We start from the raw sequence: 144,179 nt of genomic DNA on the forward strand, positions 1-144,179 counted from the left end.
TCATTGAATTCACCACCTTTGGAGGATGTTAATGCTCATGTTCGTAAGCCCCAACATCAGTTCTATTTAACATTTACTCTCAATGTGCAATGGCGGTTCTTACTAACAAGGTTTAGATTGGATATTCTGCATTTTCTGCTTGCTTTTCCGAAACAAGGGGGTTGGTGTGAGAGGCTGCCCCCTTGCCCATGTAATAACAGGGTTAGCCAAAGCACCATACACGTGGTCCTTTTTTGCTCCTTATATCAAGAGCCAAGAATCTGGTTTATTAAACCAATTCTGAAGGGGCGGCAACCTTGTACTTATAAGGAAGGGTACGATTACCTGTCTTCATTATCCTCTGTTAAAACCTGCTGTGCCACGTTAAATTTTATTAGAGTTTCGCTAAAGATTAGGAAGGGCTATGGCTAGTACCAAAATGCAATATAATGTTTTCTGGTCAAAAATCTGCATATATGTTTACAATGGTCCTTTTATCATGTCTTTTATAAATTTGTGTAAATTGTGTATTCTTCTTTTATATGAGGTACGATGGTTTGTATGTTCAGTACTTTTATGATCCATTTTATGAATCGAATAAAGTTTTTGAAACGAAACGAAGCATCGCTGCGTGAAAACAGCGATGCGTCACTTTTCAGTGCGCACTCCTTACGACATTCCTGATGTGTCATATTTAATGTATGACGAATCATGTCGCAAGGAGTTACAGATACGTCAGTATTTCTGACGTATCTGTAAGCGCAAAAGTGACGCATTGCTAGAGTGTGTCACAAAAGTGACGCAACTCCAGTAATGCGTCCTTTCACATGGGGAAAGCCCCATGTGAAAGGTCTTGCGTCAGTCTTACGCCTGCTGTGAGGTAGGCGCAAGATTTTGACGCAACAGCGTCCTAAAAGTGACGCAGTGAAATCTCATAGATTTCACTGCGTCACTATTACGAGGCTTTTTGCGGGGGAACACCCCCTCTGCATACATTATACCTGACTCAGGTATAATGTGGCGCAGGGTTTTAAAAAGTGACCTATCTACCTAGATGCATCACTTTTTAAATATAGCGCAACTAGGCGCATTTTTTACACCGCTGGTGCGTCACGAAAAGTGACGCACCGGCGGCGCAAAACTGTCGCAAGGCCTTCATAAATAAGGCCCTGGATTTTCCCCATGCTTCGCTCCCCGGTCCGCTTCCCAGTGCGCGTACGGGGCGCTCCCCCCGCGCAAATCGGAATTTTGTTTTTTTTTTAAATGCCCCGCGGGACTCTATTTTAGCCCCCACATCAAACCTAGGGGGTCAGGGGGGTCTACCCTGCCCCCTTATAGTCATTTCCCCCTTTTTTTTATGCCACCTCTTGTGTCTCGATCCTACCGAGACACAAGATGGCGGCCGCTCCGGACTGTTTCGAATGTTTACAGAACCCGTGAGCCAATCAGCTTTCCATGCGCAAGTGCGTACCGGGGCGCGCCTATAGATATATATATTTTTGGGAACCTAAATTACTCAAAATCCACTGGAGCACATATCTTGAGACATAGCAAAGGCACATCGGGCTACCAGTCCCTACAATTTTGCCAAGTTTGGTGTAAATCCATTCAGCCGTTCGGGCTAAAAGTGAGGTCGACCGCCCTATGGAAATTAACATGGGAAAACGCGTTTTCGGACCCTCCTTTTATCTCGGCTCCTGCTTGACGCATCCCCCCCAAACTTTTCAGGGAAGGACCGGAGGTCGACGAGGCCATTTTGAGGAAATTTTCAGGCATATATATATATATATATATATATATATATATATATATATATAAGATTGAAGAGCTGCAAGCAGCGGGGCGCCCAACTTGATTCCGGGAACACTTGGATGTAGCGGGGCTTACTGTTCTGCGTCGTAGGCTGGCGCAGTATACATAACGTACAAGTTACCTCTGAAAAGAAGAACTCAGAAGCCAGAGGGAGTTTAGGGAAAACAGTTCGTTTATTGCTCCGGTTTCTCGTGGCGGCGAATGCATTTCGGCATCTAGCCTTCCTCAGCGCCCAATCACGATGACATGGCCTCCCCAGGTAACTCCTTCCTGCTGAAATGAGTGGCAACACCTAGATCTCCTCCCCCTTATGAGTCGTCACACCCATGCAGTCCGTGTGAATGAAGGGACCGCAAATCCCAGAATGCACAGTCTCGTTACTTCCTGGCTGGTGGTGTGGGGGAGTGAGCAAACAATGGGTTTGTGAAGCCAAGCAGGTAGGTAGGGACAGGCACGCAGTCGTGGCCCCAGAGAAAGTTCACTGCCGTTTTCCTTGGTCCCTCGTACTGCTACCGCCTGGAACAACACGCAAACAATCCACTAGGTAGGGGCAGTCAATGCGTACTGGAGTCCCACTCAGGTAGAATACCTTGCATCCCCCAATGGTGCTGAGTGTGTTCAGGCGATCACCGGAATGATTCGATTCCTCGAAGATTGAAGAGCTGCAAGCAGCGGGGCGCCCAACTTGATTCCAGTAACACTTGGATGTAGCGGGGCTTACTGTTCTGCGTCGTAGGCTGGCGCAGTATACATAACGTACAAGTTACCTCTGAAAAGAAGAACTCAGAAGCCAGAGGGAGTTTAGGGAAAACAGTTCGTTTATTGCTCCGGTTTCTCGTGGCGGCGAATGCATTTCGGCATCTAGCCTTCCTCAGCGCCCAATCACGATGACATGGCCTCCCCAGGTAACTCCTTCCTGCTGAAATGAGTGGCAACACCTAGATCTCCTCCCCCTTATGAGTCGTCACACCCATGCAGTCCGTGTGAATGAAGGGACCGCAAATCCCAGAATGCACAGTCTCGTTACTTCCTGGCTGGTGGTGTGGAGGAGTGAGCAAACAATGGGTTTGTGAAGCCAAGCAGGTAGGTAGGGACAGGCACGCAGTCGTGGCCCCAGAGAAAGTTCACTGCCGTTTTCCTTGGTCCCTCGTACCGCTACCGCCTGGAACAACACGCAAACAATCCACTAGGTAGGGGCAGTCAATGCGGACTGGAGTCCCACTCAGGTAGAATACCTTGCATCCCCCAATGGTGCTGAGTGTGTTCAGGCGATCACCGGAATGATTCGATTCCTCGAAGATTGAAGAGCTGCAAGCAGCGGGGCACCCAACTTGATTCCAGGAACACTTGGATGTAGCGGGGCTTACTGTTCTGCGTCGTAGGCTGGCGCAGTATACATAACGTACAAGTTACCACTTAACATTGAAAAAAATCCTAACTATAACTACCTACTGGCGATCGACAGTAGGTAATATATATATATATATATATATATATATATATATATATGTTATATTTCCTACTGTCATAGTGCTTCTGGAGGCACATTTGCATAGTGGCAGAGAAAGGGCGACAGGACTTAGGATGACCGCTCAGCAATCCTGCAGTGTGGTACTTACTGGAGGTGGCAGAAGGGGTTGTTGGCCATCAGGGACCCTCACCAGCCAAGGGGACTTCATTCCCCAATCAGTAGTGTGCCAGGAGGCACATTTGCAAAGTGGTGAAAAAAAGGGGCAGGGACTTCCACAAGCTCTCAGCATTCCTGCTTGTGGGACTTAATAAAGGTAACAGGAGGGTTTTGTTGGCCCCCAAGGACTCTCTGCATCTGAGGGGACTTCATCCCCAACCAGTAGTGCACCGGAGGCATGTTTTCAGAATGATGGAGAAAGGTGAGTCATACAAGACAATATTCTTTAGGGCTTATTTACAAGAGTCTTGCGCCACAACTTCAACTTAGCTTTGTTTCTACACGTCAGAGTAGACAGCAGCGTCCATAAGTTTAAAAGAGGAAGAAAAAAATAATGTGGAAGAGAGAAAAAACAACATTAAAACGTGGGTGAGAGAAAGTTATAAATGGAGCTGTTAATACTGGAGAAAATATTCGTAGCTCACCTTTTGCCTCAGTTTTGTGTCTAAGCACGTGCTGGTTCATAGTGCACCCTCCAGTTTAGTGATCTGAAAGATAGTAAGCATGGGCGGAATTGGCGAATTCGCGTTCTGCGAATTCATGCGAAAGAGAATTTGCAATTCACATAATCCGCGAATTCGTGTGAATTTGCGTATTTTTTTTTGCCAGTTCACAAGGGTTTTGCCAATTGGCAAGGGTTTTTTGCAAGTTCGGGAACGTGAACTTACTTGTGTGGTCGCAACGGTTGTGACCATGTTGTTTCCACGTGTCCAGCCTGTTTGCGACCCTGTGGCTCATCGTGGCCACACTCTGGTTCATCAGTGCCACCCTCTGGTTCATCACTGCCACCCTCTGGTTCACCACTGCCACCCTCTGGTTCACCACTGCAACCCTCTGGTTCATCACTATCACCCTCTGGTTCACCACTGCTGCCCCCTGGTTCACCACTGTCACCCTCTGGTTCATCACTGCCACCCTCTGGTTCACCACTGCCACCCTCTGGTTCATCACTATCATCCTCTGGTTCACCACTGCCACCCTCAGGTTCATCACTGCCACCCTCTGGTTCACCACTGCCACCCTCTGGTTCATCACTATCACTTTCTGGTTCACCACTGCCACCCTCTGGTTCATCACTGCCACCCTCTGGTTCACCACTGCCACCCTCTGGTTCACCACTATCACCTTCTGGTTCACCACTGCCACCCTCTGGTTCATCACTGCCACCCCCTGATTCATCACTGCCACCCTCTGGTTCATCACAGCACCCTCTGGTTCATCACAGCACCCTCTGGTTCACCACTGCCACCGTCTGGTTCATCACTGTCACCCTCTGGTTCATCACTGTCACCCTCTTTTTCACCACTGCCACCCTCTGTTTCACCACTGCAACCCTCTGGTTCACCACTGTCCCCCTCTGGTTCATCACTGCCACCCTCTTGTTCACCACTGCCACCCTCTGGTTCATCACTGTCACCCTCGGGTTCATCACAGCACCCTCTGGTTCATCACAGCACCCCCTGGTTCACCACTGCCACCCTCTGGTTCATCACAGACCCCTCTGGTTCATCACAGCACCCTCTGGTTCACCACTGCCACCCTCTGGTTCACCAAGGACACCCTCTGGTTCATCACTGTCACCTTCTGTTTCACCACTGCCATCCTCTGGTTCATCACTGCCACCCTCTGGTTCACCAATGCCACCCTCTGGTTCACCACTGCCACCCTCTGGTTCACCACGGACACCCTCTGGTTCACCACTGTCACCTTCTGGTTCACCACTGCCACCCTCTGGTTCATCACTGTCACCCTCTGGTTCATCACTGTCACCCTCTGGTTCATCACTGTCACCCTCTGGTTCACCACTCTCACCCTCTGGTTCACCACTCCCACCCTCTGGTTCACCACTGCCACTCTCTGGTTCAGCACTGCCACCCTCTGGTTCATCACAGCACCCTCCGGTTCACCACTGTAGATAATGGGGGGAAAGCACACCTGCCCAGCCTCAACTGAGATGAATTAATTTTGGGTTTGTTAATGTGTCACCGAATTTGAGCTTCAAGTCAGGCACCTGCTTCCTTAGCTGTAATGCTTCCTGTTGCAGTTAAAATTTTTTTACAGGAGCATTGTGCCATACTTGTAACTATACTCTGACCCTGCTTTGAGGGTCAGAGCAGGGTCAGAGAATAGTCGGAAGTAGGCAACTGAACTCTGGAGGGGCCCCTCAGGAAGCACTACAGGGAATGGCTACAAATAAGCTTGAACTTTTGCACCTGCTAAGTGCTTTCAGTTTTGCAAAATTCGTTCCGCGTGATTTTGCGGACTTTTCTGCAATTTTGCGAATCGCGAAATTGCAGAAAATCCGCAAATTCCGCGAGCGGAACGAATTTTACGCCCATACTTAAAAGATAGACTATAGACTATGTAATAGCATAGTACATACAACTGCACATGTATATTTTTGCTTTATTTATAGGAATACTCAGGATAATGTATTTTTTAACTTCCACAGTAAAGAGGTGTTTGTGCGCGGTTTTTCTTCCAAAGTAGTATATTACATACACTCCCACTGCATAGCGGTGAGTTCTCGATATTGCAGGACAGATTTACAAGCTCCCTGCACCACCAGTACGTTACTTTTTGTGACTTACTGGTGGCGCAGGGGACTCCTTTATATTTACGAGAGATAAAACCACCCTGCGTGACTTTTCCTCTCCTTGTAAATATGGCCCCTTCACACGCAGCACTTTGCGGTGAAGGGGTGTTTCATGGGTGTTGCTGTGGGTGTTCCCACGCAACACCCATGGAACAAGACACATTGTCCAGATTTAGGAGAAATCGTAAATCTGGACATGCATCTGAATGCCATGTCACCCTAGAGATGGCATAGCAAGGTGCAATGAGGAAAATGTTTTCATTTCTCCTCGTTTTTTCTTCCTCTTTCAATGCGTGCTGCATTCTACGCACGCATTGAAGGAGGAAAAATGCCTAGAGTGATTATTTTTGTGCAGGAAGGTGCTTCTTCCTGCACAAAAACAATCTCCCCTTGGTTCAGGCATCCTTGCACCATGGTCATGAGTGATGTAATATGTGACGTCATAAGCAGTGGATTGCGGGCACACGAGTTATATTTAGCTGAACTAACTATAACGGGGGAATTTCAATGGTTTTGTATGAGTGAAATGTCTAGCTAACTATAACATGTGAGAAACTTATGTTTTTTCAGTGAATTTCTAAGGTTATTTTTAATGCTAATTCTTAACTATAACGTGACTGAAACCTATAGTTTTTTTCAGTGAATATATATATATATATATATATATATATATATATATATATATACCTAAAATACACAAAGCCGTGGTTCCCATACCCGGCAGACCTATTGTATCTGCTATAGGAAGCGTGGGTGAGAAAGTGGGGGAATTTATTGATTATTTCCTCCAAGACTTTGTAAAAGAGTTACCCAGCTTTGTGCGAGACACCAGTCATTTTTTGAGTAAAATTGATGGGATACCATGGGACTCTGACATGTGGCTAATCACCTTAGATGTTGAAGCGCTTTATACAAGCATAGACCACCAACAAGGGTTGGCTGCTGTTAAATACTTTTTGTCTAAGCGCTCCATCACACACTATGAACACAATAAGGTTATCATCGGTCTCATGGAGTGGTGTCTACACAACAATTTCTTCACCTTTGGCAAAGAGTTATTCAGACAACTCAGGGGTGTGGCGATGGGGGCCTGTTTCTCCCCCAGCTATGCGTGCTTGCACGTTGGCTGGTGGGAGGAGCAGGTCCTCATGGTACGCCATAAAATGTGTATGGACAACCATGTCGTATGCTTTTTACAATACATTGACGATATCTTTATTGCCTGGCGAGGCAGTGAAGTTGAAGCATTAGCATTTATTAATGACATCAACAATAATCATCTCAACTTAAACTTTACTGCTCATGTGGACAAACATAAAATTCAATTTTTGGATGTTGAAGTTTATATCGATGACAATAAAATCAATACCACTCTGCATAGAAAATCCACGGCAGGCAATGCCACTTTGCACGCTACTAGTATGCATCCCAGACATACGATAGCAGGTATTCCCTATGGCGAGATGCTGAGGCTAAAACGAATCTGCAGCTCAGCATCTGATTTTGAATCTTGTCTTAGGGACCTTACTAGACGCTTAAGAGCTAGGGGCTATTCAGAAACGGTCATAAAATCTGCCTATACAAAGTCTCTCTCTCGGCCGAGGGAGAGCCTGTTTACAGAAAACATTGATGAGACATTGATCACTTCTACATCTGAGCTCCCTATTACTTGTCCACGTATGATCACCACTTTCAGCGAGGAGGAAAGGAAGATTAGGGCCATTTTTAATAAAAATTGGCCCACTGTGCTGAGTGATCACGTGTTGAATACTAGATTACCCTTAGCCCCCTCTGTTACTTTTAGGAGAGCTAAAACTATGGGGAACTCGCTTGACACAGCCGCCCCTGAGCTGAAAGCCAAAGCACCCTGGTTAAGACCTACCAGGGGCTTTTTCAAATGTTCGAGTTGCAGGGCGTGCAATTTTGGTATTTCCACTGTACATTACAATACTCCCTTTAGCACTTCACCTAAAACCATCCAGGGTAATTTTTCCTGTAAAACGGATTATGCAGTCTATGTTTTAACTTGCACCTGTGGGCTAAGGTAGGTGGGCAGTACCAAGCTCCAGGTGCATGCCCGCATTCTACAACATTTACGGGCAATACTGCATAACGATTCAGCTTATCCGGTCGCAAGGCATTTTAATTTATTTCACAACAAAGACTTATCTTGCCTAAATTATTTTGTGATCGGATCTGTCCCAGTGCTGAGAAAAGGTGGAAATAGAGAATTGGCACTTAGAAAGTTGGAAGCACGGTTCATCCTACAGCTCGACAGTCGTTGCCCCAACGGGCTCAACAACATTGAAGAATTACATCACTTTCTAGAGTAATTCACTAGAGCCCCTCCAACACATAGCCACCTGCCCTTCCTTTATAATGAATTGTATTATTACTATAGTAGCAGTTCGCAAGTTAGGTTCCCTATTTGCGACCTGTACTACTATAACGCTCTGGCTTTAGGATTCTATGCTGATTATATATTTTCATGGTTCTTTGCATCCTGTTGTCCTTTATCAATTTTGATCAGATGTTCTGTATATATTGTGTGTTTTGTTACGGTGCTGAAACTATATATGAATTTACATATGGGATATAATGCTTTTTAGATATAGACCCATTTTTAATGTTTTCATAAGGAATTCTTTTGATACTAGTTTTTATTATATGGGATTTTTACATCGTTACTATTTATGGTATATATTGCTCTTTAGCTCAGGGACCTGGGTTTTAGGATGCATTTATATTCTATATAGTATGTTCAACCATTTGATAATGCGCTACTTCCTGCATATGAGTAGAAAAATTTATCGTATTCACTTTTTGCACTTTATTAAATTATTTGCACTTTTTTGACCTATTGCTGCTACTTCAATTTTGCTATTTTGCACATGATGATCTAATTCATTCTATTGAGATGTGATGGTTTTCTGATCAATCGATCACTCTAACTTTTCTGGCATTATGCTATTTTGCACTACTAGGATTCATTGATCTAATTTTACTTCTGGATTTTAACCTAGTTGTATTGTAGTGTGTTATGAGTGTTTTTTAGCCATTACCAGTATCATTGTTGGATTTTACCCATTAACTGTATTTTTCATGTGCATTATGCTTATTTTTCCATGTGTCAGCAATAGTCTTTCCTCACTTTTTTTTATTATTCACGTAATGTAAATGTAAATGTATTGCGATTTATATAGCGCATGTATCACCCCACCAGGGGGTGGTAACGGAGGATTAGCAATGCATTAAAAAAGCTAGTGAATGTTCAGTTAGTTGCAGCGTGAACAAGGGTACTTGTACTCGAAACGCGTCGCTGATGGTTCTGTGAGAGACTAATAAACCACATTTGCTGATTTCTGTGGTCCGTTCCTTTCCTTTGTTGGCGAGGAGGCGTGGGTCCCGAGCGCAGAGCAAGCGAAGAATGAAACTTTGGTATTTGCATATATATATATATATATATATATATATATATATATATATATATATATATATATATATATATATATATATATATATATATATATATATATATATATATATATATATATATATATATATATATATATATATACACATATATACATATATGCAGGCTCAGTAATCAATTTCCATTCTTGAAAAAGATTGAAGCACTCCAGGTAAGTGGCAAAGTTTTTATTTCGCCAGCAACAACAGTTATATAGACAAACCCATTTCAGACAAAGTCCTTCTTCAGTGTCAACAGTATACTGCACGCAGCTCTTTTTGTGTACGTCCTCACTGCAATAAAGTGAAGACGGACTTCAATCTGAAAACGTTCTCAACATAGTTAGGAGCGCTGGTAAAACGTGGAGGCCATTATATATACAACATATAATGCATGAGCGAGATGTAACAATTTAAGATCGATCCCTATTAACATGCAAACATCACCATTGGCCAATATCCACTGCCAGTGAATGCTACGATCTTGCCGTGTATCGGAATATCACTGGCGTAGTTACCCAAGCTGCGCCCTAAAAAAGGCACCCAATATTGCTACAATTTATGCTATATGTTCTGAGGTATATATATATATATATTTATATTTATTTATGTATTTATTCACTGAAAAAACGATAGGTTTTACAGACGTTATAGTTAGGAATTAGCATTTAAAAAACCTTAGGAATTCACAAAAAAAACATAGGTTTCAGGGACGTCATAGTTAGTTGAACATTTGACTCATGTAAAACCAGAGAAATTCGCCTGTTATAGTTAGTTGAGCTAACCATAACTCGCGCACCCGCAATGCACTGGTGTTGACGTCACATATTACATCTCTCATGACATGGTCAGTGACATCACTAATGACATCACTGATGACATCTCAAATGACATCACTGATGGCATCATCCAGTAAAATTGTGTTTCTGGAAAGTGTAAATATTTTTCTTACATATCTCTGCCAAGGTGTATTGAAGAATGAGTGGATATACAAGTGCCTGAATTGATATTTAGTACAGGGGTCTCCAACCGATCGATCACGAGCTACCGGTAGCTCGCCGAACCCCCATGAGTAGCTTGTGCCTTGCCTGTCATTCTCAATCATTATTCTCAGGCCTTTTTCACAGCCTTGCCTGCCCGCACCAAAACCAGCTGCTCGGATTGGCAAACTGAGCTTAGCTGGGGCGGGGCAGCCCAAAGATGATGACGCTATTGCTGAACTGCATCTTCACCCCACCTATCTTTCCCAGCCTGGCACCGCAGTCTTGATCGTGTGCAACGTGGGCTGGAGTTGAGCTGCAGGTCCTGGAAAGCCTGCTGGCATGCAGGTGGAACAAGCAGTCTTGAACTGCTTCAAACCAGTTCCCCCTGCCCGGCACGTTATATTTCAGGAGCAGATAATGATTAATCGGTAAGCACTGGCCTTGCCAGTAAACACCTTAATGCTTTGTTCTCTAGGCTGGAAGTGTGTTATGCGCCTTCTATACTCAGCCGCTGGTATGCTACGAGCGCAAAAGACTGGGAATGTATTTTTCTCCCTCTTTCCAGCTACGGGTTATAATTTAGGAGAAGCAGGGTGTTGCCAAGTTCAGTTTCCTTTACTGAAGGCACAAGACAAACAAATCTCCCCGTCTGAACTCCTAAAAAGAATGTAAATTGTTCTGCTCTTCAGAACAGCTTTGATTTTATGATCCAGTGTCAACTATTTCCTACCGTCTATGGTCATGTCACTGACAGAGCATGGTGACATTCGTCCAATTTATATATGTGCTCATTATTTCCAGTATTAAGGAATAGGGATGTCTGTTTTCAAAATTTATCACAGCAGCAGCTCACTAACATTACTGCAAATAATCTCTGTGACGCCATCCCATTTCTAATGTGATATCCTGTTTCGATCTAAAAGAAACTTTATTATGGATATTGCATGAAATATTAACACAACATTTCTATTGCTTTAAAATAAGTTTCCTTGAATTTATTTTGAATGTGGGTGATGTGTGAGAGAGTTACAGACATTTTGCAGATCTGTTTAAAAATTATTAAAGGTCATTCCGGCAAGGCTCTCTTCAGAAAAGAGCTTGCTCTATCAGGCCCCTGAAAGGGTGCAACTCTGGGCCAGAGCCAACTTTGCCCATGCAGTCTCTGTTCTGACTTAGAGCATGTGGTACCAACACTACAGTAGCTTTTCTGGGTAGCAAAGTTCCGGGTCATGGACAGATCTGGAGTATTCTAGTTAAATCCTCAGTTTGGATTTTACAAATACTGGAGCTTGAGTTTGACTGCTTTTTGGGAACAGAGCTTATCTGTTAAGAGTGCTTAGACACCAAAATAGCCAGCCTTACTCTTTATTCAAAAAAACAGTTACAAAACAATAGGTGTTTCACATATGTTCATAAAGAGTCGTATGCCAAAGTTGTTTTACAGATGCATTAATTGTGAGCCTCGGCTTTAGCCTAGTAGGTGGTTTTGCAGATTTTACTTGCACATTAAATGCGGTCTAAAAGAATAAATGGTGTGAAACCCTGCTTTATTGACAACTTCATTTAGTCATTGAAATAAAGCAGCATTTCAAACTCTTTTTTTCCAAATAAATAGCATCTATCTCAGACCTTATAGTACTGTTTACCAAGGAACCTATGGGATGAAACATACCTGCCTAGACAGAATACCACATGGAGAATTGGAAGCCTTCCCTAAGCCACTGGCCTAGAGCATCTGTGACTGTTGAAATTGTATATTTTCACAAACTCAGTTAAGCTTTCACTTAATTATGCCATGTATAAAATATGTATTCAACATGAAGAAAAATCCCCTATCCCCTCCACAAAGAAAATTTCGTAATAGACTATAAAGGCCTTATTGAAACAAATGAGTTAACAATTATTTCAATCTGAACCAGGATGGGACATTTTCGAACTGAAAAGAGAGTTTGTGGTGAAGTAGAAATAATTGAGGATGTTCATAATAAAAATGAGTCTCCTTTTTGAAAACCTGTGACTGCCCATCCAAGCTAAACTTCTATAAATAACATTTGGTCAGGTTTAACTTTTGCAGTCTGTGAACACGTTGCTCGAGGATCAAAAAAGGAGGCCATAGCGTGTATCCTGCAGTAGCTTGTTACACTTTCCAGGAATGCTTCCAAGCAAGACAAACTATTGCTTCAGGTATCACAAACTGCAGCTGTCTGTAGCTTCTGAAGAGGGAGTGTGGAACCTTTTGTTCAAACCACAGGAAGGAATTAGGCTCACAGTCAATGAAACTGGGTCTGGGGGAGGGGTCTCTCGAAAGAATTAGCATGTTGCTTGGCCTATAGTAGCTCACGACGATTTTTCACCGATTAGAAGTAGCTCTCACTACAGAAAAGGTTGTAGACCCCTGATTTAGTTGGTGTGTGACTGACTGTATAAGTGAGTGATTGAACGTGTCTTACTAAATGATTGGGTTAGTGACTAAACTGTGTGAAAGTCTGTATTAGTCTCTCAGTTGGTGTGTAAGCGGCTGCAGGGGTTGTTGAGTAGCTTCATGAGGGTCTAAATGGGTCAATGATTTGTTGTCTGAGTATCTGTATGGATGCCAAAGTGTCTGTGTGGGTGGGAGGGTGTGTGACTTTGCATAGATGTCTGAGTGGGTAATTCACTGGTTGTATGGATTCAAAAGTGGATCTGGGAAGGGCTGTATGGGTGAGTTAGTGTGTGTATGGGTGTGTTGGTGAGTGAATGAATGTCTCAGTGGTATATGTGTAACAACATATGTTTTAAGGCAGTATATGTGAGTGTTGGAATATATAAATTACTAAACGTGAGAGTAAGTTATTTGATGAGTGTGTGTATAAATGAGTGTCTGCTTATATCAGTGATTGTATGAGACAGTAAGTATGTGTTAGTATCTGCACAAATAAGTGATGTGGTGTGTGTATAAATAATGGAGTTGGTGTGTATAACTGTATACATGAGTAAATTGGTATGTGATTGACTCTTTGCATGACTGAATGGGTGTGTGAGTAACTCTATTGTTGAATGGCGGAGTGTTACTGTATGTATAGGTGTATGAGTGCATATTACAATACTGTATTGATGAGTAACTGCATGTATAAGTGACTGTATGTATGTATAGATGTAGGAAATAGTGGGTGGTATGTAGTATCTGGCATTCTTGTGTGTATGGTCTCAAAAATAGTAGTCTGTGTTTTAGAGTGCGTGTATCAAAGTTTTTATTAGGGCATCAGTAAATGCATCAGATTTTCGCGAAGATTATGTCATCAGTGATGTCATCAATTATGTAATTTGAGATGTCATCAGTGATGTCACTGACCATGTCATGAATGATGAAATATGTGACGTCATCACCAGTGCATTGCTGGCGCAGGAGTTATAATTAGCTCAACTAACTATAACAGGTGAATTTCTCAAATGTTCAACTAACTATAACGTCCCTGAAACGTATGTATTTTTTAGTGAATTTCTAAAGTTTTTTAAATGATAATTCCTAACTATAACGTCTGTAAAACCTATGGGGTTTTTTCAGTGTATTTCAAAGGATTTCTAAATGTTAATTTCATATTTTAATGTTTATAAAACCTATATTTTTTGTATTATATTTTTAAATATTTTGGAATTCTATTATACTTCTTTTTTTTAACTTTAACAATTATGTAATGTTTAATATCTTCCCCCAAGAATATGTATCTCTTTTTTTGTTGAGAAAGCTGCATTTCCATACTGGTAGCGTACCAAGCTCCATCACCATGTGAATCCCATCCACCATATTGCTAAATTCGTAAATGAAGCTAATTTCGTATCCGACGAGTTTGTGGCACTGCGTCCCGCGTACCATCATATACTCATGAAGTCGCCCCAGCTTCTACTTTGGTATCCGATGGGTACGCAGTACCAAGCCAAGCGGTACGTCATGTACATATGAGGTCGCGCCCGCTGCGCGTTGCGTATGCAACGAGTGCACGCTACCAGGCCCTGTGTTACGTCACAGATGTATGGTGTCGCACCGGGTACATCATTCCATACTTTATTTTGTCCCAAAACTATATCTAAATAACTTTAAACAGTATATGACAGCAAGCGATACTCTAAAATATTTTAAATGTTTATATATTTCTAACTGTAATAAACTTATATTATGATAAATATATTTCCTCAAAATTGCGTCGGGGGCGGCCTCCTTATACGTTCGGTGCGCGATTGCCATGTGACCTTAAAAAAATGAATTTGATTGCTTTATAACAGTTCCCATTGTAACAGTTGGACGACCCCACCCTTTTTAGTCATTCTCTCTACAGCGTTTGATGAGACACACCCCTTCTGCTTAGAGAGCTTTTTTGAAAAGTTTTTTGCTGTATATACATATCTTATACTACACACAACATGCAACACTCATCTAGTTCAATATTTATGGTCTGTACATTAGCCTTTCACGTCTGATGGCCATGCATCTCAAATGTTACATCTAAAAACAGATGTGTGTTACACGATGCCCCTGGTGTGTGTGTGTGCATAATATTGTGCTGCCTTTCGGCCTGGGTATTGGTGGCTCTAAGAAGTATCATCAGCCACGGGCAGAGTGCACATCATAGATCACATGTGACAAGCAGTAAACAGTAATGCGTAGATTTGTATTGCTGTACGCTTTGTTGTCAGGCTTTACCAATATAGTAGTGTGTTATATGTGAGACTTTCAGATTCACGTTTGACATACATTGCTTGACTGTAATGAGCGTTATCACTGTGTATGACATAGCCTTAATTGTGATCCTCCCTCCATCCAAGCACATTCACATGTGTGCGCTTCGCGATAGCAATACTTTCAATAATACCGCACACCATTGACATGCGTGTCGGCGCATATCCACAAGCTTGACAACAACATGTGATGTTGGCCATTCAATGTTTTCGAACAGCATCTCATTAGCGATAGTTGCCTCCCTTCCGGTACATGCTACATTAATGTAAATTGTGCATTCTGCTACGTCAAAACTGCAAAAGAAACACAAATAAGTACACTTCCTGGCCAGGCAGGAACTGAACAACGCCTAGATCCCCGGAACAATTATTCACGCCTCTGCTCTGGCTCGGCATATACAAGCCCAGACCACTTTGAGTATGTATAAATAGGATAACGACAACGCCACATGTCCCAGTTCTTCCACACTGCCTCAGGTGACCACATCCACCTCGCATATCACAATGCGAAAAAAAAGCAAGGGATCCATTAGGTGTACATCATCCTGGCAATCAACACTGGCTCTAAATTGTGAACCCTACTTTCAGTCATGTTTCAAAAGGGATCCATGAGGTGTAGACCATCCTGAAATCAACACTGCAAATGAATTGTGAACACTGCTACCCGTAGTGTTTGCACACACAACAATGACAGCAGGTGAACGGTGGGGCCTGGGTGCACAGCGGCTCCAATTGAGTGTGGTGCTGCGGGAGGGGTTGTCTGCATCAGCGATCAGGTGCACACACGTGAAGTTGCCCTGCGTAATGATGTGATCTCTGGCCTCATTCAGTCACATCTCTGTCTCATTTTAAAGACCTACTGTACCGTACTGTACGCCTGAGCCAGTGGGCAGCGTTGCCCTACAGACACATGTTGAACGCAGTGCTGCGGTAGGGGCGGGGTGCATCAGCCTGAGTGCGCAGGTGTAAACAAGCAATGTTCTGTGCGTAATGATGTGATCTCTTACCTCATTCAGTCTCATGTCTGTCTTATTTTAAGGACCTGCTGGACCGTACTATAGGCCTCAGCCAGCGGGCACCAATGCCCTACAGACACGTGGCATTGACTTTTAGGGCACTGTAGTGAGGTCATTACTAAGTGTCAATGCACACAGGCTTCCGCCACTGCATTACACGCGCACATTATGCTGCAAGCATGCGCTTTGTTCCTTTGTCTGTGAACATTGGTATAACATATTATTATTTAACCTTGTGTATTCTGGTGCACTCCAACTCCTCTTTGAACCACGATTACCACTAACAGTTGTTAGATGGTACTTCAAAAACAAAGGATGCACTCTACTGGTGTTTTCTATTAAGCTTGAAATAAACCATAATTTACCGCCACACGTTTCCACAATTAAATTATTTCTCCCTTTTCAGACACTGAATTAATTGACCCAAAATGGACCGAGCAGGTGCTCCCCCCATAATGATGCCATGGGCATTCTGATGCCTTCCATCGTGTTATCAAGACACTGTCCCTGACCAGAGACCGGCTCTCCCACCCTACAAAAGTACCCCAGACTCAGAGCTTGCACCGGCACGTCGTTGGACACACTGATGGTGGCAGGTGAGCAGTGAAGCCAGGGTGCGTAGGACCTACAATTGAGCACAGTGTGGGGGAAGGAGCTGGGGTGCAGCAGCCTGGGTGCACAGGTGCAGGCAAGCGATGTTCCCCTAGCTAATAATCTAATCTCTGGCCGTACTGCGGGAGGGGTTAGGTGCATCAGCCAGGGTATGCATGTGCGAAGAAGCGATGTGGCTGTCCGTATTGACGGGATCTCTGACCTCGTTCAGTCGCATCTCTGTCTCATTTTAATGACCTGCTGACTGTACTGTAGGCCTGAGCCAGCGTGCAGCGCTACCCTACAGACATGTGTGGAGTGCGGTACTGCAGGAGGGATGGGGTGCATCAGCCTGGGTGCGCAGGTGCGAACAAGCAATGTTGCCGTGCGTAATGATGTGATGTCTGACCTGATTCAGTCTCATCTCTGTCTCATTTTAAGGACCAGCTGGACCGTACTGTAGGCCAGAGCCAGCAGGCAGCGCTGTACTACAGACACGTGGCATTGGCTTTTAGAGGACTGTAGTGAGCTCATTCCTAAGTGTACATGCACACAGGCTTCCGCCACTGTGTTACACTTGCACATTATGCTTATAGCATGCGCTGTGTTCCTCTGCATGTAAACGTTGGCATAACATATTATTATTTAACCTTCTGTATTCTCGTGCACTCCAACTCCTCTTTGAACCACGATTACCCCTAACAGTTGGTCGATCGTACTTCAAAAATGAAGGATGCACTCAACTGGTGTTTTCTATGAAGTTTGAAATAAACCATGGTTTACCTCCAGACTTTTCCACCATTAAATTATTTCTCCCTTTTCAGACACTGAATTGTTTGAGCCAAAACGGACGGAGCGGGTACTCACCCCATCATGATGCCTCGGCATTCTGACGCCTTCCATCGTGGTATCAAGACACCTTCCCCAACCGGAGACCTGCTCTCCCACCCTACAAATGTACACCGCACTTGGAGCTTGCACCAACACGTTGTTGGACACAACGATGATGGCAGGTGAGCAGTGAAGCCTGGGTGCGCAGGACATACAATTGAGCACAGTGCGGGGGAAGGTGCTGGGGTGCAGCACCCTGCATGCACAGGTGCAGGCAAAGGATGTTCCCGTAGCTAAAAATATATTCTCTGGCCTCATTCATATGTTTCATTTTGAGGACTTGCTGGACCACAATTTTTCTTGTGGACCCCAGCGTCCTAGACAAATGGATGACGGGAGGTAAACACTGGGGGCGGGTGCAGTAGGTCGACACTCTGTCTCCTCCTCCCTCTGTTCTTTTGACTCTCCCTCCCCTTGTCCCTTCCATCCACTCCCTCTCCCTCCCATTCTCACCATCTTCCTTTCATTCGGACTACCTTTCTTTTCCTCTTCTTCATGGCACACATACTTATGTTTCATTTTTGCCTTGCAGGTTTTGTACGCTGCTTACGCAAGAGTCCCACCCAGGTATTTCTTGTTATACTGTTGTTTGTTCAAATAAACTTGTGTTTCAATTTATTAGTGTTTTTTTAATTAAGGTTATTTTTTTCCAATAAGTGAGTGTATAGGTCTTCTTTTTCTCACAACACTTGTCTGTAGTTTATTGTGAAAATCGTCTGTTTATAGGAGGTATTGATGGAAAACATTTGTAATTTTGCGGTGCACCTACCAAATATAAACCAACAGACTAATTCATAAATGAAGCCTGCATAATTCTACAACTGCAAGGGTTCTATGTGTGTATCACTTTATAACACCATGAGTACTGCCCGTTTGATTACCGAACCAATAAGGCCATGCCTTGGACCACCAAGGCTTCAGGGACTGCCGAGGCCCACCCTGCATATTTAAGTAAAGCTCTGGAAGGTGGTGATCCCAGGACTTCAGTTGGCCTCGAAGCCCCCGAACAATTAGTAAACAATTCCTGGGAAGGTGGCGATCCCCTAGGCTGCGAAATGTCTCTGTGCCCTCCTGCGCCTTATTTACATGGGACATTAGGATCCCCAGTCCTACAGAGACTCTGCAATATAATATTAGGATTGGCCATGGAACATTACCCTCAGGGGCCTCATTTAAATGAACGGATGAGACCCTGCTTCTCTTTTTTTTTCTCATTTTTACCTTCCGGATCCGCTCTGTTATTGCGATGTGAGGTTTTCCTCCCCTCGCTTCAACCTGTCAAACAAGGATTTGTTATCACAGGGTGGAAGCCATGCACCCACCTTCTAATAGCAAACATAAATGTCCTACGGATGCACACCCCGGTACATTGTAGGAGCATACTAACACTACTTATACATGTGTAGTACAGCAACCAGAGTGTAGTGAATATGCAGAGGAAGCGTAAAATCTAAAATTTTAAATCCTACCAGAGGTTGGATGACATAGTTCAATGAGTTGACAAACCTGGGATGACTAGAAACAGCTACACAAAGAAAAAGGGTCTTCACCACAATGCAAGCAACTTTGAATCATTGGTGAGTGCTGCCTTCCTTTTAACTTCTCCCGCTCTTCGCCAAATTTATGTAGTGAAGAGGCAAACAGAAATGGATCTGATAAGTAGATTTATTGAAGGAAAACAAGACACTTTAAACACCCACCAACAGGAGCAGACAGCAAGGCAACCGTTTTCCCCAGCACCGTGTACAAACTCCCCAAGGTTCCCCTCATGACAGCCCTACATTCTAACATTACATACTTAAATTCTAGTAGAATTACATACTAACATTCTACTATGACTTACATTGGAATACAACACAGAGCACATGAATTTTACAGCAATGAGCTTATGCTGTCTTCCAAAAGTCTTAAAACCAGTACGGGTGAGTCGTTCGCTTCCCACTCCCTGTATTGTATAAACGCAAACTAAGACTACTTTCACAGGTATACTACAACACCCAGAGCAAATCACTTTACTGCAATGAGCTTACGATTTAGGCTCACGGTTTAATCCCCAATTCTTCAGACCAGTAGGAGAATGTAGTTTGCTACCCACTCCCTATATAATATAAACGCATACTAACACTACTTACACAGTTATACTACAGCGGCTAGTATCCTACAGTGCCCAGAATCCATCACTTTACAGCAATCAGCTCGCTTTGATCCCAGAATCTTCACACCGGTAGGCGTGAGTACTTCGCTTCCCACTTTGGGTATAGTATAAACACACGGTAGTGGTCAGTAGTTGACTTCCCACTCCCTGTATGGTATAAACGCCTACTAACACTACTTGCACACATATACTACAGCTCCCAGAGCCCATCCCTTTACAGCAATCAGCTCGGTTTGATCCCCAAGTCTTCACACCCGTAGGCTTGAGTACTTTGCTTCTCGCTTCCGTTATAGTATAAACACCAATAGCGGTCAGTAGTACGCTTCCCACTCCCTGTATGGTATTTAGGCCTACTAAAACTACTTGCACACGAATGCTACAAAGACCAGAACACATTACTTTACAGCAATGAGCTCACAGTTTAGGCTCTCGGTTTCATACCCGAGTGTAGCAGCATATCATCTCAGCACCCTGTCACTCTGAGCAAAACCGCACTTTCAGACCGGTAAGAGTGACTATTTCGCTTCGCACTCCCCCACAGAGGTTACAGTGCTCCTACCCTCCTTTCCTACTTTTTTTGCCCTTTTTCCCTCTACTCGCCTTAACAGAATCACAAAATGGCAGCCACACTTCCTAGTTGCAACCGCTCACAGCGCTCGCAACCAATAAGCAGCAAGCTCGTGCTCGTAACGCCTCAGCCAATCAGATGGCAGAATTACCAAATATCGATATCTGTAAATTTTGATATTTCTCCAAAACTACTTAACGGATTTACACCAAATGAACAAAAGCGTGCTTTCTAGACCAAGACCCAAATTTGGGGTAATTCCATTCACCCGTTCGACCTGTAGCCTTGTCTAAAGTTTCCTATAGAAATTAGAAAGTTTTGAGACCCCCTTTTATCTTGCCCCCCTTGATCAATCACCAGCACAGTTTTAACATAGGAGCTGATATGAACAAATAATTTGTTTTGAAAATTTCAGGAAGATTTATCAAACGACTCCAAGGTTATAAGCAAAACAAAAAATGCTTGATCCTAACTATAACTACCTACTGGAAACCGCCAGTAGGTAAAATGTGTTTAAAAATATGCTGTCCTATATAGTGTATCAAATTACATGTATATATTTTTTTTCCAATAGCAGGAACGTTTTTATAATTGCTCAAACGTCCGGAATATAAATTATACAAATAGTTCTTATAAATGTGAGAAGGAACCTGTGTGAAGGGCGATGTTATCCAACTCCACTTTAGGATAGTAACAATTACCAATCATAACATCTTTCTTTTACTATCTTTTAGATGTAGAGCTTCAGGGTGCATTATGTCCTAGCACGTGGTGAAAAACACACTGATGACAGAAAGTTTAGCTGCGAATATTCTTTACAGTCACTCTGTCACTTCCTCTCTCCTTTGATAAAAAATTACACACAATGTTAACTTCCTTTTTATCTTACAGGTTTTGTTTCACAACTCAATTGTCGAGAATTCTGCGATGATGCGTGGCCATCGTAACAACTTCTGAGAAAGTGTTTCGACATGTAGTGCACCCTCTTTGAATTAGGCCAATGGTACAAGGTGAGCAAAGAAGCTTGTTTCCGAAACAACGACAAGTCTTCAGTCAAAGGAGAAAGTGGAATTATACTATTACTAACTCTTTATACTATCTTTCAGATCACTAAATTGGAGGGTGCACTATGAAATACCACGTGCTTGGACACAACGGAGGCAAAAGGTGAGCTATGAGTATTTTCTCCAGTATTAACTGTTCCATCTATAACTTTCTCTCTCCCACGTTTTAATGTCGTTTTTTCTCTCTATCGCTTTCTCACTTTCTCTCACATAGTTCCTCTTTCACTTTTAAAGTTATGGTCGCTGCTGTCCACTCTGCCGTGCACAACCTTACCTAAGTACAAGTAGTGAAATCTGTCGGCCAAAGAGGAGCCTGCTTCTCGTAAATCTGGACAAAGTGTGGTGTTGCGTGGGAACACCCACAGCAACAACCATGAAACTCCCCTTCACCGCAAAGTGCTGCATGTGAAGGGGCCATATTTACAAGGAGAGGAAAAGTCAGGCACAGTGGCTTTTCCTCACGTAAATATGAAGGAGTCCCCTGCGCCACCAGTACTTCACAAAGAGTGATGTACTGGTGGTGCAGGGAGCTTGTTAATCTGCCCTGCATTATCGAGAACTCACCGCTATGCAGTGGGAGTGTATGTAATATACTACTTTGGAAGAAAAAAAGCGCACAAACACCTCCATACAGTGGAAGTTAAAAAAATACATTATCCTGACTATACAAATAAAGAAAGCGAAAATATATGTGTGCATTTGTATGTACTATGGTATTACACAGTCTATATTCTATCTTTCAGATCACTAAACTGCAGGGTGCACTATGAACCAGTACGTGCTTAGACACACAACAGAGGCAAAAGGTGAGCTACGAATATTTACTCCAGTATTAACAGCTCCATTTATAACTTTCTCTCACCCACATTTTAATGTCGTTTTTTCTCTCTTTCTCTTTCACATTATTTCTCTTCCTCTTTTAAACTTATGGACGCTGCTGTCTACTCTGACGTGTAGAACCAAAGCTAAGCTGAAGTTGTGAATTCTGCTGGCCACAGTGTTTCCACAAGGTAGATATACAATACCTCCTATTAAATGTGTTACAAAAAAAAGAGCGTATTTACAAGCCCCTTGCGCCACTTTTGCGTCACTTTCAACATGAAAAAATTAACACAAAAGTGGCGCAAGACTCTTGTAAACAGGCCCTAAAGAATGTTGTCCTGCATAATGACTTGATCTCTCACCTAATACTGTCTCATCTCTGAATCATTTTAAAGACCTGTTGATCTGTAAATTTATTCTGACGCAGTAGGCACTTCCATACAGACACCGCTTCAATGCGGCCCTATAACAATAAAGTGAAATGTACCAGGCACACTGCACACGTAAAATCCTAGTGTTACCTTGACTTGTAATGTTTGACCTCATTTAGTCACATCGATCTCATTTTAAACACTAATTTTATTTTTGTGTTTTGCAGATTACCAACCATACGTCTATTGGAGTCCACATCACATTTTGTTTATTATATTTTCTTATTAAAGTTATGTTTCTAGTTCTTTATTGTATTGTTATCTTTAAATTATGTTTCCAGTTATTTATTGTTGTTTTAAAAAAAGTAAATTAAAACATATATATACGTCTTTTTTTTCGGGGGGTAGCGGTAGCCAATAGAAATGATATTTATACTTTGAAGTATAATTCTGAGACTAACTCTTTACCAGATCTGTATCAGAGTCGGTTCCTGTAGTATCCAGGAGTGCCTACCCCTGGGACACTGCTGTTTGCTATGAGAGGGTGGAAGTCACCCAGCTCCCGCCCTCTCATAACAAACTTAGTTTGAATTTTGAAAGACAGAGCAGTGAAATCTGTTCTCACTTTCAAAATCCAAAACAACTAACATAGCTCTCCCCCTGGGAAAAAGCAATCTACTTTCCTATTTGGAAGGGAGAGGTCTCTCTTCCTAATAGGAAAGCAGTTTCCAATGACAGGGTGGGAGCCTGACAGTGCAAACGGCAGTGTCCGGGGCTGTGCACCCCGGGACACTGCAGGAGCCGGCCCTGGGAGGTTCGGCCCCCAGGTCCATCTTGTACTCCAGGAGGTGGGCCATGCGGCCCCCTCAAACACTTTAAGATGCCTCAGGGGTTGCAGTCCCCGGAGCTGAGGGGGCCTCAGAGCCCCATCTCAATTCGTATTTTAAAGCCTAGGGGGTGTCACTCCCCGGGACTGGGTGGCCTCAGAGCCCCTCAATTAATATTTTAAAGCAACGGGGTGGTGGTTCCCGGGGCTGGGGGTCCTCAGAGCCCCCCTCAATTAATATTTTAAAGCCCCTGAGGGTGGCGCTCCCCGGGGCTGAAGGGACCTCAGAGCCCCCCTCAATTAATGTGGGAGTGGAGGTCACCGGGGCAGGGGGGACCTAAGAGCCCCCCATACATATAGTTTTACATTTACTGCGGGCCATGAACCCCTGAAGTACATATATTTTTTAAAAAGCTTGGTCCCTCTGGGGGCTAATTAGCACTAAAGCGGGCTTCAGGTTTTTTTTTTCCCATGACATATGCGTATCCTACATGCATGCCACGATTTTTTTTTTTAAATAAATATTTCTTTTAGGCCTTGGGGGTCCTTGTGGGACCCCCTGAGCCGGCCTAGGGGGTCAGGGTGTGTCTACCCTGCCCCCTTTGTGTCTTTTGCGCACTTCTTTTTCTGTGTTCTTGTGCCTCGGTTTTACTGAGACACAAGATTGCCTGGTTTGGAGTGTTGACAAACAGTTGACAGCCAATTAGCATGCACTTCGTGCTCGTAGTGGTACACGTACAATCCTCAGACGGTACTTCGTCAATAGATATATCTATGAATTTACTTTTGATTTTCTCAGGAACTACTGCACATTTTTACACCATTTAACAAAAAGTGTCATCTGCGAACCAAACTCTACCTCTCTGCCAAATTTGGTGTAATTCCATTCAGCAGTTCGGGCTGTAGCTCTTCTTAAAGGTCCCTATGGAAAATTGCATGGGGAAAACACGTTTTGGGACTCCCCCTTTTTTCTCAGCCCCCGCTTGACAAACCCCCCCCCCCCAAATGTTCAGGGAAGGAGCAGAGGGGAGCACACCATCTTCGTGGAGAATTTCGTGAAGATTCATTGAGCGGCGCCAAAGTTATTCCAAATAGAAAGTTGTGGATTTCCTATGGAAACTAGGTCCTAACTAATTCCTATGGAAACTAGGTCCTTACTATAACTACCTACTGGCAAACGCCTATATTCCAACTTTTGGCCGTATTATTAATTTAACCACAAGGGTTTGTTTATTGAAAATTGGAAATAGTCAGTTGTCGATCTGTTTAGAAGGGCAAAGCAATCATGACCCCAACAGTCGTTTTATATTTTCTTGCATATAAAGCTGCTATTTATATATTGAATATTGTTTTATAAATGTATTGTTCTTGATATTTAAAACAACTATAAGAGCATTATATCTGAAGCCATCATTAAGAGTTGCCAATTATGTATGCATTGTTTATTCTCTTTAAATATCTATAGCTTTTGACACCTGTTAAGATCACTTTTTCCAATATTTCACATTCCGACACTTGTCTGGACTGTCTTTATATATTTTTTTTGCAAACATCCGTTATTTGGTTATGTAGATATTTATTGGCAATTGGTAGTAAATTTGGAAGTCCCGTAATATGTAAAACACTATGTTGAGGATTTTGATGTGGTATTATGATGAAAGTCTGTTTTTTATGTTTATATTATTTCCATTCACTTCATGGGTGTGTTTAGTTAAGGTTTTTTTTCTTACTGCTATGTTTACTATTTAATTGCAATGCACTCTGGGGCGCGTCATGTGACCAAGCTCCTTCGTGGAGCGAAACGCGTCATGGATGGACATTAGTCCCTTTATCGTTTGTTAAATAAATTATCCACTGTGCTCTTCACTTGAAAATTGGATTTTAGTGTCCTGATTGCTGCGAGTGTGGAGGCGAGCTTGAGGTCCTCACCTGGTTTCCCTTCGCCGAGCATTGGCGAGCAGGAACATTGTTGCATTTGTTCACCGGGATTTGCTGCTTCCGGTTTGGGGACCCTCCCGCTCTTCATAGGCACAGCGTCGGCGCAACAAAAATACGTGTTCGTATTGGATTTTGACAGGAACGAGTCTTGCTTTTGCTGTGTACCCCGCTGAGGTGGAATTTTGTTATCGCCTTTTTACGGAGTTTGGTCGGACGGGGTGGTTGCCGAGGGGCAGGTCGGTCGGCTGACTTACAGGCAGCCCGGCACCGATTCCGGTAAGACACTTCTCCTGTAGGCGTGTATTTTTCTTCTCCTCATTGCCAATAACGGGTTGCAGGATTCACCTTCAAGTATTATTTGTGGCAAGGACACAACCCTTTGAGAGCAGAGTGCCGGCTATATTCTTTGTATGCCGTGAAATTATTTACATCACACAAAATGCTATCCAGTGACGCGCTCCGGAATCACGAAACAACAGCAGAGGCGCTGTTTGAGAAACTTCCAGTTGTTAGAACTGAACAACCTAATGTGGCAATTACCAGCACTAATAATGATGCAAAATCCCTAATTAAGACCTTGGAAAATCTGCTGCGCAGTGAGCTCTCAAAATGGTTGGAGAAGAAATCTTTAGAAAAATATTGTGATGCCAATAGGGTGCCGCGTGGTTTGCGAGTACTAATTGTGCCAACATATGAGAATCCGATTCCGCAGATGCTGCAAGAATGGGCTGAGAACAATCTAAGAAGCTCTATGAATATGATCCATATCTTGATCAAGTATGCGGAGTCTGACCGTGATGCACTTTTAGTTGAAATAGGCCGGATAAACACTGTTTTAGATGCTACTGGGGAGACAGAGTTCATTAATAAAAGCAAAGCAGAAATTGAGATACGCGTCAAGAAGCTAGAGGAAACCATCATTGAGCGCAAAATGTTTAAATTTGCACGTGATAAAAATGACTATGCCACGGGCAAAATCTTCACGTTTGCCCGTAAGTATGACAACTACAAATGGAAGGCATTAACAACTAATAGGAAACAAATCCAAAGCCAAACAGCAGGGCCAAGTGGGTTGTCCTCTGTGCAAGAAGACACTGATGCAGTATCTCTGAATTCACTTACATCGAATAGTGACTCTGACGATAATAGATCGGATTTACCACCCCCAGGTTTAGCAGGTCTAGCCAACTTCTCACTGATTGATGAATTAAATGTTGTCAGCAAGGACGGGCGGTACTCCCTACGCCCCCGCAAACCTCAGTCCAAGCAAGGAAATCAAGCAGTCAATGCAGGCGCTCAATGAAACGCAAACATAAACAAAAATTCTACGCAAGGGAAGGCAAAAAAGAATTGGAGAAAGTAACATCGGCTATGGAAAACACAGTTGTTAATCTGACTGACATAACCTTATCTAAAGCGAAGGAGCAGTTGTTATCATTGTTAACTTTTTGTCCGAGCAACAGGTTTTCATACAATCAAAGTCGCATTGACGTTTTCAAATTCATACGTAAAATTAAACTTATGACATATTTCCAACTGAACTCAGGACGTAAAAAAGTCTCCAGTGACATTGAAACTGAAATATTGCAACATCTATGCGAGTGAGAGACATTACTGGTCTTCAGAACCTTTACGATCTTGCTTATGAAGAGGATTCACAACCCGCTACTGCAGTCAGCCAGATCTTGAATGTTAATGTGCCTGCTCCTAGCCCATTCCGCCCAAAGTCAACTTTCCTTCCACTTATGCCCAGGGATGCGGTGGACGTCTTCAGCGACAGGGTAATTGTAGAACTCAAGGACCTTAACAGAAAAGTAATGAATACCACCGGACATACCAACTACAATAATAGACAATACCATCGGCTGGTAAAAAAACTACAATGTAACCATGATGTGATAATAAAAAACTCAGATAAAGGGGGTAACACTGTATTGTGGTCACGGTTTGATTATGTGTTTGAGGCCGAAAGACATCTGTCTGACTCTTCTTGTTATGCCCTTTTAACACAATTTGCCATGCTTAAGAGTAATGAAACCACACGTAAAAAGATTGCTATTCGGCATAGATTGGGTTTATTGTCCAAAGAAGAATCCAGATTTTTAAATGTCGAACATCCGATCATTCCCATCCTGTATTTCCTCCCCAAAATTCACAAACTGGTTACCCCTGTCCCTGGCTGTCCAATTATTTCTGCTATTGGCACTATGAATGAGAATATCTCAAAATATGTGGATTACTATCTTCAGCCATTTATGACAAACCTACCATCTTATTTGAAGGATACAACTGATTTCTTAGTGAAGATTAGGAATGTTAAATGGTGCTCTAATTATTCATTTTTGGTGATGGATATAGAATCTCTATACACTTCCATCAATCATCACCATGGGATTAGAGCTGTTGAGCAGTATCTGAGCAGTCGTGATGTGGTTTTTAGGGGTCATAATGAGATGCTGATCGAAATGATCAAAATTTGTCTTACCTCTAATTTTTTCAGGTTTCAAAGTACCATCTACCAGCAGTTGCGTGGGGTGGCAATGGGTTCATGCTTCTCCCCCAGTTACTCATGTTTGCATGTGGGCTGATGTGAGGAGCGCATACTCAGTGTCGATCACAGGCACTGGTGGGATAACATCGTTCACTTTTAGCGATACATAGACGATGTTTCCATAATCTGGAAGGGGTCTGCTGAAGTAGCTTTGACATTTGTAAATGATATCAACACAAACGAACTCAATCTCAAGTTTACTGCCACTATTAACAACAAATTGGCTGGGTTTTTAGATGTACAACTGTATGTGGATAATGATGAACTTAAGACCAGACTTCATCATAAATCCACAGCGGGTAATTCGATCTTGCATGCCCGGAGTGCTCATCCTATTCACACAATCAACAGTATACCTTACGGGGAATTTATCCGAATTTGTCGGACCTGTAGTGATAGGGCAACAGTTGACATCTGTCTGGCTGAATCAGTACAACGGTTTCTTAATAGAGGATATACCGAGAAGGTCCTTGATCAAGCTTTAACTGAAGCTAAGTCATTCAATCGAGAGATTCTATTGGCCCCCAAAGTTACTACCCCATATACCACTGAATGTTCAGTAAGGCTGATTACCACCTTTTGTGCCCAAGAAAGGACAATCCGCCGTATCATCTGTGCGGAATGGCTCATTATTATAACTGATAATATCCTGGGACCAATTATGCCCAGAGCACCTTCAATTACATTTAGGAGGGCTCCCTCTATGCGGGATGCCCTAGACAGACCTATGCCTGAAGTTCCACCCAAAAAATCCTGGCTCAATAAAATGGGATTCTTTAAGTGAACATCATACTGTGCTTGCAGTTTTGCGAAAAATAGCCCCCACTATTTAACAGCTTTTAGCGAGGTCAAAATTCAGATTCAAGAGTATTTAACATGCAGGTCGGAGTATGTTGTCTACAAACTGAAGTGTACCTGCAACCTTGAATACATAGGGAGTACTAAACTCCCTGTGCATAAACGTATTCTGCAGCACATAAAGGCCATTGTTAATTCTGACTCTAATTATCCGGTGACGAGACACTTTAAGGCTGTTCACAACAACCAATTGAAGGACTTGGAATACACTGTCCTTTGCTCTGTACCTTAGACCGGATGGGGTGGGAACAGAGATAAGTTGTTAAGACTGAAAGAATCACACCTTATTCTATCTCTCGATACTAGAGCCCCTAATAGTTTGAATTTGACGGAGGATCTTAATAAGTTTCTCTGATTATAAGGCATCAAATCTGTATTGTATCTTTCGAATCAAATATCAGGCTATACATTGTCAATCGATAGGAATACACTAAATTAGTGTACTAGATGAGTAAATGTAGGCCTAGTTACTATTCTTATTTGACTCCCGGCGCGGCTATTCCAGTTCATTTTTAGCTCTACATACTTATGTATTCAATCTCATAGCCATTTGTTATTTAAAAGATATAATAGGTGTTCTCTGTACAGTTGCTTCAAAAGCTGACAATTTCTGTGTATATTTAAACAAATTTTAGAACCATTAAATTTTTGATTCATATAGCACTTTTGCACTTTTTTCAGAGCCTACTTACGCTGCTTCTTAGTAATTATTTATGTGGGATTTTCCAACTTTCTGCCGTATTATTCATTTAACCACAAGGGTTTGTTTATTGAAAATTGGAAATAGTCAATTGTCAATCTATTTAGAAGGGCAAAGCAATCATGACCCCAACAGTTGTTTTATATTTTCTTGCATATAAAGCTGCTATTTATATATTGAATATTTTGTTATAAATGTATTGTTCTTGATATTTAAAACGACTATAAGAGCATGATATCTGAAGCCATCATTAAGAGTTGCCAATTATGTATGCATTGTTTATTCTCTTTAAATATCTATAGCTTTTGACACCTGTTAAGATCACTTTTTCCAATATTTCACATTCCGACACTTGTCTGGACTGTCTTTATATATATTTTTTGCAAACATCCGGTATGTGGTTATGTAGATATTAATTGGCAAGTGGTAGTAAATTTGGAAGTCCCGTAATATGTAAAACACTATTTTGAGGATTTTGATGCGGTATTATGATGAAAGTCTGTTTTTTATGTTTATATTATTTCCATTCACTTCATTGGTGTGTTTAATTAAGGTTTTTTTTTTACTTCTATGTTTACTATTTAATTGCAATTCACTCTGGGGCCCGTCATGTGACCAAGCTCCTTCGTGGAGCGAAACGCGTCATGGATGGGCATCAGTCCCTTTATTGTTTGTTAAATAAATTATCCACTCTGCTCTTCACTTGAAAATTGGATTTTGGTGTCCTGATTGCTGGGAGTGTGGAGGCGAGCTTGAGGTCCTCACCTGGTTTCCCTTTGCCGAGCATTGGCGAACAGGAACATTGTTGCATTTGTTCACCAGGATTTGCTGCTTCCGGTTCGGGGACCCTCCTGCTCTTCAAAGGCACAGCATCGGCGCAGCTAAAATACGTGTTCGTATTGGATTTTGACTGGAACGAGTCTTGCTTTTGCTGTGAACCCCGCTGAGGTGGAATTTTGTTATCGCCTTTTTACGGAGTTTGGTCGGACGGCGTGATTGCGGAGGGGCAGGTCGGTCGGCTGACTGACAGGCAGCCCGGCACCGATTCCGGTAAGACACTCCTCCTGTAGACGTATATTTTTCTTCTCCTCGTTGCCAATAGCAGGTTGCGGGATTCACCTTCAAGTATTATTTGTGGCAAGGACACAACCCTTTGAGAGCAGAGTGCCGGCTATATTCTTTGTATGCCGTGAAATTATTTACATCACACAAAATGCTATCCAGTGACGCGCTCCGGAATCGCGAAACAACAGCAGAGGTGCTGTTTGAGAACCTTCCAGTTGTTAGAACTGAACAACCTAACGTGGCAATTACCAGCACTAATAATGAATCCCTAATTAAGACCTTGGAAAAGCTACTGCGCAGTGAGCTCTCAAAATGGTCGAAGAAGAAATCTTTAGAAAAATATTGTGATGCCAATAGGGTGCTGCGTGGTTTGCGAGTACTAATTGTGCCAACATATGAGAATCTGAATCCGCAGAAGCTGCAAGAATGGGCTGAGAACAATCTTAGAAGCTCTATGAATATGATCCATATCTTGATCAAGTATGCAGAGTCTGACCGTGATGCACTTTTAGTTGAAATAGACCGGATAAACACTCTTTTAGATTCTTCCTGGGGAGACAGAGTTCAATAATAAAAGCAAAGCGGAAATTGAGATACGCGTCAAGAAGCTAGAGGAAACCATCATTGAGCGCAAAATATTTCAATTTGCACGTGATAAAAATGACTATGCCACGGGAAAAATCTTCACGTTTGCCCGTAAGTATGACAACTACAAATGGAAGGCATTAACAACTAATAGCAAACAAATCCAAAGCCGAACAGCGAGGCCAAGTGGGTTGTCCTCCGTGCAAGAAGACACTGATGCAGTATCTCTGAATTCACTTACATCGAATAGTGACTCTGACGATAATAGATCGGATTTACCACCCCCAGGTTTAGCAGGTCTAGCCAACTTCTCACTCATTGATGAATTAAATGTTGTCAGCAATGACCGGCGGTACTCCCTACGCCCCCGCAAACCTCAGTCCAAGCGAGGAAATCAAGCAGTCAATGCAGGCGCTCAAGGAAATGCAAACATAAACAAACATTCTACGCAAGGGAAGGCAAAAAAGAATTGGAGAAAGTAACATCGGCTATGGAAAACTATGGGGCATATTACCAAGCAATAGCGATAATTATCGTTATTGCTTGGTTAGAGATAAAAAATTATCGCCGAGCTGCGGCAATTTTTATTGCAGATAAACCTTGGTATTACCAAGGTTTATCGCAAATGCGATAAAAATCGGCAATAATGCATGAATATCGCTGAAAAATCAGTGATATTCAGGCATTACCGAGCTAATGCTTTTAGCCATGTTATCCACCTCCCATTGGATAACATGGCTAAGAACTGCTCCTGGGCAGATGTTAGCTTTTGGAGATATTCGCGCTTAGCGCGAATATCTCCAAAAGTTGGTAATAGGAGATAGCGATGTTAGCGACTGTTTCCAGTCGCTAACATCTTGGCACACCCACTTTGCATGTCATTAGTGATACATTTTTCTGACATGCAAAGCGGGGCCCAAGATGGTCGCTATCTCCTGCTACCTGTCGCTAACTGGTGTTAGCGACAGCTAGGTAATAGGGAGATAAATCCCTTGATAATATGTCCCACAGTTGTTAATCTGACTGACATAACCTTATCTAAAGCGGAGGAGTAGTTTTTATCATTGTTGTTAACTTTTTGTCCGAGCAACAGGTTTTCATACAATCAAACTCGCATTGACGTTTTCAAATTCATACGTAAAATTAAACTTATGAAATATTTCCAACTAAACTTAGGACGTAAAAAAGTCTCCAGTGATATTGAAACTGAAAATATTGCAACATCTATGCGAGTGAGAGACATTACTGGTCTTCAGAACCTTTACGATCTTGCTTATGAAGAGGATTCACAACCCGCTCCTGCAGTCAGCCAGATCTTGAATGTTAATGTGCCAGCTCCTAGCCCATTCCGGCCAAAGTCAACTTTCCTTCCACTTATGCCCAGGGATGCGGTGGACGTCTTCAGCGACAGGGTAATTGTAGAACTCAAGGACCTTAACAGAAAAGTAATGAATACCACCAGACATACCAACTACAATAATAGACAATACCATCGGCTGGTCAAAAAACTACAATGTAACCATGATGTGATAATAAAAAAACTCAGATAAAGGGGCTAACACGGTATTGTGGTCACGGTCTGATTATGTGATTGAGGCCGAAAGACATCTGTCTGACTCTTCTTGTTATGCTCTTTTAACACAATTTGCCATGCTTAAGAATAATGAAACTACACGTAAAAAGATTGCTAAGTGGCATAGATTGGGTTTATTGTCCAAAGAAGAATCCAGATTTTTTAATGTCGAACATCCGATCACTCCCATCCTATATTTCCTCCCCAAAATTCACAAACTGGTTACCCCTGTCCCTGGCTGTACAATTATTTCTGCTATTGGTAGTATGAATGATAATATCTCATATGACAAACCTACCATCTTATTTGAAGGATACAACTGATTTCTTAGTGAAGATTAGGAATGTTAAATTGTGCTCTAATTATTCATTTTTGGTGATGGATATAGAATCTCTATACACTTCCATCAATCTTCACCATGGGATTAGAGCTGTTTAGCAGTATCTGAGCAGTTGTGATGTGGTTTTTAGGGGTCATAATGAGATGCTGATCGAAATGATCAAAATTTGTCTTACCTCTAATTTTTTCAGGTTTCAAAGTAACATCTACCAGCAGTTGCGTGGGGTGGCAATGGGTTTGTGCTTCTCCCCCAGTTACTCATGTTTGCATGTGGGCTGGTGGGAGGAACGCATGCTCAGTGTGGATCACAGGCACTGATGGGATAACATTGTTCACTATTGGCGATACATAGACGATGTTTGCATAATCTGGACGGGGTCTGCTGAAGTCGCTTTGACATTTGTAAATGATATCAACACAAGCGAACTCAATCTCAAGTTTACTGCCACTATTAACAACAAATTGGCTGAGTTTTTAGATGTACAACTGTATGTGGATAATGATGAACTTAAGACCGGACTTCATTGTAAATCCACAGCGGGTAATTCGATCTTGCATGCCCGGAGTGCTCACCCTATCCACACAATCAACAGTATACCTTACGGGGAATTTATCTGAATTTGTCGGTTCTATAGTGATAGGGCAACAGTTGGCATCTGTCTGGCTGAATCAGTACAACGGTTTCTTAATGGAGGATATACCAAGAGAGTCCTTGATCAAGCTTTAACTAAAGCTAAGTCATTCAATCGAGAGATTCTATTGGCTCCCAAAGTTACTACCCCGTGTACCACTGAATGTTCAGTAAGGCTGATTACCACCTTTTGTGCCCAAGAAAGGACAGTCTGCCGTATCATCTGTGCCGAATGGACGATTATTCTAACTGATTATATCTTGGGACCAATTATGCCCAGAGCACCTGCAATTACATTTAGGAGGGCTCCCTCTATGCGGGATGCCCTAGACAGACCTATGCCTGAAGTTCCACCCAAACAATCCTGGCTCAATAAAATGGGTTTTATTAAGTGTACATCATGCTGTGCTTGCAGTTTTGCGAAAAATAGCACCCACTATTTAACAGCTTTTAGTGAGGTCAAAATTAACCCTGGGCGGAGTTGGCGGAGTGGGGCTTCGCGGAGCTACGCGAAGTGGGCGAGAAACTACGCCCACCTCCGCACTCCGCGTAGCCCCACTCCGCAAACACCACTGGCCGCCAGCCCCGCCACCCGCCTCTCTCCCGCCCTCCCTAAATACTTTAAATTAAAGGAGTCAAATAATTTGAAACGCAGTTACCTTGCCCGCCGCTGCCCGCCGCGTCCCCGGGGCTCGCTATCTTCCGTCTTCCGTCTTCTTTACTAATGCGCATGCGCGGGCGGCCGCGCATGCGCATTTCTCACGAGAAAATGCGCATGCGCGGCGGCCCGCGCATGCGCATTAGTAAAGAAGACGGAAGACGGAAGATAGCGAGCCCCGGGGAAGCGGCGGGCAGCGGCGGGCAAGGTAAGTGCGTTTTAAATTATTTGATTCCTTTAATTTAAAGTATTTAGGGAGGGCGGGAGGGAGGCGGGTGGCGGCCAGCTACGCTCCGTCTGCGGAGCGTGCGTAGTGCCGCCTGGCTACGCCCGCTCCGCAAAATGCGGAGTAGGCGGCACTACGCACACTCCGTGCACGGAGCGTAGCTGGCCGCCCACCCCTAGTCAAAATTCAGATTCAAGAGTATTTAACATGCAGATCGGAGTACGTTGTCTACAAACTGAAGTGTACCTGCAACCTTGAATACATAGGGAGTACTAAACTCCCTGTGCATAAACGTATTCTGCAACACATAAGGGCCATTGTTAATTCTGACGCTAATTATCCGGTGGCGAGACACATTAAGGCTGTTCACAACAACCAATTGAAGGACTTGGAATACACTGTTCTTTGCTCTGTTCCTCATCCCGGATGGGGTGGGAACAGAGATACGTTGTTAAGACAGAAAGAATCACACCATATTCTATCTCTTGATACTAGAGCCCCTAATGGTTTGAATTTGACGGAGGATCTTCATAATTTTCTCTGATTATAAGGCATCAAATCTGTATTGTATCTTTCAAATCAAATCTCAGGCTATACATTGTCAATCGATAGGAATACACTAGATTAGTGTACTAGATGAGTAAATGTAGGCCTAGTTACTATTCTTATTTGACTCACCGTGCAGCTATTCCAGTTCATTTTTAGCTCTACATACTTATGTATTCATTCTCATAGCCATTTGTTATTTAAAAGATATAATAGGTGTTCTCTGTACAGTTGCTTCAAAAGCTGACAATTTCTGTGTATATTTAAACAAATTTTAGAACCATTAAATTTTTGATTCATATAGCACTTTTGCACTTTTTTCAGAGTCTACTTACGCCGCTTCTTAGTAACTATTTATGTGGGATTTTTCCAACTTTCGGCTGTATTATTCATTTAACCACAAGGGTTTGTTTATTGAAAATTGGAAATAGTCAATTGTCAATCTATGTAGAAGGGCAAAGCAATCATGACCTCAACAGTCGTTTTATATTTTCTTGCATATAAAGCTGCTATTTTTATGTTGAATATTTTTTTATAAATTTATTGTTCTTGATATTTAAAACGACTATAAGAGCATGATATCTGAAGCCATCATTAAAAGTTGCCAATTATGTATGCATTGTTTATTCTCTTTAAATATCTATAGCTTTTGACACCTCTTAAGATCACTTTTTCCAATATTTCACATTCTGACACTTGTCTGGACTGTCTTTATATATATTTTTCGCAAACATCCAGAATGTGGTTATGTAGATATTAGTTGGCAATTGGTAGTAAATTTGGAAGTCCCGTAATAAGTAAAACACTATGTTGAGGATTTTGATGCGGTATTATGATGAAAGTCTATTTTTTATGTTTATATTATTTCCATTCACTTCATAAGTGTGTTTAATTAAGGTTTTTTTTCTTACTTCTATGTTTACTACTTAACTGCAATGCACTCTGGGGCGCGTCATGTGACCAAGCTCCTTCGTGGAGCGAAACGCGTCATGGATGGACATTAGTCCCTTTATTGTTTGTTAAATAAATTATCCACTCTGCTCTTCACTTGAAAATTGGATTTTGGTGTCCTGATTGCTGCGAGTGTGGAGGCAAGCTTGAGGTCCTCACCTGGTTTCCCTTCGCCGATCATTGGCTTGGCGAACAGGAACATTGTTGCATATATTTATATTCAAGCTCAATTCTACCACAAATCTCGGGTCACTCATCGGCGGGTGCTATGGCGCGCTGGTATCCGCGCATCAAATGGCAGCTCAATAATCAATTTCCCTTCGTGGAAATGACAAAAGCACTCCGCGTAAGTGGCAAAGTTTTTATTTCTCCAGCAACAGCAGCAGTGATACAGACAAACGCGTTTCAGACAGCAAGTCCTTCCTCAGTGTCAATTAGCATGCTGCGCGTGGCTCTTTTTGTGCGTCTTCAACAAATCATTAAATGAAGACGGACTACATTTTTAAAGTGCATCCTTCGTGCATTTCAGAGCGCTGGTAAAACGTGGCAGCCATTTTTATATGATACAAAATACATGATACAATGTGGTATTGTGTATTATGGTTCGATCCCCCATATGTAACACCCCCCCACAATTGGCCGATTGCCACTGCCAGTCAATTCTACAATCTCGCCGTGTATCGGCATATCACTGGCATAAATTACCATCAGGCGCTCAGAACACCCAACATATCTGCAGTGCATGATACAAAATTCTAAATTAAAAGGCGCAGATAAACCAGGCCACCGGTTCACGTGTACATTTTGCATTTTATCTCTATGCAATCAGAATACAAATTGGTATGCAAATGTATAAGTAAGTACATGAGAACATAGACCGCCAAATCTAGCCGTGTATCGGCATATCACCAGTTTAGTTCGAAGCGCTCTTCAAAGTTATCACCAATATCAAAAACCTCCTATATCTGTGCCAGTAATAGGATAAAACCATTCTACATTCAATCAAACCAGAAAGAAAACCAGAGATAACCATCCTACAATGATAATGAAACTATACTAGCAATTAAGTAAAAAAATGAAAAATAATAGTCAATGAAATCATACAATGAGATGATTAAAAAATCTTGGAGAAAGACCTCAGAGAGAAGTTGCATACATTCATGACCAATTCAAGGAGACACAATGAGTCACATTTACCAAATTTTCAGCATTTTACTGGAAACATAAGATGACTTTCCCTAGAGATTCATTTATCCAGGTGGGCTGTCATATCCTCCCCTGCGTTCATCCCCAGCGGGTTCTTTGTCTGTAGATCGATGATATAGCGAGACTCTAATCTACGGAGACTCAACAATCTGTCCCCCCCTCTAGGGTTAAGCGGTACATGATCAATACCGAAGTATTGTAACAGCTCCCTGTTACTTTCATGCACCTTGGCAAAATGCCGAGCCACAGGATAAGTTGTATCCTCATTGGCAATAGCTCGTTGATGTTCCAGTATCCGCAGTTTTACATTGTTGATGGTACACCCAATGTATTTGAGTCCACATGGACAGCTTAAGCAGTATGCTACATAGGGTGTCGTACACGAGATACATTTGCTAATGGTCTTAGGTTTTACTAGACCTGGGATCTTTTATGTTAATACACGTATGCTGTTATCGCATGCTCGACATTTACCACAGGGAAAGAACCCCCTCATATCTTTGAGGGTACCGCTAGTCTTGGGTTTTATGGGCATCAGGTGACTTTGGACAAGACTATCTTTGATAGATTTCAGCTTCCTGGATGTAATCAGTGGTTTCGCTGGGATATCGTTACCTATTACAGGATTGGTACGCAATATATGCCAGTTTCTAGTGAACATTTTTCTGAGTACATTCGCCTCATCCGAATAGGTGGTAATCATGCGAAATTTGTTAGTAATCTCCTATTGCCCGATTCTTTTTGGGGCTTGCTCAAGGAGATGTTTTCTGGGGATTCTCAGTACCTTTTTAAGAGTATTATCTAAGAGTGATTGCTCATATCCCCTGATCAGAAACCTGGCAATACAGTCTTTAGCTGCTAGAGTAAAATCTGTTTCTAATGAACAGTTGAGTCTCAGTCTCAACAATTCACCATAAGGAATACTGCGGATCAGACTAGGGGGATGGCTACTTCCAGCGTGTAGAATACTATTGCCGGCCATCGGCTTCCTATAGAGAGCTGTTTCCAGACCACCCTTGCTGGCAAAGACCCTCAGGTCAAGATAGTGTACCTCGGTCATACTCATGTCAGAAGTGAATTTCAGGTTCATTTGGTTATTGTTGAGATCCATAATAAATTCCTCCGCTTGTGTGGTGGATCCCCTCCACACTAAGAAGAGGTCGTCGATATATTGACGCCAAACTACGATGTACTCAGCCCATTTCAAGTTGTTACCCGCTAGGGCCACCTGCTCCTCCCACCAGCCTACGAAAAGGTTCGCGTAGCTGGGGCGAAGCAGGTCCCCATCGCAGTCCCTGAGATTTGCCTAAAGAAGTCATTTTGGAACAGAAAGATGTTATTTCTGAGGCAAAAGTCTAAAAGCTCGACCAGCATCTTACCATGTTCTGTATACTTTGCTGGTCTTTTGTTTAGGAAATACCTCACAGCCTCCACACCTTGAGTGTGTTGTATACTTGTGTAGAGGTTGGCGATGTCTAGGGTAATGAGTACATACGTTGGGTCCCAAACAATTCGATCAATCTGTCTTATAAAATCCTTGGTATCCTTTACATACGATATTAAATCAACAACAAAACAAGAAAGAAATGAGTTAATGTAAATAGACAGATTCTCGGTGAGTCCCCCCTTAGAAGAGACAATCGGTCTCCCTGGTGGATGCCGAAGGTCTTTATGTACCTTCGGTAATTGGTAAAACGTAGGAATTATGGGTTCAGGATTCCTCAAAAAGAGAAATTTGTTCATATCCAACATGAGTTTATTGCACCATTTATTCAGGAGATCATGATAGGCCTTGATACTTTCAGAATACTCCTTTTTATTAGTTTTTAAATAATTATATATATATGTTACAGTCAAAGTGTGAAATCCCGGTATTGTTTAGAATGCCTAGGTAATGTATAGAATGCCTGATGATTTTCGGCAAACTATGAAATATAGGTTTTTTGTGAAAATGTTACATACTTTTTTCTAGGCATTCTATACAATTCCTAGGCATTATACAGAATGACCAGTACCATTTACGCAAAGTGTTAAAAGGCCACAAGATGAGGGGCCCGATGTAGGTTGCCAATTACCGGTCGGTAACGGACAATTTCAGCCGTTACCGACCGGTATTTGGGATTTGACATGTATGTAGGCTTAATTTACAGAATCGGTATATTTACCGATTCCGTAAATTTACTGATTCTGTAAAATACCGAATCAAAGTGACACCGCAAAATCGGTAATTTTACCGAATCGGTATTTACCGATTCGGTAATTGCCACTGATTCCTATGGGCCTACGCCCATAGGAATCAATGGCAATTACCGAATCGGTAAATACCGATTCGGTAATTACCGAATCATACAGATTCGGAAAAAATTACCACATTTTTACCTACATCTGATTTACCGAATCTAGAATACCGAATCGGTAAAATTCGGTATTCTAGAGTCGGTAAATCAGATTTACCTACATCTGGACCGAGATTCCTAGGCATTCAGCAAAGTGTGAAATCCCGGTATTGTATAGAATGCCTAGGTAATGTATAGAATGCCTGATGGTTTAGAGGCAAACTAGGAAATATAAGTTTTTTGTGAAAATGTTACATACTTTTCCTAGGCATTCTATACAATCCCTAGGCATTATACAGAATGACCAGTACCATTTACGCAAAGTGTTAAAAGTGCACAAGATGAGAAGCCTTTATTAATTATTATGCATTTGAAACTGAAAGAACAAAACTACGAAATAAAGCACAGGATATTCTTACCGTAAAACAATGAAAGCAGAACTGAGATTGAAGTACTTGTTACACTAAGAATGGCCGGAGTAACATGTGGAATTGTACTCACTTTTATTCTTCATACAAAAACACCTTATATTTTGGCACTTTGATCTTGTACATGCATTTCACTACTTAAAGAAGAATGTGAACAGAATATTGTTACCGGTAAAACACAAAGCAGAACTGGCATGACCTACAGAATGCGAACAGAATATTCTTACCGGTAAAACACAAAGCAGAACTGGCATGACCTACTTGTTGCAGCACAAAAGCACCTTTCTATTTTGGCACTTTGATCTTGTACATACATTTCACGACTTAAAGAAGAATGCGAACAGAATATTGTTACTGGTAAAGAACAAAGCAGAAATGGCTTGACCTACTTGTAGCAGCACAAAAACACCTTCTATTTTGGCACTTTGATCTTGTACAGACATTTCACGACTTAAAGAAGAATGTGAACAGAATATTGTTACTGGTAAAACACAAAGCAGAACTGGCATAACCTACTTGTTGCAGCACAAAATCACCTTCTATTTTGGCACTTTGATCTTGTACATACATTTCACGACTTAAAGAAGAATGCAAACAGAATAGTATTACCGGTGAAACACAAAGCAGAACTGGCATGACCTACTTGTTGCAGCAGGGAAGGCTAGAATGACATTTTGAATTGCACTTAATTTTCTTTTCCACACAACGTATTCTCGATCATCATTATGTCATAGTGTTTCACCAGCCAATAGTCCCATGGTTCCTTCTTAATGGTCGTCTTAGCCTTTTTCACCTTGTCCACTAAACTTTTGGTAACTGGTTTTGGTTAGGAAAAGGACGACAACAGAGCGTCTGTCGAACCTTAGCCGGATGCTATACACGACCTCTGACCCTGCTTGCAGGCAGGTCGCTCCCCACACCACAGCACGGCTGCCACCTGCTCTTTGCCTGGTTACTTGTGCTGTCTCTGCCCCTCGCTTGCTGGCAGCTTGTGCTGTCTCTGCCTCTCGCTTGCTGATAACCTGTGCTGTCTCTGCCGCTCGCTTGCTGATAACTTGTGCTGTCTCTGGGATTATGTGTATTATATACTTTACCGGCAGACAATCCGGCAAAGTATACAATGCCTTGGAAATGTATAAAATATCAATCATTTCATACTTTGACGTTCGATTTTCAGGCATTCTATACATTACCTAGCCATTCTATAGAATAACGGATTTCACACATTGCCGGGCGGGAATAAAATGGCGCAATTAGGCGTATTATATACTTTGCCGGCTGACAATCCAGCAAAGTATACAATGCCTAGGCAATGTATAAAATATCAATCATTTCATACTTTGACGTTCGATTTTCAGGCATTTTCAGGCATTCTATACATTACCTAGGCATTCTATAGAATGCGGGATTTCACACTTTAACTGTAACATATGTTTATATATATATATATATATATATATTTATATATATATATATATATATATATACACCCACACACACACACAAATACACACACACAGAATGAGATATAGAAAATACAGATATAGCTATTTGAATTTGGTAACTTGTCTCAAAGAAGCAGAGCTCCATGATGTAAGTTCTGGTACAAGGAAGCCATACAATCTGGTAATGTTACAGAAGCCCGAAAATGCTATTAAACCAAAGAAGCTAATGTTTATTCAACGGAATTGGAATCACTACAGTGAAAAAAAACATTATATCTGGTCCTTGCAAAAATATAGAAATATTGGAATTCCAGAAGCCAAGGAAGGATTTGATTGGATATTGATGATTTCAATCTCTCCCATGTTAAATACAATTACTCTAATTACACTTCATCAGTCTAAGAAATGAGACATCTTATTAAAGATGGTATAATTTTAGCAAGTGGTTATTAGTGAAATAAGTAGATGAGTGGGGCTGTGTGTTGGAAACATGTAAATTAGGCACTGCACTGGCAGTAAATCGTGTATCAGTCTCATTGGCAAAGTGAATGCAAGAACAATATTTCTCATGGGGTTATTTTCTGTCTAGCACACTAGGGAATGTAATCAAGAAACTGAAGGAAATAGTTCTTTCGAATGAATCATACAGGGCATGGCAGGAAGTAGAGTCTGACGAGCGAAAATGTTTTTAACCCTTCATTTTATAATCTACAATAAACTACATGGTGGAATATAATAGCGTATTTCATGGAACAGCTCATAAGGGACAGGCATTTTTTATGCCTCATAACTGAGTCTGGTATTCTTCCTGGAGCTTCGTTAAAACATGTTCATTATTCAGCCAGTCCTATCAATTGAATTAAGAAATTACCTATGCTGATGCATTTGTAATAGTTTACCTAAGTTTGAGAAAGTGGAGAAACTGATAGGAAAAGCAAACATGAACAACCATTTCATGAATGTAAGTATTGTGGCTGGTATGAGGATGATATTTAGAATTAAAGTAACTCACACAGATCCTCAAGTGAGAGAGAATGAAAACAGAATGAAACAAATCTTGTGTGCATTTTTTCTGCACTTTACGAGGCTGATAATCTTGGAAATGGTGGCAGGGGTTTTACTTTATCACAATAAAAAAGGTGGGATTGCTGTAGTATAGGAATTTACATAATGTTGACCGTAACTATGAAGAAAATAATAGGAAGCAATATTTACAAATATAGCATGTCAAGACGGTTCAGCTGAGTATTTTTGTAAATTGGGATAGTCATGTAAAAGAGGTGGGTAAGATTTAACCTTTTTTAGATTCGGTGTCCAACTTGATATTACATTTATTGCTGTTATATATATTCTTGGGAATATTTTAACATCTGATTTTAACTCGGATATTCGGTCCTTATTCCTGTATTGTTCATGTATTATACCTGTAAACATAATACAATTGTGTAGTTGTTTTATTTGTATTAAATGATCTAACACTAGCTCCCTCTGCAAATCAGTAGGCATGTAAAAATGGAGTATCTATAGTAGGGCATGCTAATACTGAAGAGGAGAGTTTCAGACTATCATTGAAGATAATACAATTAATTTTCTATCCATGGTAAGACATGCAAGTAATAAAGAAGGTAGTTTCAGACTATCTTTAATCCTAGTTTTACTTATTTTTTCATATAGCAATTGATTCCATGGGTTGCCAATTTCAACGTAATCTAAAGAATGTGTATTATGATCCATTTAATCGTATTCAATTATTCATAACACGAAAACCAAGGGGTCTAATCTGTGAGGAAAAAAGAGAACCTCAGGAAAAACGTAACAATAGCATGTTAGTCTATCAATTACCAGAGTACTTAACTACTGATATGAATGGGAAAACAATGCACACAGAACCAAACAGTGATTGTGGGTGAAACCAGTATATAGATGTAGGATTCCCATCAACGTCTTGCTGTGATCAATACTTTCATCTGGTCATCCTTCGGGATGGTGTGTCTCTAGATCATTGAGACATTTATACCAACCTCCGATCGGAGTTGGGTTCAGACCCACAGTCACTCCTGGACAGTGTAGATAGTTTGCATGAAAACAACTTTAATAGAGATTGGCCTCTTCCTAATTAAAACCAGGAACAGTGCATGAATAATCAGTTTGACTCAGGATCCACCAGAGGCAACAACGGACTCCTAATTCCTGAGCCTGGTCCAGGAGATGTGAGGTCTATTCACCGGTCTACCCGGGGGGTGAGACATATTGGATTGATACGGAGAAAAGAATAAATCCGGTCACATATATCCTTTTTCTGTATATTTAATACACTGTCTGATTAACACATGCAGTAGCATAAATTTAAGAACAGAGGCCCTGAAGAAAGCAGAGGGTATAGTCCCACACAGCTGAAACATGTTGGCCCCAATACAGTTATTTGTTACAAACTGATTTTTCACGCACTGTTCCTGGCTTTAATTAGGAAGAGGCCAATCTCTATTAAAGTTTTTTTCTTTGTCCTCTATCCTATTTCATATTCACCACATTTACACTCTTTCTCCTTTGTTTTTTTGCACTGCACATATTCCCATCATGCAAACTATCTACACTGTCCAAGAGTGACCGTGGGTCTGAACCCAACTCCGATCGGAGGTTGGTATAAATGTCTCAATGATCTAGAGACACACCATTCCCAAAGGATGACCAGATGATAGTATTGATCACAGCAAGACTTTGATGGGAATCCTACATCTATATACTGGTTTCACCCACAATCACTGTTTGGTTCTGTGTGCATTGTTTTCCCATTCATATCAGTAGTTAAGTACTCTGGTAATTGATAGACTAACATGCTATTGTTACGTTTTTCCTGAGGTTCTCTTTTTTCCTCACAGATTAGACCCCTAGGTTTTCGTGTTATGAATAGTTGTTATTGGGGATTGTAAACTAGGCTGGTCTCTAAACTTCCCTCAGACCCTTTTTCACACAGTATTGGTTTTTCTATCGTATTCAATTAGGCAACCTGGCAAAGTCTATAGGCTGAGTTTGCCTTCCTAGGATTAAAACAATTAGATCCCATATTGATCTCTCCTAGATACTACTAGTGAGCACTTATGCTGAGCCATCTTGTTGGCAGACAAATATAATGAACTTTCGCAACCTGACAGCAGCTTTAGTGCATAGTGCAATCTATGAAGTTTGAGCTAGTAAGCACAACCCATATTTGTATAAACAACTCTCATGTGAGGAGCTTCTAACCTAATCATACAAGGCTTAAAACAAACAAATAATAAAGTGAAAACACATTAGAATATTGGAAGATTTAGGCACAATGTACACTTTCATCCAATGTTACTTTTGTGTAATTTTTTTAAGCCTGGTTTTAGAACCCACACTTTCTTTGGTTATGTATATGAATAAAGGTTATTAAAATTTTGTGCAAAGAAGTATACTCCTGTGATATTTATCAAGAGCTTTATTACCTCACCAGTTTAAGTTAGATACCGTAGACTGGGGGATACTGTGGGGCAGATTTACTAACATTTCGAACAACGCTGTGGTGTGAAAGGAAAAAATCAGAAATTCGCCACATTTCCAAAGATATGGTACATTCCTGCTGCCTCTTTCCGCTGGCGCAGTGTGTATTACCTAGCGCCAACACTGGCACCCTTGCACCATGGCAAAGGGGCATCTCCATGCACACAAAAAAATCCTTTAAGGCATTTTCCTTTTTCTAGGTATGATGTGGAATGCATCACACACAGAACAACAAGTAACGAGGAGAAATAAAGATATTTCTCCTTGTTACACCGTGGTCTGGTAGGCAATCAGTTTTTATGTATTCTCAGCTTTACGACTCTTTGTAAATCCGGGAATGCACCAAAATCCATTGATGGGTGTGTAGGAAAGTAAACTTCACCCATGGAATGCCTCCCTGCTGGAAGGTAACTCAAGGCAGGGAAATGTGCTGCCCTGCATCAACTTGGACTTACTAAACAATGCAGAGCCACACAAGATGGCTTTGCATAGCTAAGTAAATCCCAGTTAAGGTTTTGCCTTGCTTGTGTCACCATGCGTTATGCATGAGCAGAACAAGCCCTTAGTTTGCCCCTGTATGTTTTGCTTCATTTCACGCTGGAAAACTGAGTGGGCATCCATAAATGAATTCCACCAGGTTCTACCTGATAGAATTTGTGCTCAGAAAACTGTGAATGTTTCGCATGGCAGGTGATCCAGAATAGGGCCCAAAATTGAGGGGCAGCGGTACTAACATTTTGCACTGAGTTTGCATAAGAAAATTGGCCATCCCAAAACAAGATTTGCACTTACAAGATTCCTGAATATGACATAAAGCAGCACTTTGTGCTATTTTGCATTCCTTTGTGTGAGGGGACGTTCAATGAATAGTAAATGGGTGTTCCTGTGCAACCTCCTATGTTTTTGACACAAAGCCTTATCTACTAACAATGGTAGACAGTGCTTTGCACTAGAAATGAATGCCTCTTTAAGGCAGGTGTTAAGATGGAGAAATGTTTTTTTCTCCAAACTTTTCAGACTTTGAATGTGTTTGGGCTATATGGGACATATCCCAAGTGGGAAAAGTTTTGAAGTTTGTCTCAGCATGTTATGTTGTACTGGAAGGATATCCTTCCACTTCAAAACCTTTGCTAGATATGATGTAGAGACGTTTACACTACAGTGCAAAGGTGTGTGCTTGTCACCAGGTAGCCTGATTGTGTGCTGGCCCTAGGCAAAGAGCTGGACAGCACTATATATTGGTGAATATGGTGCTGTTTCTATCTATTCCTGTCTGGGGAAGTGGCACATCAACTTTGGGTGCTGCACTGCATTGCTTTAGATTTTAGTTAATATACCCCTCAGTTTGCTCTTGAATTGCAATTTCTAAGTCAGTTTTTATGACAGCTTCAGAATACCATGCAGCTTATTGCTTAATGTCATCTTTCAGTGGAACTTTATAGGATTATTGCTTAAACAAGGTTCAAACAATCTAAACCCTTACAGACAATTGGTTTCTATGAGAAAGAGTTGCCCACTGTTGGTAAATTAGCTAAAGTGGTAAGTCCTTCCTCTGATAATTACAAGTAGTGCCCGTGTAAAAACCCCAAATAACAATATGGTTAAGCAATGGGAACCTAACAATTCCAAACCAAATGTGGCATAGAGAGACACATTCAGTAAGTAGATTTTCACATTAATACAACTCGAAATAGGGAGCAATATAGCAAAATCAATTGTTACCTTAAAAATAGAAGGAAAGTAAGCGTCCTAATTTGTATATCAGCTCTGTAGACCAGGACTTAGACACCCTTGACCGCTGACTCATGATGGACCACAGCTGTGTATGATTGCTGTTTTGTCCTTGTTGAATCCTTTAACTTTGAACTGCTAAACGTTTCTGGAGGTCTGAGATTTTCAGGAGAATCAAGCCGAAAACTGTAGCTGAGATAATCCCAAGAGAGATATGTTTATTGAGAGCAGTTTTGCCATACCTCAAACTTTTACCCTAAAAGGACCTGCCCAGGAAATTGGAGCTGGTCTGGTCCCATTATAATTTCATAGGGCAGGTGAGAATATCATGGAGGAAACTCCTCATAATTTCTCCTGGCTAATTGGGTATGTTTTTTCTCTCACCAAGTATCCTGCCACTGGTTAGAAAATTAGAACACAAAGGAATAACTTTAACATACCTTCAGAAGACTTCAGTCTATGGGATCCCTTTGAAGGCACTGAAGAACACAAGAACACAAGTGTCAGTCAGAAAGCAGTGATGGAAAATATGACATGTTGTTAAAGTAACTAGTGGATTAGAGATAGAGGAAATTGAGAGCCCATAATGCCAGGCTTTACCACAAAGTGGCTCTAGTCACCCAGTACTAGTGGAACTTAGTTGCCCAAATGAGAGGGGGCCCCCATGGAATTAATCCATTAAATGATTTTCAGCTTTTTAGAGTTATTGATTGCACCTAGGCTTCCAAGTAAGCATGTGCTAAGCATCCAGTGCTGATGTTCGGGTTAAGAGAAATCAGATTAAAGGAAATATGTTCCAGGAGCTGATTGTTCTTACAGAATTTCTAGACAAGTTTTCATTCTCTAGGCTTGGCTATAAGCTAAGGTTTAAGCCTCATGCTGTGACAACTGAAATCATGGAGGTTAAGAGAGGCATGTGTGCCCAGGTGTTTTCCCATTCGGAGATGCAGGGGCCGAGGATGAGGACCTCGGTCTTCTCCAATGTGAGCTTCAGGCAGTTGGCAGTCATCCAGTCTGCCACGTTCTTCATTCCTTCCTGGAAGTTGAGTCTAGTGTCTTCGGGGTTCTCTGTCAGTGACAGGATGAGCTGGGTGTCGTCGGCCTAGGATACGATGCTGAGCCCATACTCTCTGACGATGGCTGCGAGGTGGGCCATGTTAATGTAGAAGAGCGTGGGGCTCAGTGATGATCCTTGAGGTACTACGCAGATGATATCGGTGGGCTCGGAGAGGAAGGGAGGTAGTCTGATCCTCTGGGTGCGGCCGGAGAGGAAGGATTGGATCCATTTGAGGGTGGTCCTCCGTATCCCCCCAACCATGGAGTCTGGCTGTGAGTGTGCGCAGTAAGACGTGGCGGGGTCCCATCTCAGTATGGTGGGTAAATCGGCGGCGCTGGGGGGGTGGTGGTATCCGGTGGCTATTCGCTGAAGTTGTCGTTGAGGGTCTTGATCTTCAGATTGAAGCAGGTGGTGAGCTTGTCGCAGAGCTCTTGGGAGGGAGTGATGTCCATGGCCTCACAGGGGGTCTTGTGAACTCCTGTATGACATTGAACAGCTCTTTGGTGTTTGAGGTGTAGTCAGGACTTTGTCTCTTATGAACGTCTGTTTGGTGTATCTTATGTGTTGATTGGCATCCCTGTGGTTGTTGCGTGCTTCCGAGGTCTTCAGGTGGTGCCAGATCTTTTCGAGGCATCTGCAGGAGCGTCTGGCTTCTTGTTGCTCTGTGGTAAACTATGGGGCCTTTAGCGGGCATTGTTTTGAGGGCTGGTGGCGCACCCAGAGATCCAGGGGTGTAGGTTGAGGTGTTGGTGTCGGTATTGGCCGGGGGGATCCAGAAGAAGGGTGGTGCGGAGGTGTTCCTCTGTGACCTTGCTCCAGTTCCACCACAGTGGGTGGGGAGGGGGTGTGGATGCAGTGTTGGTGTTGAAGGTGAAGTGGATGCAGTGGTGGTCAGTCCAGGGGGGCTCGATGGTGTGGCTGAATTGGATGTTTGTTCCTCCTGCGAAGACTGAGTCGAGGGTGTGTCCTGCTATGTGGATGAGTGTGTTGACTAGCTGCTTTGGTCCGAGGTTGGTGAGGTTTTCCAGGAGGGTGGCGGAGTCCAGGTAGTCGCTGTTGTCGAGGTGGAAGTTAAGGTCCCCGAGTAGAATGTAGTTTGCGGAGGTGATGACATGGGGTGCGGCGAGCGCAGTGATGGCGGTTGTGATTTGGGTGCGAGGTCCTGGTGGTCTGTAGAGTAGGGTGCTACATAGTGTCTCCCTAGCGCTGGTTTGGAGCTGGAAGTGGAGGTGTTCTGGTTAGAGTTGGGGTCGCACGTGCTGGACGTGGAGAGTCGGACGGAGGTCTTGTGCGCGATGGCGAGTCCTCCTTCTGGGCGATGGGGGCGGTCCTTTCTCTGGATCTTGTAACCGTCGGGGATGGTGGTGGCAATGTCAGGGCCGGAGATGGCAATTGTCCAGGTTTCGCTAGTTAAGTCCAGTGGATATTCTGCCAGGAAGAAGGACTGCTGTGCTGCTGAAAAGACTGTTACTCTGCTGGACTGCCACTCTAAAGGAGCTGCTGAATGGTTGTGCCGACCTGCTGCCCTCTTGCCTGATAGGGAAGAATTGGACTTGCAACCGATCTTGAACCCAGTACCCCAGAGTGACTCAAAGGGCTAGTGTGTTGGCCTCCTGATCTCAGCATCAGGGATATAAAAGGCTCTTCAACAACTCCTGGACCTGTCTTAAGCAACTTAATGACCCCCAAGTGGTGCCTCTCAGGTCCTGGACCCATGTGCGGCTCAGCGGGCTTTTAAATCAATCTTGTTGGCTCTCCCAATGCCATGAATTGGCCATTTCACAGCAGAACTAAGCTGTTAGCACCAAAAGCTTGGTTCACCAAAGCACATCTCTTCGAACAGCCAGCATGTATCACCTGGGAGGACAGCCAATGCGAGGTTCCAGCCCACCCATCCATGCTGCCCGGGTTCTCTTCTCACCACACAAACCTCCACAAGCGATGCTCTCCATGCCCCTTGCAGCCCTCTCCATTGCAAATGGGACTATTGACACATACCTTGTGAATGTAAACCTTCATAGGACTAATCTGGCACTGAATCCACCGAGCACTCCATTGCAGTCAGCTTGAAGCTTTGACGTTGACCCAGTCTAGCACAACCAGATACCTGTAGTTCCATTTTATTCTTTAGAAATGCATAGCTCCGGTTCTAATGATTTGATTTTGTCTTTTTGGTCTTATTTTAAATATTAAAGTAAGCTCTATTTTTCTAACCTTGTGTGGGATCTTTTTGTGTGGTGTTTTCACTGTTTTAGTGTTTGAAGTGTTGCACAAATACTTTCCACATTGCTTCTAAGTTAAGCCTGACTGCTCTTTGCCAAGCTACCAGGGTGTTCAACACAGGTTAATTTGGAGTTTGCTTATGCCTAACCCTGACTAGGAATGTGGTTGCTGCTTGATCTGAGCTCACACCTTAGCCAAACAGTAACCCAATTTCTAAAAACCCTCGCCCACCTCGTCAAAATCAGCTTTGATGACAACGATGTGTATCGCAACACAGCCTCACAACTCTCCAAAACTGATGCAATGCCCCGGCTGCATGCCACATCCTCGACGGTAGACTTTGTATTGCAAGCCCAGTTGTCCGGATCTTTGACGAGGATGCAGGACCACGCATCGCTGCCTTGTCGCATCTCGGGATTGATGAATCACTTCAGCTGTATGATTCTCGCAATGCTCCGCAAACCAGTATTTAAAGTACTTTGTTCCACCGGCCTATTTGAGTTCTTCTAGCTATCCCACAATCCAAGACATCTGGCCTGAATTGTGATTTTTTTCCCGGTCTAGAGCAACCAGATATTCACTGTTGGTGCTTTGTGTATTGTTGGGTTGGGACATATTTTCACCCAAATCTTTACAGTTGAATAACTCTGTCACTACTAATTGGATTTTTATCATTTTGGTCTTGTTTTATTTATTAAGGAAAGTTCTATTGTTCCAACTTGATGTAGGATCCTTTTGGTGTAATGTTGTCAATGTATTACTGTTTGGAGTGTTGCAGAAATACTTTATACGTTGCCTCTGAGTTAAACCTGACTGCTCTGTGCCAAACTACCAGGGGGTTGAGCACAAATTAATTTTGGGTAGGATTGTGCCTCACCATGACAAGGATTGTGGTTGCTGCTTGACCAAGGCTCACACCTCACTCAACCAACAACCCAATTTCTTACATTGAGCATATCAAACTAAAGTCTCTGGACATGATCCTCCTATTCTTTACTGAACAAATGCATGGCCCCCATTTGCCAGAATAGGTTGAAACAACATGTTTCACCCTGTCTCTCTGTCTCTCTCCATGTCTCTTTCTGTCTCTCTATATTTCTCTCTTTCCACCAATATTATGTGGCTCTTACAAGTCTTCCATGACCACTGTCCTCAAATGAGACAAGTGTTTAGTTAAATGTTTAGAAGGAATAGATGTGAGGTAAACAAGCCTTTAGTTAGGGAAGGCCGCGATCAGTAGGAAGTGATCACCTCCTCTTAAAAATGAAGATCTCTGTTAAACTGCAAATACCCCTGAACTGTGGTAGAGAAGGGAATATAGTTACTAGTACAGTCTGCTACCTTACAGATAAAGTGACTATCTCCAAACGTTACCTTAACAGAGAAATATGTATACAAATATACAACATGAATAATTGTTGTAATTTTTCTTAATTGGCTAAATGCAGCAAGAATGACCTTTCTAAAGATATTCCAGTTGGAGTTAGTTAAACATATGCTTTAACAAACTGCATACTGCTCATATCTAACATAGCGCTAAAACTCATATGTCAAGGGGAACAATAGATGGCTACTCTTTGCCACCTTTCCATATATAATTGTAATCATAGCTTACATTATAGATTTCAGTGCTACGCACTGAGTCCAACTATGTGATTTTCAGTTACTTATCTACAACAGTTAAATTTGGGATATTAAAGGTAAAATATGTTGTATTTACCCGTGGAGTCTATGCATGATTTAGGATGCAACATAGCTGCCTTTAGGCTCATGTCACTGAGGTTGTTCAATACAATGCTGGAGGGAAAAGCGTTCTCAGTGGTATTTGCAATTTAAGGAGCCGATGATATTAGCGGTCCCCTGTGTACCAATACCTCCGCAGATGTAAAATTCAAATTGCACTACTACAGGGGACACACCTCATGCCGTGAACACCAGTATCTTTGCACAGGTGCTGGAGAGGGACACTAATAGGGACTACATTTTCTAGTTATGCTAAAGGAGCACTGATTTGGTTGGTTCCCAGAATGCCCCTGGAGGTTCTTTATAATAAAATTGATCCTGGATGCTGTTACGTAGTGTTGGAGGGCCTACTAAATGGTAATCTGCCATCGATCATTTTGCTTTATGCCCCAATACAAATCAAGCTCACTTCCTGAAATCCGTGACCCAAGCGCTGCTGCAGAATACACTGGCTCCAATTTATTGGGAGGTGGATTTCAATTGCACTCTGGATCTTTATACTGAGGCATACAATAGGGGGAAATTGCCCATTTTCCTTCAAGAGGCAGTGCTGGTGGTCTTGCCTATACCAGGCAGGACCCATTACTGCTAGGTTCCTACCAACGACTGTCCCTTTTGAATTCGGATTATAAGATCCTTGGCATGGCGTTGGCTAAAACATGACACAAGCTTTGATGCATCATGACCAGCTTTATACCCATTGGAAACACCTTCCTAAGCTTATGTAGACTTTTCATGATGATGGATTGGGCATGGGCAATTGGTATACAACCCTGGGTCACCTCACTCGGTATTGAGAAGGCTTTTGATACCCTAGGATGGTGTTACTTGAAGGAGGTACTCATTAAGTTTGGAATGGGACCCCCGTACCTTAAGTGGATTTCGCTATTGTCCAACTTATCAGTGGCGCGATGAGAAGAGGGTCTACAGTCTCCGATCCCTTCAGTATAGAGCTGGGCACCCGGTAGGGTTGTCCCTTATCACCGATTATATTTGCACCAGTAATAGAACCTCTTGCCTGCGCACTTCTACAGCAGGCCACAAGCTGGGGAATAAAGGGATACAACCAGTGGCATATAATATCACTGTATGTAAATAACACACTGATATATTTATGTGAAGATATGAAGACAATCCCAGAGCTTATGGCAGAGCTAGAGCAATTCGGGAGAGTATCAGGCCTAAAAGTAACCCGGAATAAATTCCTAGTATTCCCAATGACTTTACTAATTACTGAACTGAGGAGGGTGCTCCTGTCCACACTACTCCCATGGTCCTGGGACTTCTTCAAATTTCTGGGGATCTGAGTGTACCACATACCTAATGATCTGTTGGACATTAATCTAGGCATTAAAATGCCGAGCAACAGGTCTTCCTTAACATTTTGAACTGAGTTGCCACTTTCCCCAATGGGTCGCATAGCCATCTCTAGGATGTTAACCCTATGCAGATTGTTATATTTTTCCACCACTCTCCCCATACTAATCGCCAAGAAATTTCACGATGTTCCTACATGCTCTGATATGAGGTAAAGGTAGAAATTGGCCTTCCCTTACAAAACTGTAAGCCCCCCTTATGGGGGGTGGCTTAGGGGTTCTCAATTACAAATATTATTATGTGGCCAACAGTTGCAGTGGAAAATTTGCTGGATAGCCGGCCAAAACTTAACAGAACCGGGAGACTGGGTGAATGGAATACACTCGATTAAGGTATTGGAATGGTTATTGGGCACAGTAAGTACAATCCCAAAAAGGTATGAAATTTCCATATGACTACTGCCTGACCCCACTGGTCCACTTAGCTACACAAGAAACTACCCTTTCCCTCTTACTCTGCTTAGCTACCGCTCTGGGTGATGCCTGGTTGCACGGACCTGGTTTCTAGACCAGAGGCAATCGCCTGGACTAAAGCAGACCTCTCGTCATGGGGAGACCTGTTCTCTGACAAGATTCATTGCACATTCAAGAATTTGATGGATGATTATGAAATTCCACTGGGGTCCTTTCTCTTGTATGGCCCTCTAACCTGACACTTACATAGAGTAAGCAGAACACACAGAGAACCCTAAACATTCAGACTCCTTCAAACCATATTTGAACAAGGCACCGGCTATCCTGCTGTCATAGTATTATACAACTCTATACACAAGGACAGGGCGACTCCCCTTACCATGCTCAGGGCCTACTGGGATGGTGAATTCTCAACTATGTTTACAGATAAACAATCGGAGCAATGTTTGGGAGTACCACGATGTGATTTCATGAATGCTAGACTTAAATACATCCAATTTAATTATTTCCATCATACATATCTCACCCCTCATATACTTGCACTGAGGTATCAGGGCTCCCTGGACTCCTGCAACCACTGTCATAGTTCGTGGGCTAATTTTACCCATATGTTAAGGTTGTGCCCACGCTTCTCATCTTACTGGATGGCAATAGGCAATAATTTATCTGTGGCCGCGGAACATACTTTATCGATAGATGGCCAGCACGTTCTTTTGGGGTACACATCCTGCACAGCAGCATGCAAGACCCTTAACAAGTTTTTAGATTTGGCACTGGTGGTAGTTAAACGCTGGATAGCCATGAAATAAAAACCGCCACCAGCACCTCCCTTACAACTATGACTGACTGACCTATGCAGAGGTTTTGTAGCCCAGCTTGAGATATAAAGCGGGGCAATATCTAAGCCCTCAGTCTGTAGTGTAGTTCCTATATCCCTAACTATCTCTGCACATTGGAATAATATACACTATAGTTTTGACATAGGACTGAGGTCAGTATGTGTCTTTTGAGTATATTAAACTTAATAGTGTGTGCCAGCTAACTCAGAGATCACTAGAAACTTTCTTGAATGAACAAGAAGGGATTAGTCTCTGACAACCGCTTAAACATGACAACTTTGTTTCCCTTAGAGTCGGAACAATATCTTCAGAGTGAAAAAAACCCAATAGATAACGATTTCACTCAGTCAATCGTGCATGCTTCGTTTCTACAGAGTTGCATAAAAATAGAGAGACGGGCATTTCAATAAAAAGGGTTTATTGAACAGTCTTCTTTCTCCTGCAAGAGATATGAACTGCTACAATCGTTAGACAGAATGTGAAGTATATTGTGTACAGCGTAAACAGTGATATTAAATAATACTGTAATAGCATTGTCTGTTGCTATGACATATATAAAAGGTAGGTAGTCGAACTGCACCGAACCACATCGTGCTTTGCCATAGCAAGTGAAGGTATATTTATACCCTGAAGGTGTTTAGGAATGCCAGTATTGATGTAAAAGTCGGGCATATGAACATCATAAATGAACCCCTAAGGAATAGATGTTCATGCATAATAAATGAGTTCTTGAAGAAATCAATATCCAGGCAAGGGGAAGTCCCTAAAGCTTAAGAGTCTGGTTTCCCAAGAAGTCATTGTGACGTAGATGAACGGATGTAAGTAGCCATGCCTGTATTTGGGTAGCAAGGGCTAAGCCTAATAAGGACTGGATTTCTATGCCTATATAAGGGCAATATGAATTATACCTATATGAGGGCATGAATCGGGGAATGCATACGGAATCATAATCGATACACAACAAGTCAAGCCCAACCTTCCAGACTGACCGACATATCTTGCAGTCCAGGTTAACAGACACTCCTATTTAAATGTTTTTGACACACTGAAGTAGAAAGTAAGAAATGTATTATGCATGATTAATTAAAATCGTTGCATTCAGAACATTGTTGGTTAATATCAAAAAGAGTTACATTTAATAAAACAATTGAAAAGGTTAGGATTAAAACAAGCCTTTGTATTCAAATGAAAAGACATTAAATTGTTCCATTTTATAGTATCACTGCTGTCACGGGATTGCAGGCCAATTCGAACTGCGTATCTTTGAAACCAGTGGAGCAGACAAGTTCAGAGTCTGCTGTTGTCTTAGAAGGTCTCAACTATTGGCCGCAAGAGCTTCCCAGTCTCTGTGCTGTCATGTAAAAGAATTTTGTAAGACGACAGTTTGGCTGCACTGAGGAGGGATTAAAACACATCATCACTGCATGTCTGCAGGTCCTTGCTCCGTGCTGCTTGAATAGGGGTTTTAACAGGCTTTTCCGTATGTCGTCTAGCTTCCTGCATATACATATAATATGAATCAAAGTCTCAGTGTCATTCACACACAAACTGCATGAACGGGTTGATCGAACTGATTCCCAGCCGTAGCTTTAGAAATTTTTCTTTTGTTGCATGCTTGGTTCCACCTTGAGGCAGGGCTGAGGTTTTAGTACATCGTAGTTGTTAAGCACGGCCCAGCCGGGAGCTCTCTTAGAAACCAATTTCTTGTCCTCTAAAGCCGATATGAGCCTTGTTGATTTTGTTGCTATTTTTTAAAAAACAAATGGCACATTGGAGTGTTCCAGGCATCTGCCAGTCCGAGCGCCTGCAGAGAACTCTGAAGGTAGATGTTGGCTGGTAACTTTCCAGTGTGGGACAGCTCTAGCCAGAGTTGATTGTTGAAGGTCCCTTTCTCACCAGCTCTGATGTTGTGCCAACTCTTTAAGAAAGCTCCCTGGCTTTCTATTTCCTGTTTCTGGATTCCAAATTCCAGCCTTATTTGGGCTGGTGAAACATATTTAGGGAGCTGGACTATCGCTCGGTAGGAAGTTGCAAGTATACAGTTGAGGGTAGCAGCATCTCTTCCTGTCATGCATTCGCTCCCGTAGGTGATTATTGGTTGTAGCTTCGCTCGTAGGACCTTCAATAGAGGGTCAATTGTTAAGTTTGGCAGTATTTCTTTAGTGGCTTTAATGCCAAGTAGGTCATTACCCCCTTCCTTCATAAAGATTCAAGTTATGGTTTGAAGGAGTTGTTTTTACCTAGGAGTACGCCCAAGTATTTGTAGGTAGTTACTTGGTCCAGGCATTTGCCTTCCATGTACCTGCTGGGACTTGACTTCTTGCGATGGTTTACGCTCATAACTTTTGATTTTGTAAAATTTATTTTTAATGCGTTCCGATGTGAGAATTTGTGGGTGGCATCTAAAAGGTGATGAAGTCCTATTGGAGTTCTGCTGATCAGCACTAGGTCATCAGCGTAAAGTAAATTTGTCAATACATGGCTCCTAACTTCGGGGGGTGTGAGGAACAAGCATCCAGTTCTGCCGGCAGGTCTGCCAGGAAGAGGCTGAAGAGCAAAGGGGCCAAAGCGCATCCTTGCTTTAAGCCCTTCCTTGTAGTGATTTTTCTTGAGAAGTGCCTACCTGCACCTAATTTGATTCTGACCCATGTGTTGGTGTGCAGCTGTATGAGTTGGTCTAGAAGGGTTGGTGGAATCCCCCATTCTTTCAGCTTTAACCTGATCTTGGAACGGTCTACGTGGTCAAAGGGTGCGGAGTAGTCAATGAAGCAAAGGTACAGGGTATATTTACCTTGCATCGCTGCATCCATGAGCATGGTTAAGGCCATGATGTTTGTTATAGTTCCTTGCCCTTGACGAAAACGTGTTTGGGTCATTGGTTAAATGCTGTTTCTTGTAGGCTAAGGGACCAGATCTCTAAGGACAATGTCTGCATAGTATTTGGCCTCTGTGTCGATCAAGGCTATCAGGCAGTAGTTTGGGTCAGATCTCGTCCCTTGCTTGAATATGGGACTGATGATAGAGCCTCGCCATGACTCTGGAATTTCTATTATGGGACTAAAGCGTTACTCCAGAAGTTTATGTCCTGCTTGTATAGCAACGGTGATATGCCATACGGGCCTGGTGCCCCTGCTCGCCTGCCTCAGGAGATTTGTTTACACATGTCTTCTAACAAGGGTACTTTTTGCTGGTCTTCTAAACTAATTTGGCAGCCGTGGCTTGGCGGGGGAGCTATCTCTGGCTGTGACAGGATCGATGGCTCGATGCCTACGTCTCATTGATGCTTTTGGCTTCCCCCCTCCCGAATGGTGTTATTTGTGACAGCTTGACTCTGGAGGCCCAGGGAAACTGACACACTGGGCTCTTGAAAATGAATAAGCGACAGATGCACCCCATCACCCATAGTTGCCTCATTGTCCCACTACCCCTCCACCCTGCCTCCTGCGCTCCTCTCATCTGCCAATGGTGAAGCCAGCAATTGCTAGAGTTGTTGTACTTGTCAAACTTCGTCTTCGCACCGCACGTGGTCTGTGACAATATGAAACAGCTCACTCAGAACATACAATTTCTTCTCTCACATAGTTAATTTTGAGATCCATCCCCCTCTTCCCCTTCTCATACAAGGTCATTGAGTAGGCCCCCACCTCTCCAAAATCGTAGAAGAGAACTATGTCCTGGACATCTCCCAATTCAGCTTCCAGAGCAACCAAGGCACCAAGATCACACGCCTCACTGCCATAGACGACATACGCTCCCTCCTCCACCAAGGTGAATCCGCAGCCCTGATTCTACTGGACCTCTCGGTATCCTTCTACACCATCTCCCACCACACCCTAATCATGAGACTCCATTACGCCGGCATCCACGGCAAGGCTCTGGAGTGATTCCACTCCCTCGTTACCAGCCGAACAGAGTGAGTCAGACTGCCCCTGTACCTCTCAGACCCTACAGAGATCAGCTGCAGTGTGCCCCAGGGAATTTCCCTTAGTGCCACCCTCTTCAACGTCTACATGGCCCCCTTCAGAGCCATAGACCGAAACCACAAACTCGACAACACCCAGCTGATCCTCTCCCTTACCAACAAGGCCCAAGCCACCAAAATCAACTTTCACTGTGCGATCAAGGCCGTTTTCACCTGGATGAAAGACAGCTGCCTCAAATTCAACTCAGCCAAGACCGAAGTACTCATTCTGCAACCCGCCCCTTCAGCCTGGGACCTCAGGCAATCCCCGTTGCTGCCCCACTTAATGAAGGATCTCAAGATCTGGCTCTTTGGCTGAACCTCCATGCCCAGACAGATCAGTGCCCTTCCCCACCCCCGCGCCTTGGGAACATCACAGGTGAGTAGCCACGCTATACAAACTACTGATTGATTGATTGATTAACAGAGTATTTCTTGAAACGTGACCCAAATGACTATAACATTGGCTGTATGTAATGTAGAATGCATGTAGACAGTATAACATTAATAAACTATCTTTGTCACAAGAAGAATGCTTTAGAGGTATAATATAAACGTGCGGTAAAATCAATCCCTCTCTACTTGAAATGTGTACTGTTTTTGTTCTGTGACAAAAATTGGTGCTAACATTGCCTCAGTATACATGGGAAGCACTATTTCTCCCTACCGGATCACGTGTAATTCCAATTTTTTACAAATACCACGATCACCAGTTGCATCAATACACTAGCCCTAATCAAAGTGTTACTGTGAAAGATCTCACAATCTCTAGATGAAGGGTCAAATGCTTTTGAAAGGGCTTTGGCGATGTTTGTGAGTAAGCAGTGGTTCATTTGTGCGGGTGATTGCAGGTGAGGGACCCCGACACTCAGTTTGGTCATATTTTCATCACCAGAATCTGAGCCACATCAAGAAACGATGGCAGAAAAATGTGAAAAAGAAAGATAGAGACAAGAATAATAGAGTAGATAAAAGAGTTACATGAGATTGGATCATATCAAGACAAGAAATATAACAACAGGGGATAGGAGAGAAAAAGTGGATCCGTTCTCCCTCTACAGATTTAATTAAACAGAAAGAATCCACATCTAGATTTTGTGGTGCCTACAATGGTGGGGAGCACACTGTGCTCTTTAAAAACCCCTTACACACCAAAAGCACCCTAGGTGTCATGCTACATCATTGGGGTCTTCGCACCCCTCTACAGGATGCGGCGTGCTGCTAACAGGTGACTACGCGGGAGCACTTTTATAATTTGGCTATGTGTTGTGCGTGTGAGGTTTCAGTGTGTATAAGTGAGTAGTGGGTTCTGAAATGTGACAAAGTGAGGTTAAAAAGCACCTAGCATGGCAAAAACTTTAATGGGCCCCCGTACTGGTACTGTTAAAAGGGTGATTGAGGTATTTTGTATGTTCAATTCAATTCAAAGAATCTTTATTCGGTGATTAAAAAACACCATAAAAGCACACACATATTTACATGGATAAAAAAGTCATTAAACATTGTTCAAGATCCTTATACACAAAGTTAATAAAAATAGAAATACCGACAGGCAAATACAACAATATTAAAATAGAAAATCAAAAGACATTTCATTCCTCTCCCCTTGTTAACCTTAAACGGACCGCTACCTTAATAAAATTCATTATACAGCACAGGGTTAGAGGGTCCGAGGCTTTTTGTAAAAAAACTAATGCCTCCCTGGCATGTACCTGTTGGGCTATTTTTAAAACATTTACAAGAAATCTGCGCCTGGGCATAGAAAAAAAGGGACAGAGCAAAACAAAGTGAAGGGAGTCCTGCGGAGACCTGTTGTCGCAGCCGCAGGGTCCCTTCTGCTCAATTGATGTGGTGAAACCTGCTGGTGAAGCCAACATAAATGGAAGTAAATTCAGTCTGAAACGGCACATCAGGTATCTGTCCTGTGCGTTGTGAATAAGGTACAGATAAGGCTCCATACCCTCCACACTCTTCACCAGGTTATGGGCCCTCACTGTCTTTTTTACTCCTTCAGCCTCAGCTCTACACTGGCCTTTCCGCTCTAGGAAAGTTTCCCCTACTTGTTTCTTATGCTGGGCTAAAATTGTTGCAGGGTTCGTGAAAAGGTTTCCAAAACCTAGTTCCTCTAGGGTGTTCTTTACGTATTTGAGCCAGGGAATGCGCATACATTTAGCCCTCTCCAAGCAGTCCGATAGAATTTCTCTGCTGAGAGACGCATCAGGATTAACCCAGATTTTTAACCAGGCCACAATTGGCCTAAGTTTTACCAGGTCATCCAAGTATGGCCTCCCTAACTCCCTGTGTGCTACAATTCCAGCAGTGCTAGGTGGTGCCCTCAGGATAGATTTCAAATATTTATTTTCTTCCTGTTTGATTCTAGTGGTGTTCACGAACCCCATACTTCTGCCCCATAGATTACTTTGGAGCATGATACGGAGCTGTACAAATTCATCACCTGCTCCCGGCTCCATCTGCCTAGCCTCCTACCATAGCTAGCTATTGCCCCGTTGGAGGCAATCATTTTGCTACAACGTTCCTCCACCAGGGAGTTAAACTGCAAGGCGCCGTCAAAAGTTACTCCGAGGTAAGAAAACGTTTTAACCTCCTCTAAAATATGGCTGCCTATTGTATAAGTAAATTTAGAGGAAGTTCTTTTACCGGCCAGGAGCACATACGATTTACCCAAGTTAACAGAAAGGTCTAAGGCGCCCATGAACTTAACAAAGCCATCAATCAGCATTTGTAAGCTCCGGGGTGTACGTGCAATCAGGACCGCGTCATCTGCGTAAAGCAGAACAGGAATATGACGCGACCCCACCCTTGGGGAATCTACCTTTAAGCCCAACAGAAACTACTCCAAATTATTGATATAAAGGGAAAACAAAAAAGGGGCAAGAATGCAGCCTTGTCGGAGTCCACTCATACAGGGAAAGGAGTCGGACAGTCCCCCCTCCCTATTAAATCGGACCTTGGCCGTGGTGTCACTGTGCAAATCCCTTAATATGATAATTAAACCGCTCTCGATCCCCGTACTTGACATCATTTCCCACAGTTTCTCTCTATTGACGTGGTCGAATGCTGCTGCCAAATCCATGAATCCCATGTAAATCGGTTCATCGCTGGCCATAGTATATTTGGCAGTCAGCATATACAGGTTCAGGCATTGGTCACTAGTGGACCTCCCTGTCCTGAAGCCATATTGAGTGTCCGAGAAGGTGTTATTTTTTTCGGTCCTCTCGGACAGTCTATTTAGGATTGCCCTACCCAAAAGTTTAGCCGATACGTCAATCAGGGAGATAGGCCGATAGCACTTGGGATCGTCCCTATTGCCCTTCTTGAAAATCGGCACAATGATCGCTTTAGACCAAGACGGTGGCAGGCCACAGGTGGTTGCAGTATTTATAACCCTGGTCATTAAAGGGGCCCATAGTTCTATGTTGCTCAGAAACAGGTCGGGGGGAATTCCGTCCGGGCCCGGGGCTTTATTTTTAGTCAGACCCTCCATCCCAGCAGTGATCTCCTTAAGAGTAAATACTACCGGTGAAACCTGGCTTGAGGTTACTGGTAACTCTACAGGGGTATCGGACTCATGATTATATAGACCCCTATAATGGGTGACCCACTGCTCTGGGAGGATGTTAGCCCCTATCTCCGGAGAGTCATTTTCTTGGAAAGTCGGTTTATTAATGATTCTCCAGAAGCCCGCTAAATCCTTTCTTTCCCCTGCCTCTCTTAGATCTGCCCATGCTTCTGCCTGTAAAGCAAGTTTCCTCCTCTTGGTCTCTTTTTTGTATATTTCTCTGCACACCTTAATTTTTTGAGGGTCCCTTGGTTTTAATTTAAGGCAGCATTTCAATTCCCTCAGTGCTTTGCAACAATCTTTGTCAAACCACCGGGGATTAGCATGGTTCCGTGTGGGCGCACTAGTTTTGAGTAGGCCATCGATCAGGTTAGCGATCTGATCAAATGCTTCCAATAACCTTGGTCCATGGACTTCTAGGTCTAAACAGTCATTAATGGCCGATTTGCCCTTGTCCACCAGGGCTTTATAAAACTTTTCCCCATCTATTTTGGACCATTTTAATCTCCTGCCTTGGTCTGTGACCCTCTCAGTGATTGTGCACTGGACTCTAATTCTAGCGCCCGCCCTGTACATCAGCTCCAGAACAAGAGGGTTATGGTCGCTAAAACTGCTCCATTCTATCCCTACGCTAATTATTTTATTTATCAGGGATCTCGAGGCCAGAATATAGTCTATGACAGATGGGCAACCCCTGCCCTTGAATGTGGGTGGGAGTGTGCCATCCGTTTGTGTGCCTATCATATTAACGATATGCTCTAGGTCATACTTGAGCCGAAGCGTACTTAGAGCCGACCCAGTGGGCGTATGAGAAAAATGCGGCCCCTTCTCAATAGGGCATTGTGACCAGTCTGTGTTAGCCTGGACCAGTGCCGAACAGAGGTGACAGTTAAAGTCTCCGATTAGTAGCAGCGCGTAAGACTGCCCCTTTTGTTGAAATGTTGTTTCTTGACCCAGCCTGTAATCCAGTTCAGCTACTAGTGGGATATGATTATCCGCTGTCTCGTTGTTATAGATGTTAAAAACAGTAAATCTTAGCCCCTTCCTGTGGAACCGGACTGCCTGAATCCTATATGAGGACCAATCTGGGGAGGACCAGCTACCCGGGAGGTCTAAATCTACATAAATGGATAATCCACCCATTGCTCTCCCTGATCTGGATTTCCGTGCGGGAACAAAGAAACACTTGTACCCCTGTAAGTGGTAATTATTCACCGGGGCCCATGTCTCCTGCACACAGATTACGTGAAATTTTCTAATGTAGTCATGCCACTCTTTGTTATTAAATTTGCCTGCCAGGCCTGCTGTATTCCAAGAGATCAATCTCAGTGCCTCCCCCCTCTGCTCTAATCCCCCCTGGGGCCTCGATTGTTTCTCCTGCTCTAGCCCTTGCGTGTTCAACCCATCTCCCCCTCCTATACATACTTTGTCTGTAACCCTCGGTTCAGCATACACAAACTCCCCAACACCACTCGGTGGGGTTTGCTGGACCTGGAGGCTTTGCTCCTCCATCTCCTCTGCCAAAACACCCTTTTCCTTGTCACCCAGTGGGGCATTATCCGTTTGTCAATCTACCCCCTCAAGACCATTCAGACAGTTGAACCGGTTAAAGGTATGAAAGAGTGGTTCTGGTCGGCCAAATAATGGTCTGGGGTTGGATTCATAGTGTCTCCCCCTCCGGCCAACCCTCTCCCAGTTATCATGATTTTGGGGTGGATGTAATGGAGCAGGGATAAGGGGAAAAAAGAAAGACACACGAAGGGTTTGAATGGTGGATTCCCTAGACCTGTTCTTTCCTTGGCATATATAAGACACAGTTCCTGCGTCCCTGAAACTCACCAATATGCAATCCCCTATTATGGATTTGTATGTTCTCCCCACCCATGGCACCCTTCTTACCATTATGATTTCATTATTAAGATGTACCGGGAGAGGTCTGTTTATGTTTAACCACTTGATTACCCTACTTTTTAGGGAACAAAAATCCTCAGTTTCACCTACTTCAAGTGGAGGGACGCCCGCCATGACTACAGTGAAATCATTTGTCTCAGGGGGAAGATTAGGCCTACGTGGTCTGGGGGGAAGCTTCATTAGGGGAGTCAATGAGGTGCTATCTACCGGCTGTGCCGGGGGAACAGGGGCTGCAGAAGGAATGGGCGTATTAGAATTGAGGGACTTAGTTGGCACGGACTTGGTCCTCAAAGGTTGTTGCGGGACCGCCGCATTCGCGGCCTGTAGAGGGGCTGGATTTGCTGCACTATTTGAAGGCTGATGAGAAACCAGTGGGATAGAAATGGACTCTGAATGCCTTCCCTGGTGACCAGCCGGGATTTTCATGCTACTTAATGTGGCCTCCAGAATGGTAAGTCTAATCTCGACCTTTTTTATACTCTCACTGATTGGTAGCAATAGAGACCTAAGCAGGAATTCCAGGTTACCAAGCGGGACCACAGAAAGGGGAACATTATCAATATTAGTTACTGTATCTTTTATCAGAGCGGGAGCCAGGGCATCTTGGACAATAGGTTTAGGATGTGATTCGTCCGGTAATTTCGCTGCCAATGTGGGGGATTTTGAGGACCTCCCAAAATCGGAGTGAGAGATTTTGGGTTTGCTCTTCCCCTAAGCTCCCTTCGATTCCCTCCTACGTTTATTAGGAGGGGGCCCAAGTACACTTTGCGTAGTGGCAGGCTTAGGTTTGGCTTTCCTAGCCTTAGGGGCTGGAGGGAGTTGGGAAACTAAATCAATGGTCACCCTGGTGGGGCTTGGGCTGATAACTGGGGCTATACTCATGGTTGGAACTGGTGGGGTGTTCGTACAGTCCCTCAACAGGAGTGGGACATCATCTATTGGAGTAAACTCCTCCCTAGGCGTAATTGGATGATCTCCAAGGGGTGTATGTTTCAGGCTATCTATTGAGCGTCTCCGCTCTGCCCTTAGCCGGGATAAGTTACTCTCCTTGTCCCCCTCCCCCACAGCCCGGGAGAAATAGTTCTCTAAGGTCTTGTTTTTAACTCCTCCCTGCTTCAAGGTGGTACTCTCCCTTGCCGGGGACGGCATAACAATAGATGGTAGATTGTACTTGGCGGGGGGCTGTAACAACAAATAGGACCAGGATTCAAATAGCCAACACAAGAAGGTAGGCCCAGCCGGGCCTACTCCGGCCTATGACGGCCTTAGAGGGTCCCGCCCTTGTCCCGGGCTTCTCCCGGCGCGCTCCCGCATAGCGGAAGCCCTAAGGACTGTTATACACTATGCAACTCAGTGATAGGCTGATAGGCGGGGGCGTGGCCAGCGGGGAGAGCAGCCCAGGTGTTGCGAGTTGGGCGCGCAGGGACTCCTGGACACTGGAGTCCCTGCCAGAAAGCTCGCAGCCCCGCCGACACACTTGCCTGCCCCACGCTTCCCTCAGCGATGACACAGGCACTCAGCAGAAGTCCAGGTGTTTTCCTCGAGCGCTGCGGGACCCGCGAAGCGGGTCCGGCGAGGCTCTAGGCGGCTCCTTGGTGAGCAGGGCACAGCAGTCCGCAGTCCTCAATGGGGCAAGAGGTCAGTTCCACTCCCTCCAAAAGGGTCCCAGTGAGCAATGGGCCGAGCCCGCTTTTACTCCGTTGGCGGGGGGCGTGGCCAGCGGGGAGAGCAGCCCAGGTGTTGCGAGTTGGGCGCGCAGGGACTCCTGGACACTGGAGTCCCTGCCAGAAAGCTCGCAGCCCCGCCAACACACTTGCCTGCCCCGCGCTTCCCTCAGCGATGACACAGGCACTCAGCAGAAGTCCAGGTGTTTTCCTCGAGCGCTGCGGGACCCGCGAAGCGGGTCCGGCGAGGCGCTAGGCGGCTCCTTGGTGAGCAGGGCACAGCAGTCCGCAGTCCTCAATGGGGCAAGAGGTCAGTTCCACGCACTCCAAAAGGGTCCCAGTGAGCAATGGGCCGAGCCCGCTTTTACTCCGTTGGCGGGGGCGTGGCCAGCGGGGAGAGCAGCCCAGGTGTTGCGAGTTGGGCGCGCAGGGACTCCTGGACACTGGAGTCCCTGCCAGAAAGCTCACAGCCCCGCCGACACACTTGCCTGCCCCGCGCTTCCCTCAGCGATGACACAGGCACTCAGCAGAAGTCCAGGTGTTTTCCTCGAGCGCTGCGGGACCCGCAAAGCGGGTCCGGCGAGGCGCTAGGCGGCTCCTTGGTGAGCAGGGCACAGCAGTCCGCAGTCCTCAATGAAGCAAGAGGTCAGTTCCACGCACTCCAAAAGGGTCCCTTGTATGTTAATGTACAACACCTCATGTGTGCTTTGACATGTTTCAAAGCTAGGCTTCTTCTTCAGGACGGGGTGCACAGATCTCCACCTTACTCATGTCCCTCGAAAATTTCGGAATGATTACAGAAAAGTGATATTAAGCTAAAAAAGGCTAGTATGTGCCTACTTGTCTGTTCAAAAGTTTCTACATTGAGAACCTGAAAAGAACGACAAAAAAAACACAAAAAGAAGAATATTTTGGTATTATCGATGTAATATCCAGAAATGCAGGTTCATTGACCTAAAAAAATGTGAGGGCAACAACTGCTAGACATAATGTCATCCTATTGTGGTGGTGTGCCCTGTAAAAAAGAACACAAACAAGACTAACACAACACATAATATAAAACACAGGCTCTAGTTCATTAACCTATAAAGCTTTTAGGAAAGGAATCTAATCTTGTTAGCCATTTGGGAAAGAAACAATTGTGAGCATACTTACTGCCAAAGTACTGGTTGGCACCATGAGCCTCCAAACGGTGGGGTTGAAGTGCTATTTGCACCCTGTAAAAAAAAGGTATACTGCTCAATCAGTATGAACGCCTACTATTCACTTACTTCTGGTGGTGGCAACCGAGGTTGCTCAGTGGGTAATTGTACTCACTGATACACAACAATTTCTGAGCCTAACTTCCCCTGCCCGCTGCTCCGCTGGTGGTGAAAAGAGCCTGGGATCTGAGCCTTAAGTACACCCACCAATCGCCGGGAATTGTTTGGTTAATTGGTCAAAAACCGGGAAAAGTTGTGAGCCATATAAGGCATTTTTGAGTTGCCGGTAAAGTCATGGCTGCCTCCCGTCTAGTTTGCTGAATGCGGCGCATGCGCCGGGCGTGGTGCGGTTATCGCGCATCGCGCATGTGCAAACCCTATGGCAGAGTGTCTAGGGTCCTGCACAAGCGCGTGTGGATACCGCAGCTAAGCATTAGCGGATTGCTTGATGTTGGCAAAGTCAGTAAAAAAGCGCGTCCAGCTTCATTTAATGCGATAAATCGTCACCATAAACAATGGTTTAGTTTTTAAATGACAAATAAAAACAAACAAACATAGAAAGGAATGGATGGTACTGCCACCTGAGGGATCGTAATGGATACCTAATCATAGAGAGAGATTCTCCCGAGGGATGTATGACGTTACACTGCATGCTGTTACAACGCCAGTTTGACAACACAAACCTTTGCAACGCATAGTGCTTTGGGGTGCTGGATAGTGAATAGTTTAATTTACTATTCCAACTCCAGTCGCCGTGGACACTAGGGAAGGTGTTGGATAGTAAATTAAATCTATTCCCTATCCTAGACCCCCCCCCAGCGCAATGCGTTGTAATGGTTTTTGCTGTAAAACCTGCGTTGTAATAGCACTGCGTTGTAAAAGTTTCATTGTAAAGGATGTTTCCCTCTCCCGAGATATATCAGACATTAAGAATGGTGGCAGTGATTTGTTCAATCCAATGAACATTTGTTCAAACTTATAAGGGCGTAAGGATTATCAAAATAGTCTAAAGAAGTCATTTTTGCACCCATGTGCATACTATTATGGTTAGGTGTGTATGGACTAAATTACAGTGGAGCTGGAAAGATGGCTTGTTTTCAGCCAAAACACCATAAGATATTGGCACCGGTGTCATGTTGTCTTGTTTCAAAGCAATTCAGGTGGGGGACAAAGTTAATTCAGCTGACCCCACGGTATATCATCTTTTAGGCAAATCACGTGGGTGCCCAGCCGGAACACCCAGCATTGCTCTTTTTCAAAAAGGCCTTGCTCAGAGGGTAGTTGTTCAATTATGGTCCAGTGTAGGTCGTTTACACAGTACATTTCATTCAGAAAGAGTGTCAGCATTTTTGTTGTGCTTTTCTTGCACCTTACATTGCTCTTGTGCTCACTAATTCTGGTTTTGACTAGTCTTGTTGTCATTCCAATATATTCAAGGCCACATGGGCACGTAATCATGTATATGACATGTTTACTGTTACAGTTTGTAAATTTTCTTTGGTCCCATGTAGTTCTGTTCCTAAACGCCAGGTGTCTGCTTTTCTTTGTTAAGTGGCAACCGCTGCAATTACCACAGGGATGATGACCCTGTATCCCGTGTAGCATGGGTTGCTCTGGTTGCTTTTTTTGAGGATGGGTGTGGTCTCGAATGTCTTTAAGGTTTCTACTTGCCTATGTGCAAAGAGGGGTTTCTCAAAATCCAGGTCACCACACACCAAAGTATGCCAATGTTTATTTACGATTTTTGAGATGTCTTTGGAATGTGCCTTGTAGGTGGTCACACATATGGGTCTCTTGTTATTAGGCTCTTTCTGCACTTTTTCTTCCAGGAGAGCCTCTCTGTTGTTATTCCGGGCTCTCTTCATGGCTTTGTTGATTGCAGGGGCAGGATATTTTCTCTGTTGGAGTTTCCATTTAAGGTTTGCCGCTTGTGTCTGATATTCTCCCACATCCCAACAATTCCTTCTGAGACGGAGGAATTGACCATACGGTAGGTTGTCATGCAGGTGTCATGGGTGGAAGCTGTCGTACCTTAGGTGACAATTTCTTGCGGTAGGTTTAACCCCTTCGCTGCGGCGGCAATTCCGCCGCAGCGCTAGGGGGGGGCCGAGCGGCGCTTGCATGCTCGTGACGGAGCCGCTCCGTCACGAGCTGCGGTTGCGCTGTGCTCATGACGGAGCGGTTCCGTCATGGCCCTGCCCGCTTAATAGAACGCGCTGCGCAGGCGCAGCGGCAGGGCCATGATGGAACCGCTCCGTCATGAGCACAGCGCAACCGCGGCTCATGACGGAGCGGCTCCGTCATGCGCATACAAGGGGTTAAAGTGGGTGGTAGTTTTTAGAAATCCCCCCTCTGGATAGATGGAATACCAGCATTTCATTTGAGACAGAGCTAGTAGATTTCAGAAAAACATTCTGTATGTTGAGCCACTCCATGAACTGTGTCACAGAGTGCAGGTCGCCCTCCCAGATGACAAAAGTGTAATCTATGTAGCGCCTCCACATACGTATGTTGTTTCTGAAGGGGTTATTTTCATGAAGGAATTTATTTGTCTCCAGGTGGTGGACGTAGAGACCGGCCCAGGCTCGGAGCAAAGGTGCTCCCCATGCTGGTACTGTGGTTCTGTAAGTATAGTGTTTTTTTCATATTCAAAGAAATTGTTTGTTAGGGCAATGGAAATGCACTCGAGAACCACCCCTCTAGTTGTTTGATATTGCCATGATGTGGAGAACAAAACTTTGTCAATGATGTAGAGTGTTTCGTCATGGGATAAACTAGTATACAGTCTCTCCACATCCAAACTTAGTAGCAGCTGGGTTGAGGGGTCAAAAGGTAAGTTCAGTAATAATTGGATTACCGCTTTAGTGTCTTTCAGATATGTGTCGGTGGCCTGTAACAGGGGGCGTAGAAAAGCATTTGCAAATCGGGATAGAGGTTCCAAAATGGAACTGATGCCCAAAACAATTGGCCTCCCTGGAGGTTTTTCCAGGTCTTTGTGTATTTTAGGGATGGTGCAAAAGTATGGCAACTTGGGTGCCTTTTGGATCAGGAAATCCGCCTCTTTTTTTGATAGCCAGTTATGAGCCAAGGCTTCCTCCACCATTCCAGATATCTTGATACGAAGTGCCTCTGTGGGGATCTCTTGTAGGACAGTGTAATTCCTCCTATCCGCCAAAAGTCTCAGACATTAGTGATCATAGGCAGTAGCTGTCTGCACGACAATAGCTCCGCCTTTATCAGCAGGCTTTATGATGATGTATTTGTTTCCTGCGAGTTGTTTTATGGCTTCTTGTTCCACATTGCTGGTGTTGTGGAACACATTCATATTGGTTGTGTTCAGTTTTTTTGAAGCAGTCATTACTGCTTTTTCAAAAGCGAGTACTTCAACAGGCAAGACTGAATCAGGGGGAGTGGAAGTTGATTTCGGTTTCAGCCCTGTGTCAGTGGGTACAGAGGTATCTTCTTTGTTTTGAAAGAAGGTTTGTAGTTTGATTTTTCTCACAAAATCCTGCATTTCGACATGTAGTTTTAAAGCATCCAGTTTGTTTGTAAGTACAAAACCTAGGCCTTTTATTTAGGACTGACGTTTCTATGTCTGAGAGAGCCCAGGCGGTTATATTGACTACTAGGCCCCCCTCCTGCTGATTGACGGTTGGTTCTGGAGGGCGCCTGTCATGCTCCTGGTTGACACTCGGGGATCCTCTTGGTCCCCTTCTTGCCATGTTACATTGTTCCCAATACAGATTGAGCATCATACCTTATTTTTACAGGGTGCAAATAGCACTTCAACCCCACCGTTTGGAGGCTCATGGTGCCAACCAGTACTTAGGCAGCAAGTATGCTCACAATTGTTTCTTTCCCAAATTGCTGACAAGATTAGATTCCTTTCCTAAAAGCTTTATAGGTTAATGAACTAGAGTGTGTGTTTTATGTTATGTGTTGTGTATGTCTTGTCTGTATTCTTTTTTACAAGGCACACCACGACAATAGGATGACATATTATGTCTAGCAGTTGTTGCCCTCACAATTTTTTAGATCACTGAACCTGCATTTCTGGATATTACATCGATAATACCAAAAATATTCTTCTTTTGGTGTTCTTTTTGTCCATCTTTTCAGGTTCTCAATGTAGAAACTTTTGAACAGATAATTAGGCACACACTAGCCTTTTTTAGCTTAATATCCCTTTTCTGTAATCAATCCGAAATTTTCGAGGGACGTGAGTAAGGCGGGGATCTGTGCACCCCTTCCTGAAGAAGAAGCCTAGCTTCGAAACATGTCAAAGCACACACAAGGTGTTGTACATTAACAAACCAAATACCTCATAATCACCCTTTTAACAGTACCAGTACGGGGCCCATCACAGTTTTTTGTAGACCTCATATGACGGGTACTTTTTAACCTTGCTTTGTCACTTTTCAGAACCCACCACTCACTTAAACACACTGAAACCTCACACGCACCACACATAGCCAAATTATAAAAGTGCTCCCGCGTAGTCGCCGGTTAGCAGTACGCCGCATCCCGTAGAGGGGTGCGATGATCCCAATGATGAAACATGACACCAAGAGTCCTTTTGGTGTGTGAGGGGTATTTAAAGAGCACAGTGTGCTCCCCACCATTATAGGCACCACTCTAACAAAATCCAGATGTGGATCATATCAAGACAACCATGGTGTTTGGCAACCGTGGCACCCTGCCAGTGTCCAGCAGCTGTGCCGGGTTACTCTGCTTACTGCGTGTGTTTTTTTTTCAACAAATTAAGCACTGTGAATATCCATAAAATTATGACCTTGTCTGTGTTCACTACCATCCCAGTGAAAACACTATTCGCCACTACTGTGGGAGCAAACTGCTGTGGGATCAACTTTGGGGCATATTATCAAGCAGGGCGTTAAAATTATTGCTGTTTTAGCGGCAGAAAACTGCTGCTAAAGCGGTAATATTGGGCTTAAATATATGCCCTGGAGAATTCCAATAGAAGCCCATGTTCACACCAAAACATGGGTTTCTATTGGAATTCACAAGGCCATATTATCAAGCCCAATATTTTCTGCCCCTAAAACAGCGATAATTCTTAACGTCCTGCTTGATAATATGCCCCGTATGAGGGATATTATCAACAAGAGGCGATATTTATCGCTAACGCCATTTAGCGTGACTTTTTTTAACACCAGGCATCTCCAGAAACTATCACCGCATTAGCGGCATATTAACAACACGTCGCTAACCAGCGATAGTTTACTTTCCAGGCGTAAAGGGGCGACGATATATTTAGCGTGACGGCGATAAACGCACGCACGCTAATGGGAAAAAAATTACGATGGGCCAATCAGCGATAAAATACGCCCGCCAATAGGCCCCGGCTTGCAATTAGCGAGTCCAGCATGAAAAAGGCACCAGCAAACGCCAGCTAAGCAGGAAAAAAAGAAAAAAAACATGGAGAATACAGGAGAAGATAGAGAACAATCTGGGACAAGTGCAGAGGCCAGGAACAACCCCAACAACACCCAGGAGGGCCAGCAGAGACACAAGGAAAGGCCAAGAGGAAGAGGAACCCCAAGGTTCAGTCCAATGGAGAACCAGGTCCTGGTTGAAGAGGTGACGCAACACCAACAGGAACTCTTCGTGAGATGCACCGTCACATTGGCGAGGAAAAAGAACATATGGCAGGACATTGTGTTCAAAGTCAATGCAGTGGGAGAGAGGAGGAGGACAATGGGTGAGTGCAAGAAGTGGTGGCATGATACCAAGAGTAAGACCAAGAAGAAACTGGGAGCCAACCTTAAGACAGGGAGGGAGACTGGAGCCGGTAGACCAGCTCCACAGCAGGAGCTGGATGTGCTGGAGGAACAGGTGTCCCGCGTCCTCAGCGAGGAGACTGTAGTTGGAGTGGCAGGCCAGGATAGGGCTGAATGTGAACGCCCACAACAACACCAGGGTGAGCATCAACCAGGGACAGGGGGAAGGGGGTGGATGGGCACAGTGGCACCCATGTACTATGAAATTAATTGTATCGCATACCCACATGTACTGTCCACCAATTCTCCTCCCTTCTCGCCGTCATCGAGGAGGCTAGGTGCATCCTGGATTGAGGAGGATCAGTGGCAGTGATCCTCCTGGATCTAAGCGCAGCCTTTGACACAGTCAACCATTGTGTCTTACTCCATCGGCTGGCCGCGGCAGGGATTGCAGGTTCGGCGCTCAGGTGGATAGAATCTTTCGTCTCAGGGCGCTCGTTCCAGGTGTGGGATGGCAATTTCCATTCTGCCACCCTCCCCCTCATGAGTGGGGTCCCCCAGGGGTCATCATTAAGCCCAACTCTATTTAACGCTTACATGGCTCCTCTCGAAGACGTGGTCACCCCCTTCGGGATTAAAATAGTAAGCTACGCGGACGACACCCAACTAGTCGTCTCACTTTCCCAACTGGATAAACACCCGGACAATCTACAAAACTGCCTAAAAAATATCCACAACTGGATGTGTGAGTCATCGCTCAAATTAAATGGCTCAAAAACTGAAGTCATGCTTCTGAGCAAGCAATGGACCACCATCCCTCCATCGGTCTGGCCAGACGTATTCGGGGAAATCCCCGCCCCGAAGCAAGAAATCAAAACCTTAGGAGTATGGCTAGAACCCGAGCTGTCGATGAAAACTCAAGCTACCAAGACAGCAGGGACCTGCTTTGGCCTAATGCGCTCCATTCGGAAGATCCTCCCTCTACTTCCACCCCTATCCAGGAAACTCCTGGTCCAGGGCATTGTACTTGCGCGGCTGGACTACAGCAACATGGTATACCTCGGAGCTCCAGAAGCTACCATGGCTAAACTCCAACGCACGCAGAACGCAGCCGCCCGGTTACTTTTGAATCTCCCTTCCAGAGTATCAGCCAAACCAGCAATTCAGGCTCTCCACTGGCTTCCAATACGCCAAAGGGTCGAATTTAAGGCCCTGTGCACTGCACACAAACTGCTTAAGGGTTCTGGTCCTGCTATTCTGAGAGACCTGGTTACTCCCTACAAAGCTCCCAGGTCCCTTCGCTCGGAGACTGAGAACCTGGCCAATGTCCCCAGACACAGGAAGACACGTACTGGCGGCCGTCGCTTTTCTGTTAAAGCATCCACCAGATGGAATGCACTCCCCCGCACCCTTCGGCTTGAACCTAATCATTTGATTTTTAGGAAAAAACTAAAAACGCTGTTGTTCCCTAAATAAAGTCCCTCCTTTTTTGTCCTCTGGTCTCCATAAATATTATAGCGCGGGGATGCCCTCGGGTCACCAGGCGCTTTACAAATCGCTAAATAATAATAATAATAAAGCACTGATGAGGGGCATGCTAATATGATCAATTTATTTTATACAGTAGGACAGGTGCACACCAGAAGTTTGTTTGCCATTTTAATTCAATAGGGCATATCATCAAGCACCATTGTGTCGCTGAAGCAGCAGTACCCTCAGGAAAAAGCTACTACAATGTTGGTGACATATTTGATATGCCAGAGCACCCCATATGTGCATCTGCAAACCACACAGTGGCACAACAATGTGACATGTGGAAAAGTTGCCAAAGGGCCCCCTTGCCACATCACCATGCACATACAAATTGACTGCACAAGTACACATGCCACTCGGATGCCACATTGTGAATGTGCTGGGAATGTCTATGCCCCTGCGCACAACCAGGCATGCATCAACCAATGTCAGCACACTTGCAGCATTGCCCACATGTGTCTGAGTAGTGTCCAAGCTTGTGCATGCCTTGCCAGCCTGACACATACGCATATACCTACAGACTACTCAAGCACATGTGCCTAATGCCACCTGTATGGTAATGTTGGAGGCGGCATGCCTAATTGTGCACATGAACATCAACATACACAGTGCATCCACAATGTGGTGTCAGAGTTGCATGTGTCTGTGTGCACACAAATCGAATATGTGTATGATGAGCAAATTCAAAAATTAAGAAAACACCTGCATTCTCATGTAATGTGCCTCCTAGCTCAAAGACCCAAGTCCTGAGGAGTCCTCTGAAGGACAGCAGGCTTTGGGTATGCGGTAGGTGGATGGGTAGGGTGTTCCAAGTCTTTGTTGTGTGGTGGGAGAAAGATCTGATGATGGAGGTTGCTCTGTGGGTGTGGGGAACTGTGTCCTGGATGAGGTCTGCAGAGCCAAGCTGGCGGGTGGAGGTGTAGAAGCTGAGTCGGCTGGTGAGGTACACTGGTCCGGTATTGTGGCTAGCCCTGTGTGTGTGCAGTTTGAAGGTTATCCTCCTGTTGTAGGGAGCGAGGGCAGGTCTCTCTGCAGAGGTGTTCAGAATGTGTTGTAGTTGTTTCAGGAGTTTGGCTGAGGCTCCTGCGTAGATAGCATTTCTGTAATCCAGCCTGCTGCTGACGAGGGCCTGGTTGACTGTTTTTCTTGTATTGGTGGGGATCCAGCTGTAGATCTTGCGTAGCATGTGTACGGTGTACAAGCAGGAGGAAGAGATGGTGTTGACCTACTTGGCTATGGAGAGGGTGGATATGAGAATGGCCCCATAGGTTGTGTGTGGTTGGTGTGTGTTGGAGCTGTGCCCAGTGTGGTCGGCCAATACGAGTCGTTCAAGGCCAAGGGGATGGATACAAGGATGAGAACTTCAGATTGCTTAAGTCGGCTGCTCCTCATCCATTCTCTGACGGACTTCATTCCTTTGTGAAGGTTGCTTTTGGTGGTGTGTTGGTCCTTGGTGAGGGAGAGGATCAGCTGGGTGTTGTCAGCGTTGGAGATGAGGTTGAGGTTGTGCAGTCATGCAATGTGGGAGAGCGGTGCAATGTAGATGCTGAACAGCGTTGGGCTGAGTGATGAGCCCTGGGGTATGTTGCAAATGATCTTGGAGGGTTTGGATAGGAAGGGGGGAGGGAGGATGCCATGTGTGCTGCTGGTGAGGAAGGAGGTGGTCCAGTCCAGGGCCTCCTCTTGGATCATGGTGTCGTGGAGGTGTGCCCGTAGTGTGTGGTGGCAGACTGTGTCAAAGGCGGATGACAGGTCCAGGAGGGTGAGGGCTGTGATTTGTCTTGTCTAGCAGGGTCCTAATGTCATTCTTTGCGGCAATGAGGACACTTTCAGTGTTGTGTTTGCTGTGGAAAGTGGACTGTGATGGGTCCAGGATGCTGATTACCTTGAGGCAGCGGATCACTTGTATGTAGATGGTTTCTCGATAACCTTAGCTGTGAGCAGGAAAATGGTCTGGAAATTCCAGAGGTCCTTGGGGTCTGTTGAAGATATGGTGTGTGTAGGGGTCTGATGGAGATCTGGGGTGGATGGTGTTCATGACATTGATGTTGTTGTCGTCCTTGATGTAGGTCCAGGAGAGGAGGCGTTTGGTGCTGAGGGAGGTCAGGGGGTGGGTGTTTCAGTGGTTGTTGTGACGGTGGTGTCGTTGATGCTGTCGTGCATTTCTGTGATCTTGCAAAGGAAGAAGGAGGCCAGCGAGTTCTACACGTCTTGTGCAGGTGGGATGTCGTTGGTATTTGGAGCAGGCTTTGGAGAGTTCCTTCACAATGTTGAAGAGCTCTTTTCTGTTGTGTGCGTTGTTGTCTATGCATCATATATGCCCCTAACTCCTGGCATATGAACAGACCTGAGATAACAAGTTCAGACTTACTGGTGTGTTACTTTGTGCAGCACACATGAGAAATACATTGCGGAAGACTGACGTATGTAAATGTTTGTGCTGGAAAGTCCCGCTTGCTGTGCTCATGCACAGCATGTGCCCTTGCTAATCCCATGTGGGCTGCACGTTGCAGCTCACCTGTAGTGGGACACCCCCGCGCCGCACGGCCACCAGCTGCTGCGTGTGCCCCTTAGCCGTGTCCCTGCCGCGCTGCCTGCCTCGCCGCCGGCTGACTCTGCTGTCGTCTTTTTTTGTTCTTGTTTTGTTCACCATTTGTGCTTGCTACATTGTATTTCTTGCCCGTGTCCTGCCTCGCCGCCGGCTGACTCTGTTGTCGTTTGTTTTTGTTCTTGTTTTGTTCACCATTTGTGCTTGCTAAATTGTATTCTTGGCCGTGTTAGCGTTTTTGTGATTCCCATCAGTGCCTGTATTTTCCAGCTTGTGTCCTTCCTGTTTGCCCGCCTACCTCGCCGCCCTCCGTCTTCCCTCCCCGCTCCCCGCTTCCCGCCACCACCGCAGACCCCGCCCCTTTTTTCCTTCTGTTCCCTCCCCGCTCCCGCCTCCCAGCTGCTCCGCCCACCCGCGCACTTGGCCTTTATATGGCGACCGTGCGACACAGGTAAGTGTGACCCACTTGTGGGACACCCCCGCGCCGCACGGCCACCAGCTGCTGCGTGTGCCCCTTAGCCTTGTCCCTGCCGCGCTGCCTGCCTCGCCGCCGGCTGACTCTGCTATCGTCTTTTTTTTTGTTCTTGTTTTGTTCACCATTTGTGCTTGCTACATTGTATTTCTTGCCCGTGTCCTGCCTCGCCGCCGGCTGACTCTGTTGTCGTTTGTTTTTGTTCTTGTTTTGTTCACCATTTGTGCTTGCTAAATTGTATTCTTGGCCGTGTTAGCGTTTTTGTGATTCCCATCAGTGCCTGTATTTTCCAGCTTGTGTCCTTCCTGTTTGCCCGCCTACCTCGCCGCCCTCCGTCTTCCCTCCCCGCTCCCCGCTTCCCGCCACCACCGCAGACCCCGCCCCTTTTTTCCTTCTGTCCCCTCCCCGCTCCCGCCTCCCAGCTGCTCCGCCCACCCGCGCACTTCGCCTTTATATGGCGACCGTGCGAACGCGCAGCGGTCACGCGCAGCGGGCGCGCCGTTTGTGCGCCGAAGGCGCGCCAAAGGTAAGCCCGTCTGCGCCCGTCCGCGACCGGATCGCGACCAGCGCCAGGACCCCTGGCCCACCCAGACCCCGACCTACCCGCCTGACGTACTCCGCCGCCACCCTCATCGCTCTCAACTCCGGCCGACTCCCAGAATGCCATCAAGCCACACCACGACGCACCCACGGACCTTTCAGCTGCCACGCCTGCAAATTCACCTGCATCCGGACCTGCCTCACACCAGCACCCGCCAAGTCGAACACCAGCAGCACCCACCTCAAGTGCATCCTGCTCAACACCCGCTCCGTCCACAGACACGCCATCGAACTCTGGATCCTCCTAGACGCCACAGCCCCTGACGTTGCCTTCCTAACGGAGACCTGGATGAACGCCTCTTCAGCTCCCGACATCGCCATCGCTATCCCAGAGGGCTACAAGATCGTCCGGAGGGACCGCAACGCCAACCAGATGGGAGGAGGCATCGCCATCATCCACAAGAACACCATCCGTCTCACACCAGCACCGACAACACCCTGACCACCGCCGAACACCTGCATTTCCAGATCCACACCAACCCGAACACCACCCTCAGAGGCACCCTGATCTACCGACCCCCTGGACCACGCACACAATTCAGCGAGGACATCGCCGACTTCGTCAGCCCGCATGCCCTCCCCTCCGCTGACTACATCCTCCTGGGGGACCTCAACTTCCACCTGGAGAACAACAACGACCGCAACACCAGCACCCTGCTCGACAACCTCGCCAACCTGGGACTCAAGCAACTGGTGTCCACCCCCACCCACCTCGCCGGACACACACTCGACGCAGTCTTCTCTTCCAGCACAGACATCGACTTCAGCCACGCCACAGAGCTTCAATGGACGGACCACAGCTGCGTCCACTTCTCCTTCAAGAGAACGACGACCCACCACCACCAGCAACAGGCCGCCCGCAGAAGCTGGAACAAGATCACATATTTACAACAAGGGGTGGTGAGGGACAGAGTCTCTGAATTAAGCAGAAAGCTCTCACCCAGTCAAGAGATCAGGGCTAGATCCAACACCGTTTTTTAGCTCACTGCACCATCCCAGTTTCAGAACCTGGCTGTATGCAAATTAGTCTGTTCCTGTCCCAGTGCATGATGGGAACAGGGCAAACCAAACTACAAAAGCCAATTCTTACACTGGGAAGGAAAAAAGCTCCCGGGGACCGGTTTCTGGCATTACAGCCGTCTTCGGCCCGGTTTGCTTGAATCCTGATGGTGCAATGAGCAAGGGTCTCACATCTGAGAATACCCTTCCACGCTTAGGGTGGACAAAAATATTTACAACAAGGGGTGGTGAGGGACAGAGTCTCTGAATTAAGCAGAAAGCTCTCACCCAGTCAAGAGATCAGGGCTAGATCCAACACCGTTTTTTAGCTCACTGCACCATCCCAGTTTCAGAACCTGGCTGTATGCAAATTAGTCTGTTCCTGTCCCAGTGCATGATGGGAACAGGGCAAACCAAACTACAAAAGCCAATTCTTACACTGGGAAGGAAACAAGCTCCCGGGGACCGGTTTCTGGCATTACAGCCGTCTTCGGCCCGGTTTGCTTGAATCCTGATGGTGCAATGAGCAAGGGTCTCACATCTGAGAATACCCTTCCACGCTTAGGGTGGACAAAAATATTTACAACAAGGGGTGGTGAGGGACAGAGTCTCTGAATTAAGCAGAAAGCTCTCACCCAGTCAAGAGATCAGGGCTAGATCCAACACCGTTTTTTAGCTCACTGCACCATCCCAGTTTCAGAACCTGGCTGTATGCAAATTAGTCTGTTCCTGTCCCAGTGCATGATGGGAACAGGGCAAACCAAACTACAAAAGCCAATTCTTACACTGGGAAGGAAACAAGCTCCCGGGGACCGGTTTCTGGCATTACAGCCGTCTTCGGCCCGGTTTGCTTGAATCCTGATGGTGCAATGAGCAAGGGTCTCACATCTGAGAATACCCTTCCACGCTTAGGGTGGACAAAAATATTTACAACAAGGGGTGGTGAGGGACAGAGTCTCTGAATTAAGCAGAAAGCTCTCACCCAGTCAAGAGATCAGGGCTAGATCCAACACCGTTTTTTAGCTCACTGCACCATCCCAGTTTCAGAACCTGGCTGTATGCAAATTAGTCTGTTCCTGTCCCAGTGCATGATGGGAACAGGGCAAACAGCAGACCAGCTCGCCACCTCCCTGAGCCAGCACCCTCCTGCCAGCTCAGCGAACCCCAGCCAGGCCGCCGACAACCTCACGAAGTGGATCAGCATCTGCGCGGACGAGCTCGCCCCGCTGAGGAGCCCGCCCAGCAGACCCGGCAGCAAGAAAGCCCCGTGGTTCACCGACGAACTCAAGAGCTCCAAGAAGAACTGCCGAGCCCTCGAGAAAGTCTGGAGAAGGGAACCTACACCGGACAACAGGACCTCCTTCAAGCTTGCCACCCGGAAGCACCACCAGCTGATCCGCGCCGCCAAGAAAACAGCATTCAAGGAACGGTTGGACAACAACGCACACAACTGCAAGGAACTCTTCAACATCGTGAAAGAGCTTTCCAACCCCAGCGCAGGAAACAACGACATCACCCCATCGCAAGACCTCTGCAACTCCCTCGCCTCATACTTCCACAACAAGATCGCGGACATACACAACAGCTTCAACAACCAACCAACGCACACCATGACCGAACAATCACCCCCCACCACTACCCTCCACGCCTGGACCCCGATCAGCACCGAAGACACCATCCGCACGATGAACTCCATCCACTCCGGATCACCGACCGACCCCTGCCCTCACCACGTCTTCAACAAGGCCGACGCTGTCATCACACCCCACCTGCGAGACATCATCAACACATCATTCGACACCGCCACCTTCCCTGAGAGCTGGAAACACGCCGAACTCAGCGCCCTACTCAAGAAGCCAACAGCGGACCCCACCGAACTCAAGAACTACCGCCCCATCTCGCTCCTCCCGTTTCCAGCCAAAGTCATCGAGAAGACCGTCAACAAGCAGATGGCCGCCTTCCTCGAGACGAACGGATCCCTCGACCCCTCACAGTCCGGCTTCCGAGCCAATCACAGCACCGAGACCGCCCTCATCGCCGCCACCGATGACATCCGAGCCCTGATGGACCATGGAGAAACAGCGGCCCTCATCCTCCTAGACCTCTCCGCGGCATTCGACACGGTCTGCCACCGCACCCTAGTACAGCGCCTCAGCAACATCGGAATCCAGGACAAGGCGCTGGAATGGATCATCTCCTTCCTCGACGGAAGAACACAGAGAGTCCGCCTACCACCGTACAAATCAGAGGCCTCCGAAGTCATCTGCGGCGTCCCTTAAGGATCATCTCTGAGCCCCACCCTCTTCAACGTCTACATGAGCCCCCTCGGGGCCATCGTACGCAAACACAACCTCAGCATAATCTCCTACGCCGACGACACCCAGCTGATCCTCTCCCTGACCAACGACCCCGCCTCCGCCAGAGCCAACCTGCACGAAGGGATGAAAGAGGTAGCCGAGTGGATGACGACCAGCCGCCTGAAACTGAACTCTGACAAGACGGAGGTCCTCATCCTGGGCTCTTCCCCCTCCGCCTGGGACGACTCCTGGTGGCCTCCCGCCCTGGGCACCGCACCCAAACCGACAGACCATGCACGCAACCTGGGCTTCATCCTGGACTCCTCCCTCTCCATGACCAGGCAAGTCAACAACGTCTCCTCGGCGTGCTTCAACATCCTACGCATGCTACGGAAGATCTTCCGGTGGATCCCCACCGAGACCAGGAAGACCGTCACCCAGGCCCTCGTCACCAGCCGACTGGACTACGGCAACGCCCTCTACGCCGGCACCACCGCCAAGCTCCAGAAGAGACTCCAGCGGATCCAGAACGCCTCAGCCAGACTCATCCTCGACATCCCACGAACCAGCCACATCACCGGACATCTGAGAGACCTTCACTGGCTCCCCGTCAACAAAAGAATCACCTTCCGCCTCCTCACCCACGCACACAAAGCCCTACACGACCAAGGCCCGAGATACCTCAACAGCCGGATCAACTTCTACGCTCCCAAACGCCACCTCCGATCAGCCAACCACGCCCTCGCCGCCGTCCCCCGCATCCGAAGAGTGACTACAGGAGGAAGGTCCTTCTCCTACCTGGCCGCCAAGACCTGAAACTCCCTCCCTCCCGACCTGCGCCTGACCCAAGACCACCTCTCCTTCAGGAAGAAGCTGAAGACCTGGCTGTTCGAGCAGTAGCGGCCCCCCCCGCCCCCCCCCCCCCCAGCGCCTTGAGACCCTACGGGTATGTAGCGCGCTCTATAAGTGTCACTGATTGATTGATTGATTGATTGTACAAACCATAACTGGGCATCATCATGCATGTCTGCTCATCATCAAGTAAATTTACAGGGATGTGATAATTGGAGCTCAGTGCGCAGCAAATTGTGATTTCCACTAGTCAATTCAGTTCAAACTCACCGGTGGCGGTGGGTCCTCGAAGCTGTCGATTTCCCCCTGTGTAATTGGCGGACGTCCATCTGTGAGACAAGTGAAGAAAATGTATGTGTATCAGCCAGCAATTCATGCAGGACATATTCACCTTAACAATTATTTACATGACAACATATGCTATATTACACGAGTGTGTCATTGCATTTTAAATACACAGTCCAGGAATGTTCCAACTTTGAATGCCATTGACACAAGACATGTGACTGTAGATATTTAGACAACCAAGACGGCTATGTTTGCTACCATGAACATTAAAGTTGTGTCAGTGAGCCACAAGGGACCATTGCTCCATGCATCATGATGTTCTACATGCACTGTGTACAATTGAGTTGCTGCCATTTGCACTACACCATTACACAGGTGTTGGTCGCCTAAGACGATGTAGAGATGTCCACTTTAATTAGATCTTTAGGCACATCGACATGCATTTCCCCACGGTAACTAGCTCCTGAGGTCAGTGTAGCTGACGTGACACAATTCCTGTTACACGCATTTTGCCCCAGGCATTTAGACATCACACAAGCTACAAAAAATGGATAGTAAATGTACTCTCACACCTGTCAGTCCAAAATCTTTTTTGTATATTACCAAGGGCAGTATCGCCACTTTAGCAGCAGTTCTTTGCGTAACAGCAAAGATGTTCACATCACCCAATCAACAGCTGGCACAAACATGCTATGGCACATAGATGCAGCTGTTTGGATATTGCCTAGCTTCCCTTTGCTAATGTGATGCAAAGTAGATGTAACTCTCAGGGTACAACATTGAAATGTTAACTAATGGCACATCACGGGAATCACAAACTGAGCCAGTACTTGCCTAGTGAAGTAACTTCCACCACAACAGCAGATATGGGGGATTACTAACGTCTCCAAATTGTTGGACTTAGCAATGTGCATGATGGGTTGTGAATGTTAAGGTTACAACCACCTCTCACTATCGGGAACATGTCCATCTGTGCTTGTTAATCAGAGCTGGTTTACATGGCATTTCTTTAGAGTGGGCCGTACATGGCTGGTTTACACATCGCCAGTCCAGTACTCGTTGATCAAACAAAGCTAACACGGCACTAAACACTTGTGAGATTATGTAAGATTCAGAATGGCGTTAAGCGCAAGGCAAATCTGTTCTAATATGCCCCATTAATCTTCCTGCAAGAACATACATTCACAGACTACCTGCAATGGCAGGACAGTGATAAGTGTTGTAAGTGAGCAGTGGTGACACATACTTGCAAAATTATGCTGGAGAAAGTAATGCGTATCTCCGGCTTGGATGTGGCAACAGTGCATACACACTTTGCGTCTCACGCCTCAGCCGACATCCATATCTCACAATCTAGGTGGTGGCCCGCACATTGGTTTTTTTCTATCCTCATACTATCAGATAAATGATGTAGAGACTGTACTTACCACCCTGTAGTCCTGTCATCAATCCAACATAATCAAGGAGGTCCGCCTCATGTGCCAGCATGTCCTGCCATCTATGTTTCCTTTGGCGCAGGATCCGACCTCCCCTCTCCAACATGTTTGGAAGGTAAAATGTAATCAGCCAGAGGAAGCCACCCAAAGCTGCCTCCGACATCCTGCCCACAGGCGCCATCTCCCCACACCCCTGTGACCCGCAACTACCAAAAGAAAACCCTCATAACTAACCCCAACAACTATTTAAATATACTACCCCAAGACAAACACCCAACAAAATATAGCACATTAGACAATTTCACAAACTTACAAAGTTACAAAACACACAGCAGACACAGGACACAGCAACACTCAGCAAACTCTCAAATACAGCACACACCACCAAAACACAACCAGCACTCTCATCAATCACTGTAATGTGCTCAAAAGTAAAATGGAAACAGCAGAACACTACTCCAGTAGACAGGAAGCGGCATACACCACTTTATGTCTGTTTGCGGCCCGTTTTCTGGCTTTGCTAGGTAAGCGCCGCGATACTGAGGCTGCTCCTGATTTTAATTTGTATGCTGCTGAGTAGCGCGAGCACAGCGCTTTTTAAATGCGGAAATAATTAATTAATTTTCATTTTTTTTAAATTATTCGAAGGGTCCCGTTTTCTGGTGGGGTTTGAGTTAGGACATACCCACACTCTAATCGGAGATCACACCGCTGTTGAGCGGGTCTTTAGCTGCTTTCTTGGGGCGGGAGCCATCTTGGGGGAGGAAGTGCCGCTTTGGGACGCCATTGTGGTTGACAGCCTAGTTGCTGCCTGGCCACCTTGCACGCTCGAGGCTACTTAACCCTGCCCTCATGCAGGCGCGCAGCGTATGCGCGCAGCGTGGTCGCGCCGGAGGCTCGCCAGAGGCAAGCCCATCTGTGCCCATCAGGGACCTGACGGGACCCGGGGCCACGACCCCTGGTTCTCGCTTGGTTTACACCAGAGGTGAGTTGGAGTCTCTGAACTCCTGTAATTTTGATATTAGCCCAGAATGTGCTGACATTCTTGCGCGTGAGAGAATCTTGTCCACCCTTACTCCCCAGTCGGGTCGGAAGGTTATGGGTCAGGCTCGAGGCTTACGCTTTGGCCTACTTAATACGCGCTCCCTCCAACGACATAATTTAGAGGTGTTTACCCTTCTAGAAGAAGGAGAACTAGACCTCTTGGGACTCACCGAGACATGGTTAGAGGATTCCTCTATGCCGGATCTCGTCGCTTCCTTACCATCCGACTTTTCGGCACTCTTCCATAATAGATCTGGAGCCAAGAGGGGGGGAGGTGTTGCCCTCCTGTACAACTCACGTCTATTGGTCGAAAGGGTCTTGACGGAAAATGTAGTAGGTGCGGAAGTGATGGGCGTTAAGTTGCAATCAGGGACTGATTGTCTGCTAATTCTGTTAGTCTATCGCCCTCCGTGGACCTCGCCTGAATTCCCTGACTTGTTCACAAGACTGGCCCAGGACATCCGTTCTAGATATGATAAGGTTGTGATAATGGGGGATTTTAACTACCATTGGGAGAAGGTCCCAAAAGATGGTCAGGCGTTACTGATCGATGAGGCGTTAACCTCATTAGATCTGGTTCAACAAGTAAGGGGCCCAACACATGCTAAGGGACACACCCTAGACTTGGTGTGGACGACAGTTCCTGTTCAGGACATGGCTGCTGCTCAGCCATGCGTATGGTCTGACCACCATTTGGTGAGAGGCAAGCTATTGGTGGACAGACAGAGAGCAACAACTAAAGGAGGATGGAAGGCAGTTAGGAAGTGGAATAAGATTGATGGGGATAAAATGATAAATCTACTTCGCACCAACCCCCTTGCCAACAATTGTCCCCTTAACCCAGAGGCCCTCTGTGGGGCACTCATGGACAAACTTCAGAATGCCACAGACAAAGTTGCACCAATCTGTAGGGTGAACCGTACAGATAGGAAACGAGGGGCCCCGTGGTACAACGACTCACTCAGAGCTCAGAAACGTGAGTTACGTAAACTGGAAAGAACTTGGCGTAAAAACTACAGTCCTGACTCTCGGAGCAACTATTTACGGGCTCTCGCTGGCTATAAGCAAGCAATTATAGCCAGGAAATCCGAGTTCTACGAGGAGAGGATTTCTACAGCTACGAACCCTCAGAAAGAAGTCTTCCGAGTCCTTACGGAGCTCAGGAAGAACAAGGAACAGTCTCCGGACTTTAGTCTGGAGGATTGTCAGAAGTTCCAGGATTTCTTCACCAACAAAGTCACTGATTTGGTCATTGAAATCACGGCAACCTCGCAAATTGACTGTCCACCGGTGGATATCCCAGCTATACTGCCAATTACAATCCCGCTCTCTAATCTACCCTTGATTACAAAGGATAGTTTAGTTTCCCTCATGGGACGGGTCAAGTCCGGCTCAAGGTCGGATCCATGCCCACCTGAAGTGTTTAAACTTGCACTCCCGGGCATAGAGGATGATGTGCTGAGTCTCCTGAACCTCTCTCTACACACTGGTCAAGTGCCTTCTGCCTTCAAGGAAGCCCGTCTGATTCCCTTGTTAAAAAAACCGGGGGCAGACGCAAAATGTCTGAAAAACTTCAGACCAATTTCTCAGCTACCATTTTTGGCGAAGGTTCTGGAGCAGCATGTCCTTACCACCCTTTCAGAACACCTGGAAAGCAACATGCTGTTAGAGCCGAACCAAGCAGGCTTCCGTGCGAATCACAGCACGGAGCTGGTTATGTTGTCCATCGTAGATGAGCTTAGGAACAGAGCAGACAAGAAAATCCCGGGGGCCCTGGTGCTGCTGGACCTCTCCGCGGCATTTGATACCGTGTGTCATGAACAACTACTGTCGCGGATGAGGGACTTCGGCATTCAGGGCATAGCACTGGCATGGTTTACATCATTCCTTCAAGGGAGGACGCAGAAAGTGCAATTAGGTGACATGCTCTCTACCGCAACTTCGATCACCTATGGAGTCCCACAAGGGTCTGCTCTGTCACCCCTATTGTTCAACATATACCTACAGCCTTTGATTCGCATGCTTAATCAAATGGACTGTCAGGTATATAACTACGCAGACGACACCCAGATTATCATCCAGCTGGAGGATAGCCAGAATGCCTTTACCAGACTGCAAAACATTCTGAGAAGCACAGCTAACTGGATGTCCGGCAACTCCCTAAAAATCAACCCGGACAAAACCGAGGTGTTGCCGATTACCATCGCTGGCAACCCTTGGTGTGATCGTTTCTGGCCTGGGGAGCTGGGCATGCCTCCTGAACCGGCGGAGGTGGTTAAGAGCCTGGGCATCCAAGTGGACAGTAAGCTGTCCATGAAAAAGCAAGTCACAGCTGTGGTGGGCTGTTGCGTCGGCCTCCTTCGCCAACTCAGGAAAGTCTCCCCACTGCTCTCTTTTTCCACTCTAAGGAGCGCGGTTTCTGCAATGATTTTGGCCAGGCTGGACTATGGCAATTCATTGTATATAGGACTCCCACAGGGCCTCTTAAACAGAATGCAGACGGTCATGAATGATGCTGCTAGGCTCATTTTTAAGAAACCAAGGAGTACCCAGGCATCCCCCCTCCTGCGGGAACTCCATTGGTTGCCAGTTAGGCAGAGGCTAATGTTCAAGGGGCTCTGCATTGTACACAAAGCGCTTCATGGCAGAGCACCCACCTATCTGAAATCTCGCCTGTCCCTTTACAAGCCAGGGAGGGTGCTCAGATCTGCTGATTCCATCTATCTGGTTCAGCCACGCTGTAGATTGACCACGGTGGGTGGGCGTGCTTTCTCACATACTTTGCCAGCTATGTGGAATAAACTACAGCTGGAACTCCGTAATGAAAAGAAACTATGCCCTTTCGCAAGAAATTAAAAACGGTGCTTTTCCAGCAAGCGTGGGGTGGCCGCCAAATGTAATCTGATGCATCTTTTTATTGTCTAGCTGATCCTAACAAAGCGCTTAGAGACCCCTGGGTTATAGTGCGCTATACAAGTCACAATAAATAAATAAATAAATAAATTTGCGGCGAAAATCTGCACGCAGAGAGTCGCAAGGGTGTCTTTATTGGTTTAGCAGCTGGAATCGGCAAGTGAGGAGTCGCAAGGGTATCCTTTGAATATCGCAAAGTCTTGCGCAATGTATTCAGCCATTGTGCGTGACAATGCATTCAAAATATTTGTCTCATAGTTATGTTAGTGACCAAATCTGCACGCTGACAGCAATTCAATACAGTGATACTCTGTCTTAGTGCAATAATCATGTCAGAATACTGTACGTATATGTGGGTGTTGTTTGTCACTCACATTACACCATGCACATGGTGAGTGCTAAAGCATGTCCCCTGCAAATCATGAGTACCACACATGTCACACCAGCGATTTTTAAAAAAAACATTTTTTCATGTGAAATGTACTCTATTAATACAGGCTGCACTGTATTTATTTGTTTGGCATCCCATCTATCATGTGTGAACAGTATAGAATATATAAAATAGATATGCAGTTATAGAGAGGACAAGATATGTAAGATAAATATGCATGTTACTGTAGCATCATTGCACAAAAGTTTGTATGGGGACTCTGTGAGTGTTTCTCATTGTCTCTATGTGCAGGGTCAGTGCCAAGAGTCTGTTGATGATGTCTATTTAAGTGAACAGTAACTGTTAATTTTAGATTCATCAGAACACAATAGAACGCCGCATTGGCATGCCGAAGCAACATTGTAGGTTGGTGTGTAGGAGTATGAGTTTAAATACATTAGGAAAGTAGGGCCAACAATAAGAGCACATTCTCGTGTTATGTCCAGGATGAGGTCTGCAGAGCCGAGCTGGCGGGTGGAGGTGTAGAAGCTGAGTCGGCTGGTGAGGTACACTGGTCCGGTATTGTGGATAGCCCTGTGTGTGTGCAGTTTGAAGGTTATCCTCCTGTTGTAGGGAGCGAGGGCAGGTCTCTCTGCAGAGGTGTTCAGAATGTGTTGTAGTTGTTTCAGGAGTTTGGCTGAGGCTCCTGCGTAGATAGCATTTCTGTAATCCAGCCTGCTGCTGACGAGGGCCTGGTTGACTGTTTTTCTTGTATTGCTGGGGATCCAACTGTAGATCTTGCGTAGCATGTGTACGGTGTACAAGCAGGAGGAAGAGATGGTGTTGACCTACTTGGCTATGGAGAGGGTGGATCTGAGAATGGCCCCATAGGTTGTGTGTGGTTGGTGTGTGTTGGAGCTGTGCCCAGTGTGGTCGGCCAATACGAGTCGTTCAAGGGTCAGTGTGTTTCCATGGTTTTGTGAGAAGGAATCTTGCCATTATCAAGCCCATGTCTCAGAATTTAGATGTTGCTCTATACTTTTTTCCCAGTGGGTACAGTCCGAGGGTACTGTTTTCCCAATAGAATTGTAAGCGCTCCGTGGTACAGTTTATCAATGCATCCACTACTGCGTGCTAGTAGGACCGTAGTGAGGCAAAACACCAAAACATGTGTAGGTAATCCAGGCCAATTACTTTACACCGGGGACAAGCAGCATTATTGAGGTTGAAATAGTCATTGATCTTATGGGATAGGTACGCCTTATGTATTGTGTATGTCTGAAGAAGTTTGAATCAGGAGATACATGGTATATAGGTGGAACTAGCTACAATTGTGGCCCATTTATTGTCTGTCCCCAACCGTTGTTTGTCTGCAGCCCACTTCTTGCAAAGTCTAATCAATAGCTTCAACATGTATAACAGGAGAGACTCTGCCAGCCAGTGTACCATGTGTGAGCCCTCCACCATTACATGCAGGGCTTGTATGAGTAAATGAGTTCAGGACTAGGTTGTGTTGGCACCCAAGGCCACCTTTCGGGAACGCACTATTGCTGTGTGTTGGAGAAATTGTCTTGCTGGAATAGCATTTTCCATTCCCAAAGTATCAAATATTTGAAGGTTGCTCCCTTCACATATAAATTGCCAAACGCGCCTAAAGCTGCCTCATGCCACGCTTCTAATTCAGTATCTGACACTTTGCCCTTTCCCTGAGGGCTCATATTGATGGTAATGGCAAAGCATAGGGATGCGTATTGCGGGTCAGATGTAAGCTTATCCTGTAGCATTTATGAGCCAATGATACATAAATCTGTGGCAGACAGGGGAAACTATTCATAGGGTGAAAGTAGTAGTACATCTAAGAATGTGGCCATGGCGGTGAAAGTAGTAGTGTACACACAAAAGGGGTGGGAAGAGTAAATAATAACACCATATGTACTAATATGGTGAAAGATAGAGCCAGCCCTAATAGGGCAAATCACTCTATTTGGAAAAACTGCCCTCACTCACATACCGAGGTATGTGACATGCTTCATCATTGGGCCTGCTTACAATACGCCCTGGTGTACCCCACACAGGACGGAGCATAAGGGAGGGGGAAAAATATTAAATTCCACTTAACACAACATATAGTCAAACAAACTAAACAGACACAACACTTAACACATCCAATGAGGTGAAAATAGTGCAAACACCATGTGTTTCCAAACCGAAAAGTGCGACAAAGAAATTGTGCAGTATGAGGAGTGATTTAAAACTGATTAAAGGTGTCAACCAGAAAACAAACTTTATTAGACTTTACTTGGCACCTCTACCAGGATTTAAAAAAATGAAAGAACAGAGGATAGGAAAATGCCTTCAGGAGATAATTAGGAACCTCAAGGCTTCCCTCCTACCACTGCCAGAGTCAACATGTTTCGACCGCTCTTGATGCGCCTGTATGGTCACTCTGGTCTTCGTCAGGACCGTCGCATTCGGTTTCTCTCGGGGTACCCCCGTAATCCGGAGGAAAGTTATTACCCCAACAGGGAGGTAGGTCTAATTAATCCTTACCAATCCTGTATGATATGTGGAGAGTGTCCCCTTAAGTGCGGGAAAACAATCACTGTGGCAAAGAAAGAAGAACAGAAGGGGCGGATAAGGACCCTTGTGTATATCCACCCATTTAAACTTTCAATATTGTACTTTATTTTGTATTGGGCCACTAAGTGGTGTGTCTGGTAAGTTTTAGAAAGCCCCAAATGCATTGTCACGCATAGGCTACTTTCACAAGAACATTAAGGGTCCCTATGTAGTCTAATGTATCTAAGGCATGCATACCTTGTATTAGACCATTTACCTGCCTTGGTGCAGACAACAGTACCGAGTACTTAGTAACACTGTAAACAGTTAAAAAACCATTTCAAACCAACAGTATCCAATACTGTTATAATTCCCCCACTGTAGGTGTAGCACACAGTCGTTTCACTTACCGAGTTTATGTATTACAAACACTCGTACTGGTGTCTGGTGTACAGGACGCCAGAGAACACAATCTGCAAGTAAATATATAGAGGGAATAGTGAGGTGAAAAGTATATATCCCTCGTATATATCCGAACACTATTGTGTTCAGGTCCACTCTAATAGTCCTCGTTAACAAGTGGAGACATCGCCTATGTCAGAAGCGATCCCCCTCGCAATTGTGCGCTCAAATTACCCTCGTCAAAAGGTGAAAGTAGTAGTACATCTGGGAATGTGGCCATGGCGGCACCATAGTCGCAGTGTCTGTTAACCCCTGCCTGCTGATCCATTTTGACAGCGACTGTAGCTGTGAGCCAGGTAACACAATTCCATATTTGTGTCTGCAAGTCCGCCGCTGCACGTGGACGCATACATTTAGCTAAACGCCATTAGCGGCCTGCCTTTGTTCCAGATATAATCACAAAGGAAGCCTTCCAGGCTCTGAAGATTCTTGACAAGTATTGTGAGATGGGAGAATGAATATACCAGTCGCAGTAGAAGGATCATTTTTGTCAAGGTGACATGACACATCACACCCAATGGCAGCGTTATCCAAAAGTGGACCTGCGCTCTGTTTTCCAGTATTGGCTGCACCAGATTGCCCATAAATACATCTGGGGATGTTCTGAATATGTGTACGCCTAAGTACCTGAACATGGATGGATACCAAGCCAACGTGGCTCCATTAATAGTGAGAGCTGTGTCAGTTACCCTGCTGGTAAGTGAATACACCCCGGACTTCGTCCACTTTGAGTCCAGACAATTGTTTAAAGAGCTGGAAAAAGTCTGCTCTGACCGGTGGTATAGCCTGCATGTCTCTGACACATAGTAGTAGGTCTTCCGCGTATAGCGAGACTGTGTGCAGCCCGTCACCTAATGGTATACCCCAGTCACTACCACTATCTGTGAGTAATGCCGCCAGGGGCTCCATAGCTAGGGAGAAAAGTAATGGGTACAACGGTCAGCCTTGCAGTGTCCCTCATCTGATTCTCAAGGCATCAGAGATCAACGTCCCTGTCTTGATCCGTGCCGTAGGGCGTTCATGAAGGACACTGAACATCTGTATGTACTCGTCCCCTACATCATATGTACGCAGGGCCGGTGCAAGTTAAGCCCACTCTAGAGAATCAAAAGCTTGCTCCAAATTGAGAACTAGGCCACCAGATTACAGCCAGTCGTGCGGAGCATACGTGTGCACACATAACATCCTACATATGTTGATGGAGCTGCTTCTTGTAGAGACAAATCTGCTCTGGTGGTGGTGGATTAGTGTCTTTACTAACTGGGCTAAGCGTTTGGCCAGCTCAGAGTACAATATTTTGTAGTCTGTACTAAGGAGTGCTAGGGTGTGATAGGAGCCGAAGAGTTGATGCTCTCGACCCGGATTAAGTAAGGAGACAATGTTCGCCTTGTTTTGGGTAGTTGTGAGCAAGGAGTATTTAATGTTGGCTGCGTATAGAGCCAGTTACTGTGGGAGTAAGATGTCTTTGTGTGCCTTGGAATATTGTGCGGAAAAATCATCCATGCCGGGTGATTTGACATTGCCTAATGAATAAATGCTGTCTCTTACTTTCTCCGGTAAGAGTGGAGTATGTAGCTCCTCTTGCTGCTCGGGAGTGTGCTGCGGTAACTCGATTCCTACCTGGACAGACTGAAGTTCAGCCGGCATGTACTTCGCTTGGGACTGGTACAACTGAGTGTAGTGAGATGTGAATTCCTCATGTATGGCTGCCTGGGTGTATACCACAGTATCCTGCAGCATACGTACAAATGTATTTGGTGGAGCAAAACGATCCTGCAGGATCAGCCATGAGGGGAACTTGCCTGTCTTGTCACCCTGCTGATGGGTTTTTGCAGAGTGTGCTGCATAATTCAAATCATCGGTTCTGCAGCCGAGAATGATCCTCTGGCTCTCGGGACAGGGTGTCCATGGTATCCATAGACTCCGCCTGTTCAAGGTTGTCTAAGCGTTGTTCAAATTTGAACAGGGCCTTCTCCAGCTGCTTGTGCATGCGTGGTGGCATGTGTAGTCGGTGGCCAAGTATCACCAGTTTGAAGGTGTCCAATTCAAATTGTGTAGTGGAGGCCGTTCCACCGTTAGCATCAAAATATTTATCAAAGGCGTTGGCTAATGACCCACAGAAGGGTGCTTCTAATGAAACATCAGGATGTAGTCACCAAGTGCCATTAGGGGATATTATAATTTCCAACTGAAAATCTAGAGTATGGGGTTCATGGTCCAAGTGGGTCCAGCCCAGTTTATGCATTGAGACTACATAGGGCAATGGGGTGGCAGATGCCATGAAGCGGTCTAGACATACATGCAGCCTGTGAGCTCCTGTGTAATGGGAGTACACTTTGTCAGTCGGGTTTAGGTGTCTACATGAATCAGCCAGGTGCCACTGCCTAGCCCAAACAGTCAGTGCACTCATGACATGAATTGTGTTTGTGCCTGGGAGGAGGGTGAAAGGATTTATCGAGCCCTGCATCCAATACACAATTTTAATTACCTCCCAGCGGCCTAGGAACATCGTGCCATTGAGCTATAATTAGCAAAATATGATTGGAGGACGCCCCTTGTTCCATGTTGGGTGCATACAGCGAGGCAAGTACTATAGGCCTGCTGTCTAGTATGCCATGCACTGCTACATACCTGGCTTTGATGTCTATTTTGACGTCCGTGACTTGAAAGGGGACCCCTAGTCTGAACCATATTAGTTCCACTCATGCATACACTGAGTATCCCATGGCATACAACTGTCACAGCCATACACAATGTAAATGTGGCAGTTCAGTTTTTGACAAATGATTTTCCTGTAGCTGTGCTATCTGTATATGGTGTTGTTTGAGATAGGAGTACATTTCCTAACAACATGACGGAATGTGTATGCCCCGCCCATTCCATGTTCCCATTTTAAGGGTGGTCATAGTAGGTGAAGAGTGTAAACAAAAAGAGAGCACATATGCATGTAGACATTGCAACCAGTAAATGTTGTTGCAGTGTTGGCTACCCTGGCACTAAGTGTTTGAAAGTTGACCTTCGACAGATGATAGATGGCAATGCAAACAGTTCAAAAAGGGTAAGTAATTACAAAAGGGCGAATTTGCAACAGTCAATCATCCAAACCATGTACCAAGGCAACATTCACACAATGACAGAGGGGTGTGTGCTATGCATCGCATGATGGACAAAGGATATGCAAGTGTCGTGATTGGTTCTTGGGAGGTCCACAGCTGCCAGGCAGTTGCAAGTGGGCATGTGTTGCACGGTGCAACTTCCCAAGCCGATGATCCATACAGACATATGGAGAATGTGTGAGAGCGCAGCTTGAGGAATGAGAGGGCCCTCAGGGTCCTCATGGAGTCAGTGATTGTGACACAGCCAAACTGCAAGTATGTTGGAGCTCACAGGGATTGTGACACAAGACAGTTCAGGATAAGCATATCATGACCGCTGGCCCCAGTAGTTAGCAGGGGTGTGTCACCCAAGTGGCGCACAAGCGCAGCTTGTAAGGCAATGTAGCTGGACATTTGTAGAGTGACATTGGGCAGTTCGTGAGGGTATTGAGATGCCTGTGGGTCTTTGGAGGAGTTATTGTTGCTGACTTGGTCCTGTCGGCTCATAGTAGAGGCAAGGTCGCCCAGTTGAGAGCCTGTGATATCCGCTATGGCCTTGAGTACCTTGCGACATTCAATCTGCGCTTGGCTCCAATCCAGTCCTGCAGATTGTGAGGTCTGAGATTGCCTCTGCCTTTTACCAGCATGGCTGCGGCGGGGGGATGCATTGTGCGACTGCTGTTGCTGATTAGTGGGCACAGTCTCAGTGTTTGCAATGGCGTAAGAGTACATCCATTCTTCCCCCTGTTCTGGAGTTTGAAAGAAGTGAGTATTTCCCTTTGCTACTACACGTAGACGTGCTGGCAACAGGATAGAGTACTGAAGCTTGTATTGCCCAAGACGTTTCTTGACTGCCATGAATAAGTATCTGTGTTTTTTGACCTGTAACGTATAGTCCGGATTCAAAATTTTGAATGATTGACAACCTGAATGTCTAGTAGTTTTTTAATTTCTTGCATTATGGCATCCCTGTCCCTGTAGTTGAGGATGCAGATCAAGAATGTAGGTGGTCTTGTAGGCACCATGTGCGCCCGTTCTACTACAAAGCAAGATGAGAGAGTGCTTTCAGGTGGCATAGAGAAGACCCAAGTCTCAGTGTACACAGCCAGATCTTTCCCCTCCTGGCCTTCCGGCAGGCCCACCATGCGTACGTCGTTGCGATGTGTCCGTCCTTTGACATCCTCAACTCTGTCTTCCAGCAACTCAACATGTACGTCTTGTATATGTAGGTCTGCAGCTGCAACCTGCAGGGCAATGTCAGCAATGTCAGCTTCTGTGGGAGTGGTGCGATCTACCAGTTTGTGATGATCTGCACATAGATGTGTGAGGTCTATAGCCACCTTGACAATTTTATTTTCTAAGGAAGAGCATACTTGTTGTAGTGACTCACCCAGCTTTTCAACTGCTGCTAAAACTGCATCCAGCTTGGCAGTGGTGTAATCCATTGTGGTTTGCATTGCCATCTTACTTGATTTGCTCCTGAAGGACAGAGGTGAGGTCAGTGTGCCTCCCGCACCCACCCTGGCACGAGTGCCGTGTGACATATGGCTGGGGTCTCAGCCACATGTGGCGTCCTGGCTTGGACTAGGTGGGGCTTCAGAATGTCCACCCATCGCAAAAGAAGAAGCAGCCACACCAGGGCAGCACCGTACAGCAGGGAGCGCAGGCTGAAGTGTAGGGCTCCTGGAGATCTACATTACAGGCGGGACACCATGTTGGCGGGTTGGTGGACAGTGTCCAGCTGGAGAGTGCTGTGTTGTTTGCTAAAACGCAGCTCAGCGTGGTGCATTTGAGATATTTATCCTAGCCGCTTGGCTCAGTATCACAGGGGTGGAGGCCTTGCCTGCACTACGATGGCAGGATGAACATGCAACCGCTTCAGTCTGTGGGTGCAACACTGTGCTCCGCATCTGCAATGACAGTCAGGTTGGCTGGCAAAGTGTTTGTTACAAGTCACTCGTTGTGTCGTCGCAGTATGGAACGGGTACTGAGCGTCTTTTGACTCACCTATCTGTGTTTCTCAGGAATTGAGTCCTCCCCGTCACACTTGTGCGCCCACGCCAAAGGCACAGTAGTTGGTGAGTGGCGGGACATGACAGCAGTCAGAGCTAGTCCAAACAGCAGAGGTGAGCAGTGTGGGTGGGAGTGAGGCTGTGCGGAGACTGTGTTTTGCAGCCGGGCCAGCAGTGGCACCACATCACCAGCCCAGGACGCAAGACCACAAAGAAGCATCGGCCGTCTCCCTGAGCTGACCACCAGATCAACAGTGCCCAGGACCAGACAGTCAAAGAACAGGAGAGGTCAGGGGTGGGTGGGGGGTGGGGAGGCCCCTCAGGGATGTCCAGATGCACTGCGACTAATCGGGACACGCCACAAGTTTGTCCCAAGTCTGTGTCCCCACTTTCACCGGGCACCTGTTTAGCAGCAGGACTCTTGGAGGATGCCGTAGTCCATCTAGGGGTCTTTTTCCTGAATTTGGGAGCATAGTGGTCCGTCACGGGATGTAGGGTGTGATCCTCCGGTTCATCCTCCTGGGATCGGGCGTCAGTGCGCAGGACCACACAAGCACACCGAGGGTTGGCATCAGGGTCCAAGTTGCTACAATGGTCTGGTCCGGTGGAGCAGATGTCCAGGGCACACTTTGCACTCTGCTGTGCATTGTGGCCCAAGCCCTCCTCCCAGTGGCACCGTAATGGTAACTGCACCACTTGGCACAGCCTGGTGGGTGGAGCTCCTCCGTGACCTCACATAGCCAGTGACTCAGATATGTTATAAGCGCACTCTGCAGTCCAGGAGTCCCTGGCACAGCAGTGCGGCGAGCAGGCCTTGATTTTCCTTTAAATTTGCCTCAGGGCTGCAGGAGGTGTGCAGTTGTGCCTCCGCTCACCAAGAAGTGCAGCAGGTCAGCATACAACGGATGAATGTGCCCACAGAAAGGAATCAACCCGGCGGTGCTGTACCCAAGCACGTCTGTACTCTTTGCTGGTTTAGCCACCACACATGTCACGCCATGTTGGCATATCTCACAAGTGGACCATCATTAAGGATTTATTTTTTTACGTGTGCTACAGACCCATGGGGGACACATGACATAGGGCCATCTCTTTCTGTAAACTTCCAGGTGTGTGTACTTGCATGTGTATTGTCAGATGTTGATGTTGCGTAGTGGTTTATATGCAATGGGAGATGTGTCTCACTGGTAGCTATGAATGAGCCAGGTGTCTGTGTGTATCCTCATATGGTTGTCTGTCTAGCTGTAGGAGGTGTCTTCACCCATGCATGGTGCCCTTTTGGAGATGTTGGTCTTTGTCTTGTGTCAGGAGTGGTGGTGGTCCCTCAGCTTTGGCAAGTAGCAGTGTCCTGCCGCTAAGACAGCAAATATGTTTACAAGGTTCTGGATAATATGCCCCATTGTATATTGGAAGGTTGCATGATCTTTTACACCATTTCACACACTCCTTAATTTTTTTGAAATTTCACACTACGTACACCCTCCAGTATATCTTGGTTTGGGCAATGACAACAAAGTCTAATTCTCATCCTCGTCACAGACAACACCCTAGTTTGCTTGTATTAAACTTAGGGGAGACAACATTTTTACATTGGCTAGCCTAGGTAGCACCCTGAAGACTCTAGTCTCATACATTTGACACACTGCAAAGCATATCTGTACTGTGGACACATTCTCAACATCAATGGAGTAGTGTTTTTTCTTACCACATGTTGAGCCACGTGACCGTTTTATGAGTACAGTGCCCATAGCAGACAGTGACACGGAGAAATTGTATGTGTTTTTGACATTTTATTTGACACACGCCACATGTGTGGACATTTTGCTATGAGATACTGTTATAACCTAGTAAAGAGTTCCAGAAGACTTGTATAAGTTACAGATGATAAGTTTATTCTTCTTAGATGGTTAGATAGGTTGTAATCAAACCCCCACCAGGAGCATCCTCTCTGCTGCTCAGCCCAGAATCCAACTGACAGTCCCACTCCAAGAATACCAAACATTCCAATGACATCACATTCACACTAACATTCTATACTCACTAGCTGCTCAGCAGAGGCAGAGAAACAGGGATGATATGAGGTAGAAACCTTAGATATAACACACCTTCCCTATTTATAAAATAAACAAAGTGAAAGCAAATGTTAATTGCAAAATTGCAGTAACATCACAGTATATTCAATAAAAAAATGCAGTAGAAGAATTGCAAATGCACATACGTATGAAAAAACATGCTAAAAATAAGCAAGGTGAAATGTGATGTAAAAATAAGCAATAAAGGAAAAGGAAACGTAATAAAGTACAAATTGAGAACAGCATGACAAATAATATAGCACAAAAGGAATACAAAAATACAAAAGTCCCACATCTCCTTCCTTATCAGAGAAAAATTGAAGTAAAAAATTTCAAGAGGAAGGAAATAGTAAAAAAACGGAAAAGCAAACAGAGAAAATTTACATAAGCAATAAGTAAGAATACCACAAAAACTAACAAAGAAGTAGTGCACCAGTGTAACCACCACAACAACACCAACTGGCCAGGCTAGCGAGAAGTATGGAACCACTGAACACAGCAACAGGAAGAAGGAAACAAAAGAAAGCAATAAAAGTAAAGAAAGAAACAGGTGGCGTACATCTAAAACATCAACTAAAAGGAAGACATGTAGAGAAGAGAAAATGGTGAAAACCCAATAAAGAGAAACACCAAAATTAAATGCAAGGAAAATGAGATCTGTGTAAACTGTACCACACCGTAGATACGAGTACAGTCACACCTCAAATTAGACCACAAGTGAAAAATGCATGGAAAGTGCGATTTGGGTAACTGAACTTCACAGCAAAGAAAATTTACTAACACCTTAAGTTAGACCACATAAGTAAACCTGCGTACAATATACAAATAAACTGTAAGTATCAAGTACACATGTGAAGAATAAGAGGAACAAAGAAAATGCTGGTCAACATACTTATACTAGACCTTATTGATCTGTATGTGGTAATGGCTTCCACACTAATGTCTTCTGGCAGACAGATAAATGTTGCGACCCCATTTGACGCTTCATTTCCCTTTTTTCTCCAAAATGTGGCCCAATGTTCAAATTGTGCCACATTTCACGCCCCATTTCCATATTTGCCCCCAAACTTGATGCCCAAATTTCATATTGTGCCACATTTCATGCCCCATTTCCATATTTGCCCCCCAACTTGACGCCGGATTTTCATATTGTGCCACATTTCACGCCATATTTGCATATTTCGAAACATTACATGCCCTCTTTGCAGCTCTTACCCGATTCTACACATACATCTTCAGGACATATGATTGAGAACCTCATTAAAAATGATCGCCATCTGAGCAGCTGTTAACTGCCAATAATACAGCGACAATGGGCTTGCTAATATGCATAATATATTTCCAATACAAGCCCAGGTTAGATATCCTGCACATCTAACCTGGGCTTCTGTATGAATTGTAACATGCATATTAGCAAGCCCAATATCGCATTTTTAGGGACAGTTTCCTGCCGCTAAGACAGCAAATATTTTTACAAGGTTCTGGATAATATGCCCCATTGTATATTCGAAGGTTGCATGATCTTTTACACCATTTCACACAATTCTTAATTTGAAATTTCACACTACGTACACCCTCCAATATACCTTGGTTTGGGCAATGACAACAAAGTCTAATTCTCATCCTCGTCACAGACAAAACCCTAGTTTGCTTGTATTAAACTTAGGGGAGACAACATTTTTACATTGGCTAGCCTAGGTAGCCCCATAAAGACTCTAGTCTCATACATTTGACACACTGCAAAGCATATCTGTACTGTGGACACATTCCCAACCTCAATGGAGTAGTGTTTTTTCTTACCACATGTTGAGCCACGTGACCGTTTTATGAGTACAGTGCCCATAGCAGACAGTGACACGGAGAAATTGTATGTGTTTTTGACATTTTATTTGGCACACGCCACATGTGTGGACATTTTGCTATGACATACTGTTATATCCTAGTAAAGAGTTCCAGAAGACTTGTATAAGTTACAGAAGATACGTTTTTTCTTCTTAGATGGTTAGACAGGTTTTCCAGTAGATATGTAATCAAACCCCCACCAGGAGCATCCTCTCTGCTGCTCAGCCCAGGATCCAACTGACAGTCCCACTCCAAGCATACCAAACATTCCAATGACATCACTTTCACACTAACATTCTATACTCACTAGCTGCACAGCAGAGGCAGAGAAACAGGGATGATGTGAGGTAGAAAACTTAGATATAACACACCTTCCCTATTTATAAAATAAACAAAGTGAAAGCAAATGTTAATAGCAACATTGCAGTAACATCACTGTATAATCAATAAAAAAATTGCAGTAGAAGAATTGCAAATGCACATACGTATGAAAAAACATGCTAAAAATAAGCAAAGTGAAACGTGATGTAAAAATAAGCAATAAAGGAAAAGGAAATGTAATAAAGTACAAATTGAGAACAGTATGACAAATAATATAGCACAAAAGGAATACAAAAATACAAAAGAACCACATCTCCTTCCTCATCAGAGAAAAATTGAAGTAAAAAGTTTTAAAAGGAAGAAAATAGTAAAAAAACGGAAAAGCAAACAGAGAAAATTTACATAAGCAATAAGTAAGAATACCACAAAAACTAACAAAGAAGTAGTGCACCAGTGTAACCACCACAACAACACCAACTGGCCAGGCTAGCGAGAAGTATGGAACCACTGAACACAGCAACAGGAAGAAGGAAACAAAAGAAAGCAATAAAAGTAAAGAAAGAAACAGGTGGCGTACACCTAACATATCAACTAAAAAGGAAGACATGTAGAGAAGAGAAAATGGTGAAAACCCAATAAAGAGAAACACCAAAATTAAATGCAAGGAAAATGAGATCTGTGTAAACTGTACCACACCGTAGATACGAGTACAGTCACACCTCAAATTAGACCACAAGTGAAAAATGCATGGAAAGTGCGATTTGGGTAACTCAACTTCACAGCAAAGAAAATTTACTAACACCTTAAGTTAGACCACATAAATAAACCTGCGTACAATATACAAATAAACTGTAAGTATCAAGTACACATGTGAAGAATAAGAGGAACAAAGAAAATGCTGGCCAACATACTTATAGTAGACCTTATTGATCTGTATGTGGTAATGGCTTCCAGACTAATGTCTTCTGGCAGACGGATAAATGTTCCGACCCCATTTGACACTTCATTTCCCTTTTTTCTCCAAAATGTGGCCCAATGTTCAAATTGTGCCACATCTCATGCCCCATTTCCATATTTACCACCAACTTCTCGCTCAAATGTAATATTGTGCCACATTTCACGCCCCATTTCCATATTTGCCCCCAAACTTGACGCCCAAATTTCATATTGTGCCACATTTCATGCCCCATTTCCATATTTGCCCCCTAACTTGACGCTGGATTTTCATGTTGTGCCACATTTCACGCCATATTTGCATATTTCGAAACATTACATGCCCTCTTTGCAGCTCTTACCCGATTCCACACATACATCTTCAGGGCATATGATTGAGAACATCATTGAAATTATCGCCATCTGAGCAGCTGTTAACTGCCAATAATACAGCGACAATGGGCTTGCTAATATGCATAATATATTTCCAATACAAGCCCAGGTTAGATATCCTGCACATCTAACCTGGGCTTCTATGTGAATTGTAACATGCAGATTAGCAAGCTCATTATCGCAGTTTTTAGGGACAGTTTCCTGCCGCTAAGACAGCAAATATTTTTACAAGGTTCTGGATAATATGCCCCATTGTATAATGGAAGGTTGCATGATCTTTTACAACATTTCACGCACTTCTTAATTTGAAATTTCACACTACGTACACCCTCCAATATACCTTGGTTTGGGCAATGACAGCAAAGTCTAATTCTCATCCTCGTCACAGACAACACCCTAGTTTGATTGTATTAAACTTAGGGGAGACAACATTTTTACATTGGCTAGCCTAGGTAGCACCATGAAGACTCTAGTCTCATACATTTGACACACTGCAAAGCATATCTGTACTGTGGACACATTCCCAACATCAATGGAGTAGTGTTTTTTCTTACCACATGTTGAGCCACGTGACCGTTTTATGAGTACAGTGCCCATAGCAGACAGTGACACGGAGAAATTATATGTGTTTTTGACATTTTATTTGACACACGCCACATGTGTGGACATTTTGCTATGACATACTGTTATATCCTAGTAAAGAGTTCCAGAAGACTTGTATAAGTTACAGATGATACGTTTATTCTTCTTAGATGGTTAGACAGGTTTTCCAGTAGATATGTAATCAAACCCCCACCAGGAGCAGCCTCTCTGCTGCTCAGCCCAGGATCCAACTGACAGTCCCACTCCAAGCATACCAAACATTCCAATGACATCACATTCACACTAACATTCTATACTCACTAGCTGCACAGCAGAGGCAGAGAAACAGGGGAGATGTGAGGTAGAAACCTTAGATATAACACACCTTCCCTATTTATAAAATAAACAAAGTGAAAGCAAATGTTAATAGCAACATTGCAGTCACATCACAGTATAATCATTAAAAAATTGCAGTAGAAGAATTGCAAATGCACATACGTATGAAAAACATTCTAAAAATAAGCAAGGTGAAATGTGATGTAAAAATAAGCAATAAAGGAAAAGGAAACGTAATAAAGTACAAATTGAGAAGAGTATGACAAATAATACAGCACAAAAGGAATACAAAAATACAAAAGACCCAGATCTCATTCCTTATCAGAGAAAAATTGAAGTAAAAAGTTTCAAAAGGAAGGAAATAGTAAAAAAATGAAAAAGCAAACAGAGAAAATGTACATAAGCAATAAGTAAGAGTACCACAAAAACTAACAAAGAAGTAGTGCACCAGTGTAACCACCACAACAACACCAACTGGCCAGGCTAGCGAGAAGTATGGAACCACTGAACACAGCAACAGGAAGAAGGAAACAAAAGAAAGCAATAAAAGTAAAGAAAGAAACAGGTGGCGTACACCTAACACATCAACTAAAAGGAAGACATGTAGAGAAGAGAAAATGGTGAAAACCCAATAAAGAGAAACACCAAAATTAAATGCAAAGAAAATGAGATCTGTGTAAACTGTACCACACCGTAGATACGAGTACAGTCACACCTCAAATTAGACCACAAGAAAAAAATGCAGGGAAAGTGCGATTTGGGTAACTGAACTTCACAGCAAAGAACATTTACTAACACCTTAAGTTAGACCACATAAGTAAACCTGCGTACAATATACAAATAAACTGTAAGTATCAAGTACACATGTGAAGAATAAGAGGAACAAAGTAAATGCTCCAGGAAAATTCGATCTGGGTAAACTGAACTACACAGCAAAGATGTTCAGTCACGCCTCAAGTTAGACTACGTATGAAACTTCAGGAAATGCGATCTGGGTAAACTGAGCTACACAGCAAAGAAATTCAGTCACGCCTCAAGTTAGACCACGCATGAAACTACAGGAAAAGTATGATCTAGGTGAACTGAACTACACAGCAAAGAAAATTCAGTCACACCTCAAGTCAGAACACATACAAAAACCTGTGCACAATATATTAAAGGCACTGTACGTAAAAAATCATGTACAGAACCGAGGAAAAGGGATAAATGCTCCATATCGAAGTATAGATAGAAAATTTAGAAAACCTGCATGCCAAGCAAAAATACATTAACAAAGGCATCAGAATATAATGGCAGTACTACAGTAGAATAAAATGAGCATCAACACATTATATAATTATAAAAGTTGTTAAAAAGCATAGGAGAAAGAATTGTAAATATGGGAGCCAAAAATGAGAGTAAAACAGTATGCAAATGAGCCAGTGTAACATGAAGTTTATCTCTTACAGTTGAGGCAAAGAAAACAGCAAAGCGTCTTTAAATGTGTGTTTTTAGTCCCAGGGCAAAAGGGTGTAGACACTATAATAATATTAATAATAATAAAAATAATAATCAACAGCATGGCTCCAAAGTCGAAACCTGAAGGTCATAGGTTTTTTTAAGAAAGTGTGCGCATCACCACGCTAGAGTTATTGAAAGTTAAAACAAAATGCCACTGATTGAAATTTCTTATATTATGCGGCCAAGCAAAAAGCAGTAAACAAACAAATCAGTACCTTTGGCCAAGACAGTATTTTCAGACCGCAATTTTCCAGTAGAAAGCTGAAAAGGAAAGTCGAGATATAACACGGCTGACCGTAAATGACAAAAATACTTGGTTGGCATCCCGGATAACTTGAAGACTGCTGTTTCTAACCGCAAGATGGCGGCACGCACAGTGACGCTGAGCCGGGTGGCTCTGGGCATCACTGTACTTACAAACATCAATAAGTGATAGAAAGAGTGACAGGCACAAGTCACAGAGGATGATGAAGAGACATTGCAAGAGCGCAGGACACAAGCGAGGCTACACACGCTGAGTTCATCTTCACAGTAGACGGCTTGTGACAATGTAAACATTTATGGCAGCAGTTTAACCACCATTGCCGGAGCATAAAGAGGAGATTAAGTAAAATACAAAAAGTACTCACTATTTGTGTTACAAATTTAGCCACAGCCTATATCTCTAAACATAATCGCAAGAATGCCTTTATAGATGAAGGTGTGGGCACAGACTTCAGTTGCAGAGCAAACACGGTGGTACACGATTCCTCTTCACAATGGCAGGCTCCCAGGACGCTTGCATGTAGAAAAGCCCAAAAGATTGGAGAGAGTAGATAAATCAGCAGTTTGTCTGCCTTTGTGAGCATTTTAAAGGCTAAGCTCACTTATGGTAGAGAGATATGCAATTACTGTACAGTTCAATTTTGTACTTGCATGGAACCGCTTACACTAGTTCAGTTCATAGCCTAGTCAGAGGATTCTTAAATGTGGAGCCAAAATTTGTAGCTGCTGTGTACACACCATAGTAAAAAATGTTAAAGATAGCTGGGTGTCAATGCAGCAAGAAACATGGCAGCAGGTAACAAGGGCTCTGTCAGAAGAAGTCAACAGGAATGGCAGTAGAAATCAGGTAAAAAGCATTAGGTAGCAGGAAGCATATGCCCTGTTTGAAGCAGGAAGAAGCAGGTAACAGGAAACTTACGCCTTGTCCATGGGCTGTCCGGTGAAATTTTGACACTGGTGGGGCGGGAGGGCATAAAATCCTTACATAGGTTCATTCTAAGTAGAAACTTGAATAAAAGTACCTTAAGAAGCTTGTAGAAGGTCAGTTAAAAGCTTGAAGAAGGTCCTCACACATAGTTTTGATCCACCTCGTCGCCAATTTATGTTACATCCTAGTAAAGAGTTCTAGAAGACTTGGATAAGTTACAGATGATAAGTTTGTTCTTCTTAGATGGTTAGATTTTCCAGTAGATATGTAATCAAAACCCCACCACTCAGCCCAGAATCCAACTGACAGTCCCACTCCAAGCATACCAAACTTTCCAATGACATCACATTCCGGGCGTGTGTACTTACACGTGCATGGCTTAATCGTTGAGACAAGCATATGCTACTGGCAGGATCAACCAGGTAGTCGCACCGGACGACGGGGTGGGAGCCGCGTGCCCATATCCCCGACCGGCCACCTTCGCGCGAACCTCCGCCTCCCGGGAGCCTGTCCGGGGAAGGAGCCCGCCCGCCTGGGCGGGAGGGCTCGCCAGAGGGGTGCGGAGAGGGTGCGGTCGCATGGGCACCGGCAGGCCCAGCCGTCTCCCCCAGAAGGGAGAGGCGGGCCGAGGCGCAGCCTGAGCGAGATGCAGGGGTGCCGGAGCCTGGCAGCGGCGGCACCCCTCAGAATGGTCGTTCCGAGCTGCTGTGGAAACATGCTGGGCAGGGAGGAGTGACAGTGTGGAGTGCGGGGCCTACGGACTTGCTGGGCAGCAGCATCCGAGGGCCTGGCGCCAACCGACCCCTCCTGCTCAGGTCGGACCACTGGGGGGCACGAGCTGCCGGGGCCGCTCGGCCTTCGCTCTGCTGGGTTCAAAGGGGCCTCCCGCCAGGCCGCAGGCCCTCGAGTCGGACGGTCCATGCGGGGTGGAAGCTCCTTGCTTGAAACAACAGCTGAGGCTGGCCAAGCAGTCCATCCCTAAACGGACCGAGAGTGCCCAATCGCTCAGAGAGGTTTTCCAGTAGATATGTAATCAAACCCCCACCAGGAGCATCCTCTCTGCTGCTCAGCCCAGGATCCAACTGACAGTCCCACTCCAAGCATACCAAACATTTTAATGACATCACATTCACACTAACATTCTATACTCACTAGCTGAACAGCAGAGGCAGAGTAACAGGGAAGATGTAAGGTAGAAACCTTAGATATAACACATACATCGGAGGGGGACCGTCACAATGTGACAGACTCAGTCGAATACATTGTTTATAATTCTGTTCCTTCGTGCAAGTCCAACTGCATTTGCTGTGGGGTGTACAGCACCAGCCTCTTCTTCCTTCTCATCTTCGGTGGTGCAGGGACTTCTATTCATGGAGCTTTTGTACGCACACATATGTTGTGCAACACACAACATGCCATGATGATTTTGTTGACCATTTCTGGACTGTACAGCAGATTACAATGCATGCTTTTGCAACGCATGCCTTTACGACGCAACTTTTACAACGCAAGTCATTACAACGACTTGCGTTGGGGGATGCTGGATAGTGAATAGTTTAATTTACTATTCCAACTCCAGTCCCCGTTGATAGTAGGGAAGGTGTTGGATAGTAAATTAAAACTATTCCCTATCCTAGAGCGCGCTCCAGTGCAAGTCGTTGTAATGACTTGCGTTGTAATAGTTGCGTCGTAAAGGTACTTCGTTGTAAAAGTTACGTTGTAAACGCTGTTCCCCCTGTACAGCAGGCTGCCACCTGTGATGTTCAAACAATGAAAACGTGACTTTAACAAGCTAAATGTGCGCTCCACAATGGACCTTGTGCGTCTGTGTGCCGCATTATACTGCCTCTGGCCTTGGGTGGTGGGGTTTCGTAGGGATGTCATCATCCATGGTCCGAGTGCATATCCTTGGTCCCCTGTGACATATAAGGGAAAGATGACTACATCATTGGTTGTGCTGGATGTGTTGTTGATGTAGATGGATTTGCGTGTTGTCATTTAATGTATGATTTTTTTATCTCATGTTGGCCATGTGTTGCTTCTGAATGCTTTAGTGCATGTTTGCAAATAATATTGGCTCTCTGCTGTTACTCCCTCCAACATCTAATTGGTGCGCAGCTCAGTTGCATGAACAGCTCTTCTCCGGTCTGCCACTGACACTAATCCAACAAACGCACTGTCATTGCCATTTGCAATGTAGGATGCAGTAGAACACACAACACACAGTTGACATTCTGTGCTGCTGCAGCTAGCCAGCCTGCAGCAACACACAACACATGCTGTTTCCTGTTATGAGCTGACCCAAAACAACAGTTAGCTACCCCTTACATGGGCGAATTTTGCGAATTCGCGGTCCGCAAATTTGCGGATTTGCGAACTCACAGCTCGCAAAATTTGTGCGAGTCCACGTCCAATTCCGACCCGGCTACCGGGTACTGTAGAGGTTCTCGCTGATTCGTCTCGGCCTTCTCAGCTTTACAGCGTCTCCACGTGTAAACTGTAACTGACTTCTGCATTTACACGCGGAGACGCTAGAAAGCAGTACGGCTTAACCTGCCGCTCACACGGATACTCCTATGGTGTGTCGCATCTTTGGTATTAACCATCACACGGACGGCTGAGACGAATCAGCGAGAACCTCGACAGTGCCCGGTAGCTGGGTCGGAATTAGAACCGGCTGAGAGCACCTAGCCATTGTGGCAATAGCTTTCAAACCGCTGCCCGCGGGAGCCCTGATGATGTCGCGGGCTACTAGCCCTGACGAAACACGTGTTGGCTGGGCGTTATAGATTAAATCTGAATTGAAGAAAAACTTCTGTCAAGACTACTTTTACATTGTTTGTCTATTGGTTGTGTTGTTTGATTACCAACTGCATTTACTCTGTAAAAGGCGACGTGTGCACAGATACCTGCTGTATCAATTATGTTTGGATCTTGGTCCTAATTGGAGGTTTAGGTTCTTCCTCCTATCTGGGGCACCCTCAAAATAGTGGTTAGAAATGATAAATAACGTCACATACGGGAGGCGCCAGTTGTGGATCGACAATCAAAAAAAACTGGTCCGTTATCTTCAAAATGTTATACTGTGTTTGCTACTTGCTGGTGTTACTGATGCTGGTGTTACTGAGTGTCAACTTTCTGTTGAATTATTTTGACTTTATGTTAAAGACTATTGGCTACAGTATTTTTCTTTCTTTTTTCATAGATGCTACTCCCAAAAAGCTCACCCATAAGGAGATGGCTGTCCGGGCCAGGGCCCATAAGCTGGAGGCTATTTGTGTCGAGTATCGACGGTTGTGGGCTCGGGAGCATGAAGAGGAAACTACAACAACCTCCAGTACATCCTCCTCCACTGCCCCCGGGTCCACCAGCCACAAGCCTCCAGCCAAACAGAGCCGTGGCCCGACAGCCTCCCGCCGCCGCCGCACAGCAGCAAAAACAACAGCTGCCCCTCCCAGAGCCTGGATGGTACCCCAGCGCCGCCTCCAAAAGCGAGTGGACTACCTGGAGCGGTTGGCCGAAAAACATCAGCGCCAGCTCAGGGACCTCCGCAAAGAGCTGCAGGACGTGCAGCACCAGCTGTCCAAACGCCACTGGAGGAAGTGACTGTCCCTTGTCCCTTTTTTAAAGACTGTGGGGGGGGTGGGAATTGGGTTTTTGGGAAAGGGTACTTTTTGATTTTTGGACATTGGTTTGGTTACGGAGGGGGGTGAGTTGGGGTAATTCTATTTTTGTGACGACAACAACATCCATAATTTATATTTCTTAATAATTATATTTTTCATTCAAAAACACAGTATACGCGCTCATATTATTTTGTGTGGGGGTTGGCGGTGGTTACTTGACGTTTGGTTTTTCAAACTTACCAGCATGAATGAAACATCTTGTCCTGAAATGTACCAAAATGCAAGTAACCGAGTTAGTCAATTCAGTAGCTCTACTACTGTACTTTACTAGTAGTACTGTTAGTTTCTGCTCTCCTCCAAACTTAGTCCTAGCCCATTATTCTACTACCTCCCCAATATGATTTTCTTACCTGTGATTTGGCAGTATCACCATATGAAAAAAAGAGGAAATTAAACATTGAGTGGCCTGAGCGTAGCATTAGAAACAGTACAATAGATAATACGGCACAGAACAGTGCCCTAACCTAAGCAGTGCCAACGTAAGGTAAGTATTAATCATTTCATTGTTTGTTAACGTCGTGTAGGAGGAGGATGTTCTTATCAATCCACGATGGCGCACATGAACTTCTGGTTGCTTTGACCTTATCCTCCCCAGCAAGTGTGTGGAATTTATTGTTGTTGTCAGTCACACCTCAATGAAATACCATACAGCCCGGGGGAAGAGGGTTAGGGTTTGAACATTGGATGGGAATGGGGTTTTATTGGAAAGTTTGGTAGAGAGGAAAAAAAACACAGCATGGACAGTCAAACAACAAATGAAGAGAAACAAATCTTTGGATTAGAAGATATTGATAAATCTTGAAAGGGACATAATGGAAGTGCACTACTGCATGCCATAAGTAGTAAATGGATGGTTAGGTTACTGAAAAGTAGTACTACTACTTACTGCAACTTACTAGTAAGTACGAAGAAACAAGTTGACAGTACAGTGATACAGTCGTTACGCAATTTCACTTGCCTCTCTACCCTCAGAGAGAATAAACACATTAAATTAGTGTTAAACATAGCAAAGATGTATCTAATTGCTGGAGGGAGGGATGAATTTGAAGCAGAGATCAAACAAACGCACAGAGTCACACTCGTAGAAGTAAGTTCAAGTTCACAACAATATCATTTAAAAGATAAGGAGAATTTTGGATACTCTTACTGTTTTTGTAGTTGTCCCGTTGAATTTGTGAAGTCGATGCATCCAGCCATTCCTCTTATTCGCGGTACTCCTTCATTCCATCGGATGCTCCGTCGATCAATCTTGGTGACCAGACACACTGTCCACTACCTGCCTGATGCGGATTTGCGGATCGCTAATTGTAAGCCTGAGTAGTATATCGATGGCACAGGGTAAAAGCCTGCCTGTAATTGATGATGGAAAAATACAACAGTCAGTGTTACAGACACCTCGGAAAATAAATATGTAAGGCACGCTGTGTAGTGCAAAAATTATACTGTCACTTTCAGAGATGACAAGCCCCAAAATCCAGAACACCCCACATTACCCTTCCAAAAACGTGCAGAATAGTGTGCTGTCTCTCAAGATGACCTCTCTGGCCTCCGGTACCATAGTTGGTACCAAGCTTACCACGACTAACTGCAAGCTTACAAATGCTACAAATGCTATGTTTTCCCTTGTTGTGCAAACACTAAAGAAGTCCAAACTGCGGACTTCAAATGTCTGTGGGAGGCAGAGGAGGCGATACTGGTCATGCTGCTAATGCCAGATGAAGTGGAAGATGTGTGTTGCCGAACTTTACTACGTTGTGCACTTGCACCACCACTAATTGAGGTCGAGATGGATGGAGGTCCCTTCTGGCGAGAAAAAAATATGGAAGCGGTAGGTGGTGGTGTACTAGTTAACTCCAATGATGGTGGTCCCATTGCCTCCTCGTCGACAACCTCACGCTCAGCAGATTTTCGGGCTAGGGTAAAAATGTCTGTTTGCTGCATGCCCCCTGAGGCTGGAGTGGCGTGTATGATGACTGCGTCGTCGTCGTGAGAGTCTTCATCAGCAGGAGTAGTATACGCCACTTCTTCTTCAGCACCACACTCCATAAGTACGAGAGTTTTGGGGACCTTCCTTTTATGCTTAGCTACCTTTTGTCATATCATGGTGTGCCTCACTCTCAGACGGCAGTGGTGGTTCCCAAGTTGGATCCATATCATCAGAAGGAAGGGGGCTTCAAGAAGATGTAGACACCATCCTTGATCTTTTCCTTGCTAGGGATGTGGAAGACAATGAATGATCAGGAGGAGCGGCTTCCTCAGATGATACCTCGTCTTGAATGTCGATTTCCTGATGTGCCCCCACTTAGGGAGGAACAACTATTGTGGGCACTTGTGCCCCTCCATGCACCTCTGCTTGTGCATCTCCTTGCGCTGCCTCTCCTTCCACATGTACTTGGGCTTGTACTTGCACATGTGGTTGTTGTTGCGGGTGTGGTTGTTGAACACTCGTCAGATGAGTTACAACAACCTGTGTTGATTGAGGGACATTGCTGCTACTTTCTTGCGATGAGCCAACATCACTGGTCGATGGTGATTGAACAACAAGACTAAGTGCCTCTGCAGCACTCAAGGGCATGGACTTAAGTTTGCGTGGTGGTGGTGGCACTGGGCCCAATGGAGCGGGGTGCTGCTCCCAGCTTGGTCCCCAGCAGATCCTGCTGCTGCTGCAGGCGTACTTTTTTTTTTATTCCCCAAAAATATGGCGGGCGGCACTCCAGTCTTCCTGGTAACTTGCTTCTTCTGCTCCTTACCGGCAACTTTCTTGCTTGAGGAGCTACGGGGAACTTTTTTGGGGGCCATCTTCTTCAGATGTCAGAACAGCATGCCGCAGTTGCACGAGCTGCAGAGTTGTCTTGTCTGTGGCCACATGTGACGTCGCGTGACGTTATGCTGCACACACCGCTGCAGGACTTCTTCCTGGCACTGGTGGTTCTCTTTTGCACCTAAAAGCAATGGAAGACAGAGGAACATCAGGTATACACCCCAAAAAGTCGAAAAACACATAAAAATCACCACAATCCCATGCCATCAATGCCCTCAATGATGTTTAAATTCAAGACACCCCACAGAAAGTCTAGGCCCATGCACCACTGAGTACCCCTGGGCATAATGGATGAAAGCTAGGCAAAATGGGTGCAGGCCTGTGAACACTGCCTGCCTTCAAAATGGCCCCTTGCCCCCGAGCACATGGCCAGGGCCTGCCTGTACCAGCACTCAAAATGGCCCCCGCCCACATGGCCAGTCCCAACAACACCCCCAAAAAGTCGAAAAACACTCAAAAATCAGCACAATCCCATGCCATCCATGCCCTCAATGATGTTTAAATTCAAGACACCCCACAGAAAGACTAGGCCCATGCACCACTCACTACCCCTGGGGAAAAGGCCCCAACAGCAGCCAAAGAAATCGAAAAACACACAAAAATCAGCAAAATCCCATGCCATCCATGCCCTCAATGATGTTTAAATTCAAGACACCCCACAGAAAGACTAGGCCCATGCACCACTCACTACCCCTGGGCAAAAGGCCCCAACAGCAGCCAAAAAAATCGAAAAACACACAAAAATCAGCACAATCCCATGACATCCATGCCCTCAATGATGTTTAAATTCAAGACACCCCACAGAAAGACTAGGCCCATGCACCACTCACTGCCCCTGGGCATAAAGGATGAAAGCTAGGCAAAATGGGTGCAGGCCTGAGAACACTGCCTGCCTTCAAAATGGCCCCTTTCCCCCCAGCACATGGCCAGGGCCTGCCTGTACCAGCACTCAAAATGGCCCCCACCCACATGGCCAGTCCCGAACAGCAGCCAAAAAAATCGAAAAACACACAACAATCAGCACAATCCCATGCCATCCATACCCTCCATGATGTTTACATTAAAGAGACTGTAGCAGGGTTTCCGTTCTCCCACAGAACTGTGCATAGAGATCTAGAACCTCAGTGAGTTAGGATGATCCAAAACTCATCTCAGTGTCAGAAATCCCCTTACCTAGCTAGCTACAGTGTCTCATGGATCATTATGAAATGATCCATGTCTTAGACAAACCAGAACATGATCTTTAGAATACCTCAGGAATCGTGGAACACATGCACACTCTTTCGTTATATAATCATTTCAAACCAAAACTGAGAGTCAAAGAACACAAGTGCAAGTTTGAAATATTTATTATTCAATGCAAAGTTCTCAAACGCAGTATCTTGTATAATACCAAAATGCAGATTATAAAAATCAGAGTCAGCAGCATAGTCACTAATCCATAGTAAGCAAAAGGTGCTAGCATGTTATAATGCAAAACCTATAGAAATCTATATCACCTATATTTCGCGCACCCTATCTAGCATATTATTTTATATCTAAGAAGGTCTCATTCGGGCTTTAGCAGGGCGGCCCCATACCTCTCAATGTCAGTAGGAGCAGTTCACATCAACAGCTACCAGCTCTCTTCATGCGCAGCACCAAGTGTCTACGTTCATTCCGTGTAACTCTATCTTAAACCCGCGTAGAGCCCAAAATGTTGGCATCAACATTATTTGTGTTATGTCTAATGTGGTGCGAGGATCAGGCCTCCCAGCAACCTTGTGTTAGGTTAATCTTAGAGTGTGCAGCTCTCAGTGTGCAGACAGTTGTACCAAGTGTACCAGGCAAAGCTGATAGCATAGAAATAACATATTATTCTCAAATAAACCACCTCATCGCTTCTAGGGTGAAAGCTACAACAACAAGTATGTGTCGTGTGCAAAACTGAAGCCGAAGGCAAACCGGCTGTTTAAACATGTAATACACTCATGCTAACTTAACGCAATATATGTAATGAAGTATCCATATGACACCCCCCCATTGGTCCGAGCACCGTCAAACATAAGGGAAAAGGCAATACTAAATCAGACACAACAATTGAAAGCAAAGTTCAATAATCTTGAGCTAAAATAAGCTAAAAATATGTATGAATGAATATGTATGAATGCCTACAGTGGCCTCAAATCTAAAAATAAAAACAAAACTTTTGAACCAAAAGTCATCCACCAGGTCTCAAAAATATGAAACGTAGGACCAGGTTTCATCAATTCAAATGTTTGTAAGAGAAAAAACAAGGCACGTATCCGATTTCCAAAGTCATGTGCCACATTGACGTTATCCCCAGCGACATCACATGATTGTACTCTCCATCAGCTGAACATAGTCCATCCCTCCAATCCAGCGAGGGGAAAGTCATATTTCACAACAAAGCATTCCTCCCAGGCATCTCACGATTGGAAAGTATATGCAAAGAAAGTTGCCACAGCCTCCAGCATGAAATCACTGCCATCATCCGAAAATAGTTCAGCAATCCAATTTAGCAATGGGAAAGAACATACGTGCTCCTCCAGCATCGGATCCTCCTGTAACGTCAGAGGACAACTCGGTGGGTTCACCAGATCGCTGTGTGTCAGAAAGGCATCCGCCGCTGCAGAGATCTCCCATTGGCCCAGAACTCCATTTATCGCTGCCAAGGCCATAACTCTCTCGCCAGAACAGATCAGCTCGTGAGCCACCACGGGACGCATTAGCTGATCAAAATCGACGTCAGGAGCAGTCCTCAAGCATAGGCACAAATCAATGGCCCAATCGAACTCGCAGCTCAGGCAGTGAAACACAGGTTGGACACACGTGAAGTCGGTGAACCGAAATGACAATCTATAGGCCGTGCTTAATGCTGCAAGCGGCAATGTTCCATAGTAATTGAGCATCCGATTACGGCACAGTGTCAGGAGGCGTTGAACGGCGTCTTGCGCAGGACGGGCATCCATGTTTTATGAAGAAAAACACCAACAGAATGCCTGCGGCTACAGCCAGCAACACAGGTAGTCCACCAAACAAACTCGAAAAAATAGTGTGGAAAAACGTGGGAATGATACCAAAAACTTTTTCAAATGTAGTCACGAGGCCACTGCTTACTAATTTAAAAAAATGTGCAAGCCCAGTCGTTGAAGAAGCGTTAAAAATCTGGTGCACCAGCTCACAGAAATGAAACGGCAAATCAGTATTTAAAAGCGCCTGCACCTCTGTGCGGGTGTTGGCTATGTGAAGGACATAAGTTTCCCGGGCCGAACTCAGGGTCACTTGTTTTTGAGACAAAAGGGCCCTTATTCTGCTTAAACCATTGAATTTTGCTTCCAAGGTTGCAATCCGTGGCCAGATGGAGACATCTGAAGACCCATGCGTGGGTGGGTATAGAACATTCTTGCAGCACACCACACGCTCTGATACAGTTACCACATAAGCCACACCAATTAATAAACCACAACATAATTCGTTGTTTAAAAGTAAATAACTACCATTAGCTAATAATGTAAACGTGGGAACCACTGCTGGAACTGGCGTGCCTTTTAAAACACATGCTAAATTTGGGCGGTCCTGATTACAAGAACCGTGTAACTGAATGTGTCTGCATATTAATGACTGGTCAGGTGACTGTGTGCAATCCTCACCATTAAGATTCACTTCTTTTCCATCCTTCAGACATCTGTATGTGTATGGTAATGACCATGCCTCGTGTAAGAATGCATTGCCTAGTGGTTCATATCGTCCTATAGCAATATACCGCATACAGTTAGTAAATTTATATAAAGGAAATGGTAATGTAATTAAACTATGAATCAGCCACGTGGCAGTAGTGGTTTCAGCAACTGAGAAAGGCAAGGATTCTAGTTTCTCAATATGTAACATAGAAAATGATGCATCACGCATTGAAAGCATGCGCTGTTTTTCAGTAAGATTAAAAGGGGCGAAAAGGGATGAAACGTTCAATGAGTTCCAGGGAACTCGACCTGCCTTAATTGTCTGTAGAGTCCAGGCAAACTGCATTACAGAACGCAATTGATTTTGACCATGGTATAACGTGGACACTTCATCATGTACAATATCAACAACAGAAGAAACAATATTATCCAATGTGTAAATCCTGGAAGAAAGCATGTTAATACTGTTATCTACTACTGCTAGCACTTTTTCCAAATTTGCTTGATCAATCGCTCTCAGGCGTTTAGCTGCCTCAACCTGTGAAAATTTCCAAATTTCATTGTATACAGCATAAATAAAGCGTTTAGATCTACCCCTAGTCGGGCCTTTTATAAAATCATTTAGCTCTATATTCTCATTCAACTGGGACAGATGCAGTTTAACTGCAGCCAAAGTGGAATGTTGTAACCAGTTCTGACACAATTTACCTACTGAATAAGTGGTAACAGTGTGATCTGTTTCAAACCTGGGATCTGGCCTGATGTGCGTAAAACCTTCAGATAAACCCAAAAACCTACGTTGGCAAGCATCAGTGCTTCTTTGCCACAAAAGCCACCCCTCCGGATCAAAACGGGAAATATTAAAGGAGGAATTCTGCAAAAGTGCTTGTATCCCACTGATGGATATTGTAGTGAAATTACTCCAACCTGAATATTCTTCCAAGTCAGGGATAGTAGGGGTATTTAATTTTTTAGATGTAGCCAATCCAAAACATGTTGTTTGAGAAACAGTAGAATTTAAAAACAACATGTGATTCGGGATGAGACATGCACGATGCAAAGCCTCAGTGCCTTGTACCTGCCAATCTTTGGTACCCCAAACCGATTTAAGGTCAATAGCATCCTTCCATAACTCATAGCCATCCACAGATAACCTTTCTAAAAAGGATTTTGAATACAGCAATTTTGTATCAGTAAGTCTAACTTTGGGTATAAATTTCTGGTTCACTTTAAAATAAAACGACTCAGGATTTGATTGATTAAAATCTGTAAAATAAGAGTATTTTCCCAGAAATGTACTTGAGCTCCCCTGCAAGGGAGTAGGGCAATGTTCCCACTGAGTGTAATTCACAGGAACCCTCCTGGAACTTGTCTTGTGTAAGAAATGATTCCCATAATGTTGATAACAAAACAAATCACCATAATTGACAGAATCTAAGTACAAATCCTCAGCATCAAAGGCCGCATAATATTTCAAATCAGAGAACAATGCTTCCACGGCCTGAAGATCCCAATCATCAGAACGAACATTTTGCTTAATCACATCTCCCATGTTTACTCTAAGCACATTAGGAACATTAATAACTTCTGTGGGCCATGTATCTGAAACCTAACCGCATCCCACACAATTCCATCAAGGACTGGCCAAGCAGTAATCTGTACTGAATGTAAGTCTCTCTTTAGTCTGTGTACTGAATGAGAGGAGGAAAGAGGGGCCAATGTTCCATTAAGGTACCGAATTCCTGTTCTTTCTTTCACATAATGGCCATCGATCAGTCGGAAAAAATAAAACACAAAACCAATTGACATAAAAAGATGAAATAAAAATAGTATCAGCCAAATGTATGTCCAAGGTGGAATTAAAAAATGTTTTTTAAACAACGTGGCATATTTTGCAATAGTCGATGGTTTCTTCGAAAGTTCCGAATCAGAGTCAAAAGAGAATCTGGATTGGTTAGCCAAACGAGCTTGTAAATCGGACATAGATAAATCAGCAGGATCTGCATAGGTCACCTCATCAATGTTAGTAACAGGAATAGTATTTAATAAAGGACTAGTTATGGCAGGCATCTCGAGGGACACCTCCTGATCTGCACCAGATGTAATAGCCAGCACAGAGTGCCTCACCATGGAAGGACAGGATACAGCCGGTGTCATGCTATGAAGAATCGGCCACCCTGTACGTCTTGACATTGTCAATAGAAATAAATCTGTTTTCTTTACAACCTGGAAGTGGTGGTAAAATGACTGTTCTTGTGCCCTTCACTCCAAGAACCCGAACAGGTGCACGATATGAGGGACCAAACTCTTTCTTGTTATCGATCTTCTCTCGAACCAGTTCTCCAACTTGGGGTAGCCAGCCAACTACCGGGATCTGCAACGCATCATCCGACGTGGAGGGCAAGTGTTCCTTTGCAAGACTGTCTCTGGTCTTTTGTAGATCCTGTAAAACATTGCAATGTTCATCTACGTCAAAGGCCGCGGCCTGGGCCTGGCAGTCTGCACCATCAAGGTCAGGTATGTACATCTTGATACCAAAGAGCATTTCGTATGGGGTCCGCCCACCCAGAGACCTTCTAGGGAGATTATTAAGCGCACGCTTGCACGCCATAGAGGTGGGTCAGCCAGTTTCTACCAGTGCCTATAACACGGGCTGTCAAAGATTGCTTTAAGTCGCGGTTCATTCTTTCAACTACAGAATTGCCCTCAGGCCTGTAGGGACTTGAAAACTTCACCTGTACTCCCAACGAAACCATAGCATCCTTGTACGCCTTAGAGGCGAAAGCCGGACCCTGGTCCGAATGGAAAGTACCACAAGCAAAGATTCCCACAAAGACACGCAAATCCTTAATGACAGTTCGCGAATCAGCGCTTCGATGCGGCCATACCCATACAAAGCGTGTGCATGAGTCAACTGCTACTAAGATGTATTTATACGCAGTATCAGAAGCAAAAGGACCGCAGTGATCCAAATAAACACAACCAAGTGGTTTATTAGAGATGTACAACTGTGTCTGAGGCGGACGCGCAGCAGTAGAAGGCTTGATCTGCTGACAAATGTCACACATAAGGACATAATCGCGCGTCTGTTTGTACAGTCCCCGCCACCAGAACCTCTGTTGTAGCTGAGATACAGTGGCTGAGACGCCCGCATGCGCAGACGCCACACCTTCATGAGCCGCTGTAATCAGAGAAGCTCTGCGATCCGAGTTGGGAACTAGACGCTCTCCAACTTCAGGAATTTTCACATAAGGAACCTTATCGGGACTTAAGTGGTATGTGTACTTCGAAGGGAACCCCGCAGGATATTTACCTCCCTTCTATGTGGCAGCAACAGCCGCCAAGATGTCATCATCTATTTTGCTTTTGGACCTCGTGACTGCTGCAACTAAGTATTTTGATACCGCTGACTTCGCTGCTTCATCAGCAAGCGAGTTGCCAACAGCGTGGAACCCCACGCGCTGGTGGCCGAGAGTATGAATCACAAACACGAGCGGCAGTTTCTCTTTAAGTTCCGCCACTCGGACCCAGATCATTTTATGTTTTATTGTGCTACCCTTGGAATCACGAAAATCATTCTGAATCCAAAAGAACAAGTTCTCATTGTAAGACTGGACACAGTAGTAAGAATCACTTACGATTAAAGTCGTCACACAAGGATCAGCGTACTCCAATGCGAGCATAAGAGCACAAAGCTCTGCTAATTGTGCGGTGCAGTCCCCTAGCGTTTGCGTGTGCACAACACTGGACTTGAACTCATCGTTCACCATGGCACCGACTACAATGGCGCAAGCGGAAACGTAGGCGTGTTTAGAGCTTTGCGCAACCTGCGCCGAACCATCCGTGTAAATGATACAATGGAAATCCTCCAACGGCCGCATTGCTAAAGGAGCAGGATGAACAAATTCATACTGTAAATACTCCTGCGACCGTAAAGCGGCGTCAAAAATAAACGTGACATCCTGAGATGTCAAGGATGTAGCCCACTGAATCCACCGAGGGTGCAAAGCTTTAGAATTTGGTACACTGGCTTTCGTGACCGCCTCCAAGGCTGGACACGGGGTGACAACCAACATGCGCTTTCCCTGCGACAGGGCACGTTCCTTAAGAATTGCCATCTGCACAGCCGTTAAAACTTTCTCCACAGTGGAAAAACGCAGTTCAGCCGAAGTGTACAAGTGTGACTTGTAAGCAATAGGTACAGTATCCCCTTCATTAAAAGTCAGGTACGTGAAACCCACCGTCCCAGGGATAATTCTTATCACCAGGTTGGTCTGGTTATCACGAGTCTGTAAGTAGTCAGAAGCGAGCATATCAGACTGCAAGGACTGCAGAATGGCTGAATGCTCAGGCAGCCAGCATGATTTGGAAAAAGATGGTTGTACCAAGGCATATAAAGGCTTGATACGCTGGGCATATTCCGGAATGTATGTCCTCCCGAAATTTAAAAAACCCAGTAAAGACTGTAATTTTTTCAGCGTTGTCGGAGAGCGCAACTGCGCGCACTTCTCCAGGAACTGAGGAGCCAATCCCTTTCCTTCATGGTTAAGTTCATAACCTAGAAACAACACTGTGTACTCCACAATGTGTGATTTTGCAAAGTTAAACTTGTAACCCATGTCTGCAAAGTTACAAATTATGCTGTTTACTCGACACAGATGCACCCAAAGTTCGTCGTCTGTGAGATAAATGTCATCCACATACGAACATGCAACTGGATCGAAACTCTCTAAAAGAGAGACTATGCGGGCGGAAAACACTCCAGGACTATTTTTATATCCCATTGGGAGTCGATTAAACTTTTTTTGTACGCCGCCGCACGTAAAACTGGTCCATTGGGAACTTAGACCATCTAATCTATGTGCATAAAAACCATTGGAAATGTCAAGCGTGGTTTTGAACCGTTTACGCTCAAGACTATTCACTAGGGCAGAGCCGTGAGTATTCTGTACTGCACAGTTACGGCAATGCGAGTTCAAATGCCGGTAATCCAAAACCAGACGATATGAGCCGTCCGGCTTGTTAACAGTAAAAAGGGGATTATTCATTGGTGACACACACGTTTCAATTACACCTTGATATTCCAATTGTTCAAGGATAGCCGCGACCGAAGCTTTAGCTTCACGCCGTATGGGATACTGGGGTTGTGGCTGCGGCTGTGACCGTAAAGGAATCTCATGGCTAGGGGACAATTTATCCCAGCCACACTGATTTCTGTACACAGCCGGCGCAAGCGCCAGAGCCCACTCTTCTGCAAAATGCAGCGCTTCCACTCTCGAAACAGTGTGCGCGAAACTGGGGAGGATTACCTCCTCCCCTCGCGGAGCTGCGAGAACAAAAGGTGGGGGCCAGTCAGCCTCCGAAAGCAAAATGTCATACGTATTCGAAAGATTCTCCCAAAATACCCCTTTTACAGTTCGCTGCATGTCACCTTCAATTAACAGGACAATTTCAAAAAGTCTTTCAGGGGGAGCAACATGTGTATCAGCTGTTTCAATCACAATAAAAGTCTCAGTCGCTGTCACCTTCAACAGTGGACGGAGGGCCTCTCTCACTATGGTAATCTCCGCCGCGCTGTCCAGCAAGGTCAGAGCCCACGTCAGATTCCGAAGCCGCGTTCTCACTATCTGGGGCATATCGATGCGCCGTTAAGGCTGCGACTTTCTTCTTGGCAAACTGCGGTCTCTTTGGCGTAGAGTCGTCCCGCTGATCCCCTTCACTTCGCGTGCGGGGCTGGCCACGTCCTTGCTGGCCACCCCTGCCCCTGCCGCCCCCTCCACCACCGGTTGACGGAGCCGATGAGTCCTGAAAGGAACGAGGAGAGCGTTGGTCAGATGCCTGATATCTGTCAGGCGATTTAATCGTAGCGCGATCGCGCAATTCATAAACTCGATCCGACTGCGCAGGTTGTGTAGGCGCCGGACTAGAAACCTGTGTCTGTTGTTGCTTACCCTGATTCTGCTTTTTAGGCCAATTTTGTTTTTTGGACTTGGGTTGTCCACCCGTTTCCGAAGAATGCCCCTGGGGCTGCTTCTTTTCTTTTTCAAGAAAAACCTTTACACCCTTAGAATTGCGGCCAACCGTTTTATAAGCCGCCACAATAATTCTTGCCAGCTGACGGGGTTTCTCGGCATCGGGAATTAACGCCAGACCATTGGCCACCTGAAAGTTCACTGCATCCCCTTTTACATTCGCAAGGATAATACCGCAAACTGTCTCAAATGAACCGCTCAGGCGCATACCCAACTCAACCGCCGACTCCGGTCCGTGATCATCCTGAACACGTTTTAGGACCGCAGACAGGTTCGACACTGACGGGGTGCCAAAGCACCTCGAGTAAACCGCTGCAAAAGTCTTACCCCATGTTTCACAGTCAGCAAGTTCAGGGGCTAAATCCTTCGGTAAACTAAGCGTAAGAATCCGGTGTTTTTCACCCGGAGTCGTATTAGGAAACACAGCCTCCAGCTGGTCGAATTTCTCGGCAAGCCAGTAAGGAAAATCATCCTTTTTCTCTGGCTTTCTGCCCATTACGGAATTCACCAAGACAGGACTGATTTTCAAACCAGCCTGTTCCGCTCGAAGCTGCGCACCTGCGGGGGCTGCGCCATGTATATTACGACCAATGTAATGAACAAGCGCTCTAATCACGTCAACCGCGACATCATGCAGACGCAGCAGATCACCCACATTACAAGTGGCGCGATTAGGATGAGGAGTAAATCCGCCCAAGGCGGGCCAGTTTGTGCCCGGAATGGACAACGGACCTAACCTCGGAGCCGTTAAAGAATGGGGTAGGACGCCACCAAACCAAACTCCGTGCTGCCAAACATCTATAGGTACTTCCAGTGCCCTGTACGGAGCATAAGCCGCCGGAACAGCCGAGGCAGTGTATGAATGGTAGACACCCGAATTAGCGTTTACTTCCGGAAACGTCACCCAGGAATAAAACAATTCGTACGGGTACGCATGTTCCGCACTCACCACTAGAACCACAGCCAAACCTTCCGCAGGGACATTATATGCCCGCAAGTGGTCGCGAACCGCGACGCGGCTATGCTGCGCTATGTCCACGGCCATGTTAGCACAGGAAGTTAAAAAAGGACAAAGAACACTTTGTAGCACAACTGGGTAGTAACTCAAAGAAACCGTTTATAGAAGAATTCAAGCTTGAAAAGACCTATTCCAAAAATAGGTAGGTTTTCCGACACCACCGTTTACCGGAAACGGGAATGAAGGTGTCAAGGTATGAATGATATACTACTCGAGTGTCATGTTTTAAGGCCAACCAAACCGTTGGGCGCCATGTAGCAGGGTTTCCGTTCTCCCACAGAACTGTGCATAGAGATCTAGAACCTCAGTGAGTTAGGATGATCCAAAACTCATCTCAGTGTCAGAAATCCCCTTACCTAGCTAGCTACAGTGTCTCATGGATCATTATGAAATAATCCATGTCTTAGACAAACCAGAACATGATCTTTAGAATACCTCAGGAATCGTGGAACACATGCACACTCTTTCGTTATATAATCATTTCTAACCAAAACTGAGAGTCAAAGAACACAAGTGCAAGTTTGAAATATTTATTATTCAATGCAAAGTTCTCAAACGCAGTATCTTGTATAATACCAAAATGCAGATTATAAAAATCAGAGTCAGCAGCATAGTCACTAATCCATAGTAAGCAAAAGGTGCTAGCATGTTATAATGCAAAACCTATAGAAATCTATATCACCTATATTTCGCGCACCCTATCTAGCATATTATTTTATATCTAAGAAGGTCTCATTCGGGCTTTAGCAGGGCGGCCCCATACCTCTCAATGTCAGTAGGAGCAGTTCACATCAACAGCTACCAGCTCTCTTCATGCACAGCACCAAGTGTCTACGTTCATTCCGTGTAACTCTATCTTAAACCCGCGTAGAGCCCAAAATGTTGGCATCAACATTATTTGTGTTATGTCTAATGTGGTGCGAGGATCAGGCCTCCCAGCAACCTTGTGTTAGGTTAATCTTAGAGTGTGCAGCTCTCAGTGTGCAGACAGTTGTACCAAGTGTACCAGGCAAAGCTGATAGCATAGAAATAACATATTATTCTCAAATAAACCACCTCATCGCTTCTAGGGTGAAAGCTACAACAACAAGTATGTGTCGTGTGCAAAACTGAAGCCGAAGGCAAACCGGCTGTTTAAACATGTAATACACTCATGCTAACTTAACGCAATATATGTAATGAAGTATCCATATGACAAGACCCCACAGAAAGACTCAGTCCATGCACCACTCACTACCCCTGGGCAAAAGGCCCCAACAGCAGCCAAAATAATCGAAAAACACACAAAAATCAGCACAATTCCATGCCATCCATGCCCTCCATGATGTTTACATTAAAGAGACCCCACAGTAAGACTAGGCCCATGCACCACTCACTACCCCTGGGCAAAAGGCCCCAACAGCAGCCAAAAAAATAAAAAACACACAAAAATCAGCACAATCCCATGCCATCCATGCCCTCCATGATGTGTACATTAAAGAGACCCCACAGAAAGACTCAGTCCATGCACCACTCTCTACCCCTGGGCAAAAGGCCCCAACAACAGCCCAAAAATCGAAAATTCCAAAATTGTAGTTGCAGCAACTGGGTAGGGTGTTAAAATATCGATAACAAAAATATAGCTGACATAAATATCGTTGCAAAAATATCGTTTACAAAAATATCGACACCCTATACTTAAACAGGTAAGTACATAAATATCGACTCCAAAATATCGTTGTAATTAATATAGATGTAAAAAATATCGACTTTTTAAAATAATTAAAATTACATTAAATAATAAATAAATATAAGTACTATTAACAAAATACATTACATTACTTTTATTTTATAACTATTTAAAACAAATTTACTACACTTTTTAATTATAAACTTAATAAATGTGGACATATAAATTAATTTTACACATTACTTTATATAACAACAATAATACATATATATAATTAAAATACCCCTTTACCCAAAAACCCAAAACTGACCCTGAACCCTAAAAATACTCCTTTACCCAAAAACATTTTCACTAAAAAAATCCTGTACACACACCTAAAATTAATTAAAAAATTAACATAATTAATGACATAATTATTATTCAATTAACTAATTAAAATTAATTAACTATTATTTATTACACTATTTATATTTATTTAAAACATTAATTAATCTATTATTTCATTATATTTAAAACCCCCTTTACCCAAAAACTGAAAACTGACCCTGAACCCAAAAAATACCCCTTTACCCAAAAACCTAAAAACTGACCCTGAACCCTAAAAATACTCCTTTACCCAAAAACTAAAAACTGACCCTGAACCCTAAAAATACCCCTTTACCCAAAAACTGAAAACTGACCCTGAACCCTAAAAATACCCCTTTACCCAAAAACTGAAAACTGACCCTGAACCCTAAAAATACCCCTTTACCCAAAAACTGAAAACTGACCCTGAACCCTAAAAATACCCCTTTACCCAAAAACTGAAAACTGACCCTGAACCCTAAAAATACCCCTTTACCCAAAAACTGAAAACTGCCCCTGAACCCTAAAAATACCCCTTTACCCAAAAACTGAAAACTGACCCTGAACCCTAAAAATACCCCTTTACCCAAAAACTGAAAACTGACCCTGAACCCTAAAAATACCCCTTTACCCAAAAACTGAAAACTGACCCTGAACCCTAAAAATACCCCTTTACCCAAAAACATTTTCACTAAAAAAATCCTGTACACACACCTAAAAATAATAAAAAAATTAACATAATTAATTACATATTTATTATTCAATTAACTAATTGAAATTAATTAACTATTATTTATTACACTATTTATATTCATTTAAAACATTAATTAATGTATTATTTCATTATATTTAAATTACTTCCCACCCTACTCCCCTATAAACCCACAACCCGCTACGGAACTATTAATACTAAATTCAACTGAAAATACATTATTAAATAATAATATACTACTAAAAATACTACTTTGACTAAAAATAATCATTAAAAACACTACATTACTTATAATTATTTAAAAAACGATATTATTGTAAACTATGTTTTTGTAAACGATATTTATTACAACTATATTAATGTTAACGATATTACTTACCTGTCTGTCGATATTTTGGTCAGACGATATTTTTGTCATCGATATTTCTTCCTGTAGATATTTTTGCGGCGATATTTATGTTAGGCGATATTTTTGCGGCGATATTCCTGCTCTGTACCCAGCAACTGTAATGCCCCAAACAAACTTACTTGTGAAATTTCTAATCCAAAAGTGATCCAAAAAAAGTCAAAAAGGCCTCAAATCCAAATATCCAGCAGCATCCACAAAACGTAATCCTTCCAGGTCAAGATCCAAATGAAAGTGACCAGCACATGAAGAAAGCACTGGGAGGAGCCTACTTATAGGAACAGGAAGTTGGAGACTGTGGGGCACTTTCTTCCTCCCACCCCCCACCCCCCAAAATGGACTCCTTGCAAAAAAAAGTGCAGGCAAATGTCAACCTGAGGAGTTATTCTGATAAAAATCATCATTTTCAGAAGGTTTATGCTGCTTGCTGGTGGATTTCTTGTGCAGAATTTCAAATGTTGCAATTTCGCGAGTGCGAGATTGTTGCTGCCCGCCGCATCTACATGTTTGCTATTGCGAACTCTCGCGATGCGTGCTGTGCAAGGTGGCAAGCCGCGATGATGTAATCGCGGTCGCCAAACTCTCACTACCCCTGGGCAAAAGGCCCCAACAGCAGCCAAAATAATCGAAAAACACACAAAAATCAGCACAATTCCATGCCATCCATGCCCTCCATGATGTTTACATTAAAGAGACCCCACAGTAAGACTCAGTCCATGCACCACTCACTACCCCTGGGCAAAAGGCGCCAACAGCAGCCAAAAAAATCGAAAATTCCAAAATTGTAGTTGCAGCAACTGTAATGCCCCAAACAAACTTACTTGTGAAATTTCTAATCCAAAAGTGATCCAAAGAAAGTCAAAAAGGCCTCAAATCCAAATATCCAGCAGCATCCACAAAACGTAATCCTTCCAGGTCAAGATCCAAATGAAAGTGACCAGCACATGAAGAAAGCACTGGGAGGAGCCTACTTATAGGAACAGGAAGTTGGAGACTGTGGGGCACTTTCTTCCTCCCACCCCTCACCCCCCAAAATGGACTCCTTGCAAAAAAAAGTGCAGGCAAATGTCAACCTGAGGAGTTATTCTGATAAAAATCATCATTTTCAGAAGGTTTATGCTGCTTGCTGGTGGATTTCTTGTGCAGAATTTCAAATGTTGCAATTTCGCGAGTGCGAGATTGTTGCTGCCCGCCGCATCTACATGTTTGCTATTGCGAACTCTCGCGATGCGTGCTGTGCAAGGTGGCAAGCCGCGATGATGTAATCGCGGTCGCCAAACTCTCGCGGGATCCCGCAGCAAGATCCAAAATGGCGCAGCACGCGCAAAATATCGAGAAAAACAACTCTGCAAACGCTGAATGACAGTAAGTGAACGCCGCGCGCCGCAATATTGTATCACCAAGCAAAAAAATCCGCTGCGTGCGAATTTGCGGATTTACGGCAAATTCGCGAGAGTTCGGCGATTGCGAATTTACCGAAAATCCGCAAATTCCGTGAGCGGAACAGATTTTATGCCCATGCTTAACATGCATGGACCATTGTGCGCTTGCTCGCTTAACCAACACCATCAACTTCAGCAGACGCAACGCCATCCACTCCCTGTACTACGTGCTCCTTCCTGACTTAGACTCCAACTCACATGTCATGACTGCTCAACATACATTGTCCCTGTTGACATATGACATGTTGTCTGACATTAGGCTGACCAGGGTTGTCACCACACTGAGCCACAAGGTAGGGCACACTTTAGACTTATCATTATGCACACCTAGGGCCAGCACGTTGGCACCTGTCCGTACCCAGCCAGGACTAGGCACCAAATTCCTGCCAGTCGTACACCTCATTAAAGCATTGAGTACAAGGCAAATAAACTGCAGAGCACGACTCCAACGTTTGGAAATGTATGGCAGCAATGCATCCTGGGTGACAAGGAGACTTTAAATGGTGGACCCTGCAACAAGGAGATCTCACACTTGATTACGGTCACACAACTGGGTAGAGACCTGTCCTTCCTCCAGCTGAATTGTCGGTCCATTATCTACCATAAATATGTAGACCACACCATACTCAAGGGACAAAAGCCCAAATGAGATGCTCATTGCAGATACGTTGCTTGTTGATAATTCCACACCTGACATCCTCGATGCTGTATCCAAAGGCTATGGGATCACAAGACAGTATCAGGTGGGACAAAGAAGGGGTGGTCTAGCAATAAGTTACAAATTATCTTTCATATGCCGAATGGGAGAGGCAGACGTGTCCAAATGTGAAGAATATTTTTCCACACTCACCATCATAGACGATAAACACATAGCATGCTTCCTGATTTCCTGTACCACTGGCCCTGGATATAATGTTTTTCAGTAGCCGTAGGTATTCAGTGAGACATAGAGTAATCTGACACAATGTATTCATCATCTTAGGGTATCTCAACATACACTTTAAAGATGTTGTGAAATCAGAGGTACCAATAGTCTGTGATGGGCTCATGGTGCTCCACCAGACACAAATGAAACATTGCTCCCACACACTTATCAGGCCACTTCCTAGATACTATCTTCAGTGACATGACAAGCATGGAATTTTAAATGCTGGTGGCCAGTTCCATGTTCCTACCACCATAGTATTCCTTTTCACATCCCACGTCAAGTTGTAACAACATACAAACACAACACAATTTAGACAGTGACCCACAGGCAGTGGGATGATTTATGACAAAGAAATTTGCACCGGCATTACATGAAAATGAACCCATATTGGGTAAGGACATTGACATAGCCAACAGACAAGTAGAAACCTAGTTCACAGTGGCACTCAATGAGTTCACACCATAGTCCACTGACAATGCCAGGGGAGCTATAGCCTCTGCACCGGGTTCAACAAAAACTTACGATAGGCAAAAGCAAAGATGCAAACAGCTGACACGCAGATGGCATAAGAACTATTGTATCGTAGTTAAGGAGGCTTACAAGCAAGTACAATCACAATTTTACAAACTGATAGGGGCAGTCGCCGCAACTATTTTGACACTGAAATTGGTATGTCTGAATACTCATCTGCAAACATGTTTAGCTTACTGAAAGTCTTACAATGAGATGTGAGATTGACTCAGCCCCCTCATACACCCGAGGAGTCCATTAATAGATTATTCAATTTATTGTCAGAAAAGGGGACAGCGATTTATGTCAACTTTCCTCTGGAGGCTCACCATGGCATAGGCACCATAACCACTATGGAAATAGCAGTCAAAGGAGTAGCCTTAGACGAGTTTGGAGTGCTAGCAACAAATGTGATTAGGAAGCTAGCAACTATTATCATAACAGGCTCACTGCAGGATCCTGCACACACTGAAATTCAGATGCAGGTAGGCCACTGCATCATGCCTTTAATGTCATTACTGTTCTCCCACTCATTCCAATCATGAACAGTCCCCTTCGAATATCAACAAGACATGGTCCATTAATTGAGATGAAACCTCATATCAAGGATGAAGTGCATTGGTTTTTGTGGCCCATTTCAACGCTACCTTTCCTGGAGAATAGTTGCTGTACAAGTAGGTAATCTACAGCTCACCAACCATTGCACTGAGAATGCCCTACTACACATATCACAATGTTGTTTCCAAGCTGCACATTCCACTGAAACTGCATTGCTCTTGCCTAGTGAAACCCTGGCACAACGAGGGGCCGGGGATCAGACTAATGCACAGAACCTATTGCTTTTCAATGCAGCATTTGACACCGTCTCTCATGGGCTAATTCTCCTGTGACTGGAGTCAGTGGAGTCAAGAGCTTAGCCCTTAGATGGATGAGTTATTTCATAACATCAAGGGGCGTTCATGTGTTACAAGCAAGATTCTCTTCTGAAAGTACTCCCCTCCTACATGGAGAGCCTCAGGGCTCAATATTGAACACAAAACTGTTTGATCTATATTTGTAACCATTTTCTAGCATGGTGTGGTTGCACTGGGTCTCAATTGTATTATGCGCTGATGATACTCTGCTTATCTTCACACTGTTCCAAAAGCCAGACCTCATCGCCTACCAATTTTCCCCGTGTATGGAGGCTGTTACTGCATGGATAGCTAATCACTGCCTAAAACTTAATGGCAGTTCAACAGAGGTGATGATCGTAGGAGGAGCGTCATTCGTATGGACATCTGCCTTGTGGCCTCATACGCTTGGTCAACTCCCAACTCACAAAACAGACGGGAATTACTTTTTTATATGACATTTCTCCAAATTTCATATGAGAGATAAATTAGGAAAGTAGCATTGACATGTTTAGGAACACTGCAAGTCCTGAGTCCGGTCTGGGTCCTACTTTCCATCAAGGCCAGCAAACCGTAGTACATGCAGTGGTCACATCTCATATTGATTTGGGGAATCTCTTGTACCTTGGCGTATCAATGGTTTGATGTGAGAAAAATACTACCTATTGAATATGGAGCAGCTTGCATTGTGAATATCCTACCACCGATTGGGGCACATTGGGGCATATTATCAAGTACGGCATTAGATTTGTTGCTGAGACTGTCACTAAACCGGGGATAATTTAGACACCGGTCTTGATAATATGCCCCTCAGACTTTTGGCTGCCAGACATTGGGGCTCACTGCCAGTGGTGCTGAGCACTGAGCCATGGGATGCCACCTTTTGTATAAGGCTAATTACATGGCTCTTCGCAAAAGGCATCGAGAACTGGCAGACATGCAGGCTGTTTCTTCTAACTTGCTCCACCATCTGAGACACACCAGCTGGGTTAACATACACTTTACAAAGGATGAATGTGAGACTAATTTTGTTGCATGTGTGGACTACATCTAGTTCATCAGGCACACTGAACGCACATGTGTTTTTCACTTAAGCACACACAACCTTGTTGTTGTACCCCAAGCCACCACTGAGTTGGAGATGCACAATCACCCTGTGGTATGGTAAACACCACCTTCAACAGCAACAGCCACAACACTGCAGTTATCAGCAATGGCACAAGACAACATTTTTCTTTACATGTATCTAAAACTGCCCATGCAACCCTTGTCCCATTGTGCAAGTGCCACATACCGCATGCACAGGAGGACAAATCGGTCAGCACCAACATCTGACTTGGCTGATGCATCTGTGTAAACATGAGATGGAGCGGGTTCAGGCTTTGAGATATTATGGAACAGCACCACCAACATTGACATGAGGCTCCTATTCACCATCAACAACACACACACACAACCACAAACACACACACACACAGAACTGCTCTTCCATGTGGCTTTTCTGTGTTTTGCAACATTGCCAATCTGAAGCTGGTAAGTAATCTACACAGGGAATAAATGGGCCATCCTCCTGGTGACGTAACCTTCAGCATGTGTGATCACCTGGTTGGCCATTGCCTTCAGATGTACACACCACTAAGCTAGGTACATGGGCACCATATTTGAAACCTCCATCTCCATGTTACTGCAGGTGTACCCAGTCGCCTGCATCTGCCTTGCCTGCCTCTGAATCCTCCATGCAGCCTTAAAATGCTTGCCCACAATGTTGTGTGCTACTGGGTCACACACAGTAAGTGACGTCAAGCTGGGCTACATTTGCACACTATATTGCAACATGTCCACATCTGCTGTAGGATTTATCCTGCCTGTCCAGCACGACACATGCACAGTGGGACTTGTGTTTCAACCTTCATTGTGAGTAATGTTTCTTCATCGCACATGCATGTTTCCCACCTTTCACCACATTACCTTAGGGGGGGCAAGGGTCTACGCCTTAGAGTGAGGTTGATCAATGTGTCTAGCTATAGTTCCCACAGTTCATGGTGTTAGTGTGTCTGGTGTGGGGTGATGTTGTTTCACCTGTTGTATGGGATATTGTGACATGGACATTTGCACATTTCTGTTTTGCATGTGTGTAATGTTGATGCAAATGGTATGTTGGTTTGGTACCTACCAACTAGGACTACATTTCCATATGTCCCATCCTGGAAGCGCTGATTTATGATGGACTTTTGGACGATGCACGAATCATGCACACTCCATGTGAACTTGGCTATGACTTTGGTGAACCGTCCGCGGTGGTCCACTATTGCATGCACATTCATGGAGTGAGTGTGCTTTCTATTGTGATATATGTGTGCACTGTCCACAGGGGGCACAAATCGGACATGTATGCAGTCTATTGCGCCCAGAACTTGTGGGAATCCTGCTATGGTGTAGAATCCTTGCTTGACCAGGAGATGTTCCTGCACGGTGTTGGGGAAGTAGAGTTGCTGGGGTATCTGGCTGATTATGTCATCCAACACAGTTGGGAGGAATATTGAGAAGGATGCCTGTGAGACTCCTCCAACTCTGGCTGTTGTAGGTTGAAAAGTCACTGAGGACAAGAAATGCAGCACGGCCAGCAGCTTTGTTTGCGGGGGATATTAGTTATCCACTGGGTTGGTGGTGTCAGCCTGTGGGCTATCTGGCTCAGGATTTATTCAATGGATGTCCTTTTGAGCCTGTAGTGGGCTATGACATCCTCTGGTGTCAGGTCACCAAGGCTGAGACGTCTGCGCAGGGGCCGCTGTTGTCTTTGGCGCAGCCTTGGTGGTGGTCCAGGAAGTTGTAGCAGTGGCGGTTGTTGCCTTTGTGGGACTCCTAGCTGTATGATTAGTGCCTCCATGGCATCTGCAAGTTCTCAGTGTTGTATATGGGCTGGTCTCCCTTATTTGACTCCTTTTATCTCCAGTTTTTCATTTTTAAAACCGGTTTTAGCAGTTATTTATCTCCAGCTAAGGGGCCTTAGCGTGACTCTTTTTTTTCGCTAAGCAGGTGCAGGCGATCATTGCTAATATTGCGATGGTGTGTTTGTGACTTTTTTCGTGATATTTAGTGAGGGTACGCCTACTTTGCATATCATTAGCAATATTTATCGCTACCATGCATGGCGATAGTTGAAATGGTAGCTATCGCCGAAAAACTGTTGCTAACAGTAGTTAGCGACAGCTTGCTAATAGTGCGATAAAAATATCGCTGCTTTAGCGACAAAAAGTGTCGCTAAAGCGGCGATATTGCCCTTGCTAATATGCCCCTATGTTCCCACCGCTAACCTAAAATTTTCTCTTGGGAAATATTTACCATATATAGGCAGACTGCCAACATGGCAAGCTCCATGTGCTAGTGTGCATGCCCTGAGTTACATTGTTTTCAAATCTGAATCCGGCATTTCGTCCTGCATGTGACAGGCTAATGTGGGTGCTTAAAAGTATTTCAAGTGTGAATGCTCTGCTCTGCCTCCCTTTAAATCCGAGAGAATTATGCATTTTTGCACAGCCTAAACATGGCAAGCACTAGGAAAATGGAGCATGAGATACATGATTGGGAGTTTTTTTAGTTTTTTTTACGTCTTAAACAAGAATGCTTTGGACAACCAATGTGGCGGATTTACAGTCTGACATCTTTTATGTTATCCCTTTCTAGGTGACAGCTTGCTTACCATTTCAAACCAGCCCTGTATTGCATTATTTGCAGCCCAACTTAAAGGACAGAGCCGCATATAAACACCATGGTAAGAGCGTTTCTGGAACATTTCAAATGCCATCTTTTACTGACAGCCCATCTCTCCCACTCACATATTCACAGATGAAGAGAAATACATAGATAATAATAATTACAGTGTGTGAACATCTCCATTTGACATGTCCAAGTCAGAAAAATGCAGCACTTTATTTCTGAGCTGCGTGCCACGGTGAGTACAGAACACGATCACAATGTTTTATCGAAAGAGAAAAAGGTTATACTTGGTGTGCAGATAATATAAATTATACAGCCACAATGGTAATGAGTAGTTGTTTTTAACAAATTTTCACTGTCGCGACCATTCAGGTAAATGCTCATTTACAGTAGTAGGAACCTGTCATTTGGTGCGAAGAGGTGCGTGTCCGATGCCCTACTTCTCAGAACTTCAAGAAACAAATCAGCATTATAAATCAAACTATAACAGCCATTTCTGCAGTATTATGCATAGTCTGATCTCACTTTGAGCTTGTGATGCATAAATAAGTGACTTTTGCATTTTTAAAATATGTTGCTAATCGCTTAATATTACAACTGTGAAGACCATTATAACAAGTTGAACTGAAATGCTAACTTGGATAAAAACCTGTCAGGCTGATGCACACCTTTTACACCTATTGTACAATCTTAGCATCTCTATTATCCATACATTAAAGGGTACATTTACCAAAAAAACATGCAGCTCTGTGTGATAGGGAAAGTGTGGAAATGTGTCATATTTAACATTATACAGTGCATTCCTGTCTTTTCCCTCCACTGGTGCACAATGTGCTGCCTGGCGCCAAAGCCGGCTACCTTGTATCATGGTGCAAGGGTGCCTACGTTGTAAGCAGGATTGTTTTTTTGCAGGAAGCAACACCTTCCTGCACAAAAACAATCATCTGAGGCATTTTCCTCTTACTATGTGTGTGTGGAATGTTTGCTCTCTTTCAATCCTTGTGCCTCTGTGCCGTTTTTCACTAATTTTTCCCTTTCTTACATCAGCTTTGTTTGCTCTCTGTCTCATCCCTGGTGATTCTGTGCTCTTTCTACTTGCTTTCATCTTTCTTTCACACACTTTATCTGCTCTCTTTTTCACTCCCGCAACTTTGAGCACTTTTTGCTCATTTTTGTCTGCCTTTCATTGCTTTAGCTTGCTCTCTTTCCACCCATTGCGTCTCTGTGCTCTTTTTCACGTTCTTGACAAACTATCTGGTTTTCTGCTTCTTTGTTTTTCACTCCATGTGCCATTCATGACCTTCCCACTTGGTTCTCAGGCCTTATTCACTCTTGTAAAGCCCTCCACTCCCTCTGATGCACTCGGCACAGCCCCATCCCCTTCCTGTGCTCTTTTCCCACCTCCCACCTCCCTTGACCCTTAGCTACTGTTCCTGCCATTACTTCATACTATTCTGAAGACTAGCCTACCACCCCTGTGCTCTTTTCTGGTCCCTGTGCCTAGATAATGACAACTGCTATGTGACTGCATTCTGTTGCACCAAAGCTGAGCAAATGGCAAGCTCTTCTGTGCCCTTCTGCACCTAGACCTACCAAGCACCAAGAACCCTGGTCCAATTGCCACCCAGAGATACTCCCCAGCTCTCCTCTGGTCCTGGGACACCTACCTTACATTGCTGTTGTGTCTCACACCACCTCTGGAGCCTTCACCTGCACCCACTGCCAGTTCACCGACAATAACCTACTTGCACAACCCACACAAGCATCAGCAACACCTACAAAAACCCCTCCGAAAACCAAACGCCTCTGCAAACCCACACCCCAACACTCACTTAGATACATGCTACTTAACACATGATCTACCAGCAAACACGCAACTTAAATCTGAGACCTGCTGAGAAGCGACTTGCTGGACCTCCTCTTCCTCACAAAAATGTGTCTCCACACCATGTTGTCATCCGACATCAACAAGATTGCATGATATGATCACCATCACAAGCCTGGAGAAAGGCTTGCAGTCATCTACAAAGACTCCATCTAGTGCTTAACATCCAGATAAAGCACTACTCCATACATGAACACCAGAACTTCAAACTGCAAATCTCTGATAACTTCACTCTAAATGGAACTCCCATCTACCAGCCACCCTGAAAACAAACTTCCTTTACCAACGTCATCACAAGCTTTAACACAACTGCATTATCGACTCCAGAGCTTTCATACTCCTCGGCGACCTCAAATTCCAACTAGAAGATGGTACGGACCCTTCCTTCACAGGACTTCTTGAAAGCCTTGAGAACATTGGACTAACCCAGCATATTACAAAACCAACACACATCACAGAACATATACTGAACCCGATCAAGTACCACCCCACGTCACTGCTCATATGGACTAACCACGCTGTAGTGTCCTCCCCAGCCCGGGAGCATGCAAATGAACATGCTACATACAGAGCTCTGCAACAGACATCTTTATTCCTCAGCATACAAACACACACTGCTATTAGAATAAATGTTGAGCAAAGATGACACCCAGGCCCCCCGGGCTCGCATCTACTGTGATCTCAATATGTAGCTTTGGGTCAAAATAGGTCATCTCAGTTGCATTTTCATTCACATATTTTATTCTTTTGAAATTTTTATCACATTCAGGGGACCACTAGAAAGGGAACATTTATTTAGTCAGATCTCTCAATAGGATGCACAAACAGTAGCAAAATCATAAATGCATCTTGAGCATCAACTGGCCATTCCTAAGAAGGATCACAGCAAGGTGAAATCTTAGGGGGCAAGTAGATGACAGTTCTTGCACCTTATCTAGGTCAGGAGTCGTTCCCCCATCAGAGAATATGTGCCTAAAGAATGTAAGTTTGGTCCTGTGAAACTCACACTATCCTGCATTGAGTGTAAGACCTGCATCTGCAAGTAGCTTGTCATGCTCCTTTTATGTTACCCCAAATTCCAAACGCCATCACTGTAGTTAAAAGCATGTGTAACAGGTTGAAATATTCAACATATAACAACCTGAACTATTTCTGCAGCCGATGATACTCCAAAACTCAAATTTTCTTATCTGACCAGACCAACATGAGATGAAAAAGTAGTAATGTGCCAACCGTTTTCTTCCAGCTTAAGTTTGTTCGGGTTTAAGGCGGGAGAAGACTTTGGCTCTCTTCAGTTGCAGGATCATGTCCAATATGTGTGGACCAGGGTGTCTTTCCCTCTGGATCGCTTTATTGGTTTGGAGCATATCAACACAGATGCCCACTACAACTTCTCTATCCTTTTTGCCAACAACACAATGAGCGTCGGACTTTTGGAGAGATCAATGATGTCATGTTGTTACAGCGATTGTAGTTATTTGTCAACAGTTTCTTGCAAGTCGAAAGCAACTCTGTGTTGCTGCTAGGCAATACAGTGAACACCCTCATTAATATGTAGTTGAACTTTCATTATCTTGAGCCTTCCTGGGACCATGAAACAATAACAGGAACTGACTCACAATTTCAGACAGCGTATGTAGGTTGTAGTTGGGAGATATCTGCATGCCAAATGTCAGCAGACATGGCAAAACTGAGTAGACATGCACTGGGCAATGTTCCTTGGAGAACGTGAATTGGAGCTTGCACAGACACTGCCTTTTGCCACATGGTCACTGTGAATGACCCTTGACTCTGCAATGGTTCAGAAGCCCCCCACGTGTAGACTTTTGTGTTGGGTGAGTAGAGACTTGGCACAGGAGACAAGCTATTAAACTGTTTGGCTGGCTTGATGTTAGTCAGTGCACTACTGCCTTTGATGAAGTTTATGGGGCAACTGTTGACCTTTATTGTAATCTTGGGACAGCGGCCAAGTAACTTTGGTTCTTTTGTTGGCAGGTTTGACTTTATCTTTTGTTCCTCTGTGCCGCAAGCCAGATTTACATGTGCATGCCGTTTTTTGATTGACACCATCATCGCGCACCCATCTTATTCACTTGTGCTTGATAATGACATTGAAGAGCCTTTTTAGGATGAAATTGGTGATGAACAACTCTGTCTGGTCTCTATTTGTTGTAATTGATGTTGCTTTCTGATCTTAGGGGCATGGCTAGAATTCTTCAGGTACCTTCTGGCGTCCATTTGCGCTTGCCCCAGTGATGAATTTTGTTTAGCTTTGCAGACCATTCTGAAGTGTTTTTTCCCTAAAACCCTTGCACGTCTGTTCTTTGGCTGGACATTTACCTTCATGGGGAAATGAAAACCTGCATTACAAACAAGATTTCTTCCTCTTTAGTGATGTCGAATTGCATGCATCAACCTCATGCTTGCATTTTAGGGGTAATACTGGTTCCCTTTTCACTGTTCTGGCTTCCATATCAGCAGCTTGTCGATCTGCTCACTCATTAGCTCTTGCACCATTAATACTTTGTCTAAACTGAGTGTCTCTCTCAACATGCATCATCTGAAAGAGTCTGACAGATAGCCATCACCGGCTCCGGAATGTAGGCTTCTTCATCATTAAAGTCACTAAACTTATAGTTTTTAATAAACACATCAAGTCTTTCAACAAACTAATCTATTGTTTCACCAGCTTGCTGCCTCGCTTAATTAAACATGTACCTTTAATAGTTGAAATGCGGCATTGGCTTGAACTTGATTCCCAATGCTTCTTTGATCTGACGGTACGATGTTACATCAGTCTGCTAGATTTTATTCAACACTTCTTTGACTCTGTCACTGGGAAGGTTCTTCAAGTATTTAATGATTTTTTTATCATCAGCTCAGACCTAAGGCATCCATGAAGTCATCATTGCCTCAATCCATACAGTCCACTTAGCGCCAAAATATCTGCTTCTGGGTGGTGTCGGATGGGGGTGGTGGTGGTTTCAGAGACACATCTGCATTATATTTCACACTCCTGTCAGCAGTCATTACAAAATTTGACTTTTCTGAAGGCCTTTGGTGCTCCAACCAGAGGTTATAGCTTCTACAAGCACGATCCATGTGTTTGCACTTGGGTTTACTCGCTCGATTTCAAGGTCATAAAGCATTTTGTCTGTTTTCACCAGTGAGTAAAGCTCTGTTTCTTGTACCAGGTTACCCTGCCTTAAGTGTTTTTGCTTTGTGTCGATAATGGCCCTGTGTTGTGGATTGGTGCAGTATCTCTTCTTTTGGCCTTACCAGTGGGTTTCCTGCAGGCTTTTCAAATGTGCTCCTCTGCTGGGCACTCAACTTCTTTGAGGGCCATATATGGGCTAGATTGGTGCTTCATGTACGCCAACTTCAAACTGCTTGTCATCAATATGGGCACATGTGGCACACACAAGCAGTTTGCTGTATCATTGCAAACTCTCAGGGAGAGCAGTCTTATTTTGATGAGGCACATATCCCTACACATCACCAGTTAGAGAAACCTCCCCAGCCTGGGAGCATGCAAATGAATAGGCCACACAAGGAGGTCTGTAAGAGACGTCTTTATTCTTCAGCATACAAACACACACTACTGTTCGCATAACATGATAATCATTATTAACCAAACCATAACACCTCCCGACAAGTTTCATAGTTCCTCTTTCAAGTCCGTCCAGAAACACAAGGGTCCTAGCGCACATAGTCGCACAACACTGCACACACCATTGTCCACTTCCAAATCTACACACCACAAATAAACATGCTCACTAGCACAGCCTGCCCAGTAGCTGCTGAGGCGAAATCACAAAACGTCTCCACATCCTCAGCACAGATCAACCAAACCCCATGGACAACCTCAAACACATCATCATTATCTTCAACAAGTGGATCAAGCACTGTTTAAACTCTCTTGAACCCATCAAACTAAAAAAAATGAACCAACAAGCAAGCCAGCTGGTACACCCAGGACCTCATGAGACTCCAAATGGCACAGCAAACAGAAAGAACATGGACAGCCAGCCACAAAACCACAGACAGAACCACCTACAAGGCTGCACTTAGGTACTACAATCAGCAAATGAAGCACCAAGAAAAGAGCACTAGCTGAATGTAACGAAGGGTGCACCAATGGCTGCAAGGAGATCTTCTTGATTATCAAGGACTTCACCACACCTCCTACCTATGTTGACAGCATCACTCACTCCCAAGAACTCTGTAACAACCTATCCAACGTATTCCACAGCAAAATTGGAAGCATCTACAGCAACTTCATAGACCAACAAAGCCTCATTAATCCCATTGCCAGCTTGCCCATCACCAAGAAAGACAACCCAAAATCCTAATTGGAAATTCATCAGGTAAGTCACAACCACGTTCATGAAGTCTATTCACTCAGCTGCCCCTTCAGATACCTGCCCCCACCAAGTCTACAACCTAGGAGCAGCCCCAATCAGTACCTTCCTTATCCACATCCACATCAACGCCTCCATTAGATCAGCCACATTTTCTTAAGACTGGAAGTACAACAAGGTCAGCATCCTTCTCAAGAAATGGTAGCTGACCTGAACCCACTGGAAATTATGTTCAATATCCCTGCTCCCCTATCCAGCCAAAGTGATAGAGAAGGCCATCAACAAGCAACTCACAACCCACCTTGAGCTACACTGCCTGCAGGACAGCATAGCAATAAAACTGTCCTTGTCACAGGCATCAATGCCATTCAAGCCATCCTAGACTGAGGCGAGACAGTGGCCCTCATTCTGATCAACCTCTCTGGAGCATTCAACAGTCTCCCACAGCATACTCTTCAGAAGACTCTAAGATCTAGGCATCCAAGATCCCACACTCAAATGGATCCCCCCCTTTCTCATGGGAAGAACTCAAAATGTCGGACTGCCACCCTTCACATCGGAGTCCTGAAAAATGATCTGTAGAGCTCCTCAGGGATTGTCCCTTACCTTTTCAATGTCTACATGATAACTCTAGGCACCATCATTCAATCCCAATGCATCAACATCATCTCCCATTCTGACAACACCAAACTCATCTGGGGGTAAATCAGTGCTTTATGAACAGGACACTACCTATTGAAGTGTACATTTCAGCCCTTTTCATTCCTCCCTGCCTAGGAAGACCCATCAGAATGCAGATGAATGCAGATGAGCGCTCAGAAAGCAGATGAGCCTCACCTTCCTGTGTCTGTCTAGAAGAAATGCACAAATTGTAGCTGTCACCCAGTCCAAAAGTTTGTTGAGACAGGCTGGAGGCACCGAGAACAAAGTTTGAGCAGATAAATGTCTACTTTCTAAAAGAGGCATTTCTAAAATAGTAATGTAAAATCTAACTTTACTACTTGAGAGGATTTATCATTACCATTACAAAGAAATGAAACATGATTTAGCTACTCCTTTCTAATTAGGTATTGTAGCTTATAAGTGCTTGAGGAGGTCCTAATGCTAGCCTATGAGAGGAGTAGGCCTCACAGAAGGGAAACATGAATTTAGCTATTTGTCACTACCAGGGAATGTAAAACTTAAAAGTACATGTCCTATCTTATACTTACACATCACCCAGTCCTTAGTGCTACCTAGGGCCTACATTAGAGGTAACCTATGTGTAATAAAAGTGTAGTTGAAGGTTTGGTAACTGTTTTTAAATGCCAAGTTGAAGTGGATATAAACTACACACACAGAACTTACAATGACAGTCCTGAGACAGGTTTGAAAGTCTACTTGTATGGGTGCCACAACCAGTGCTGCAGACCCACTAGTAGCATACAGGCCCTTGGTATATGGTATACCAAGTAATGCATCAAATGGTTTTGCCCATTCTGTGTCTATGGGAAATGTGCTCATGCATATGGCCCTTAGCCATTTGCCACCTAGCTGTGCTGTGCAGCTAGGTGGGGAAACCAAAAACAGGCTCCCAGACCACGTCTGAGCACCAAACCGAGGCACTCAGACCAATCCCAGGGATGCTCAAATGTTGGGAATAACATTCACAGAATGTGATCAGTGATGGGACTGGGAGCTGGGAGCATGCGTGGTGTGCCGCAGTTACTGGACGTCTGGGAGGTGAAGATCGGGAGGAATGTAGCAGCCGTAGTTTGCGTTCCTCCCTTCCCCGCCACACCACTTTGCAATACCAGTGACTGCTACTGTCTTTATGAAATACATTTACTTTAAAGTGTAATGTAACCTGTAAACATGGGACTGAAATGCTTCTGCCAAGTGTTTCCTAATGTGGTTGAAAATTCCATATAAATGCCGCTATGGGTGAGGGTCATAACTTTGCCAGCAAAGAGCAATTAAAAATGATCGTGGTTCAACTGGACTAAATCCAACTTAGTGGTTTAATAATCATTTGCCGGGACTTAGTCCTTTACATCTTTAAAAGAACAGATATGCGTGATATTTGATTTAGAATAGATCTACAGTACAACAGGTGCAACAAAGACAATCACAACATGGGTTGAATATATTGTTTGAAGGAGTTGTACAGACAGTAGCTGTAGCTATGGCAATAAAAGCAAAAGGGTGAATGAGAACAAACGCAGCTCGCCTTGATGTGAGTAACAAGCAATCTTCAGAGAAAGTGCATGTAGGCTTTGCGCTAATAAATCAATCATTAAATCATTAACAAAAAAACAACTACCTCGACTGTACACACCAGGTAGAGCTAAAAAGACTGATAATCATTAAGAGAAGTGACACAAATATTAAGTAACGATGGAGTTGGGCCCAGATCTTTTGACTGGGGGAGTGTGTGACATTGATCCACATTCAGTCCATCACTTGTTGTTTTTGCAATTGCCGCCCTAAGTGCGCTGGGGATGCCCAGACGTGGGTCCCAGGCACTCCACACCACTTGGAGTCAAGCTAGCCGGGCTGATGAGAGGTGTTACCTCGAAACCGGTCCGGTCCTCGGATGCTTGATTCCGTTCTGGGAAGGACATGGCTTTTGTAGTTCGGACTGGACTGTTCCCATGGGGCAACAGGGTCAGAGCTGATTTGCATATCGCCATTGTCTAACCCAGGGTGGTGTGGAGTGCAAAAAAACGATGGATTTGGGCCCAGATCTTTTGACTGGGGGAGTGTGTGACATTGATCCACATTCAGTCCATCACTTGTTGTTTTTGCAATTGCCGCCCTAAGTGCGCTGGGGATGCCCAGACGTGGGTCCCAGGCACTCCACACCACTTGGAGTCAAGCTAGCCGGGCTGATGAGAGGTGTTACCTCGAAACCGGTCCGGTCCTCGGATGCTTGATTCCGTTCTGGGAAGGACATGGCTTTTGTAGTTCGGACTGGACTGTTCCCATGGGGCAACAGGGTCAGAGCTGATTTGCATATCGCCATTGTCTAACCCAGGGTGGTGTGGAGTGCAAAAAAACGATGGATTTGGGCCCAGATCTTTTGACTGGGGGAGTGTGTGACATTGATCCACATTCAGTCCATCACTTGTTGTTTTTGCAATTGCCGCCCTAAGTGCGCTGGGGATGCCCAGACGTGGGTCCCAGGCACTCCACACCACTTGGAGTCAAGCTAGCCGGGCTGATGAGAGGTGTTACCTCGAAACCGGTCCGGTCCTCGGATGCTTGATTCCGTTCTGGGAAGGACATGGCTTTTGTAGTTCGGACTGGACTGTTCCCATGGGGCAACAGGGTCAGAGCTGATTTGCATATCGCCATTGTCTAACCCAGGGTGGTGTGGAGTGCAAAAAAACGATGGATTTGGGCCCAGATCTTTTGACTGGGGGAGTGTGTGACATTGATCCACATTCAGTCCATCACTTGTTGTTTTTGCAATTGCCGCCCTAAGTGCACTGGGGATGCCCAGACGTGGGTCCCAGGCACTCCCCACCACTTGGAGTCAAGCTAGCCGGGCTGATGAGAGGTGTTACCTCGAAACCGGTCCGGTCCTCGGATGCTTGATTCCGTTCTGGGAAGGACATGGCTTTTGTAGTTCGGACTGGACTGTTCCCATGGGGCAACAGGGTCAGAGCTGATTTGCATATCGCCATTGTCTAACCCAGGGTGGTGTGGAGTGCAAAAAAACGATGGATTTGGGCCCAGATCTTTTGACTGGGGGAGTGTGTGACATTGATCCACATTCAGTCCATCACTTGTTGTTTTTGCAATTGCCGCCCTAAGTGCGCTGGGGATGCCCAGACGTGGGTCCCAGGCACTCCACACCACTTGGAGTCAAGCTAGCCGGGCTGATGAGAGGTGTTACCTCGAAACCGGTCCGGTCCTCGGATGCTTGATTCCGTTCTGGGAAGGACATGGCTTTTGTAGTTCGGACTGGACTGTTCCCATGGGGCAACAGGGTCAGAGCTGATTTGCATATCGCCATTGTCTAACCCAGGGTGGTGTGGAGTGCAAAAAAACGATGGATTTGGGCCCAGATCTTTTGACTGGGGGAGTGTGTGACATTGATCCACATTCAGTCCATCACTTGTTGTTTTTGCAATTGCCGCCCTAAGTGCGCTGGGGATGCCCAGACGTGGGTCCCAGGCACTCCACACCACTTGGAGTCAAGCTAGCCGGGCTGATGAGAGGTGTTACCTCGAAACCGGTCCGGTCCTCGGATGCTTGATTCCGTTCTGGGAAGGACATGGCTTTTGTAGTTCGGACTGGACTGTTCCCATGGGGCAACAGGGTCAGAGCTGATTTGCATATCGCCATTGTCTAACCCAGGGTGGTGTGGAGTGCAAAAAAACGATGGATTTGGGCCCAGATCTTTTGACTGGGGGAGTGTGTGACATTGATCCACATTCAGTCCATCACTTGTTGTTTTTGCAATTGCCGCCCTAAGTGCGCTGGGGATGCCCAGACGTGGGTCCCAGGCACTCCACACCACTTGGAGTCAAGCTAGCCGGGCTGATGAGAGGTGTTACCTCGAAACCGGTCCGGTCCTCGGATGCTTGATTCCGTTCTGGGAAGGACATGGCTTTTGTAGTTCGGACTGGACTGTTCCCATGGGGCAACAGGGTCAGAGCTGATTTGCATATCGCCATTGTCTAACCCAGGGTGGTGTGGAGTGCAAAAAAACGATGGATTTGGGCCCAGATCTTTTGACTGGGGGAGTGTGTGACATTGATCCACATTCAGTCCATCACTTGTTGTTTTTGCAATTGCCGCCCTAAGTGCGCTGGGGATGCCCAGACGTGGGTCCCAGGCACTCCACACCACTTGGAGTCAAGCTAGCCGGGCTGATGAGAGGTGTTA

Source organism: Lissotriton vulgaris, chromosome 3_1 (genome assembly GCF_964263255.1).
Source record: "Lissotriton vulgaris chromosome 3_1, aLisVul1.2, whole genome shotgun sequence".
NCBI lineage: Eukaryota > Metazoa > Chordata > Amphibia > Caudata > Salamandridae > Lissotriton > Lissotriton vulgaris.